The sequence below is a fragment of the Dendropsophus ebraccatus genome, chromosome 10 (assembly GCF_027789765.1).
Source record: "Dendropsophus ebraccatus isolate aDenEbr1 chromosome 10, aDenEbr1.pat, whole genome shotgun sequence".
NCBI classification, from domain to species: Eukaryota; Metazoa; Chordata; class Amphibia; order Anura; family Hylidae; genus Dendropsophus; species Dendropsophus ebraccatus.
Window position 1 is genome coordinate 5,390,443 of NC_091463.1, and position 117,042 is coordinate 5,507,484.

At 49.9% G+C, this 117,042-nt stretch overlaps 1 protein-coding gene across 13 annotated transcripts; it reads left to right on the forward strand.

The window, feature by feature from the left end:
* Positions 1–17,003: 17,003 nt before the first annotated feature.
* FNBP1 (formin binding protein 1) lies at positions 17,004–105,483 on the forward strand. 13 transcript variants are annotated; one of them, XM_069943668.1, is made up of 16 exons: positions 17,004–17,240; positions 34,894–35,009; positions 38,380–38,436; positions 39,724–39,871; positions 53,287–53,349; positions 55,552–55,656; positions 66,757–66,885; positions 67,457–67,603; positions 71,584–71,781; positions 73,398–73,580; positions 81,320–81,334; positions 93,697–93,806; positions 94,677–94,809; positions 100,375–100,493; positions 101,348–101,487; positions 101,581–102,447. In XM_069943668.1, exons 1-16 carry the CDS (start codon positions 17,217–17,219, stop codon positions 101,757–101,759), a joined length of 1,866 nt encoding a protein of 621 aa, XP_069799769.1. In that variant the 5' UTR covers positions 17,004–17,216; the 3' UTR covers positions 101,760–102,447. The 13 variants fall into 13 exon arrangements, with proteins under 13 accessions (XP_069799769.1, XP_069799768.1, XP_069799770.1 ...); XM_069943670.1 differs by lacking the exon at positions 81,320–81,334 and adding an exon at positions 103,044–105,483 and having other exon boundaries at positions 17,006–17,240; positions 93,679–93,806; positions 101,581–101,739; XM_069943667.1 differs by lacking the exon at positions 81,320–81,334 and having other exon boundaries at positions 93,679–93,806.
* The last annotated feature ends 11,559 nt before the right edge of the window (positions 105,484–117,042 follow it).

A 117,042-nucleotide genomic window follows, 5' to 3' on the forward strand; every position in this document is an offset into this window, starting at 1 on the left:
GAAGCAGGACATGCAGGGACATTGCTGGGATGTTGTAGTAAGAAGCAGGACATGCAGGGACATTGCTGGGATGTTGTAGTAAGAAGCAGGACATGCGGGGACATTGCTGGGATGTTGTAGTAAGAAGCAGGACATGCGGGGACATTGCTGGGATGTTGTAGTAAGAAGCAGGACATGCAGGGACATTGCTGGGATGTTGTAGGAAGAAGCAGGACATGCGGGGACATTGCTGGGATGTTGTAGTAAGAAGCAGGACATGCAGGGACATTGCTGGGATGTTGTAGGAAGAAGCAGGACATGCGGGGACATTGCTGGGATGTTGTAGTAAGAAGCAGGACATGCAGGGACATTGCTGGGATGTTGTAGGAAGAAGCAGGACATGCAGGGACATTGCTGGGATGTTGTAGTAAGAAGCAGGACATGCAGGGACATTGCTGGGATGTTGTAGTAAGAAGCAGGACATGCGGGGACATTGCTGGGATGTTGTAGGAAGAAGCAGGACATGCGGTAACATTGCTGGGATGTTGTAGTAAGAAGCAGGACATGCAGGGACATTGCTGGGATGTTGTAGTAAGAAGCAGGACATGCGGGGACATTGCTGGGATGTTGTAGTAAGAAGCAGGACATGCAGGGACATTGCTGGGATGTTGTAGTAAGAAGCAGGACATGCGGGGACATTGCTGGGATGTTGTAGGAAGAAGCAGGACATGCAGGGACATTGCTGGGATGTTGTAGTAAGAAGCAGGACATGCGGGGACATTGCTGGGATGTTGTAGTAAGAAGCAGGACATGCGGGGACATTGCTGGGATGTTGTAGGAAGAAGCAGGACATGCGGGGACATTGCTGGGATGTTGTAGGAAGAAGCAGGACATGCAGGGACATTGCTGGGATGTTGTAGGAAGAAGCAGGACATGCAGGGACATTGCTGGGATGTTGTAGGAAGAAGCAGGACATGCAGGGACATTGCTGGGATGTTGTAGTAAGAAGCAGGACATGCGGGGACATTGCTGGGATGTAGTAAGAAGCAGGACATGCGGGGACATTGCTGGGATGTTGTAGTAAGAAGCAGGACATGCGGGGACATTGCTGGGATGTTGTAGTAAGAAGCAGGACATGCGGGGACATTGCTGGGATGTAGTAAGAAGCAGGACATGCAGGGACATTGCTGGGATGTAGTAAGAAGCAGGACATGCAGGGACATTGCTGGGATGTTGTAGTAAGAAGCAGGACATGCGGGGACATTGCTGGGATGTTGTAGTAAGAAGCAGGACATGCAGGGACATTGCTGGGGTGTTGTAGTAAGAAGCAGGACATAAGGGACATTGCTGGGATGTAGTAAGAAGCAGGACATGCAGGGACATTGCTGGGATGTTGTAGTAAGAAGCAGGACATGCGGGGACATTGCTGGGATGTAGTAAGAAGCAGGACATGCAGGGACATTGCTGGGATGTTGTAGGAAGAAGCAGGACATGCGGGGACATTGCTGGGATGTTGTAGTAAGAAGCAGGACATGCGGGGACATTGCTGGGATGTTGTAGTAAGAAGCAGGACAGGCGCAGACATTGCTGGAATGTTGTAGTAAGAAGCAGGACATGCGGGGACATTGCTGGGATGTTGTAGTAAGAGGCAGGACATGCGGGGACATTGCTGGGATGTTGTAGTAAGAAGCAGGACATGCGGGGACATTGCTGGGATGAAGTAAGAAACAGGACATGCGGGGACATTGCTGGGATGTTGTAGTAAGAAGCAGGACATGGGGGGACATTGCTGGGATGTTGTAGTAAGAAGCAGGACATGCGGGGACATTGCTGGGATGTTGTAGTAAGAAGCAGGACATGCGGGGACATTACTGGGATGTTGTAGTAAGAAGCAGGACATGCGGGGACATTGCTGGGATGTTGTAGTAAGAAGCAGGACATGCGGGGACATTGCTGGGATGTTGTAGTAAGAAGCAGGACATGCGGGGACATTGCTGGGATGTTGTAGTAAGAAGCAGGACATGCGGTAACATTGCTGGGATGTTGTAGTAAGAAGCAGGACATGCGGTAACATTGCTGGGATGTTGTAGTAAGAAGCAGGACATGCAGGGACATTGCTGGGATGTTGTAGTAAGAAGCAGGACATGCACAGACATTGCTGGGATGTTGTAGTAAGAAGCAGGACATGCAGGGACATTGCTGGGATGTTGTAGTAAGAAGCAGGACATGCGGGGACATTGCCGGGATGTTGTAGTAAGAAGCAGGACATGCAGGGACATTGCTGGGATGTTGTAGTAAGAAGCAGGACATGCAGGGACATTGCTGGGATGTTGTAGTAAGAAGCAGGACATGCAGGGACATTGCTGGGATGTTGTAGTAAGAAGCAGGACATGCGGTAACATTGCTGGGATGTTGTAGGAAGAAGCAGGACATGCTGAGACATTGCTGGGATGTTGTAGTAAGAAGCAGGACATGCACAGACATTGCTGGGATGTTGTAGTAAGAAGCAGGACATGCACAGACATTGCTGGGATGTTGTAGGAAGAAGCAGGACATGCGGGGACATTGCTGGGATGTTGTAGTAAGAAGCAGGACATGCGGGGTCATTGCTGGGATGTTGTAGGAAGAAGCAGGACATGCGGGGACATTGCTGGGATGTTGTAGTAAGAAGCAGGACATGCGGTAACATTGCTGGGATGTTGTAGTAAGAGGCAGGACATGCGGGGACATTGCTGGGATGTTGTAGTAAGAAGCAGGACATGCGGGGACATTGCTGGGATGTTGTAGTAAGAAGCAGGACATGCGGGGACATTGCTGGGATGTTGTAGTAAGAAGCAGGACATGCGGGGACATTGCTGGGATGTTGTAGTAAGAAGCAGGACATGCATGGACATTGCTGGGATGTTGTAGTAAGAAGCAGGACATGCGGGGACATTGCTGGGATGTTGTAGTAAGAAGCAGGACATGCGGGGACATTGCTGGGATGTAGTAAGAAGCAGGACATGCAGGGACATTGCTGGGATGTTGTATTAAGAAGCAGGACATGCACAGACATTGCTGGGATGTTGCAGTAAGAAGCAGGAGATGCGGGGACATTGCTGGGATGTTGTAGTAAGAAGCAGGACATGCAGGGACATTGCTGGGATGTTGTAATAAGAAGCAGGACATGCGGGGACATTGCTGGGATGTTGTAGTAAGAAGCAGGACATGCAGGGACATTGCTGGGATGTTGTAGTAAGAAGCAGGACATGCAGGGACATTGCTGGGATGTTGTAGTAAGAAGCAGGACATGTGGAGACATTGCTGGGATGTTGTAGTAAGAAGCAGGACATGCAGGGACATTGCTGGGATGTAGTAAGAAGCAGGGCATGCAGGGACATTGCTGGGATGTTGTAGTAAGAAGCAGGACATGCAGGGACATTGCTGGAATGTTGTAGTAAGAAGCAGGACAGGCGCAGACATTGCTGGAATGTTGTAGTAAGAAGCAGGACATGCGGTAACATTGCTGGGATGTTGTAGTAAGAAGCAGGACATGCAGGGACATTGCTGGGATGTTGTAGTAAGAAGCAGGACATGCGGAGACATTGCTGGGATGTTGTAGTAAGAAGCAGGACATGCGGGGACATTGCTGGGATGTTGTAGTAAGAAGAAGGTCATGCGCAGACATTGCTGGGATGTTGTAGTAAGAAGCAGGACATGCGGGGACATTGCTGGGATGTTGTAGTAAGAAGCAGGACATGCGGGGACATTGCTGGGATGTTGTAGTAAGAAGCAGGACATGCGGGGACATTGCTGGGATGTTGTAGTAAGAAGCAGGACATGCGGGGACATTGCTGGGATGTAGTAAGAAGCAGGACATGCAGGGACATTGCTGGGATGTAGTAAGAAGCAGGACATGCGGGGACATTGCTGGGATGTTGTAGTAAGAAGCAGGACATGCGGTAACATTGCTGGGATGTTGTAGTAAGAAGCAGGACATGCGGGGACATTGCTGGGATGTTGTAGTAAGAAGCAGGACATGCAGGGACATTGCTGGGATGTTGTAGTAAGAAGCAGGACATGCGGGGACATTGCTGGGATGTTGTAGTAAGAAGCAGGACATGCGGGGACATTGCTGGGATGTTGTAGTAAGAAGCAGGACATGCAGGGACATTGCTGGGATGTTGTAAGAAGCAGGACATGCAGGGACATTGCTGGGATGTAGTAAGAAGCAGGACATGCGGGGACATTGCTGGAATGTTGTAAGAAGCAGGACATGCAGGGACATTGCTGGGATGTTGTAGTAAGAAGCAGGACATGCAGGGACATTGCTGGGATGTTGTAGTAAGAAGCAGGACATGCAGGGACATTGCTGGGATGTTGTAGTAAGAAGCAGGACATGCGGTAACATTGCTGGGATGTTGTAGTAAGAGGCAGGACATGCAGGGACATTGCTGGGATGTTGTAGTAAGAAGCAGGACATGCGGTAACATTGCTGGGATGACAGAAGGTTTATGCACTTCCATGATATGGATGAAAGCAGAGTAAGGTGTGCAGAGATCCTGTACTGCCCATGTGTCCACCACTCAGATCCTGCTGATGTAACCCCCTAGATGCCACATGGTAGTGACTGCAGCATCCAGGTGATTAGACCCATCAGTCCACCCCACATTACTGTCATGGTGCCGCTGGTAGGCCAGTACATCTGATATATACACACACAGTGGTACCTTGGTTTACTAGTAACTTGGATTGAGAGCGTTTTGCAAGAGCTCACAGTTTTTCAAATTTGTAACTTGGATTAAGAGCATTGCTTTGGAGTGAGAGCTCCCTGTACTGGGTGGGAGGGGGAAGTGGGGGAGGGGCATGGTCTGCATAGCGGGATCTACAGCCCTGTACTCTGACCCAAGAAGTCCCCCTCACCTTCCAAATCATTGCAGATCCACTTCAGGCTGGGGCTTACATCAGGGGACAGGACTGTGGAGATAATCTCTCCATAGCTGTAACCCCTCTCTCCCCGGACAGATAATGCTGCATTTATATGCCCACATCTGCCCTGCTCATTCCTCCATACAGTAATGTGCCTGCACTCACACTCAGTTATACACACTGCTGCTATAATCTGCCTGCATTCACACTCACATTCACACATAGAGAGGTTACTGTCACTGTCCTCCTGCACAGCTCTGTGATTCTCACTCCCTGATTGGTCCATACTGAACATACCCCTTCCCCATTGTTGTCATGTGACCACATAGACCTCTGACAGCAGCCCTGCTTCTCTATTCTAGCCTGATGTACTACACTACTGCATTATTGGGATCTGCAGATCCATCCTGTATCTACAAGCTGCTGCTGTGTTATCAGGGTTATACAGTTACTATACATTATACACCACATGCTGCTATACTGTACAGTAACTTATATATCACATATCCAGCTGCTGTTATCAGGGTTATACAGTTATTATACATTATACACCACATGCTGCTATACTGTACAGTAACTTATATATCACATATCCAGCTGCTGTGTTATCAGGGTTATACAGTTACTATACATTATATACCACATGCTGCTATACTGTACAGTAACTTATATATCACATATCCAGCTGCTGTGTTATCAGGGTTATACAGTTACTATACATTATACACCACATGCTGATTGCTATACTGTACAGTAACTTATATATCACATATCCAGCTGCTGTGTTATCAGGGTTATACAGTTACTATACATTATACACCACATGCTGCTATACTGTACAGTAACTTATATATCACATATCCAGCTGCTGTTATCAGGGTTATGCAGTTAATATACATTATACACCACATGCTGCTATACTGTACAGTAACTTATATATCACATATCCAGCTGCAGTGTTATTAGGGTTATACAGTTACTATACATTATATACCACATGCTGCTATACTGTACAGTAACTTATATATCACATATTCAGCTGCTGCTGTGTTATCAGGGTTATACAGTTACTATACATTATATACCACATGCTGCTATACTGTACAGTAACATATACATCACATATCCAGCTGCTGCTGTGTTATCAGGGTTATACAGTTACTATACATAATACACCACATGCTGCTATACTGTACAGTAACTTATATATCACATATCCAGCTGCTGCAGTGTTATCAGGGTTATATAGTTACTATACATTATACATCACATGCTGCTATACTGTACAGTAACTTATATATCACATATCCAGCTGCTGTGTTATCAGGGTTATACAGTTACTATACATTATACACCACATGCTGCTATACTGTACAGTAACTTATATATCACATATCCAGCTGCTGTGTTATCAGGGTTATACAGTTACTATACATTATACACCACAAGCTGATTGCTAAACTGTACAGTAACTTATATATCACATATCCAGCTTCTAAGTTAACAGGGTTATACAGTTACTATACATTATATACCACATGCTGATTGCTATACTGTACAGTAACTTATATATCACATCCAGCTGCTGTGTTATCAGGGTTATACAGTTACTATACATTATATACCACATGCTGATTGCTATACTGTACAGTAACTTATATATCACATCCAGCTGCTGTGTTATCAGGGTTATACAGTTACTATACATTATACACCACATGCTGATTGCTATACTGTACAGTAACTTATATATCACTTATCCAGTTGCTGCTGTGTCATCAGGGTTAAACAGTTACTATACATTATATACCACATGCTGCTATACTGTACAGTAACTTATATATCAAATATCCAGCTGCTGTGGTATCAGGGTTATACAGTTACTAAACATTTCATACCACATGCTTCTATACTGTACAGTAACTTATATATCACATATCCAGTTACTGTACAGAATAGCAGCATGTGGTGTATAATGTATAGTAACTGTATAACCCTAATAACACAGCAGCTGGATATGTGATATATAGGTTACTGTACAGTATAGCAGCATGTGATATATAATGTATAGTAACTGTATAACCCTGATAACACAGCAGCTGGATATGTGATAAATAAGTTACTGTACAGTATAGCAGCATGTGGTGTATAATGTATAGTAACTGTATAACCCTGATAACACAGCAGCCTGATGTGATATATAAGTTACTGTACGGTATAGAAGCATGTGGTATATAATGTATAGTAACTGTATAACCCTGATAACACAGCAGCAGCTGGATATGTGATATATAAGTTACTGTACAGTATACCAGCATGTGGTGTATAATGTATAGTAATTGTATAACCCTGATAACACAGCAGCTGGATATGGGATATATAAGTTACTGTACAGTATAGCAGCATGTGGTGTATAATGTATAGTAACGGTATAACCCTGATAACACAGCAGCTGGATATGTGATATATTAGTTACTGTACAGTATAGCAGCATGTGGTGTATAATGTATAGTAACTGTATAACCCTGATAACACAGCAGCTGGATATGTGATATATAAGTTACTGTACAGTATAGCAGCATGTGGTGTATAATGTATAGTAACTGTATAACCCTGATAACACTGCAGCTGGATATGTGATATATAAGTTACTGTACAGTATAGCAGCATGTGGTGTATAATGTATAATAACTGTATAACCCTGATAACTTAGCAGCTGGATATGTGATATATAGGTTACTGTCCAGTATAGCAGCATGTGGTATATAATGTATAGTAACTGTATAACCCTGATAACACAGCCGCTGAATATTTGATATATAAGTTACTGTACAGTATAGCAATTGGCATGTGGTACATAATGTATAGTAACTGTATAACCCTGATAACACAGCAGCTGGATATGTGATATATAAGTTACTATACATGCAGCAGCACTGATAGGGCAGGAGACATTGGCTCCCTTCCTGTCAGTCACTCTTGTGGTCGCAGGAAGGGTTTTCCCTGTGGACACAAGTGTCAGCTTTGTCCTTGTGGTGCCGGCGCTCCAGTGACATCACTGGAGCATCGGCGCCAGGACAAGGGGAGTGCGGCCTCTTGTGATTGCAGGGAAAACCCTTCCTGCGGCCACAAGAGTGAAGAGAAGAGGAGACGCCCGGACCCAGGTGAGTATAAGTGTTTGTTTTATTGTGTTATATACTATATGGAAGGGGGAGCACACAGGGGTCTGTTTAACTGGGGGAACGCACGTCGGGGGTCTATATAAATGGGGGGAGCACACAGGGAGGATATATAACAGGGGGAGCACACAGGAGGGCTACAGACTACTGGAGCTTCACAATGGGGTCTATAAACTACTGGGGGCAGCACACAGGGGGTCTATATACTACTTGGGGCAGCAGAATGAGGTCTATATACAACTTGGAGAGCACACAGGAGGTCTATATCCTAGTGGGAGAGCACACAGGGGGGCTATATAGTACTGGGGGAGCACACAGGGGTCTATATACTACTGGTGGGGTACACAGAGGGTCTTTATACTACTGGGGGAACATACAGGGGGTCTATATACTACTTGTGAGGCACACAGGTGGTCTATATATAACTGGGGGAGCACACAGGGGTCTGTATACAACTGGGGCAGCACACAAGGGGTCTATATAATACTGGTGGGGCACACAGGGGGTCTATATACTACTTGGGAACCACACAGGGGGTTTATATACTACTGGAGGAGCACACAGGGGTCTGTATCGAAGTGGGGGAGCACACAGGAGGTCTATATCCAAGTGGGGGAGCACACAGGGGGGCTAAATACCCCTGAGGGAGCACACAGGGGGCCTATATACAACTGGGGCAGCACACAGGGGGTCTATATACAACTGGGGCAGCACACAGGAGGTCTATATACTTCTGGGGGAGCACACGGGGGCTATATACTACTGGGGGAAGCAAACAAGGGGCATATACTACTGGGGGCAGGACACAAGGGGTATATACTATTGGGGGCAGCACACAAGGAGTATATATTACTGTCAGTAGCGCACAAGGGGTATATACTACCGGGGGAAACACACAGCGGTCTATTGTTTTGGAACGCGTGTCGAGGGGGGGGGCCAGACATAACTTCACTTTGGGCCCCAGAAATGCCAAGACCGCCCCTGTATATAAGTTACTGTACAGTATAGCAATCAGCATGTGGTGTATAATGTATAGTAACTGTATAACCCTGATAACACAGCAGCTGGATATGTGATATATAAGTTACTGTACAGTATAGCAGCATGTGGTATATAATGTATAGTAACTGTATAACCCTGATAACACAGCAGCAGCTTGTAGATACAGGATGGATCTGCAGATCCCAATAATGCAGTAGTGTAGTACATCAGGCTAGAATAGAGAAGCAGGGCTGCTGTCAGAGGTCTGTGTGGTCACATGACAACAATGGGGAAGGGGTATGTTCAGTATGGACAAATCAGGGAGTGAGAATCACAGAGCTGTGCAGGAGGACAGGTACAGTAACCCCTCTATACTGTACAGTAACATATATATCACATATCCAGCTGCTGTATTATCAGGGTTATACAGTTACTTCAATTATATACCACATGCTGCTATACTGTACAGTAACTTATATATCACATATCCAGCTGCTGTGTTATCAGGGTTATACAGTTACTATACATTATATACCACATGCTGCTATACTGTACAGTAACTTATATATCACATATCCAGCTGCTGTGTTATCAGGGTTATACAGTTACTATACATTATATACCACATGCTGCTATACTGTACAGTAACTTATATATCACATATCCATCTGCTGTGTTATCAGGGTTATACAGTTACTATACAATATATACCACATGCTGCTATACTGTACAGTAACTAATATATCACATATTCAGCTGCTGTGTTATCAGGGTTATACAGTTACTATACATTATATACCACATGCTGATTGCTATACTGTGCAGTAACTTATATAACACATATCCAGCTGCAGTGTTATCAGGGTTATACAGTTACTATACATTATATACCACATGCTGCTATACTGTACAGTAACTTATATATCAAATATCCAGCTGCTGCAGTGTTATCAGGGTTATACAGTTACTATACATTATATACCACATGCTGCTATACTGTACAGTAACTTATATATCACATATCCAGCTGCTGCAGTGTTATCAGGGTTATACAGTTACTATACATTATACCCCACATGCTGCTATACTGTACAGTAACTTATATATCACATATCCAGCTGCTGTGTTATCGGGGTTATACAGTTACTATACATTATACCCCACATGCTGCTATACTGTACAGTAACTTATATATCACATATCCAGCTGCTGTGTTATCAGGGTTATACAGTTACTATACATTATACACCACATGCTGCTATACTGTACAGTAACTTATATATCACATATCCAGCTGCTGCTGTGTTATCAGGGTTATACAGTTACTATACATTATACACCACATGCTGCTAAACTGTACAGTAACTGATATATCACATATCCAGCTGCTGCTGTGTTATCAGGGTTATACAGTTACTATACATTATACACCACATGCTGCTAAACTGTACAGTAACTTATATATCACATATCCAGCTGCAGTGTTATCAGGGTTATACAGTTACTATACATTATATACCACATGCTGCTATACTGTACAGTAACTTATATATCACATATCCAGCTGCTGTGTTATCAGGGTTATACAGTTACTATACATTATATACCACATGCTGCTATACTGTACAGTAACTTATATATCACATATCCAGCTGCAGTGTTATCAGGGTTATACAGTTACTATACATTATATACCACATGCTGCTATACTGTACAGTAACTTATATATCACATATCCAGCTGCAGTGTTATCAGGGTTATACAGTTACTATACATTATACCCCACATGCTGCTATACTGTATAGTAACTTATATATCACATATCCAGCTGCTGCAGTGTTATCAGGGTTATACAGTTACTATACATTATACTCCACATGCTGCTATACTGTACAGTAACTTATATATCACATATCCAGCTGCTGCTGTGTTATCAGGGTTATACAGTTACTATACATTATACACCACATGCTGCCATACTGTACAGTAACTTATATATCACATATCCAGCTGCTGTGTTATCAGGGTTATACAGTTACTATACATTATATACCACATGCTGATTGCTATACTGTACAGTAACTTATACATCACATATCCAGCTGCTGTTATCAGGGTTATACAGTTACTATACATTATATACCACATGCTGCTATACTGTACAGTAACTTATATATCACATATCCAGCTGCTGTGTTATCAGGGTTATACAGTTACTATACATTATACACCACATGCTGCTATACTGTACAGTAACTTATATATCACATATCCAGCTGCTGTGTTATCAGGGTTATACAGTTACTATACATTATACACCACATGCTGCTATACTGTACAGTAACTTATATATCACATATCCAGCTGCTGTGTTATCAGGGTTATACAGTTACTATACATTATATACCACATGCTGATTGCAATACTGTACAGTAACTTATACATCACATATCCAGCTGCTATTATCAGGGTTATACAGTTACTATACATTATATACCACATGCTGCTATACTGTACAGTAACTTATATATCACATATCCAGCTGCTGTGTTATCAGGGTTATACAGTTACTATACATTATACACCACATGCTGCTATACTGTACAGTAACTTATATATCACATATCCAGCTGCTGTGTTATCAGGGTTATACAGTTACTATACATTATACACCACATGCTGCTATACTGTACAGTAACTTATATATCACATATCCAGCTGCTGTGTTATCAGGGTTATACAGTTACTATACATTATATACCACATGCTGCTATACTGTACAGTAACTTATATATCACATATCCAGCTGCTGCTGTGTTATCAGGGTTATACAGTTACTATACATTATACACCACATGCTGATTGCTATACTGTACAGTAACTTCTATATCACATATCCAGCTGCTGCAGTGTTATCAGGGTTATACAGTTACTATACATTATATACCACATGCTGCTATACTGTACAGTAACTTATATATCACATATCCAGCTGCTGTGTTATCAGGGTTATACAGTTACTATACATTATACACCACATGTTGCTATACTGTACAGTAACTTATATATCACTTATCCAGCTGCTGTGTTATCAGGGTTATACAGTTACTATACATTATACCCCACATGCTGCTATACTGTACAGTAACTTATATATCACATATCCAGCTGCTGTGTTATCAGGGTTATACAGTTACTATACATTATACACCACATGCTGATTGCTATACTGTACAGTAACTTATATAACACATATCCAGCTGCTGTGTTATCAGGGTTATACAGTTACTATACATTATATACCACATGCTGCTATACTGTACAGTAACTTATATATCACATATCCAGCTGCTGTGTTATCAGGGTTATGCAGTTACTATACATTATACACCACATGCTGCTATACTGTACAGTAACTTATATATCACATATCCAGCTGCTGTGTTATCAGGGTTATACAGTTACTATACATTATACACCACATGCTGCTATACTGTACAGTAACTTATATATCACATATCCAGCTGCTGTGTTATCAGGGTTATACAGTTACTATACATTATACACCACATGCTGATTGCTATACTGTACAGTAACTTATATATCACATATCCAGCTGCTATGTTATCAGGGTTATACAGTTAGTATACATTATACACCACATGCTGCTATACTGTACAGTAACTTATATATCACATATCCAGCTGCTGTGTTATCAGGGTTATACAGTTACTATACATTATATACCACATGCTGCTATACTGTACAGTAACTTATATATCACATATCCAGCTGCTGTGTTATCAGGGTTATACAGTTACTATACATTATATACCACATGCTGATTGCTATACTGTACAGTAACTTATATATCACATATCCAGCTGCTGTGTTATCAGGGTTATATAGTTACTATACATTATACACCACATGCTGCTATACTGTACAGTAACATATATCACATATCCAGCTGCTGTGTTATCAGGGTTATACAGTTACTATACATTATACACCACATGCTGCTATACTGTACAGTAACTTATATATCACATATCCAGCTGCTGTGTTATCAGGGTTATACAGTTACTATACATTATACACCACATGCTGCTATACTGTACAGTAACTTATATATCACATATCCAGCTGCTGTGTTATCAGGGTTATACAGTTACTATACATTATATACCACATGCTGATTGCAATACTGTACAGTAACTTATACATCACATATCCAGCTGCTGTTATCAGGGTTATACAGTTACTATACATTATATACCACATGCTGCTATACTGTACAGTAACTTATATATCACATATCCAGCTGCTGTGTTATCAGGGTTATACAGTTACTATACATTATACACCACATGCTGCTATACTGTACAGTAACTTATATATCACATATCCAGCTGCTGTGTTATCAGGGTTATACAGTTACTATACATTATATACCACATGCTGCTATACTGTACAGTAACTTATATATCACATATCCAGCTGCTGCTGTGTTATCAGGGTTATACAGTTACTATACATTATACACCACATGCTGATTGCTATACTGTACAGTAACTTCTATATCACATATCCAGCTGCTGCAGTGTTATCAGGGTTATACAGTTACTATACATTATATACCACATGCTGCTATACTGTACAGTAACTTATATATCACATATCCAGCTGCTGTGTTATCAGGGTTATACAGTTACTATACATTATACACCACATGTTGCTATACTGTACAGTAACTTATATATCACTTATCCAGCTGCTGTGTTATCAGGGTTATACAGTTACTATACATTATACCCCACATGCTGCTATACTGTACAGTAACTTATATATCACATATCCAGCTGCTGTGTTATCAGGGTTATACAGTTACTATACATTATACACCACATGCTGATTGCTATACTGTACAGTAACTTATATATCACATATCCAGCTGCTGTGTTATCAGGGTTATACAGTTACTATACATTATATACCACATGCTGCTATACTGTACAGTAACTTATATATCACATATCCAGCTGCTGTGTTATCAGGGTTATGCAGTTACTATACATTATACACCACATGCTGCTATACTGTACAGTAACTTATATATCACATATCCAGCTGCTGTGTTATCAGGGTTATACAGTTACTATACATTATACACCACATGCTGCTATACTGTACAGTAACTTATATATCACATATCCAGCTGCTGTGTTATCAGGGTTATACAGTTACTATACATTATACACCACATGCTGATTGCTATACTGTACAGTAACTTATATATCACATATCCAGCTGCTATGTTATCAGGGTTATACAGTTACTATACATTATACACCACATGCTGCTATACTGTACAGTAACTTATATATCACATATCCAGCTGCTGTGTTATCAGGGTTATACAGTTACTATACATTATATACCACATGCTGCTATACTGTACAGTAACTTATATATCACATATCCAGCTGCTGTGTTATCAGGGTTATACAGTTACTATACATTATATACCACATGCTGATTGCTATACTGTACAGTAACTTATATATCACATATCCAGCTGCTGTGTTATCAGGGTTATACAGTTACAATACATTATACACCACATGCTGCTATACTGTACAGTAACATATATCATATATGCAGCTGCTGTGCTATCAGGGTTATACAGTTACTATACATTATACACCACATGCTGCTATACTGTACAGTAACTTATATATCACATATCCAGCTGCTGTGTTATCAGGGTTATACAGTTACTATACATTATACACCACATGCTGCTATACTGTACAGTAACTTATATATCACATATCCAGCTGCTGTGTTATCAGGGTTATACAGTTACTATACATTATATACCACATGCTGCTATACTGTACAGTAACTTATATATCACATATCCAGCTGCTGTGTTATCAGGGTTATACAGTTACTATACATTATACACCACATGCTGCTATACTGTACAGTAACTTATATATCACATATCCAGCTGCTGTGTTATCAGGGTTATACAGTTACTATACATTATATACCACATGCTGCTATACTGTACAGTAACCTATATATCACATATCCAGCTGCTGTGTTATCAGGGTTATACAGTTACTATACATTATATACCACATGCTGCTATACTGGACAGTAACCTATATATCACATATCCAGCTGCTGCTGCTGTGTTATCAGGGTTATACAGTTACTATACATTATACACCACATGCTGCTATACTGTACAGTAACTTATATATCACATATCCAGCTGCTGTGTTATCAGGGTTATACAGTTACTATACATTATACACCACATGCTAATTGCTATACTGTACAGTAACTTATATATCACATATCCAGCTGCTGCTGTGTTATCAGGGTTATACAGTTACTATACATTATATACCACATGCTGCTATACTGTACATTAACTTATATATCACATATCCAGCTGCTGTGTTATCAGGGTTATGCAGTTACTATACATTATACACCACATGCTGATTGCTATACTGTACAGTAACTTATATATCACATATTCTGCTGCTGTGTTATCAGGGTTATACAGTTACTATACATTATACACCACATGCTGCTATACTGTACAGTAACTTATATATCACATATCCAGCTGCTGTGTTATCAGGGTTATACAGTTACTATACATTATATACCACATGCTGGTATACTGTACAGTAACTTATATATCACATATCCAGCTGCTGTGTCATCAGGGTTATACAGTTACTATACATTATACCCCACATGCTGCTATACTGTACAGTAACCTATATATCACATATCCAGCTGCTGTGTTATCAGGGTTATATAGTTACTATACATTATATACCACATGCTGCTATACTGTACAGTAACCTATATATCACATATCCAGCTGCTGTGTTATCAGGGTTATATAGTTACTATACATTATATACCACATGCTGCTATACTGTACAGTAACTTATATATCACATATCCAGCTGCTGTGTTATCAGGGTTATACAGTTACTATACATTATACACCACATGCTGCTATACTGTACAGTAACTTATATATCACATATCCAGCTGCTGTGTTATCAGGGTTATACAGTTACTATACATTATATACCACATGCTGCTATACTGTACAGTAACCTATATATCACATATCCAGCTGCTGTGTTATCAGGGTTATATAGTTACTATACATTATATACCACATGCTGCTATACTGTACAGTAACTTATATATCACATATTCAGCTGCTTCTCATTGTTTTATCTGTTCTTCATGTTATTCAGAATAATAATTAGTATATTTGGGGTGTGGAACCAAATGTCTGCAGATCAGTGATTTCTTATGGGAAAATTTGCTTTGGTATGAGTGGATTTGGATTACAAGCGCCGACCCGGAACGGATTATGCTCGTACTCCATGGCACTACTGTGTGTGAATATATATATATATATATATATATATATGAGCCCACCAGTACCTGCTGGAGGCGTAATACACTGCAATGCTTAGTGCCTCCCCATATTGCAGTGTCATCTAGTGCAGTGTCCTTAGGGCTTGTTGGGCATGCTGGGAAATGTAGTTTTCCCCAGCTGTAGAGTGACAGCGGTGATAGAAATGACATTGTTATGCAGCCTGTGGCCGCCAGGGGTCGCCGCAGCTCCTTGTAGCGCACAGCGGGCCCCGTCCTCTTCAGTCTCCATGTAGAAAGTGTTAGGCCCCGCCCCCCTTCGGAGCTCCCCTCTAAACCGTTATACAGCGAGGTTTGCGCTCCCGAGCTGTCAAATCAAACCCCGCCCCCATGCGCGGAATAGCGGGGGGTGGATCCTTTTATCATAGAGAAGACAGCGAGGGTAACGCCCACTTCTCAGTCCTACCACTGAATGACTGGGGGCGGAGCTCTGTAATCACTGCAGACCCCGCCCCGTGGAGGGGACGCGCATGTGACTGAGGCTGCGCGCTCCCGCGGTTCCTCCTGCACTGTTCGCGCTCCCGCTCCGCCGCTTGTGAGGTGGGGGGGCGCCCGGAGAGTCAGCCGACACCCGGGAGACACCGGAGAGGAGCGGCCACCCACAGAGACACGCCTCCCCGGAGACTGCCCGTTATCCTGCGGCACTGAGCGGGCCAGCGTCCCCGCCGCCCCCGGGACACCATGAGCTGGGGCACGGAGCTATGGGTGAGTGAGGAGTATACAGCCCGTATCTATATACCCCTACAGGAGGATACAGCCCGTATATCTATATACCTCTACAGGAGGATACAGCCCGTATATCTATATACCCCTACAGGAGGATACAGCCCGTATCTATATACCCCTACAGGAGGATACAGCCCGTATATCTATATACCCCTACAGGAGGATACAGCCCGTATATCTATATACCTCTACAGGAGGATACAGCCCATATATCTATATACCTCTACAGGAGGATACAGCCCGTATATCTATATACCTCTACAGGAGGATACAGCCCGTATATCTATATACCCCTACAGGAGGATACAGCCCGTATATCTATATACCCCTACAGGAGGATACAGCCCGTATATCTATATACCCCTACAGGAGGATACAGCCCGTATCTATATACCCCTACAGGAGGATACAGCCCGTATCTATATACCCCTACAGGAGGATACAGCCCGTATATCTATATACCTCTACAGGAGTATACAGCCCATATATCTATATACCTCTACAGGAGGATACAGCCCGTATCTATATACCCCTACAGGAGTATACAGCCCATATATCTATATACCCCTACAGGAGTATACAGCCCGTATCTATATACCCCTACAGGAGGATACAGCCCGTATCTATATACCCCTACAGGAGGATACAGCCCGTATCTATATACCCCTACAGGAGTATACAGCCCATATCTATATACCTCTACAGGAGTATACAGCCCGTATATCTATATACCTCTACAGGAGGATACAGCCCATATCTATATACCTCTACAGGAGTATACAGCCCGTATATCTATATACCTCTACAGGAGGATACAGTCCGTATCTATATACCTCTACAGGAGGATACAGCCCGTATATCTATATACCTCTACAGGAGGATACAGCCCGTATATCTATATACCTCTACAGGAGGATACAGCCCATATATCTATATACCTCTACAGGAGTATACAGCCCGTATATCTGTATACCTCTACAGGAGTATACAGCCCGTATATCTATATACCTCTACAGGAGTATACAGCCCGTATCTATATACCTCTACAGGAGGATACAGCCCGTATATCTATATACCCCTACAGGAGGATACAGCCCGTATCTATATACCTCTACAGGAGTATACAGCCCGTATCTATATACCTCTACAGGAGGATACAGCCCGTATATCTATATACCCCTACAGGAGTATACAGCCTGTATCTATATACCCCTACAGGAGGATACAGCCCGTATATCTATATACCCCTACAGGAGGATACAGCCCGTATATCTATATACCTCTATAGGAGGATACAGCCCTTATATCTATATACCCCTACAAGAGTATACAGCCCGTATCTATATACCTCTACAGGAGGATACAGCCCTTATATCTATATACCTCTATAGGAGTATACAGCCTGTATCTATATACCCCTACAGGAGGATACAGCCCGTATCTATATACCCCTACAGGAGTATACAGCCTGTATTTATATACGCCTACAGGAGTTTAAAGCCCGTATGTATATACCCCTACAGGAGTATACAGCCCGTATCTATATACCCCATACAGGAGTATACAGCCCGTATCTATATACCCCCTACAGGAGTATACAGCCCGTATCTATATACCCCCTACAGGCGTATACAGCCTGTATCTATATACCTCTACAGGAGTATACAGCCCTTATCTATATACCCCTACAGGAGTATACAGCCCGTATCTATATACCCCCTACAGGAGTATACAGCCCATATCTATATACCCCTACAGGAGTATACAGCCCGTATCTATATACCCCTACAGGAGTATACAGCCCTTATATCTATATACCCCCTACAGGCGTATACAGCCCGTATCTATATACCCCCACAGGAGTATAGAGCCCTTATCTATATACCCCTACAGCAGTATACAGTCCGTATCTATATGCCCCTACAGGAGTATATAGCCTATACCTATATACCTCTACAAGAGTATACAGCCCGTATATCTATATACCCCTACAGGAGTATACAGCCCGTGTATCTATATACCCCTACAGGAGTATACAGCCCGTATCTATATACCCCTACAGGAGTATACAGCCCGTATCTATATACCCCTACAGGAGTATACAGCCTGTATCTATATACCCCTACAGGAGTATACAGCCCGTATCTATATACCCCTACAGGAGTATACAGCCTGTATCTATATACCTCTATAGGAGTATACAGCCCGTATCTATATACCTCTATAGGAGTATACAGCCCGTATCTATATACCCCCTACAGGAGTATACAGCCCGTATCTATATACCCCTACAGGAGTATACAGCCCGTATCTATATACCCCCTACATGAGTATACAGCCCGTATCTATATACCCCTACAGGAGTATACAGCCCGTATCTATATACCCCCTACAGGAGTATACAGCCTGTATCTATATACCCCTACAGGAGTATACAGCCGGTATCTATATACCCCTACAGGAGTATACAGCCGGTATCTATATACCCCTACAGGAGTATACAGCCTGTATCTATATACCCATACAGGAGTATACAGCCTGTATCTATATACCCCTACAGGAGTATACAGCCTGTATCTATATACCCCTACAGGAGTATACAGCCTGTATCTATATACCCCTACAGGAGTATACAGCCTGTATCTATATACCCCTACAGGAGTATACAGCCTGTATCTATATACCCCTACAGGAGTATACAGCCCGTATCTATATACCCCTACAGGAGTATACTGCCGTGTATCTATATACCCCTACAGGAGTATACAGCCCTTATAGCTATATACCCCCTACAGGTGTATACAGCCCTTATATCTATATACCCCCTACAGGAGTATACAGCCCTTATATCTATATACCCCCTACAGGAGTATACAGCCTGTGTATCTATATACCCCCACAGGAGTATAGAGCCCTTATCTATATACCCCTACAGCAGTATACAGCCCGTATCTATATGCCCCTACAGGAGTATACAGCCTATACCTATATACCTCTACAGGAGTATACAGCCCGTATATCTATATACCCCTACAGGAGTATACAGCCCGTGTATCTATATACCCCTACAGGAGTATACAGCCTGTATCTATATACCCCTACAGGAGTATACAGCCCGTGTATCTGATGTATCTGGTATATAGATATATGAGCTGTATACAGCTCATATATCTATATACCACCTATAGACAGGTCATGTATCCTGTATACACCCCTATATATGGTCCATACCTCCATGTGTATACCATTTGCCCTTCCTGTATACAGCCCATACATCAGTATATACCCCTATATACAGCCCATACATCAGTATATACCCCTATATACAGCCCATACATCACAGTATATACCCCTATATACAGCCCATACATCACAGTGTATACCCCTATATATACAGCCCATACATCAGTTTATACCCCTATATACAGCCCATACATCAGTGTATACCCCTATATACAGCCCATACATCACAGTGTATACCCTATATACAGCCCATACATCAGTGTATACCCCTATATACAGCCCATACATCACAGTGTATACCCCTATATACAGCCCATACATCAGTGTATACCCCTATATACAGCCCATACATCAGTGTATACCCCTATATACAGCCCATACATCAGTATATACCCCTATATACAGCCCATACATCACAGTATATACCCCTATATACAGCCCATACATCACAGTGTATACCCCTATATATACAGCCCATACATCAGTTTATACCCCTATATACAGCCCATACATCAGTGTATACCCCTATATACAGCCCATACATCACAGTGTATACCCTATATACAGCCCATACATCAGTGTATACCCCTATATACAGCCCATACATCACAGTGTATACCCCTATATACAGCCCATACATCAGTGTATACCCCTATATACAGCCCATACATCAGTGTATACCCCTATATACAGCCCATACATCACAGTGTATACCCCTATATACAGACCATACATCACAGTGTATACCCCTATATACAGACCATACATCACAGTGTATACCCCTATATACAGCCCATACATCAGTGTATACCCCTATATACAGCCCATACATCACACTGTATACCCCTATATACAGCTCATACATCAGTGTATACCCCTATATACAGCCCATACATCAGTGTATACCCCTATATACAGCCCATACATCAGTGTATACCCCTATATACAGCCCATACATCAGTATATACCCCTATATACAGCCCATACATCACAGTGTATACCCTTATATATACAGCCCATACATCAGTGTATACCCCTATATATAGCCCATACATCAGTGTATACCCCTATATACAGCCCATACATCAGTGTATACCCCTATATACAGCCCATACATCAGTGTATACCCCTATATACAGCCCATACATCAGTGTATACCCCTATATACAGCCCACACATCACAGTGTATACCCTATATACAGCCCATACATCAGTGTATACCCCTATATACAGCCCATACATCACAGTATATACCCCTATATACAGACCATACATCAGTGTATACCCCTATATACAGCCCATACATCAGTGTATACCCCTATATATACAGTTCATACATCAGTGTATACCCCTATATATACAGCCCATACATCAGTGTATACCCCTATATACAGCCCATACATCAGTGTATACCCCTATATACAGCCCATACATCAGTGTATACCCCTATATACAGCCCATACATCACAGTGTATACCCCTATATACAGCCCATACATCAGTGTATACCCCTATATACAGCCCATACATCACAGTATATACCCCTATATACAGCCCATACATCACAGTGTATACCCCTATATACAGCCCATACATCAGTGTATACCCCTATATACAGCCCATACATCAGTGTATACCCCTATATACAGCCCACACATCACAGTGTATACCCTATATACAGCCCATACATCACAGTGTATACCCCTATATACAGCCCATACATCAGTGTATACCCCTATATACAGCCCATACATCACAGTGTATACCCCTATATACAGCCCATACATCACAGTGTATACCCCTATATACAGCCCATAAATCAGTATATACCCCTATATACAGCCCATACATCAGTGTATACCCCTATATACAGCCCATACATCAGTGTATACCCCTATATACAGCCCACACATCACAGTATATACCCCTATATACAGACCATACATCAGTGTATACCCCTATATACAGCCCATACATCAGTGTATACCCCTATATACAGCCCATACATCACAGTGTATACCCCTATATACAGCCCATACATCAGTGTATACCCCTATATACAGCCCATACATCACAGTGTATACCCCTATATACAGCCCATACATCAGTGTATACCCCTATATACAGCCCATACATCAGTGTATACCCCTATATACAGCCCATACATCACAGTGTATACCCCTATATACAGCCCATACATCACAGTGTATACCCCTATATACAGCCCATACATCACAGTGTATACCCCTATATACAGCCCATACATCAGTGTATACCCCTATATACAGCCCATACATCACAGTGTATACCCCTATATACAGCCCATACATCAGTGTATACCCCTATATACAGCCCATACATCACAGTATATACCCCTATATACAGCCCATACATCACAGTGTATACCCCTATATACAGCCCATACATCAGTGTATACCCCTATATACAGCCCATACATCAGTGTATACCCCTATATACAGCCCACACATCACAGTGTATACCCTATATACAGCCCATACATCACAGTGTATACCCCTATATACAGCCCATACATCAGTGTATACCCCTATATACAGCCCATACATCACAGTGTATACCCCTATATACAGCCCATACATCACAGTGTATACCCCTATATACAGCCCATACATCAGTATATACCCCTATATACAGCCCATACATCAGTGTATACCCCTATATACAGCCCATACATCAGTGTATACCCCTATATACAGCCCATACATCACAGTGTATACCCCTATATACAGCCCATACATCAGTGTATACCCCTATATACAGCCCATACATCACAGTGTATACCCCTATATACAGCCCATACATCAGTGTATACCCCTATATACAGCCCATACATCACAGTGTATACCCCTATATACAGCCCATACATCAGTGTATACCCCTATATACAGCCCATACATCAGTGTATACCCCTATATACAGCCCATACATCACAGTGTATACCCCTATATACAGCCCATACATCACAGTGTATACCCCTATATACAGCCCATACATCAGTGTATACCCCTATATACAGCCCATACATCAGTGTATACCCCTATATATACAGCCCATACATCAGTGTATACCCCTATATACAGCCCATACATCACAGTGTATACCCCTATATACAGCCCATACATCAGTGTATACCCCTATATATACAGCCCATACATCAGTGTATACCCCTATATACAGCCCATACATCACAGTGTATACCCCTATATACAGCCCATACATCAGTGTATACCCCTATATATACAGACCATACATCACACTGTATACCCCTATATATACAGCCCATACATCACAGTGTATACCCCTATATACAGCCCATACATCAGTGTATACCCCTATATACAGCCCATACATCACAGTGTATACCCTATATACAGCCCATACATCACAGTGTATACTCCTATATATACAGCCCATACATCACAGTGTATACTCCTATATACAGCCCGAGTGTCGCTGTCCTGTGCCTCCTACCCGAGTGTCGCTGTCCTGTGCCCCCCCCCCCGAGTGTCGCTGTCCTGTGCCTCCCCCCGAGTGTCGCTGTCCTGTGCCTCCCCCCGAGTGTCGCTGTCCTGTGCCTCCCCCCGAGTGTCGCTGTCCTGTGCCTCCCCCCGAGTGTCGCTGTCCTGTGCCTCCCCCCGAGTGTCGCTGTCCTGTGCCTCCCCCCGAGTGTCGCTGTCCTGTGCCTCCCCCCGAGTGTCGCTGTCCTGTGCCTCCCCCGAGTGTCGCTGTCCTGTGCCTCCCCCCGAGTGTCGCTGTCCTGTGCCTCCCCCCCCCCCCGAGTGTCGCTGCCCTGTGCCCCCCCCCCCCCCGAGTGTCGCTGTCCTGCGCCCCCCCCCCCGAGTGTCGCTGTCCTGTGCCCCCCCCCCCGAGTGTCGCTGTCCTGTGCCCCCCCCCGAGTGTCGCTGTCCTGTGCCCCCCCCCGAGTGTCGCTGTCCTGTGCCTCCCCCCGAGTGTCGCTGTCCTGTGCCTCCCCCCGAGTGTCGCTGTCCTGTGCCTCCCCCCGAGTGTCGCTGTCCTGTGCCCCCCCCCCCCCCCGAGTGTCGCTGCCCTGTGCCCCCCCCCCCGAGTGTCGCTGTCCTGTGCCCCCCCCCCCCCCGAGTGTCGCTGCCCTGTGCCCCCCCCCGAGTGTCGCTGTGTCACATCTGTCACTTTCCGTGTGGATGTAGCAGAGCTGTGAGGGTGTGCTGTACTGCCTCTCAGCTGTCAGGACCAGGGTTCAGCCACCAGTTGGTACAACAACCTCCAGCATGCCCTGACATCTGCAGGCTGGGGGTGGTCTGTGTACCAGCGCTGGTGGTCGGGGACTTGTAGCTTCTTTTAGATGATTTGTTATGTGATACGATGTGGAGGCGACTCCAGGAGGACGCAGAGGGGGAACCCCTGTCATGTGTGAGGGGCAGCACCTCTGCTCTGACTAATAGGGGACCCCCCTCTGTTCTCTATAGGTCACATGCTGAGGGGTGTCTGCTGCAGGCCGCCCCGACCCACAGATCACAGGTCTAATTGTTTCCTTTTGCTTTTCATTTCTCCTTTTGAGTCTTCTATTCCAGCCACATCCAAAGCTTAAAGGGTGCAGCTCTGGAGGAAAAGACAAAATGTAACAGCAGAATAGTGAGTGCAGCTCTGGAGGAAAAGACATAATGTAACAGCAGAATAGTGAGTGCAGCTCTGAAGGAAAAGCCATAATGTAACAGCAGAATAGTGAGTGCAGCTCTGGAGGAAAAGCCATAATGTAACAGCAGAATAGTGAGTGCAGCTCTGGAGGAAAAGACATAATGTAACAGCAGAATAGTGAGTGCAGCTCTGGAGGAAAAGCCATAATGTAACAGCAGAATAGTGAGTGCAGCTCTGGAGGAAAAGCCATAATGTAACAGCAGAATAGTGAGTGCAGCTCTGGAGGAAAAGCCATAATGTAACAGCAGAATAGTGAGTGCAGCTCTGGAGGAAAAGACATAATGTAACAGCAGAATAGTGAGTGCAGCTCTGGAGGAAAAGACATAATGTAACAGCAGAATAGTGAGTGCAGCTCTGGAGGAAAAGACATAATGTAACAGCAGAATAGTGAGTGCAGCTCTGGAGGAAAAGCCATAATGTAACAGCAGAATAGTGAGTGCAGCTCTGGAGGAAAAGACATAATGTAACAGCAGAATAGTGAGTGCAGCTCTGGAGGAAAAGACATGATGTAACAGCAGAATAGTGAGTGCAGCTCTGGATGATGAGACATAGTATAATAATGAGTGCAGCTCTGGAGGAAAAGACATAGGGGGAGATTTATCAAACATGGTGTAAAGTAAAGCTGGCTCAGTCGCCCCTAGCAACTAATCAGATTCCACCTTTCATTCCTCACAGACTCTTTGGAAAATGGAAGGTGGAATCTGATTGGTTGCTGCTGAGACAGTTTCACTTTACACCATGTTTGATAAATCTCCCCCATAGTATAATAGTGAGTGCAGCTCTGGAGGAAAAGACATAATGGAACAGCAGAATAGTGAGTGCAGCTCTGGAGGAAAAGACATAATGGAACAGCAGAATAGTGAGTGCAGCTCTGGAGGAAAAGACATAATGGAACAGCAGAATAGTGAGTGCAGCTCTGGAGGAAAAGACATGATGTAACAGCAGAATAGTGAGTGCAGCTCTGGAGGATGAGACATGATGTAACAGCAGAATAGTGAGTGCAGCTCTCAAGCAAATAAAGATGATGTAACAGCATAATAGTGAGTGCAGCTCTTGAGGAAAAGACATGATGTGACTGCAGAATAGTGAGTGCAGCTCTGGAGGATGATACATGATGTAACAGCAGAATAGTAAGTGCAGCTCTGGAGTAAAACACATGATGTAACAGCAGAATAGTAAGTGCAGCTCTGCAGGGTCAGACATGATGTGATGGTAGAATAGTGAGTGCAGCTCTGGAGGGTCCCTGGAGATGATCTGTCGCTGAGGTGACTGCAGGCAGATCTTGTCTCCTGAACAATGTCTCTGTGCTGGGGTTCCTGGGTTTGCCGTGTTAGTGTTCTGAGATGGCGTGGCCGGGCCTGTCCGGATGGGTTCGGTTTGTTTGATTTTACTTGTTTACAGCTGTCTCCAAATCATGGGCGCCGGCCAGAAGAGGCTGAGATAATAGCTGCCCCCTTAAATGACTTAAAGGGACGGTTACATATATAGGGATGAGCTGTTGGGGCAGGATACACTGGAATAGAGGGACCCCCAGTGGTGGAGCAGTGGAGACCCCCAGTCTGTGCCCCCCCCATATTTCTTGGTGCATTGATAACATTGTTGTGATGTTGCCCCCCTTTTCATATTGGGGTGTCCTCTGCTCCTCACTGCTCTGTGCGCTAGAGACTTATACAAGGACATGGCGTAATACTCTGCTGCTTCCTCTGCCACTCGGGAGGGGGCGACGTCTCTACTCATCACCCTGCCAGAAACACCCCGCGTTTCATCACATATAGCTGTATGACCGATGGCTGATACCAGAGAGAATTAGAGTAATAGCTTGTATATACCTGTCCTACAGTCACCCCCCCCCCCCAGCCTGACATGGCTGATACCAGAGAGTAATAGATTGTATATACCTGTCCTACAGATACCTCCCCCCCCCCCCAGCCTGACATGGCTGATACCAGAGAGTAATAGCTTGTATATACCTGTCCTACAGTCACCCCCCCCCCCCAGCCTGACATGGCTGATACCAGAGAGTAATAGATTGTATATACCTGTCCTACAGTCACCCCCCCCCAGCCTGACATGGCTGATACCAGAGAGTAATAGATTGTATATACCTGTCCTACACCCCCCCCCCCCCCAGCCTGACATGGCTGATACCAGAGAGTAATAGATTGTATATACCTGTACTACAGTCACCTCCCCCCCCCCCCCAGCCTGACATGGCTGATACCAGAGAGTAATAGACTGTATATACCTGTCCTACAGTCACCTCCCCCCCCCCCAGCCTGACATGGCTGATACCAGAGAGTAATAGAATGTATATACCTGTCCTACAGTCACCCCCCCCCCCCCCAGCCTGACATGGCTGATACCAGAGAGTAATAGATTGTATATACCTGTCCTACAATCACCCCCCCCCCAGCCTGACATGGCTGATACCAGAGAGTAATAGATTGTATATACCTGTCCTACAGTCACCTCCCCCCCAGCCTGACATGGCTGATACCAGAGAGTAATAGATTGTATATACCTGTCCTACAGTCACCTCCCCCCCCCCCCCCGCCTGACATGGCTGATACCAGAGAGTAATAGATTGTATATACCTGTCCTACAGTCACCTCCCCCCCAGCCTGACATGGCTGATACCAGAGAGTAATAGATTGTATATACCTGTCCTACAGTCACCTCCCCCCCCAGCCTGACATGGCTGATACCAGAGAGTAATAGATTGTATATACCTGTCCTACAGTCACCTCCCCCCCCTGCCTGACATGGCTGATACCAGAGAGTAATAGACTGTATATACCTGTCCTACAGTCACCCCCCCCAGCCTTACATGGCTGATACCAGAGAGTAATAGTGTATATACCTGTCCTACAGTCACCCCCCCAGCCTGACATGGCTGATACCAGAGAGTAATAGTGTTTATACCTGTCCTACAGTCACCTCTCCCCCCCCCCAGGCTTACATGGCTGATACCAGAGAGTAATAGATTGTATATACCTGTCCTAGTCACCTCCCCCCCCCCCCCCAGCCTGACATGGCTGATACCAGAGAGTAATAGATTGTATATACCTGTCCTACTGTCACCCCCCCCCCCCCCCCAGCCTGACATGGCTGATACCAGAGAGTAATAGATTGTATATGCCTGTCCTACAGTCACAGTTACTGTACAGTATAGCAGCATGTGGTGTATAATGTATAGGAACTGTATAACCCTGATAACAGCAGCTGGATATGTGATATATAAGTTACTGTACAGTATAGCAGCATGTGGTATATAATGTATAGTAACTGTATAACCCTGATAACACAGCAGCAGCTGGATATGTGATATATAAGTTACTGTACAGTATAGCAGCATGTGGTATATAATGTATAGTAACTGTATAACCCTGATAACACAGCAGCTGGATATGTGATATATAAGTTACTGTACAGTATAGCAGCATGTGGTATATAATGTATAGTAACTGTATAACCCTGATAACACTGCAACTGGATATGTGATATATAAGTTACTGTACAGTATAGCAGCATGTGGTATATAATGTATAGTAACTGTATAACCCTGATAACACTGCAGCAGCTGGATATGTGATATATAAGTTACTGTACAGTATAGCAGCATGTGGTATATAATGTATAGTAACTGTATAACCCTGATAACACTGCAGCTGGATATGTGATATATAAGTTACTGTACAGTATAGCAATCAGCATGTGGTGTATAATGTATAGTAACTGTATAACCCTGATAACACAGCAGCTGGATATGTGATATATAAGTTACTGTACAGTATAGCAGCATGTGGTATATAATGTATAGTAACTGTATAACCCTGATAACACAGCAGATGGATATGTGATATATAAGTTACTGTACAGTATAGCAATCAGCATGTGGTGTATAATGTATAGTAACTGTATAACCCTGATAACACAGCAGCTGGATATGTGATATATAAGTTACTGTACAGTATAGCAATCAGCATGTGGTGTATAATGTATAGTAACTGTATAACCCTGATAACACAGCAGCAGCTGGATATATGTTACTGTACAGTATAGCAGCATGTGGTGTATAATGTATAGTAACTGTATAACCCTGATAACACAGCAGCTGGATATGTGATATATAAGTTACTGTACACTATAGCAATTAGCATGTGGTATATAATGTATAGCGGTGCTTCTCAATTCCAGTCCTCAGGCCTCACCAACAGGTCATGTTTTGAGTATTTCCTTAGTATTTCACAGGTGATATAATTATACTCAGTGCATCAGGTATTTATCACAGGTGTTCTTTGTATGGGATATCCTCAAAACATGACCTGTTGGTGAGGCCCGAGGACTGGATTTGAGAAGCACTGATGTATAGTAACTATATAACCCTGATAACACAGCAGCAGCAGCTGGATATGTGATATATGTTACTGTACAGTATAGCAGCATGTGGTGTATAATGTATAGTAACTGTATAACCCTGATAACACAGCAGCTGGATATGTGATATATATGTTACTGTACAGTATAGCAGCATGTGGTATATAATGTATAGTAACTGTATAACCCTGATAACACAGCAGCTGGATATGTGATATATGTTACTGTACAGTATAGCAGCATGTGGTGTATAATGTATAGTAACTGTATAACCCTGATAACACAGCAGCAGCTGGATATGTGATATATAAGTTACTGTACAGTATAGCAGCATGTGGGGTATAATGTATAGTAACTGTATAACCCTGATAACACAGCAGCTGGATATGTGATATATGTTACTGTACAGTATAGCAATCAGCATGTGGTATATAATGTATAGTAACTGTATAACCCTGATAACACAGCAGCTGGATATGTGATATATAAGTTACTGTACAGTATAGCAGCATGTGGTGTATAATGTATAGTAACTGTATAACCCTGATAACACAGCAGCTGGATGTGATATATAAGTTACTGTACAGTATAGCAATCAGCATGTGGTGTATAATGTATAGTAACTGTATAACCCTGATAACACAGCAGCTGGATATGTGATATATAAGTTACTGTACAGTATAGCAGCATGTGGTGTATAATGTATAGTAACTGTATAACACTGGTAACACAGCAGCAGCTGGATATGTGATATATAAGTTACTGTACAGTATAACAATCAGCATGTGTATAATGTATAGTAACTGTATAACCCTGATAACACAGCAGCTGGATATGTGATATATAAGTTACTGTACAGTATAGCAGCATGTGGTGTATAATGTATAGTAACTGTATAACCCTGATAACACAGCCACAGGTTTTAGATACAGGATGGAACTGCAGATGCACATAATGCAGTAGCGTAGTACAACTGACTAGAATAGAGAAGCAGGGCTGCTGTCAGGTCTGTGTGGTCACATGACAGCAATAGGGAGGGGTGTGTGTGCATGGACCAGGAAGTGAGAAGCACAGAGCTGTGCAGGAGGACAGTGACAGACTTTATATACAGCAGTGTATATAGCTGAGTGTAAGTGCAGGCACGGTATAGCAGCAGTGTATAGCGGAGTGTGAGGGCAGGCACATCATAGCAGCAGTGTGTATAGCTGAGTGTGAGTGCAGGCACATTGTAGCAGCAGTGTGTATAGCTGAGAGTACGTGCAGGCACATCATATCAGCAAGGTGTATAGCTGAGTGTGAGTGCAGGCACATTATAGCAGCAGTGTGTATAGCTGAGTGTGAGTGCAGGCACATTATAGCAGCAGTGTGTATAGCTGAGAGTACGTGCAGGCACATCATAGCAGCAGTGTGTATAGCGGAGTGTGAGTGCAGGCACATTATAGCAGCAGTGTGTATAGCTGAGTGTGAGTGCAGGCACATTATAGCAGCAGTGTGTATAGCTGAGAGTACGTGCAGGCACATCATAGCAGCAGTGTGTATAGCTGAGTGTGAGTGCAGGCACATTATAGCAAGGATGGGAAACACAAGGGCGGACAGAGACTGCAGGGAGCAGGAAGGAATGATCAGGGCAGATGTGGGCACATACATGCAGCGCTCTCTGTCCGGGGAGAGAGGGGTTACAGCTATGGAGAGATTACCTCCACAGTCCTGTCCCCTGATGTAAGCCCCAGCCTGAAGTGGATCTGCTATGATTTGGAAGGTTATGGAGACTTCCTGGGTCAGAGTACAGGGCTGTAGACCCCCGCTATGCAGACCATGCCCCTCCCCCACTCCCCCTCCCACCCAGTACAGGGAGCTCTTACACCAAGTCACTATTTTGAAAAATATATTCTCCTGTATATCTGGCGGTTACCTCACCTGTGCCCCCTCCTCCCCCGCTGAGTCATCTTTAGCACCGCTCACACATCTCCAGGTGTTGATTGGATTCTATTCACACGTCCTGATCACCAGCGTCACCACTTACAGAGCTGCTACTGCTCCCTGGTATCAGCCACATCCGGCATAAAACACCACATGGATTCAATATCTAGTACAGACCCCCAAACCTGCAGGACAGCGGGGGTCCATACCCCCCCCCCCCCCTCCCCACAAGAGAGCCGGGCGAGAACCCTCCGGGAGGTGTAACAGCAGCTGTAATGGGGGTCACACTTTTCCTGTGGGAGATAATTGAAGGGGGTGCTGTGGGTGAGGGGGTGCTGTGGGTGAGGGGGTGCTGTGGGTGAGGGGGTGCTGTGGGTGAGGGCCACCCTCTGTTGTGTTGTTTCATCCATGATGGGGTCTCGCAGGCTCTGGACTTTGTGGCTTCTCAGCACTTCTGTAAATGTCGCCCATTTTCCGCCTCCCACGTCTATACCGGGCACATTCCTCTCTGGCCGCCCTGTCTGCAGAAGTTGTTGTACAGTGAGTGGCGCCCCCCATCTGCCCTGGGGAAAGCTGGGTGGTACTGATCTGGGGGAGGGGGGGGGACACCTTTCTGGGTAGATGATGATCCTGGCATGGCCCCCAGCCCCTCAGATCTTTGTGTGGTGCTGCTCTGCGTATCTAAGCCACCTGGCACCTGTTCTTAGAGGAGTGTTGGCGCCTGGGCGCTCTGTATAATTGATGAGGATGACTCTGTGAGCTCCCCCTGACAGTCATGGCGGCCGTGGCGGTGGCAGCAGCAGTTGTTCTGCGGTGACACATAAATTGCGCGGTTGTTGCTGCCAGAGCTGCTCTATTTTCTGATTCTTTGCTTTGCAAACAAATGTGCGATGCGTTCCAGCACAGACGGATCCCAGCTGAGCGTGAGTCACCGCCTCTCCGGCCAATAGCGAGGAGGACTCAGCGCCAATACTTAACCGATTCCACCACTCTGGTACAGAGCTGCTCATCATGATTGACAAAGGGCAGTACAGTTTGGCGCTGTGTCTCCATCTCTTCCCCCCCCCCCCCCCCCCTGGTTTGGCGCAGTGTCTCTCTCCCCCCCCCCCCCCTGGTTTGGCGCGGTGTCTCCCTCTCCCCCTCTGGTTTGGCGCAGAGTCTCTTTCCCTCCTTGTTTGGCGCGGTGCCCCCCCCTTGCCCCCAGTTTGGCATGGTGTCTCTCCCACCTTGGGGTAGCAATCACCCAGACCAGAAATACCCAGTTCCCCATCTGGTGCCCGGGGTGCTGGTAACTTGGGGACTTTCTTGTTGTTTCTCACGTCTCTTAATATTGGGGCTTTCCCAGGAGCTCCCTGCTGCCTGGGGGTGGTGGGGGGTTGGTGTCTGGATATGGTGGCCCTGGAGGTCTCCGCTCACAGTCATGGCTGCCTCAGGAGCCGATCTTGGCCGGGACTCAGCCGCTATTCTTCTCATTACATTCCTTCTAATATACTCAGCAACCGAGCCCTGAGTCACCGAGCGGACGAGACTGGGCGTGAGGACCTCGGGGTCACCTGAAATCTCCTGTGTGTTCTGAGGCTGTGTGGTGCCGCATGCCCCGGGGTCAGCGCTCAGTGGGGGCCCCCCATCCTCTCATGCTGTGTCTGGCCCTGGAGCTTTCCCGGGCCCCTGAATGACATTCCCCCCCCCTATTGTCCCCCTTTCCTTACTATCCCGCTGCTTAGGCTGCATTCACATGTTCCGGGAAGTTGTCCGTGCTCACGGTAAATTTTACAGCACATTGCTTTCTATTGGGCTATTCAGACGTTCCGTGATTTCCCAGATCCGTGGTCCGTTTCGTTTATAAATAGGAGGTGTCATTACTCTGAACCGCAGCACGGATTCCCCATAGAAATCAATGAGATGCATGTTTTTTATGGATGTACACTGATGTGATGTAATCAATGTAATTTAAAATGTATTAAAACAAATCCGTGAAAAAAACGGACACTGATGCAAAACGGACTGTTTTGCACGGATCACGGAGGTAGCTAGCAGACCACAATCACGGACTGGGAAAATCACTGAACGTGTGAATGCAGCCTTAGAGTGCCAGGCTTTACTATATGTCTGACTGTTCATGAACCAGGAGTCTCTGGCTGAACATCCCGTGAGAGCTGTGGAGCCACCCCGACCATTATCTGACATCTTATCGGACTGCTATTGCGTCTGCTTTAGGATTTTTTGATGCTGGTATTGATGCCCTGAGATCACATCAAAGCTACAGCCGTGTATCTGCAGAGTGACAGAGGTTAGATACACCGCATCACTGAGGAGGCCACCGGAATTAAAGGGGAGTTCCACTATAAAGCAGTGTCTGTAGTCAGTGCAGTCACTATGTACCATAGTGATCCTGAGTTACATCCTGTATTATACTCCAGAGCTGCACTCACTATTCTGCTGGTGGGGTCACTGTGTATATACATTACATTACTGATCCTGAGTTACATCCTGTATTATACTCCAGAGCTGCAGTCACTATTCTGCTGGTGGGGTCACTGTGTACATACATTACTGATCCTGAGTTACCTCCTGTATTATACTCCAGAGCTGCACTCACTATTCTGCTGGTGGGGTCACTGTGTACATACGTTACTGATCCTGAGTTACATCCTGCATTATACCCCAGAGCTGCACTCACTATTCTGCTGGTGGGGTCACTGTGTACATACGTTACTGATCCTGAGTTACCTCCTGTATTATACCCCAGAGCTGCACTCACTATTCTGCTGGTGGGGTCACTGTGTACATACGTTACTGATCCTGAGTTACATCCTGTATTATACTCCAGAGCTGCACTCACTATTCTGCTGGTGGGGTTACTGTGTACATACATTACTGATCCTGAGTTACATCCTGTATTATACTCCAGAGCTGCACTCACTATTCTGCTGGTGGGGTCACTGTGTATATACATTACATTACTGATCCTGAGTTACATCCTGTATTATACTCCAGAGCTGCACTCACTATTCTGCTGGTGGGGTCACTGTGTACATTACATTACTGATCCTGAGTTACATCCTGTATTATACTCCAGAGCTGCACTCACTATTCTGCTGGTGGGGTCAGTGTGTACATAACATTACTGATCCTGAGTTACATCCTGTATTATACTCCAGAGCTGCACTCACTATTCTGCTGGTGGGGTCACTGTATATACATTACATTACTGATCCTGTGTTACATCCTGTATTATACTCCAGAGCTGCACTCACTATTCTGCTGGTGAGGTCACTGTGTACATACATTATATTACTGATCCTGCGTTACTGATCGCTGTGTGAAGCTGTGGTACAGCATGGGTGATCAGCAGGTGACGGCTCTTCTCTCTCTTACAGGATCAGTTTGATAATCTGGAGAAGCACACACAGTGGGGGATTGAGGTTCTGGAGAAATACATCAAGTTTGTGAAGGAGAGAGCGGAGATCGAGATCAACTATGCAAAACAGCTGCGGTAAGTGGGGGGTCCGGGCTGTGCGGGGGCTGTGTATAGAGTAGGGGTAGATTGAGGGGTTCCCTCCGATATATTTGGGGGCTCCGGGGTCACATGATGCTGTCATCCTAGAGAACTATAGAGCTTTAAGTCCCCCCGCCCCCCAGTTATCCATCCATCACTCATGCATCCGTCCTCCCCCCCCCCCCCCCCAAGCGTGTTCTGTTTCACAGTATATTGTCCCTAAGTCCTCTCTCCCATTATCCATGATAGACATGTTCTCTGTTGCCCAGCATGTTTAACAGTATAGCTCCCCTGATGCTTCTCTCTCCCATCATCCATAATTGACGTGTTGTGTTACCCGGAGTGTTTGAGTCCTCTCCTATCATCCATGATAGACATGTTCCCTTTTTCCCGGCATGTTTTACAGTGTAACTCCCCTGATGCTTCACTCCCATCATCGATAATAGACGTGTTCTGTTACCCGGCATGTTTCACAGTATAGCGCCTCTGATGCTTCACTCTCCCATCATCCATGATAGATGTATTCTCTATTACCCGGCGTGTTTCACAGTATAGCGCCCCTGATGCTTCAACTATTATCCATGATAGATGTATTCTCTATTACCCGGCGTGTTTCACAGTATAGCGCCCTTGATGCTTCACCCATCATCCATGATAGATGTATTCTCTATTACCCGGCGTGTTTCACAGTATAGCTCCTCTGATGCTTCACCCATCATCCATGATAGATGTATTCTCTATTACCCGGCATGTTTCACAGTATAGCGCCTCTGATGGTTCACCCATCATCCATGATAGATGTATTCTCTATTACCCGGCATGTTTCACAGTATAGCGCCCCTGATGCTTCACCCATCATCCATGATAGATGTATTCTCTATTACCCGGCGTGTTTCACAGTATATTGCCCCTGATGGTTCACTTTCTCAGTCTCCTGTTCTTAATCCTCATCCACAGATTTCAGCATTTTTTAAGATGACAGTAACCTTGATTCAGAATTCTGCCGTCACCTTTACACTGTGGTATCACATGAGTGTTCCCTATAGTTCTGAGCGTCCCTGTGACCCCATTATTATAGGGATGATGTAATCAGGCTCCGGAGGATACAGCGACGGGCGGGTAATGCTGCGTATCCACAACACAGCGTCAGGTATCCACCCCCGGGAGCCGCCACCTCATCAGACAACACTACAACTCCCAGCACTCCCAGATAACCAACCCCTGCTAGGGCATGCTGGGAGTAGTCTAACCCCAGGTTTAAGTCCACTGCTGTGTAGAGGGCACTCGGGGGATACGCATTCTCTAAGTTCTTAGGGGATACGCTTTATTTAAGTTTCTGTGTGATATCTTGGAGGGGGGTGCATGTGGGGGGGAGCTCCTGTGCGATATCTAGGGGAATACACTGTATCTCAGCTCCTGTGCGATATCTAGGGGAATACACTGTATCTCAGCTCCTGTGCGATATCTTGGAGGGGGGTGCATTGTATCTCAGCTCATGTGTGATATCTGGGGGGATACGCTGTATCTCAGCTCCTGTGTGGTATCTGGGAGGGGAATACACTGTATCTCAGCTCCTGCGTCGTATCTGGGAGGGGGATACACTGTATCTCAGCCCCTGTGTGGTGTTCTCATGTTATGTTGTTGCCCCTGGTGGTGGTGAGCTGAGCTGCAGATGATCTCCCGTCAATCATGTGATCAGCTATAGACGCTCCTGTCACCCGGGGGTCCACACCCCCTCCTCAGGTATCCCCCAGGGATCCTCCATCCACCATGATCGGGTCGCCCCCTTCATTCCTCTCACTTGAGCTCTGGGATTCAGTTCATGAACCAGGAGGCTCAGGCTGAGCAGCACTATCAGGGCTGTAGGAGGCGGCTAAAGAGCGCCGATGTATGAGTGGATCTTAAATATATTACATTATTAATGGTGACCCCCGTGACCCCGACCACCCCCTCCGCTGATCACCTGTCACTGGAGTGGGGGGGGCACATCATGTGACCCCTGCAGCCAATCAGGGCTCGCTGCTGTCTTGCTGCCTTACTCCAAGAATGGACTGCACTATGTGGAATGACTGGAATCCCAGAAATTTCAGCAGCCCTGAGGCCCCCACAGCTCTCCTGTCAGATCGCCCCCCCCCCCCCCCCCCCCCAATCAGCTCTCCTGTCAGATCGCCCCCCCCCCCCACACACACACACAGCTCTCCTGTCAGGTCAACCCCCCCCCCCCCCCCATGGCTCTGCCGTAAGATCCTCTGATCCATCAGGCCCCATCAGACGGGTAGTGCGTGACCTCATCAGGCGGGTAGTGCGTGACCTCATCAGGCGGGTAGTGCGTGACCTCATCAGGCGGGTAATGCGTGACCTCATCAGGCGGGTAGTGCGTGACCTCATCAGGCGGGTAGTGCGTGACCTCATCAGGCGGGTAGTGCGTGACCTCATCAGGCGGGTAGTGCGTGACCTCATCAGGCGGGTAGTGCGTGACCTCATCAGGCGGGTAGTGCGTGACCTCATCAGGCGGGTAGTGCGTGACCTCATCAGGCGGGTAGTGCGTGACCTCATCAGGCGGGTAGTGCGTGACCTCATCAGGCGGGTAATGCGTGACCTCATCAGGCGGGTAATGCGTGACCTCATCAGGCGGGTAATGCGTGACCTCATCAGGCGGGTAATGCGTGACCGCATCAGGCGGGTAATGCGTGGCCCCATCAGGCGGGTAATGCGTGGCCCCATCAGGCGGGTAATGCGTGGCCCCATCAGGCGGGTAATGCGTGGCCCCATCAGGCGGGTAATGCGTGGCCCCATCAGGCGGGTAATGCGTGGCCCCATCAGGCGGGTAATGCGTGGCCCCATCAGGCGGGTAATGCGTGGCCCCATCAGGCGGGTAATGCGTGGCCCCATCAGGCGGGTAATGCGTGGCCCCATCAGGCGGGTAATGCGTGGCCCCATCAGGCGGGTAATGCGTGGCCCCATCAGGCGGGTAATGCGTGGCCTCATCCTCTTCGGCCTCCGCTGCTTTCCCAGGCTCCTGACTGTCGCTCTTCCTCCTCCAGCCACCATCCAGTCTGATACATTGTAACAGATGACAGTGGTTATCGGAGCAGTGAAGCAGAGGTTCCCCTCCCCCTTATATCACAGGTTGGCTCCGCTCTTGCTCTGATGGTTCCGGTGCTGGAGTCATAGTGAGAACCAGAAGCAGAACTGCTCCCCCCTGGTTCCCCATACACTAGCTGTTGTCCTCCGGAGCAGGAAGTGCACCCTGTACCCTGATAGATGCGGAGCGGGGGGCACAGGTGGACAGGTGCTCGGCTTTTGAGAAGTTCTGATTCTCTTGATGACGTCTTCACTGTTTTTTCTTCTTCTGCTTTTCTTGCAGGAATCTCTCAAAGAAATATCAGACAAAGAAGAACTCCAAAGAAGAGGAAGAGTCAAAGTGAGTGTGAGGTGGGGGAGGGGCGGAGGTGGGGGTCCGGTGCTGCGGAGGACAGGATACAAAGATGCTGAGACTGAGTTCCCGCTCTACACAGTCATACATCCCATCATCCTCCTCCTGATCACTTACTGCCCTTGCACCTGTATACCATCACATCACTTACTGCCCCTGCCCCCCACCCTTACAGGGGTATCACCTGTATACCATCACATCGCTTACTGCCCCTGCCCCCCACCCTTACAGGGGTATCACCTGTATACCATCACATCGCTTACTGCCCTTGCTGCCCACCCTTACAGGGGTATCACCTGTATACCATCACATCGCTTGCTGCCCACCCTTACAGGGGTATCACCTGTATACCATCACATCGCTTACTGCCCTTGCTGCCCACCCTTACAGGGGTATCACCTGTATACCATCACATCGCTTACTGCCCTTGCTGCCCACCCTTACAGGGGTATCACCTGTATACCATCACATCGCTTACTGCCCTTGCTGCCCACCCTTACAGGGGTATCACCTGTATACCATCACATCGCTTACTGCCCTTGCCGCCCACTCTTTCAGGGGTATCACCTGTATACCATCACATCGCTTACTGCCCCTGCCCCCTACCCTTACAGGGGTATCGCCTGTATACCGTCACATTGCTTACTGCCCCCGCCCCCCACCCTTATAGGTCTATTACCCATCAGGGGTGTGGAGACTTCTGCACTCCTTCTCTTCATTGACCTAAAATACAAACTGAACCCCCTTCTCTATTAGTTTAGGTTTTAATTTTAAATCTTGTGTTTTGTGTACACAGCTCCAGTGCAGAGTTATGCGTCTCCATGGTAACAGACTACAGATGTGTTCAGTGTGGTCTGATCCTGCAGTCATGTGTTGCTTCCTCTATAGATTGCCCCATCTGGGATGCCTCCTCCTCCAGGCCTGTGACCAGGGGGATCAGTTTGACTAGCCACATCGTTTGCTGTATGTCCTGCAGGAAGTGGTGTATTCTCTCCAGTCTGACACAGTGCTCTCTGCTGCCACCTTTGTCCATGTCAGGAAATGTCCAGAGCAGCAGCAAATCCCCATAGTAAACCTCTCCTGCTCTGGACAGTTCCTGACATGGACAGAGGTGGCAGTAGAGAGCACTGTGGTCCTGCAGCCGTGGGCAGATTGGGGGGGGGGGGGGGTAACTATGTCATCCTATAGGTCAGGATCAGCATGATCAGTGTGGTGAATCCATCCGGTCACCGGTTTGTCACGGGTAGTCACTGACCGGTTGTGTCCATCCCACAGGTACACGTCATGCAAAGCCTTCCAGACCACGCTGAACGAGACGAATGACTACGCCGGGCAGCACGAGGTCATCTCCGAGAACATGACGTCAATGATCATGGCCGAGCTGACGCGATTCGTGCAGGAGCTAAAGCAGGACAGGAAATCGGTGAGTACCGCGTGTGACGTGATCCCTGAGCTGCCGGCTGATTGGCCAAGAGAGATGAGTCTACAAAGTTTGGAAATGAAAGTTCTGTTTGTATCCCGAGGCTGTAATGTCTCCTGACCTCATGCTGCTCACCGCTGAGGGTTTGTTACAGTGGTATCCAGTACTACGGTCCTCTGTGAGCTGAGCACACAGCTCTCCTGTCCTGGTGGTTTGTTACAGTGTGTCAGTGCAGGTAATAAGGCCCGGTTATCCTGTGGAAGTGACCTCCATAGTATAGGGAACACTCCTGCCCCCCCGCTGAGGGTTTGTTACAGTGTGTCAGTGCAGGTAATGTGGCCTGGTTATCCTGTGGAAGTGACCTCCATAGTATAGGGAACACTCCTGCTCACAGCTGAGGGTTTGTTACAGTGTGTCAGTGCAGGTAATGTGGCCTGGTTATCCTGTGGAAGTGACCTCCATAGTATAGGGAACACTCCTGCTCACAGCTGAGGGTTTGTTACAGTGTGTCAGTGCAGGTAATGTGGCCTGGTTATCCTGTGGAAGTGACCTCCATAGTATAGGGAACACTCCTGCCCCCCCGCTGAGGGTTTGTTACAGTGTGTCAGTGCAGGTAATGTGGCCTGGTTATCCTGTGGAAGTGACCTCCATAGTATAGGGAACACTCCTGCTCACAGCTGAGGGTTTGTTACAGTTGCATCTGGTCTAGCCTCTGGACTGACACACTGTAACAGATGACAGCCGGGGTTCGTTCCTGTCCACGTCCTCACAGTCTGGTGAGAGCTGAACCAATTAGTGTGTCGCTACAATGTATCAGTGCTGGAGGCTGCAGCGATCCTTAGGATATCCTGTATACTGGGATTGTGTGGATTGCAGCAGGGGTCCCAATCCCTGGCCGGTGTCCGTCGCTGTGCTCATAGTATGTGGAGGGGGGAGGGGAGGCGTATTGTCCCGTGAAGCGTCAGTGCGCAGGAGCAGGGCCGCAGGGCGCAGCAAACCAGGTCAGAATGCGCCAGCGTGCCGCAGTCCATGTGTCTGTAGGTAATCTGGTTACAGGGAGATTGGACGCCTCACTCCAGAGCTCAGCACGGCCGGGGGGGTCCTGGGGTTAACCCCTCACTACCCGCAGCTGACACAGGAGAACCCATCCCCCTGCACTCCTCTGCACCTCCAGCCTGCATGCCGCTGGTGGAGGAGACCACCGCAGAGGTTTACTATGGGGCCCGCTGATCACTGTTACAACTGCTGCTGCGTCACTATGTGCAGAGTCACAGGATCCACCCGGAGCCTTCCATAAGTGCAAAGCTCAGACACACGAGATCCATTCACTGCATGCTGCTCCGGAGCCTACATCATCCATTTAACACTTAAAGGAGTTGTTCACTAAAAAAAAATATTTTCATGCCAGAGATTTCATTTACTTCTATTAAAAAATGAGGCCTCCCAGTACTTATCAGCTGCTGTAGGTCCTGCAGGAAGTGGTGTATTCTCTTCCGTCTGACACACTGCTCTCTGCTGCCACCTCTGTCCATGTCAGGAACTGTCCAGAGCAGCAGCAAATCCCCACAGAAACCTTCTCCTGCTCTGGACAGTTCTTGACATGGACAGAGGTGGCAGCAGAGAGCACTGCGTCAGACTGGAGAGAATACACCACTTCCTGGAAGACCTCAGATATTTTTTAATAGAAGTAAATCTGTATAACTTTCAGACACCAGTTGATCTAAAAGAGAGAATTTTGGGGTAAACAACCCCTTTAAACACCTAAAGGGCTCCTCCAGGTCTCTGCAGCCCTGTGATTATGCCTTATGTGATATGTTTCTTCTGCTTCAACTAGGGATTTGTTTCAATGTATCAGTCTGCTCTGTCTGCTGAGGATTTGTTAGGGCGGGTTCACACTACGCAATTCTCGCGGACAATGTCCGCGGAATTTCGTCAGCTGTCCGCCCGCACATCTGGGCGCATTTCCGCCGGCCCCATAGACATCATTCTATGGGCCAGCGTATTCCACTATACGCTGAAAGAAGTGTCATGTCACTTCTTTCAGCGGATCGCGGAATACGCCGGCCCATAGAATGGTGTCTATGGAGCCGTCGGAAAAGCGCGTACCCGTGCGGGCGGACAGCTGACGGAATTCTGCGGACATTGTCCGCGCGAATTCCGTAGTGTGAACCCGCCCTATCAGTCTGCTCTGTCCGCTGAGGATTTGTTACAGTGTATCAGTCTGCTCTGTCCGCTGAGGATTTGTTACAGTGTATCAGTCTGCTGAGGATTTGTTACAGTGTATCAGTCTGCTGAGGATTTGTTACTGTGTATCAGTTTGCTCTGTCTGCTGGGGGTTTGTTACAGTGTACCAGCCTGTTGCGTCCGCTGAGGATTTGTTACTGTGTATCAGTCTGCTCTGTCCTCTGAGGATTTGTTACAGTGTATCAGTCTGCTGATGATTTGTTACAGTGTATCAGTCTGCTGAGGATTTGTTACAGTGTATCAGTCTGCTCTGTCCCCTTCTGGACTGGACTGATACACTGTCACACATGTCAGCTGTGTTCTGCACAAGTTCCTGGCTTCCTGGGGATCTGCACTTGCTGTTCACGCTGCCCGATCCTGGTGACACCTGAGCTGAGGTGAACCGATACATTGTAACAAACCACCAGATGTGCACAGCTCATCACACGATTATCGTTCGAATCTTTGAGATAACGATCGCATTTGAGAGATAATCGGCTCGTTTAAATGCAGCAAACAATCAAGCGACGCGCGAGAAATTGTTCATTTTGATCTTTCAACATGTTTTCAAATCGTCGTTCGCTAAAAATTTTCAGATCGCTTTGGTAAAGAGTCTTTCACAGATTCACCCTGTGTGAAGATGGGCTTAAACGATCACATTAACGATTTTTCTAACAATTTATTTGTCTAAACGCTGATTGTTATGAAAACCAAATCGTTGCTTCAAAATCGCTAAACGATCGATTGGGCGAATTATCGCTTCGTGTAAACGCAGCATCACAGAGGATTGTCAGAAGTGATTGTAGCGAACTCTCAGCTGTGAGAAGTATAGGAAGCCTATAGGATGTTAGACACAGGACTGTGTACAATGATGGGTTTACATAGGACTGCTGGATCCAGGTCGGTATTCCTATCGGCATCTCTATCTGCTCCTCTGGATTTGGCCTGGTTACCTGCGCAGTGCCGGCAGGGAGGACGTCGGTCATACGGGGCCATACTGCAGCGTCACACAATGAAGGCAGCCGCCCGGGCCGCTCCTGCCCCCGATGTCACCGCTTGTTACTGACGTCTCACAGGAGGGATCAGAGAGCGGCCATTGTCGCTCAGCAGCTGCCTCCCCCCCCCCCCCCCCCTCCCGCTCTGCAGCTCTGGTAAATAATACACGTTATAATGTACATGATTGAGAAGGCGAGATCTGGGGGGTGAGGAAGCTTCCGGACTGCTTCTTAGAATACCTGCTGGGGTTTCCTGTGCAGCTCCATCACATCCTGCGCTCGCCCTGTGTGATGTCTGCAGTACAGGCCTGGGCTCATCCTGAGCTGCCTGCTTCATGGATGGAACGCCAGAGCTGCAGTGAGGACTGACGCACACTACTGGGGGGAGGGGAAAGGGTCGGCTGCCCTTCAGGGTCTGAGGAAAGTTAGATGACCACCCCTGCCAGGATTGGCCAAGCTTATCAGTTAGGCATGCTGGGAGTTGTAGTTGTGCACCAGCTGGGGAACCACAGGACTGATAGTAGTTTTTGCAGGTTGAAAAACACATCAGCAGCGGCACAGCTCTCTCCTCTGTTACAATGTATCAGTGCAGAATTGTCAGATGACTGATGGCAAGCGGAGGTCTACAGTAAGAAAGGGGAATCCCTGAGGGAATCCAGACAGAAACTCTGTCCCCTTAAAGGGATTGTTCACCAAAATGTTTTTCTTTCAAATCAACTGGTGTCAGAAAGTGGCAGAGATCTGTAATGTACTTCTATGTAAAAAAAATATCCAGTCTTCGAGTACTTATCAGCTCCTGTATGTCCTGCAGGAAGTGGTGTATTCTCTCCAGTGTTACACTGTGCTCTCTGCTGCCACCTCTGTCCATGTCAGGAACTGTCCAGAGCAGCAGCAAATCCCCATAGAAAACCTCTCCTGCTCTGGACAGTTCCTGACATGGACAGAGGTGGCAGCAGAGAGCACAGTGTCAAATTGGAGAGAATACACCACTTCCTGCAGGACATACAGCAGCTGAGAAGTACTGGAAGACTGGAGATTATTAAATAGAAGTAAATTACAAATCTTTATAACTTTCTGACACAAGTTGATTTGAAAGAAAAAATTTTTGGTGAACAATCCCTTTAAGCAGTGACATAGGCCTGGACCCTCAGAGATATTAGGTAAGGGCCCTATTCCACAGGACGATTATCGTTCAGATTATCGTTAAATCGTTCGACCCTAAACGATAATCGTTCGGTTGAAATGCAGTTAACGATCGAGCGAGAAATCGTTGATTGCTTTATAAGACCTGGACCTATTTTTATCGTTGCTCGTTCGCAAAACGTTCGCATATCGTTCGCATTGAATAAGATGTTGTCCAGTCGTTCGCAGTAGATACGAACTCAATAGCAAATAAATATCAATAGCGAAGAAAAAACGATTGCAAATACGATCATAAGTAACGATTATCGTTCCATGGAAATGAGTGAACGTTTTCAGGTCTTTCGCAATAGCGGTCGTTTGAGATCGTTAATCATTAACGATTATGCGAACGATCATCGTCCGGTGGAATACAGCCCTTGTGACTGTATTGGGGGCAGGGCTGTGACCTCCCCCATCCTGATCATATGATCGTGTCTCCCCCCCGTGTTCATTGAGAAGCTGCCCTCTCTTAGTCGCTGACTATCCCCTGGGAAGCTTTGATGACATACAGAGATTCCTTCTCCCCAGGAATGTTGGGTGTGATAGTCCGCCGCCCTCCGCACTGTTATTACAGGGATTGTCCTCCTATCATTGTAATTCCCTGTAAATAGGGACGATGCCTGAGCTAATATTTACCCTCAGCCTCTCCTGTAATTCCGGGGGGGATCTGCTGGTGATCCAGAGTCTGCGCTGCACGGCCGTCACTCCTGTAACACATTGTAACAGGCTATAAGGACAGCAAAGGGATTTGGGCCTTGTCTGTCAGGGCATGCTGGGAGTTGTAGTTTAGCAGTAGTTGTCACTCGTGGCTCTTGCAGATTGTTGGGAATTGGTACTTGTTGTATGCCTCCAGGGTGGAGTTCCCCTTTAAATGCTCCTGTCAGCTGTCGTCTAGATGAGACCCTCTGCCACTGTCCCCCCTCACCCATAGGAAACTCTATAGGAAGTGGCGGCGCGGCTTTGGCGTTCGTTGCGGCCGAGGACAACAGGAAATTGATCATGAGAGATGAAAAGTGCAAATGACCGATCCATCTGAGAAGAGGCGCTTAAAGGGATTGTTCACTAACATTTTTTTTTCTTTCAAATCAACTGGTGTCAGAAAGTTATAAAAATTTGTAATTTTACTTTTATTTAAAAATCTCAAGTCTTCCCATACTTATCAGCTGCTGTCTGTCCTGCAGGAAGTGGTGTATTCTCTCCAGTCTGACACAGTGCTCTCTGCTGCCACCTCTGTCCATGTCAGGAACTGTCCAGAGCAGGAGAGGTTTTCTATGGGGATTTGCTGCTGGACAGTTCCTGACATGGACAGAGGTGGCAGCAGGGAGCACTGTGTCACACTGGACAGAATACACCACTTCCTGCAGGACATACAGCAGCTGATAAGTACTGGAAGACTGGAGATTTTTTTTTTTTATTTGAAGGAAATGACAAATCTCTCGCAGAGGTATTTAGGACAGGTATCCCCCGGCTCTCTGTTATCCTGGCGTTGTGTTCATGAAGCAGGAGGCTCTGGATGAGCACACTTATACAGCTGGAGGCCCTGTAACCCGCAGCTGTGTTATTTCTGGAGCGCTGCGATTAGACGGGCGGCCACCATTGGCTGCACTCCTGATCTGCTGAGTGTCCGTGGGAAGTGACGGCGTGTGGAGGCGGTCACGGGGCTCCCGAGTGTAACGTGAGACCAGGCTGAAAATGACCCGGACCCTGGAGCCGAAATAGAAGAGCGGTAATTATAGAGCGCGGCGTCACCGCCAGAGGAGCAGCGGACAGGTTCAAAGGACCGCCGCATGAGCGCCACTCTTGTACAACCTGGGAACTACAACTCCCAGCATGCTCAAACACACTCTGTACGTCTTACAGCACTTAAGGTATCCCAGAACCACAACTCCCAGCATGCCCTGACAGATCTCTATATACAGATCAGTGGTCTTCAAACTACAACTCCCAGCATGCCCCCCTGACAGAGTTGTAAGGCTGCAGAGTCTGAGCTCCCCTCCCCCAGCTCTCCCCCATCCTATATCCAGGTGTGTACAGGTGATGGGATGTCTCCCCCTCCCCCTAGTGTCGCCGTCGGACCCCCGGGCCCTGTACCATCTGCAGCTGCTGCTCTTTGCTTCCACTCGTGATTATCTTTTCAATTGTTCATCTATCCAGCAGATGTTTCCTCTTCGCCATCACTGTCCCATAATCCCCCTGTGCGGACCACCCCCCAATATTATAGGAGAGGGGGCAGAGATCAGTCTCCTCTCCTCCATCATTGTCCCATAATCCCCCTGTGTAGACCACCCCCCAATATTATAGGAGAGGGGGCAGAGATCAGTCTCCTCTCCTCCATCATTGTCCCATAATCCCCCTGTGTAGACCACCCCCCATTATTATAGGAGAGGGAGCAGAGATCAGTCTCCTCTCCTCAGTCGCTGTCCCATAATCCCCCTGTGCCGACCACCCCCAATATTATAGGAGAGGGGGCAGAGATCAGTCTCCTCTCCTCAGTCGCTGTCCCATAATTCCCCTGTGCTGACCACCCCCTATTATAGGAGAGGGGGCAGAGATCAGTCTCCTCTCCTCAGTCGCTGTCCCATAATTCCCCTGTGCCGACCACCCCCTATTATTATAGGAGAGGGGGCAGCGATCAGTCTCCTCTCCTCAGTCACTGTCCCATAATCCCCCTATGTAGACCACCCCCCATTATTATAGGAGAGGGGGGCGGGGATCAGTCTCCTCTCCTCCATCACTGTCCCATAATCCCCCTGTGTAGACCACCCCCCATTATTATAGGAGAGGGGGGCGGGGATCAGTGTCCTCTCCTCCATCACTGTCCCATAATCCCCCTGTGCAGACCACCCCCCATTATTATAGGAGAGGGGGCAGAGATCAGTGTCCTCTCCTCCATCACTGTCCCATAATCCCCCTGTGCAGACCACCCCCCATTATTATAGGAGAGGGGGCAGAGATCAGTGTCCTCTCCTCCATCACTGTCCCATAATCCCCCTGTGCAGACCACCCCCCATTATTATAGGAGAGGGGGCAGGCATCAGTCTCCTCTCCTCCATCACTGTCCCATAATCCCCCTGTGCAGACCACCCCCCATTATTATAGGAGAGGGAGCAGGCATCAGTCTCCTCTCCACCATCACTGTCCCATAATCCCCCTGTGCAGGCCAACGCCATTATTATAAGAGATGGGGCGGGGATCAGTCTCCGCTATCACTGTGTGGACCCCCCCCCCCTCATTATTATAGGACAGGGACCCTGGTCAGTGATGAGAGGCGTCCCTGTAATATCAGCCAGGACATGGTCTCCTCTCTGTGACATTGCTGGAGGTGGAGGGTGTAATGGAGCGTGCAGCGTGGCCGGCCAGGTGTCTCCGAGCGTTACACAGGAGCCGATCATCTGCAGCCTGTGCCTTGTAATATTCCTCTTATCTGTGCAGCAGTCACCTCCAGAGCTGCACTCATTCTGCTGTCACGCATGTGAAGTTCCTGTTGTTCTTGCAGGTCACCCCCGCTGGCCCGGTGTCTGCACAGCATATCCTGCTGGGGGGATGTAGTGTGTACACCAAGCACCATATGGGGGGGTCTCGTAGACAGTCCTCCCTATCACCCAGCATGCATTACACCCCATCCAGCTTCCAGTCCTCAGCAGTAAATGACAGGTTTCCTGCTCCTGAGGTTTCTCCGTTCGGCATCCTCCGTTGTCATTGTGGTCGGGAACAAGTGAGAAAATCACAGGAGGAGCAGCAGCTGCGGTGACCGCTATATACTGCGGCCGCCCAATCCCTGCTGATCAATTACCCCCCATATACAGTATATGGCTGTATATACAGACAATGCTCTGCGGCCTCCATACATTGTATATAGCTGTATATACAGACAATGCTATGCAGCCTCCAGACTGATACATGGTATATAGCTGTGTATACAGACAATGCTCTGCGGTCACTATACATTGTATATAGCTGTATATACAGACAATGCTCTGCGGTCACTATACATTGTATATAGCTGTATATACAGACAATGCTCTGCGGTCTCCATACATTGTATATAGCTGTATATACAGACAATGCTCTGCAGTCTCCAGACTGATACATTGTATATAGCTGTGTTTACAGACAATGCTCTGCGGTCTATATACATTGTATATAGCTGTATATACAGACAATGCTCTGCGGTCTATATACATTGTATATAGCTGTATATACAGACAATGCTTTGTGGTCTATATACATTGTATATAGCTGTATATACAGACAATGCTCTGTGGTCTCCATACATTGTATATAGCTGTATATACAGACAATGCTCTGCGGTCTCCATACATTGTATATAGCTGTATATACAGACAATGCTCTGCGGTTTCCATACATTGTATATAGCTGTATATACAGACAATGCTCTGCGGTCTCCATACATTGTATATAGCTGTATATACAGACAATGCTCTGCGGTCTCCATACATTGTATATAGCTGTATATACAGACAATGCTCTGCGGTCTCCATACATTGTATATAGCTGTATATACAGACAATGCTCTGCGGTCTCCAGGCTGATACATTGCATATAGCTGTATATACAGACAATGCTCTGCGGTCTCCAGACTGATACACTGTATATGCGACATGGAGAGAAAGGAGCGGCTGCACATCCCACCTATGGCTGACACTTATGCCGCTAGGCTATTTTTAAAAACCAACACCCGGATCTTGGTATATAATTTGATCAAACTATATTGCCCCATGTACCACGTGCCAGTCTCCTGGTTCACACGGGTCCCTACACTAACTCCACACTGTGTATATACATTGTATATAGCTGTATATACAGACAATGCTCTGCGGTCTCCAGACTGATACATTGTACATAGTGTAGACAATGCTCTGCAGTCTCCATACGTTGTATATAGCTATATACACTGTAACAACCCCCCAGCTGTACAGCAGAGTAGATGAGGATGATTTTCCGTTCACTGACAGTAAGATTGTGAAGAATTGAAGTCTATAATGTATAGTGGCATCATCTGTGCTATAGGGGACCTGGTGAGCCCACCCTGCACTGTACACTCATATATAGAGACCCCCCCCCCCCCCCCCCATCTGTTGCGTCTGAACGCTGTGCTGTATCCCTGCCAGCTCCGCACTGCTGCACAGCCTTTTATGGAGCCTGATCTACCACAGCTGAGGGTTACTACAGTGCCCCCCCCCCATATCCTGTACACTGGATCCTCACTCTCACTCACACTCATAGGCTATAGCCCAACCTGACATGGCTGATACCAGAGAGTAATAGATTGTATATACCTGTCCTACAGTCACACCCCCCCCCCCCCCAGCCTGACATGGCTGATACCAGAGAGTAATAGATTGTATATACCTGTCCTACAGTCACCCCCCCACCCCCCGGCTGGCATGGCTGATACGGGGAGTAATAGCTTGTATATACCTCCCCCCCCCCCAGCCTGACATGGCTGATACCAGAGAGTAATAGCTTGTATATACCTGTCCTACAGTCACCTCCCTCCCCCAGCCTGACATGGCTGATACCAGAGAGTAATAGATTGTATATACCTGACCTACACCCCCCCCCCCCCCCCCCCCAGCCTGACATGGCTGATACCAGAGAGTAATAGATTGTATATACCTGTCCTACAGTCACCTCCCCCCCCCCCAGCCTGACATGGCTGATACCAGAGAGTAATAGTGTATATACCTGTCCTACAGTCACCTCCCCCCCCCAGCCTGACATGGCTGATACCAGAGAGTAATAGCTTGTATATACCTGTCCTACAGTCACCTCCCTCCCCCAGCCTGACATGACTGATACCAGGGAGTAATAGATTGTATATACCTGTCCTACAGTCACCTCCCTCCCCCAGCCTGACATGACTGATACCAGAGAGTAATAGATTGTATATACCTGTCCTACAGTCACCTCCCCCCCCCCAGCCTGACATGGCTGATACGAGAGAGTAATAGATTGGATATACCTGTCCTACAGTCACCTCCCCCCCCCCCCCCCCCCCCCAGCCTGACATGGCTGATACCAGAGAGTAATAGATTGTACACTCACCGGCCACTTTATTAGGTACACCTGTCCAACTGCACGTTACCACTTAATTTCTAATCAGCCAATCACATGGCGGCAACTCAGTGCATTTAGGCATGTAGACATGGTCAAGACAATCTCCTGCAGTTCAAACCGAGCATCAGTATGGGGAAGAAAGGTGATTTGAGGCCTTTGAACGTGGCATGGTTGTTGGTGCCAGAAGGGCTGGTCTGAGTATTTCAGAAACTGCTGATCTACTGGGATTTTCACGCACAACCATCTCTAGGGTTTACAGAGAATGGTCCGAAAAAGAAAAAACATCCAGTGAGCGGCCGTTCTGTGGGCGGAAATGCCTTGTTGATGCCAGAGGTCAGAGGAGAATGGGCAGACTGGTTCCAGCTGATAGAAAGGCAACAGTGACTCAAATAGCCAACCGTTACAGCCAAGGTAGGCAGAAGAGCATCTCTGAACGCACAGTACGGCCAACTCTGAGGCAGATGGGCTACAGCAGCAGAAGACCACACCGGGGGCCACTCCGCTCAGCTAAGAACAGGAAACTGAGGCTACAATTTGCACAAGCTCATCGAAATTGGACAGTAGAAGATTGGAAAAACGTTGCCTGGTCTGATGAGTCTCGATTTCTGCTGCGACATTCGGATGGTAGGGTCAGAATTTGGCGTCAACAACATGAAAGCATGGATCCATCCTGCCTTGTATCAACGGTTCAGGCTGGTGGTGGTGGTGTCATGGTGTGGGGAATATTTTCTTGGCACTCTTTGGGCCCCTTGGTACCAATTGAGCATGGTTACAACGCCACAGCCTACCTGAGTATTGTTGCTGACCATGTCCATCCCTTTATGACCACAATGGACCCAACATCTGATGGCTACTTTCAGCAGGATAATGCGCCATGTCATAAAGCTAGAATCATCTCAGACTGGTTTCTTGAACATGACAATGAGGTCACTGTACTCCAATGGCCTCCACAGTCACCAGATCTCAATCCAATAGAGCATCTTTGGGATGTGGTGGAACGGGAGATTGGCATCATGGATGTGCAGCCGACAAATCTGCGGCAACTGTGTGATGCCATCATGTCAATATGGACCAAAATCTCTGAGGAAGCTTCCAGCACCTTGTTGTATCTATGCCACCAAGAATTGAGGCAGTTCTGAAGGCAAAAGGGGGTCCAACCCGTTACTAGCATGGTGTACCTAATAAAGTGGCCGGTGAGTGTATATACCTGTCCTACATTCACCTCCCCCCCCCCCCCCCCCCAGCCTGACATGGCTGATACCAGAGAGTAATAGATTGTATATACCTGCCCTACAGTCACCCCCCCCCCAGCCTGACATGGCTGATACCAGAGAGTAATAGCTTGTATTCACCTGTTCTGTAGGCGTCCACTGATGCTGCCTGTGTGTAGCGCTGCTCTGCAGGATCCTGGGACAGCTGGGTGATTTGAGTGCGGCCAGAGATCTCACTGTGCTGGTTGTGACCTCTCCTCATATTGGATCAATTACCCCAAAGATTTACTGGGCCTCAATGTGTCCCCGATGTGCGACGATGTAGAACAGAACCGGAACGTTGCCTCCTGCCCCGAACCTACACTGCAGCATATCCCCAGAGCGCAGCACCAGGGGGAGCCAGCCATGACTCTGAAGAATAGTGAGTGCAGCTCTGGAGTATAAGACAGGATGTAACTCAGGATCAGTAATGTATGTACACAGTGACCCCACCAGCAGAATAGTGAGTGCAGCCCTGGTGTATATTACAGGATGTAACTCAGGATCAGTAATGTAATGTATGTACACAGTGACCCCACCAGCAGAATAGTGAGTGCAGCTCTGGAGTTTCTCCTGTTATGCAGCTATATAGACTATAGGTTAGTGCTGAGCCATGTTCTGCCGTGTGTGTGTGTGTATATCTATGTATATATATTACACCACAACAAAGCTAAAGTTTAAATATCACAATTTTATTACAATTAAAATTCACATTAAAAAATCTTTTTTAGTGCCAACGGAATCCAGTAGAAAGTGACAGCCAAGACACCTCGATCTTACAAAATGTTGGAATATACCACTATATTGTGTAAACATCAGAAAAAATTAATGAATGTAACCATGCAGTGTATCCACATAGCCTCGCAGGATTACTAAATGCACTATCCAACTAATCCCACAATTATATGAAATGAATATAGAAGATGCTTACCAATCGTGTGTCTGGCGCCAATAACCCCGACGCACGTTTCGCGTACAGGTCGCTTTATCAAGGGGCCCCTTGATAAAGCGACCTGTACGCGAAACGTGCGTCGGGGTTATTGGCGCCAGACACACGATGGGTAAGCATCTTGTATATTCATTTCATATAATTGTGGGATTAGTTGGATAGTGCATTTAGTAATCCTGCGAGGCTATGTGGATACACTGCATGGTTACATTCATTAATTTTTTCTGATGTTTACACAATATAGTGGTATATTCCAACATTTTGTAAGATCGAGGTGTCTTGGCTGTCACTTTCTACTGGATTCCGTTGGCACTAAAAAAGATTTTTTAATGTGAATTTTAATTGTAATAAAATTGTGATATTTAAACTTTAGCTTTGTTGTGGTGTAATTGTTATCTGTTAAAAAGCTAATTAATTACTTGAATTGGACCGGTTACATTATGGTAAATTAACTCTGCAAAGCGGAGACCAGTGTTCATTGATTGTTGTAAGGTCCATTGGAACTACTGTATATAAAATGTATGTATATATATATTATTAATATAGATTGATTGATGGGGTTTGCTCTCATCAGTCACTCAGCAGTGTTCTCTATGGCTCTGCCGCAATATGTGCAGTGGTATTGGGCTCTCGGTGGCCCCTTTGATGCCTGGGTCGGCTCTCCTGGTGTTGGGGGTTTTGCTCTTGCCCTCATCCTGGTCTTACCTCCCTGTAACCTTTTTCTCTTTCCTCTGACAGAACTTCCATGAAGGTCGTAAGGCGCAGCAGCACATCGAGACCTGCTGGAAGCAGCTGGAGTCGGTGAGTATAGAGGACGCGGTCACATGACCCCCGGCAGAGGGAGACACCGTCCACCGGCCACGTTGTTGTGGGATCCTTTGCAGCGTATACTCCATCATTAGGATCTGATCTGGTTTTACTACGGATCTGTGCCATGTTCACCTATTGGGGTGTATGGAGGTTGGCTGAGGAGGATCCGCACTGTGACCCCTTGCTCTGGATACACACACGCTGCAGCATAAACCTGAACCAGCAGAGTCTCATATTTCTGGATCAGCTGCATATTTCTGCTCAGACCTGCAAACACAAGGACACTGTCAGCAAGGTGTCCTGCAGTCTCAGACACGGCATCACTGACTGCATCTGGTCTGATCAGCTCTCCGCCCCAAACCTGCAACCTCGATTGGGAACCCTCTAGCCCTCTAGCTGTTGCAAAACTGCTACTCCCATCATGCCTGGACAGCCAAAGCTTCACTTAAATGATGGGTGTTGTAGTTTTGCAACAGCTGGAGGGATGAAGGTTCCCCCATCCCTGCTCTAGGTGATGCAAAGCTAAAATTCCCAACATGCCAGCTGTCAGGGCATGCTGGGAGTTGTAGTTCTCTAACAGCTGGAGAGGCATAGGTTGGGGAACAGTGTTTGGGTCAAAGTTTCCAGCAGTCTGTGCTTGACTTCTGCTCCACAATGGGGACACGTGCTCGGAGGTGATCTCATGACACAGTGAAGCGGAACCTCCCCGACAAGCCGAGCAGGACTCCCAGCATCAGTCCTTAGCTGACCGCATGCTTCCTCTTAAAACCATTTCCTGCTCTGACTAATCCCCTCCCCAACCCCCCCCATATTTATTTCTCTTGTATCTCATGCTCCCCCTCTCCCCAGTGACTAATACAGCAGTGAGTCATCATTTTGTCTTGTATGTCCCTTAGAAAGCTGGGTGCCCCATAGTATGGCCGCCATCACAGCTCTCACAGCTTTCTGACATTGTTCAGCAAAATATGTCTGTACAGCAGATTTTCAGGAGCCTGGGAAAGCTGGGCAATCAAGAAGCAGCTATGGTGATAGATGCAGCCCCGATTCTTCATTTGTTTTCTGTTGGAGGTAGTGGATGTGTCACGCTCCGCCCCTGAGATAGAGGGGGGAGGAGCCTGACAGTATTAGGTAAGCCCTGCCCATTAGCTAAAAGAGGGAGGGGTCTGACAGTATTAGATAAGCCCTGCCCCTGAGCTAGGGGTGGAGTGGTCTGACAGCATTAGATAAGCCCCCAGCTAGGGGGGGAGGGGTCTGAAAGTATTAGATAAGCCCTGCTCCTAAGCTAGAGGGGTCTGGCAGCATCATCCCCCCTGCCCCTGAGCTATGGGGGGAGAGGTCTGACAGTATTAGATAAGCCCTGCACCTGAGCTAAAGTAGGGAGGTGATCTGGCAGTATTAGTTAAGTCCTTCGCCTGAGCTAGAAGGGGGAGGGATCTGGCAGTATTAAATTAGCCCTGCCCCTGAACTAGAGGGGAGGGATCTGGCAGTATTAGCCCTGCCCCTGAGCAAGAAGGGGGAGGGACCTTACTTTTAGATAAGCCCTGCCCCTGAGCTAGAATTAGATAAGCCCTGCCCCTGAGCTAGAATTAGATAAGCCCTGCCCCTGAGCTAGAATTAGATAAGCCCTGCCCCTGAGCTAGAATTAGATAAGCCCTGCCCCTGAGCTAGAATTAGATAAGCCCTGCCCCTGAGCTAGAATTAGATAAGCCCTGCCCCTGAGCTAGAATTAGATAAGCCCTGCCCCTGAGCTAGAATTAGATAAGCCCTGCCCCTGAGCTAGAATTAGATAAGCCCTGCCCCTGAGCTAGAATTAGATAAGCCCTGCCCCTGAGCTAGAATTAGATAAGCCCTGCCCCTGAGCTAGAATTAGATAAGCCCTGCCCCTGAGCTAGAATTAATTAGCCCTGCCCCTGAGCTAGAATTAGATAAGCCCTGCCCCTGAGCTAGAATTAGATAAGCCCTGTCCCTGAGCTAGAATTAGATAAGCCCTGCCCCTGAGCTAGAATTAGATAAGCCCTGTCCCTGAGCTAGAATTAGATAAGCCCTGCCCCTGAGCTAGAATTAGATAAGCCCTGCCCCTGAGCTTGTGGGGGAAGGGTCTGACAGTATTAAATAAGCCCTGCCCCTGAGCTAGCAGCATGGCTGAATGTTTTTGGGTATTTTACTTATTTTTTGTTATTTTCCCCTTTTTAGAGTAAAAGAAGATTTGAGCGGGACTGTAAGGAGGCGGAGCGGGCACAGCAATACTTCGAGAGGATGGATGCCGACATCAACGTCACCAAAGCCGATGTAGAAAAAGTGAGTTCATCATTCTACTTGTTTTTGTTGAGTCGTGACTGGTGGACGGGGGGACAAACCGAACCACAGAGGTTACTGGATCAGGGATGTGATCCCCGGAGGTGCAGTGGAGAGGATGCAATGTACACATGGTCTGATTACATTGTATGGGAACATAGATTGGATTGTACAGGGGGGATGCACCGGATTGTACCAGGGTGGGTGATGCACTGGATTGGACGTTGCACCGGGATTGTACAGGAGGAATCCAGCAGATTGTACCAGGGTGGGTGATGCACTGGATTGGACGTTGCACCGGGATTGTACAGGAGGAATGCAGCAGATTGTACCGGGGTGGGTGATGTACTGGATTGTTGCGGCTCCTGGTCCCATCTCGCAGTGTGTGGCAAGTTATCTGGCAGTATGGCCGGGTGCTGCTGCCTCCTGGTGCCAGTAAAAAGTGCTTACCGCAGGGTTATGTAAATGATAGCGCTGGTGGTGCCCCCTCCCCCGATCCCTATCTGTGGTGGTCAGTCCATGAATAGCGGCCGTTCTGCTGGAGACGCAGCATGTGACCCGCCCTGTAGTTACATAACCTCTTAATTCAGCAGAAGAGGCTGATGAAGATCACATCTGAGACTCCATTGTTCCCTGCGCCGTCATATAATCACACGGATTGTGCGCTGCCCACATGACTGCGCCGGCACCCATGGCTGTCACCCTTAGGGATCGGCTCTCCTTGCTGCCAGTGCAATTCACCAGCAGCCAGCAGAGAGGGGCAGTCGGGACAGTGGGGTCCTTCTGGAGCAGATGTCAGGCGGGGTCCGCTCATAGGGACCTTCTCTGTGACATGAGGCTTCCCAGCAGCTGCGGCGGCTGTCAGGTCTATATATATATATAGCACCAGCCTCCAGTATACACCAACCGGCCAGGAGATAATAACTCCTAGTTATATAGCACCACCATATACCACAGCACAGCAGCAGGCAATGAAACCACAGGAGCTTACACTCTACATACAGGGAATGCATAGTGATCCTCTCCTTTTCTCTGCAGGTTGTCAGGGCATGCTGGGAGTCGTAGTTGAAGAGCGGCAGGTTGGAGCTACAGATAGTGAATGTCTGTGTGATCTGTATATGCAGAGTGTGGAGAGCAGCGCCCCCTGATGGATGATGCAGGGATTGTGGCAGAACAAGGATCCTCATGTCTGGTTTGTCTGTTGCTGGGAAAGCTGGGTGATGACCACTATGGCTTCAGTAGCTGCTCAGATCATCATACAACTTTCCTAGACTCCAGACTTTATGTAGAGATATAAGACCTCATGTAACTCTATAGATATGCCTTTCAGGACTCTGAGACTCATCTTACAGTAATATGTAACACCGCACAACTGGGCGGGTGTGACATGGCAGGGAAAGATGTGTGGGATGGCTGTATTGGCAGTCATATTGTTTTTATTCAGCACTTATTATTCAGAATATCAGGGTACGGCGACATTACAGCAGCAGTGGTCCAGCTTTCCCTGAATCCTGAGCGGGCACCCTTTCCACAGCACACAGTTGGGGGGGAAGCAACTCTAGCTGATGTATTGGCTGCCATGTTGGTTGTCACCCAGCTTTTCCAGGAGCAGATAGCCCTGGGGGAGGGGGAGGGTCCCTGCGTGTGGTAGGTGGTCTTCAGCTGATCTCTGATGTGAGATGCTTCCCCCTCCCCCCCCCCCCCCCCCGGGGAGCTGCGGTGTCTATGGCAGATCATCACAGGACGCCCCCTGTTCCTTATTAATTATTTATCGCCATCAATTATCCAGCAGAGCAAGCGGCACGGTGGATGATGCACTTTCCCTGCTCGTCACCAGCCGCTCACTCCAGGGAGATCAGGTGACGTCCTGTCAGTAATCTCACCGCACAGGGGTCCACCGGCGAGGAGGAAAGTCCCGCAACCTTCTCGTAAACTCAAGATCTCTGCTGGCTGTCCGAGACTGAAAATAATCCTATTCCCACTGCTGGGGGTCTCCTGCCATCTCAGGCCTTGTAGTTTGTTACATTGTATCAGCACAGAGGATTGTCCACACTGGATGACGGACCCTCAGCTGTGAGAAGGCTTCCTAGGAAGCTGCAGGGGAAGGAATGTTTGGTTGCACTGACAGCAAGCGGAGATTGTGAAAACGGAGAGAAGTTGTGTGAAGCAATGCCCTGCAAAGTTCAGCTGGACTTTTTCAGTTCCTTTGGCCCTCCAGCTGCTGGAAATGATGGGCTTGATGAGAATTGTAGTTTTCCAACAGCTGGGGGGGCTGAAGGTTCCCAATCCCTGCATTAAAGGGACCGAAGCCTGGTGGGTCTGGCCTGCACTGATCCCTGGGGGCTTGGAGGGTGAACCGATCCCTGGGGGCTTGGAGGGTGCACCGATCCCTGGGGGCTTGGAGGGTGCACCGATCCCTGGGGGCTTGGAGGGTGCACCGATCCCTGGGGGCTTGGAGGGTGCACCGATCCCGGGGGGCTTGGAGGGTGCACCGATCCCTGGGGGCTTGGAGGGTGCACCGATCCCTGGGGGCTTGGAGGGTGCACCGATCCCTGGGGGCTTGGAGGGTGCACCGATCCCTGGGGGCTTGGAGGGTGCACCGATCCCTGGGGGCTTGGAGGGTGCACCGATCCCTGGGGGCTTGGAGGGTGCACCGATCCCGGGGGGCTTGGAGGGTGCACCGATCCCGGGGGGCTTGGAGGGTGCACCGATCCCTGGGGGCTTGGAGGGTGCACCGATCCCTGGGGGCTTGGAGGGTGCACCGATCCCGGGGGGCTTGGAGGGTGCACCGATCCCGGGGGGGCCTGGAGGGTGCACCGATCCCGGGGGCTTACACCATGTCTCCCCTGCTATAGGCACATACAGGGGATGTATAGAGAAGAGTCTTTCTCTGCATTGTTTGCTGTATATAGAGCGGAAGCGGAGTGCAGGCACATGCACAGCTCTGGTGTGTGGTCATCCTGTAACCGCAGCTTCCTCCATGTCTCACAGACTGTGATGTGTGGCGGCAGCACTGTAGGTTAGGATCTCTGCTTGCTGAGATGTGTATTGACGCCAGACACAGGGGTAAGAAGCGATAATCCGGGAGGGATTGTCATCCTGTAATCTCGTCTCGTGAGCAGTGATGCTAAATCTGGGGCCGTCTAATTAAAGCCACGCCGGTAATCAGCGAGCGGATGTCGCTGCGTCGTCTCAGGAGACCACAAGTGCAGCATGTGACTGCGATGGAGGGGCTGCAGGCGGGAGGCTACAGGGTCCCAGTGCCTGTATCTACATACTCATCACTGATCATATAACTGATTTCTTTTCCTTTTCTGGAATACTCTGTGCTGCTGTGAGGCCCTGCTTCCTTTGCCATCACTCTGCAGCAGCCCACATGGCACTGTGTTTCTCCAGCTCTCATATAATCATCATCATCACACTCCTGAAATACTCTGTATTGCTGTGGGGCCATGCTCCCTCCATTATTGCTCTGCAGCATTCCTCATGCCCATCTCTGTCCTCATATCATTCTCGCGATCACACATCTCCACAGCTTTACTGCCTCCTATTACGCTCCAGCACTGTTATAAGCTGCAGATTTTTAGGTTACTGGCCCTTTAAATCTTTCCTTGCCCAGTGCATCCGCTGCCAGTACCTGTTATATAATCGCATAATGTGAGCTGGTTGGCATTCCCACACCCCCTGCCACCTCCAGCTTTCGGGAAGCTGTGCCCGCCGCTGATCCTCGTGCCATTGAAACCCTGGGCGGCCTTTTAAGTTCCTCACCAGATGTTGGCTCGGACGCGGCTAAATCACAGAGTTGGCGGCTGGGGCGGCCATGCTGGGCATTGGTATGCAGATGAGGGTGCAGATTCCCACTCCACAGGCCCGTATTGCTTCCTCCCGGCCAACGCCGCGTCCATTCAGAGCTGCTGGCACTGAGAGGGATTTGGGGCCTGTGAATTCCTCGGTCACAGATGAGGGAACAGGCCCCAGCTCGCTCTGCACTCTGAATGGACAAAGCCGGCATTACCTCCTGCGCATAATGGGCGCCATTCAGTCCCATGCCACTGTGCCGCTGATCCGCACATCAGGATCATTAGGCAGGTATCTGACGATAAGCGCTCGGAGGGCCCCACGTGGGTGCAAAGGAGATTTATAGCCAGCCCCCCCGTCCCACTACCAATAATAGCTCATATACCTAGTGGTCTCCAGCAACTCCCAGCATGTCCCAACACAGCCGTAGGCAACCTAGTCTCTTTAACTGTGGCTAGACTACAACTCTCATCATGCATGGACAGCTAAAGCTTTGGGTGTCCAGGCATGGTGGGAGTTGTAGTTTTGCAACAGCTGGACAGACATGTTTCCCTGCCCTAAGAGCTGAAGGCTATGTAGGCATGCTGGGAGTTGTGGTTTTGCCGTCATAGCTTGTGAAGCACCTGAATGACCACCATGGTTATCATCATGGCTCCTCTGTGAGTTTCACCCAGCTTTTCTAGGATCCTGAACAGCTGCATGTTTAGTGCCTTATGCTCCCAGTGTCTCCATCCAGGAGATTCAGGAGTGACTGTGGGAGCTGTAGTGGGGGCCATGTCAGTGGTCACCCAGCTTTCCTAGGATCCTGAACAGCTGCATTGCTAGTGCCTTATGCTCCCAGTGTCTCCATCCAGGAGATTCAGGAGTGACTGTGGGAGCTGTAGTGGGGGCCATGTCAGTGGTCACCCAGCTTTCCTAGGATCCTGAACAGCTGCATTGCTAGTGCCTTATGCTCCCAGTGTCTCCATCCAGCAGATTCAGGAGTGACTGTGGGAGCTGTAGTGGGGGCCATGTCAGTGGTCACCCAGCTTTCCTAGGATCCTGAACAGCTGCATTGCTAGTGCCTTATGCTCCCAGTGTCTCCATCCAGGAGATTCAGGAGTGACTGTGGGAGCTGTAGTGGGGGCCATGTCAGTGGTCACTTAGCTTTCCTAGGATCCTGAACAGCTGCATGGCTAGTGCCTTATTCTCCCAGTGTCTCCATCCAGGAGATTCAGGAGTGACTGTGGGAGCTGTAGTGGGGGCCATGTCAGTGGTCACCCAGCTTTCCTAGGACCCTGAACAGCTGCATGGCTAGTGCCTTATTCTCCCAGTGTCTCCATTCAGGAGTGACTGTGGGAGCTGTAGTGGGGGCCATGTCAGTGGCCACCTAACTTTCCCGAGCTGGGTGATCCCCAACATGGCCACAGGGTTGTCACTCAGCTTTCCAGGGATCCTGAACGAGACTCTCAATTACATAATGAATGTCGCCCATGTCTGTCCGCGTGTTGTCAGCTCCTGTCACCCGCATTAGACGTCGGGCTGTAACAGCACGCAGCGCTCCTCGCCAGCTGGGGACAGTCAGTATTTGGGCTGCGGATCCCTCGCCACCCGCCTCTACATATGTCTCTGCTGTGTGTGCTAGACTAAGCCACGATGCTCAGTAACGCGGTTACCATGGAGATATCTGGCGGCACCGCAGAGTCATAAAACCAAGGTCTGCAGTGTGAAACTACAAGATACACGAGCGAGGACGGAACCATAGACGCCACCGTGTAGACGTGAGAAGATACATAGTAACCGGGTGTAACCAATGAGAGAGACCCATAGTAACAGGGTGTAACCAATGAGAGAGACCCATGGTAACCGGGTGTAACGAATGAGAGAGACCCATGGTAACCGGGTGTAACGAATGAGAGAGGCCCATGGTAACCGGGTGTAACGAATGAGAGTCCCATAGTAACCGGGTGTAACCAATGAGAGAGACCCATTGTAACCGGTGTAACCAATGAGAGAGGCCCATAGTAACAAGGAGGAGATTTATGGCGGTGTCTTATAGTTGGATCCTCTGTTGCCCATGGCAACCAACCATAGCTCTGCTTTCACTTCTCACATTACTCTGGTAGAAAGAAAGCAGAGCTGTGATTGGTTGTTATGGGCAACAGAGGATCTAACTATAAGGCAGCGCCGTAACCTCCCCTGAGGGGTCTGCAGTGACGCATAGTAACCGGGGGTCTGCAGTGACGCATAGTAACCGGGGGTCTGCAGTGACGCATAGTAACCGGGGGTCTGCAGTGACGCATAGTAACCGGGGGTCTGCAGTGACGCATAGTAACCGGGGGTCTGCAGTGACGCATAGTAACCGGGGGTCTGCAGTGACGCATAGTAACCGGGGGTCTGCAGTGACGCATAGTAACCGGGGGTCTGCAGTGACGCATAGTAACCGGGGGTCTGCAGTGACGCATAGTAACCGGGGGTCTGCAGTGATGCATAGTAACCGGGGGTCTGCAGTGAGGGGGATGTAGGATGTATAGTAACCGGGGGTCTGCAGTGACGCATAGTAACCAGGGGTCTGCAGCGACGCATAGTAACCGGGGGTCTGCAGTGATACATAGTAACCGGGGGTCTGCAGTGAGGGGGATGTATAGTAACTGGGGGTCTGCAGTGACGCATAGTAACCAGGGGTCTGCAGTGAGGGGGATGTATAGTAACTGGGGGTCTGCAGTGAGGGGGATGTATAGTAACCGAGGGTCTGCAGTGATGTATAGTAACCGGGGGTCTGCAGTGAGGGGGATGTATAGTAACCGGGGGTCTGCAGTGACGCATAGTAACCAGGGGTCTGCAGTGAGGGGGATGTATAGTAACTGGGGGTCTGCAGTGAGGGGGATGTATAGTAACTGGGGGTCTGCAGTGAGGGGGATGTATAGTAACCGAGGGTCTGCAGTGATGTATAGTAACCGGGGGTCTGCAGTGAGGGGATGCATAGTAACTGGGGGTCTGCAGTGAGGGGATGTATAGTAACTGGGGGTCTGCAGTGACGCATAGTAACCAGGGGTCTGCAGTGAGGGGGATGTATAGTAACCGGGGTCTGCAGTGAGGGGGATGTATAGTAACCGGGGTCTGCAGTGAGGGGATGCATAGTAACTGGGGGTCTGCAGTGAGGGGATGTATAGTAACTGGGGGTCTGCAGTGACGCATAGTAACCAGGGGTCTGCAGTGAGGGGGATGTATAGTAACCGGGGGTCTGCAGTGAGGGGGATGTATAGTAACTGGGGGTCTGCAGTGAGGGGGATGTATAGTAACTGGGGGTCTGCAGTGAGGGGGATGTATAGTAACCGGGGGTCTGCAGTGAGGGGGATGTATAGTAACTGGGGGTCTGCAGTGAGGGGGATGCATAGTAACCGGGGTCTGCAGTGATACATAGTAACCGGGGTCTGCAGTGAGGGGATGCATAGTAACCGGGGGTCTGCAGTGAGGGGGATGTATAGTAACTGGGGGTCTGCAGTGATACATAGTAACCGGGGGTCTGCAGTGATACATAGTAACCGGGGGTCTGCAGTGAGGGGGATGTATAGTAACCGGGGGTCTGCAGTGAGGGGATGTATAGTAACTGGGGGTCTGCAGTGAGGGGGAAGCATAGTAACCGGGGGTCTGCAGTGAGGGGATGCATAGTAACTGGGGGTCTGCAGTGAGGGGATGTATAGTAACTGGGGGTCTGCAGTGAGGGGAAGCATAGTAACCGGGGGTCTGCAGTGAGGGGATGTATAGTAACTGGGGGTCTGCAGTGAGGGGATGTATAGTAACTGGGGGTCTGCAGTGACGCATAGTAACCAGGGGTCTGCAGTGAGGGGGATGTATAGTAACTGGGGGTCTGCAGTGAGGGGGATGTATAGTAACTGGGGGTCTGCAGTGAGGGGATGTATAGTAACTGGGGGTCTGCAGTGACGCATAGTAACCAGGGGTCTGCAGTGAGGGGGATGTATAGTAACCGGGGGTCTGCAGTGAGGGGGATGTATAGTAACTGGGGGTCTGCAGTGAGGGGGATGTATAGTAACTGGGGGTCTGCAGTGAGGGGGATGTATAGTAACTGGGGGTCTGCAGTGAGGGGGATGCATAGTAACCGGGGTCTGCAGTGAGGGGGATGTATAGTAACCGGGGGTCTGCAGTGAGGGGATGTATAGTAACTGGGGGTCTGCAGTGAGGGGGATGTATAGTAACCAGGGGTCTGCAGTGAGGGGGATGTATAGTATCCGGGGGTCTGCAGTGAGGGGATGTATAGTAACCGGGGGTCTACAGTGATACATAGTAACCGGGGGTCTGCAGTGAGGGGATGTATAGTAACCGAGGGTCTGCAGTGAGGGGATGCATAGTAACCGGGGGTCTGCAGTGAGGGGGATGTATAGTAACTGGGGGTCTGCAGTGAGGGGATGTATAGTAACTGGGGGTCTGCAGTGACGCATAGTAACCAGGGGTCTGCAGTGAGGGGGATGTATAGTAACCGGGGTCTGCAGTGAGGGGGATGTATAGTAACCGGGGTCTGCAGTGAGGGGATGCATAGTAACTGGGGGTCTGCAGTGAGGGGATGTATAGTAACTGGGGGTCTGCAGTGACGCATAGTAACCAGGGGTCTGCAGTGAGGGGGATGTATAGTAACCGGGGGTCTGCAGTGAGGGGGATGTATAGTAACTGGGGGTCTGCAGTGAGGGGGATGTATAGTAACTGGGGGTCTGCAGTGAGGGGGATGTATAGTAACCGGGGTCTGCAGTGAGGGGGATGTATAGTAACTGGGGGTCTGCAGTGAGGGGGATGTATAGTAACTGGGGGTCTGCAGTGAGGGGGATGTATAGTAACCGGGGGTCTGCAGTGAGGGGGATGTATAGTAACTGGGGGTCTGCAGTGAGGGGGATGCATAGTAACCGGGGTCTGCAGTGATACATAGTAACCGGGGTCTGCAGTGAGGGGATGCATAGTAACCGGGGGTCTGCAGTGAGGGGGATGTATAGTAACTGGGGGTCTGCAGTGATACATAGTAACCGGGGGTCTGCAGTGATACATAGTAACCGGGGGTCTGCAGTGAGGGGGATGTATAGTAACCGGGGGTCTGCAGTGAGGGGATGTATAGTAACTGGGGGTCTGCAGTGAGGGGGAAGCATAGTAACCGGGGGTCTGCAGTGAGGGGATGCATAGTAACTGGGGGTCTGCAGTGAGGGGATGTATAGTAACTGGGGGTCTGCAGTGAGGGGAAGCATAGTAACCGGGGGTCTGCAGTGAGGGGATGTATAGTAACTGGGGGTCTGCAGTGAGGGGATGTATAGTAACTGGGGGTCTGCAGTGACGCATAGTAACCAGGGGTCTGCAGTGAGGGGGATGTATAGTAACTGGGGGTCTGCAGTGAGGGGGATGTATAGTAACTGGGGGTCTGCAGTGAGGGGATGTATAGTAACTGGGGGTCTGCAGTGACGCATAGTAACCAGGGGTCTGCAGTGAGGGGGATGTATAGTAACTGGGGGTCTGCAGTGAGGGGGATGTATAGTAACCAGGGGTCTGCAGTGAGGGGGATGTATAGTAACCGGGGGTCTGCAGTGAGGGGGATGTATAGTAACTGGGGGTCTGCAGTGAGGGGGATGTATAGTAACTGGGGGTCTGCAGTGAGGGGGATGCATAGTAACCGGGGTCTGCAGTGAGGGGGATGTATAGTAACCGGGGGTCTGCAGTGAGGGGATGTATAGTAACTGGGGGTCTGCAGTGAGGGGGATGTATAGTAACCAGGGGTCTGCAGTGAGGGGGATGTATAGTATCCGGGGGTCTGCAGTGAGGGGATGTATAGTAACCGGGGGTCTACAGTGATACATAGTAACCGGGGGTCTGCAGTGAGGGGATGTATAGTAACCGAGGGTCTGCAGTGAGGGGATGCATAGTAACCGGGGGTCTGCAGTGAGGGGGATGTATAGTAACTGGGGGTCTGCAGTGAGGGGATGCATAGTAACTGGGGGTCTGCAGTGAGGGGATGCATAGTAACCGGGGGTCTGCAGTGAGGGGGATGCTTAGTAACCGGGGGTCTGCAGTGAGGGGGATGTATAGTAACCGGGGGTCTGCAGTGAGGGGGATGCATAGTAACCGGGGGTCTGCAGTGAGGGGGATGCTTAGTAACCGGGGGTCTGCAGTGAGGGGATGCATAGTAACTGGGGGTCTGCAGTGACGCCTAGTAATCGAGGGTCTGCAGTGAGGGGGATGTATAGTAACCAAGGGTCTGCAGTGACGCATAGTAAACTAAGGGTCTTCAGTAAGGCAATACATAGTAACCGGGGGTCTGCGCTGAGGCATAGTAACTAGGGGGCCGGTAAAGTTTTTGGCTGTCCAGGCACGATGGGAGTTGTAGTTTTGCAACAGCTGGAGGGCTGTGAGTTTGACACCATGTGTAGATCATCTCCAGATGCTACAAAACTACAACTCCCAACATGGCCAGCAGCCTGCAGGGATCACTGCTGCATATGGAGCGGAACATGTGCTCAACGGATTACAAGACAAACACATGAGGTAATGGAGGCGCCACACCCATCATCCTCCGACCGGGAAAGCTGGGTAATCTTGTACCGCGCCTGGAGGAGGTGACACCAGAGAGGGAGCGCAATTCAGAGCAGATCGGAAGTGTCAAGTGGCCCCCATTATCTGCTGCTTCTGTGTGTGACCCCCCCCGACATGGTTCATCTTCTGTGCAAATGAACCCATTGTCCTCTCCCTGTATGTATAACCCCCATCATCCTTGTATCTGTGTCCTCCCTGTATATATGACCCCCACCGTCCTCTCCATGTATGTATAACCTCCATCATCCTTGTATCTGTGTGTCCTTCCTGTATTTATGATCCCCAACATCCTCTCTGTATGTATAACCCCTATCATCCTTGTATCTGTGTGTCCTTCCTGTATATATAACCCCTATCAGCCTCTCCATGTATGTATAACCCCCATCATCCATCAGTGTTACACGCCGCCCATCCTCCTATGCTCAGTGAGTCTGGGAGACGTCTTGGCGTTGTCTGGAACTTTCCGCGGCTCCTGTATAAATGTTCCGTGGCTGCTGTTTTAGAGATCAGTTGTTTGAAGCTGATTGTCTGTATCCAGGTTGTGGCTCTGGCCCAGCGCGCGCTCCGCAGTGTCAGTCAGAAGATGGCGCTGTACTCGTGTCGACGTGGCAGATCCCATCGCTGTGATCCTGATCAGGGAAAGCTGGGTGACCACTCTCTTGTAGTGATGCAGGATAAATACAGTGACTGTACATTATATGATTATTACGGCACACACTAATCCGCTCTTTCTCTCCACAGGCGCGGCACCAAGCGCAGATACGTCACCAAATGGCCGACGACAGCAAAGGAGATTACTCATCAGTGTTACAGAAGTTCAACCACGAGCAGCAGGAGCACTACCACACGCACATCCCCGCTATCTTCCAGGTGACCGCCACCCCTGGCTCCTCCCCCTCACATCAGTGAGGAACCACAAGTCTCAGCTTACCATCCCATATAGCCTGCAGTCTGCATATAATCTGTATGAGCTGCTTTACACCATAGAGCAGGACTGTATCCGTCTACAGTCCATACAGGATCATCCATTGCAGATAACACTGTAACAAACCCTCAGCTGTGCGAGTAGCACAGTTATAGGGAGAGATTCCTGCTCAGGGACCATGTGTATTATAGTAGCAGGGTGCCCCCCGTCAGATACCATGTGTATTATAGTAGCAGGGTGCCCCCGTCAGTTACCATGTGTATTATAGTAGCAGGGTGCCCCCCGTCAGATACCATGTGTATTATAGTAGCAGGGTGCCCCCCGTCAGTTACCATGTGTATTATAGTAGCAGGGTGCCCCCGTCAGTTACCATGTGTATTATAGTAGCAGGGTGCCCCCGTCAGTTACCATGTGTATTATAGTAGCAGGGTGCCCCCGTCAGTTACCATGTGTATTATAGTAGCAGCGTAGCCCCCCCTCCGGCCCCTCATCATTTGTCCTATTGTCCCTCCCCAGAAACTTCAAGACATGGAGGAAAGGAGGATAGGACGGATGGGGGAATCACTGAAAACCTATGCAGAGATAGATCGCCAAGTAATCCCCATCATCGGCAAGTGTCTGGATGGGATCACCAAATCAGCAGAGTCCATCAATGGAAAACAGGTGAGAGGCCACCAACGTGCCAGCAGAATAGTGAGCGCAGCTCCGGAGGTTAATACAGGATGTAACACAGGATCTGTAGTGTAATGTATGTACACAGTGACCTCACCAGCAGAATAGTGAGTGCATCTCTGGAGTATAATACAGGATGTAACTCAGGATCAGTAATGTAATGTATCCAGGGCCGTATTTACCACTAGGCACCTGTGGTCCGGTGCCTAGGGCAGCACCTTGCAGGGGGGCAGCACCAAGGAGCAGGGGGACAGAAAAAAACAATTTTTTTTTTGTTTTTATTTTTTTAGTTTCCCTCCTCCTGTTCAGACTTCCCAGTAAATCTGGTGTCTTTTCCAGGGGGGAGGGGGGTATGGTGGTATTGGTCAGGTCTGGTATAGCCAATAGGTGCGTGTAGATGGGGCGTCTTGAGGTTTAGTGCCTAGGGCAGCAGCAGATGTTAATACAGCCCTGAATGTATGTACACAGTGACCTCACCAGCAGAATAGTGAGTTCGGCTCAGGAGTATCATACAGGATGTAACTTAGGATCAGTACAGGATCAGTAATGTAATGTATGTACACAGTGACCCCACTAGCAGAATAGTGAGTGCAGCTCTGGAGTGTAATACATGAAGTAACTCAGGATCAGTAATGTAATGTATGTACACAGTGACCCCACCAGCAGAATAGTGAGTGCAGCTCTGGGGTATAATACAGGATGGAGTTCAGCTGCGCTCACTGTTCTGCTGTTTTCTGTCTCTGTGCTGTGCTCTGTGTGGGTTGTGTTCCCTCTGAAGGAAATGGATTTTTTCTGTCACTTCTTAGTAATCTCTTCCTTTCCTGACCCCTCTCGTGTACATTCGTACGTTATCTTGATATCCGGGGGTCTCATCTCATGTTTCCTGAATAACTACAGTAGAGCCAGGTCAATGCTGGTGCTGATAAGCTTCCCATAGTAATCTCCTATAATTATAATACCGCCATAACTCTGCTATGTGACCATACTGTGCTGTTGTGGAGTCCCACGTGACAGTAGTTTGCAGATCTATAGGGTTTGCTGATGGCCAGTATCTCAGTGTGGCGGCAGTATGTATAATGACAGCGTGTTGCCGTGTCTGCCGTGTGACCTCCACCCATCTGCGTTTCCGCCACCTTTGTACAGGACACCGGGCAGCCTACCAAGCCGCGGCGTCCATCACTGTCATGCATTTACCTGACCACCGCTTCCTTCCGGAGCTGTCAGTGGAGATGGCGGCTGCCGCCTTATCTGTTATGGAGTGTTGGGAAATCCTGCGGAGAACGCTGAGGATGTGACGCTTATCGATCAGGAAAGAACCACAAAGCTGCTGTGCCAGCTATTCCTGCCTTCCTGTTATTAGGTCAGCGGAGTATCACCCCCATCATCTGCTGTTATTCTACTGGAATCAGAATTTCCATAGTAAATATGTTATCACCTCAGCAACGGAGTGTATAGGACCACCAGCAGAGCGGACATGAGACTGGCACTGGGACACCATAGTACTGGCAGCTCCTATCCTGACATCCTCTGTGCTGCTGGTACCTCTCCTATAGGATCAGCACCCTCCTCTCCTGACATCCTCTGTGCTGCTGGGACCTCTCCTATAGGATCAGCACCCTCCTCTCCTGACATCCTCTGTGCTGCTGTGGGGGGCCCTGATTGCTGCTGTATCGGTGGCTGTGTCCTCCTCACTCCTGGTCAGGGTCCCCCATCTTGGTTGGATTGCAGGGTAATGGCAGACATCTGTATACAGGAGGCAATTTCCCCTTTAAGATGAGTGTTGGGGCAGAGCACACACCAGATGTGGCTGTGGCTGGGCTCCCCTGGATGTGGGACGCTTGGACCCCGCACATAGCGACTATCACATGGAACGGATTTAGATGAGCTGCAGTGTTCCAGCACGAGGATGACATCATGCAGCTCGGCGGTGATCTGGTGTCATCATCTGTCCCTCCCCCACCTCTGGGCTCCTCACCACCATCTTTCATCATCCCGACTACTGAGGATCGCAGCTGTCACCATCACCAGATCACAATCAGCTGTACAAACTACAACTCCCAGCATGCCCTGACAGCCTGCGGCATTCAGTGCACTGTTACCCCAGCCTGTGGCTCTTCAGCTGTTGCAAAACTACAAGTCCCAGCATGTTTTAGGGTAGAGCACAGATTATGTTCATCTTGTGTTCATCCTCCCCCCTGCTGGGTGACACATTTCTATTAGGGAAGTGACCGCAGCTCCCGGTCCATGTAGGTTGTGGCGTTGTCTTGTCACTTCAGCACTGTGCGCCCCCTGGAGGCCGTACTGGTAGATATGGAACAGTACTCTCTGAGCCCCCTCCAAGGCTCTGTTCTTGCAGTAAAGGGTTAACACGCGGCACAGATTTTCCCTGTGAATGAATGTCATGGATGCTGTAAACCTGTAGCACGTGGCGCGGCTTTCCCCCCCGTGGTCCCGGATCATTATAACCAGACGTCTCATCCCTCAGACCCACGCTAAAAGCCTAATGACAGGGTAGAGGCTCCTAATCCGACCGCGATACGAAAACAAGAGGAGCATGCGGCTCCCACCACCCTCCAGCTGTCCTTGAGCACCTCTCCTGGGGGATGGGGCCCTGGCAGCGCTCCTGGCATTGTTCCCTGTGCCGGGCGTCCTGCTATCTGCCGGCTCCTCCATGTGTCACATATTACATTACGCTCCAGAAATAACCCCTGATAATGACCCAGCGTTTCCGTACTCCGTGCCGGGCTCGCTCCACCCCTGTGTCACAGGTCGTGTGTTATCACAACCTAAGGAATGTAACCGTTGTAGCCGTATCCTTGATATATACCGTCTGATCTGGCAACCTAAAGAATGTGGTACCCTGTCCTCTGCGGTTATATCATTCTCCCCTCATCTCCTAAGATTATTTTTCTTCTCTTCTTTCCCTTCCTCTTTAATTTTCACCATTCACTTTTTATCTTTTCGCCTCCCGTCTCTTCCCCTTCCCCCTATGCCTCTTACCCTTCCCGACTGGCATCTCCCCTCTTTTCCCTTTCCCTTTCACACCTCCCGTCTCTTCCTGTTTCTTCCTCTTTCCTCCCCTCTCTTCCCCTTCCTCCCCTCCTGCCACTTCCCTTTTCAGCCTCCTGTCTGTTCCTGTTCCCGCTTCCCGTCTTTTCCCCTTCCATCTGTTCACCTCCCGTCTTTTCCCCTTCCATCTCTTCACCTCCCGTCTTTTCCCCTTCCATCTCTTCACCTCCCGTCTTTTCCCCTTCCATCTCTTCACCTCCCGTCTCTTCCCCTTCCTCCTTCCGTCTCTTCCCCTTCCTCCTTCCGTCTCTTCCCCTTCCTCCTTCCGTCTCTTCCCCTTCCTCCTTCCGTCTCTTCCCCTTCCTCCTTCCGTCTCTTCCCCTTCCTCCTTCCGTCTCTTCCCCTTCCTCCTTCCGTCTCTTCCCCTTCCTCCTCCCGTCTCTTCCCCTTCCGCTTTCCTCCTCCCGTCTCTTCCCCTTCAGCTTTCCTCCTCCCGTCTCTTCCCCTTCCGCTTTCCTCCTCCCGTCTCTTCCCCTTCAGCTTTCCTCCTCCCGTCTCTTCCCCTTCAGCTTTCCTCCTCCCGTCATTTCCCCTTCCGCTTTCCTCCTCCCGTCTCTTCCCCTTCCGCTTTCCTCCTCCCGTCTCTTCCCCTTCAGCTTTCCTCCTCCCGTCTCTTCCCCTTCAGCTTTCCTCCTCCCGTCTCTTCCCCTTCAGCTTTCCTCCTCCCGTCATTTCCGCTTCCCTTTCCTCCTCCCGTCTCTTCCCCTTCCTCCTCCTGTCTCTTCCCCTTCCTCCTCTTGTCTCTTCCCCTTCCACCTCAGTCTCTTGTTGTCTCTGTAACGCTCAGAACCTTGTGAACATCTCTCTCATCTTTGGGTTCTTCTCCTTTACAGAATGTTCCGGATTGGCATCTTCTCGCTCACCCATCATCCAGACTCATTGTATTTTCTTCCTCTCCTCAGGACTCCCAGACGGTTATAGAATCCTTTAAGTCCGGCTTTGAGCCCCCCGGAGACGTTGACTTTGAGGACTTTACTCAGTCCATGAAGCGCACGGTCTCAGACACCAGCCTGACCAACACCCGGGCGGACGGAAAGAGCGAACCCAAGACCCCCGGCAAATCCCGCGGGAAACTGTGGCCTTTCATCAAGAAAAACAAGGTACTGCCACCCTGCGCTGTGTGCAGAGCGCCGCTCACTGCCCCGTGCACTGTTTTACTGCATTTATTGTCTTTTGTTTTTTTATTATTTTTAGTTATTTTTATTTTTCCTATAAATAATGATTTGATCATCTTCACCATTAATTTAGATACTCACCATTAATGACCATTCATCACCAGCATGCTAACACCGCCGCAGTTTATACCACCCGATAGAAACGCTGGGGCCGCACTCTGCACTCGGCCATCAGGGAATCTTTTCTCGGTTTCCTCTCGATTATTCTCTGCACTTCATGGCACAAACTTGGGTCCCCCCCCCCCAAACCATGGACGGAAGGGTTAATGATAAGATCTGTTTCACGTGATGGAGGATGCGGGTGATCCTGGAATCCCTGAGCTGTGAGATCACCGGTGTGCTGCCTCCCACCTCACTGATGTCATCCAATTTCTCACAGTTTGATTGGCTGCAGCTGCCTCTACATGTGGTGCTGTTAGGTCCTGGAGGTGGGATCCCTCGCTTTATCGCATGGTGACACTGTGGGGGGGATCCTCGCTTTATGGCATGGTGACACTCTGGGGGGGGTATCCTTGCTTTATGACATGGGGACACTTTGGGGGGGGGGGGGGGGACCCTCACTTTATACCATGGTGACACACTGGGGGGGGGGACCCTCACTTTATGCCATGGTGACTCTCTGGTTGACTCTCTTCCCTCTTAGTTGATCTTCATTTTACGGGATGCATGCCACTGCTCGCCATTCTCCCGTCCTGAACATCGCAGCTCAGCAGAAGTGTAATGTGCGGGGGTGGAGTCTGGGGAATTATGGAATTATTACTTAGTAGTGGAGGAGGAGGAGGGGGGCTTTATTTAAAGGGGACCCATTAAGCTGTGTGATCTGTCTGTATGGATCAGCTCTGGGATGGCGAGATCTGCAGATCAGGATGCAATGTGCTGCAGATGGCAGGGTTACCCCTTATGATGGGAGAATGTAGGATGTGCTGTGCCTGTACAGGGGATCTTCCTCCTTGTTTACAAGGTTTACTTAAGCGGATCCCAAAGTGTTTTGCAGCCAGGACTCCCAACAAGTCAGGGCTGGGTGATAACAGAGAACATTAGCGAGGGATGAAATGAAGGATCGTGAGTGGATTCTGACTCTGGATCCGCTCATGTTCCAGAGCCTCCGGGTCCTGTCCATCTGGGGCCACGGGCGTACACAGCTTGGTGCCTTGTGGGAGGTGCTCACTCTTCCCCACCGCTGCATGAGGTCTGCATGGCTTCCTAATCCCCCATGACGTTCATTGAAGCAATTGCTAAACTGTGTGATCATCATCTTCTCCTAACATTGCCAGCTTCCTTCCTTTCTTGCAAAGCCGCTGCCGCTTCCATGGAGTCCATTATTTTCTTTAGTTTTATTTTTTTTGTTTAACTTTTTTTTTTATTTATTTTTTTTTACTTTTTTAAAATTATTTTTATTTTTTTATGTCATTGGTTCGGAATAAATGTTTTTAATTCTCATTTTGATTTTGTGTTTTCTTTCATTTTTTTTTTTCTTTTTTTTCCTCTTGTATCTTTTAATTTGATTTATATTCTGTCACTGCTCCTTCTCTTATACATAGCTTATGTCCCTCTTAACATCCCCTCATCAGCCCCCTCCTCCTCCCCCTGCCTCTGCCTCACCCTCTGCTGTTCCCAACGGCCCCCAGTCTCCCAAGCAGCAAAAGGAACCCCTTTCCCATCGCCTCAACGACTTCATGACCTCCAAACCCAAAATCCACTGCTTCAGGAGTCTAAAGCGCGGGGTAAGTTGTGGTCTGGTTATCTCGCTCTTGCTCTTTGTATCTCCTCCTTTATGCTTGTTGCACGAACAACTCTATACGTTATATTCTATGAGTCCTATCTGTGTCCATATCACATGTGACTGCTGAACGCTCATCAATGTAGCCAACGGCTAGCTGGTGGGGAGGTGACATATAATGGAGAGAGGCAGCTACTGGGCTGGAAAATTAAAACATATCCGATACATTCACTAAGATGGTGACATCACAGAGAATACAGCCTATCCATCACTAGAGATCAGCGGTGACATTACTGAGAGTACAGCCTATCCATCACTAGAGATCAGTGACATCACTGAGAATACAGCCTATCCAGCGCTAGAGATCAGCGGTGACATCACTGAGAATACAGCCTATCCATCACTAGAGATCAGTGACCTCACTGAGAATACAGCCTATCCATCACTAGAGATCAGCGGTGACATCACTGAGAATACAGCCTATCCATCACTAGAGATCAGTGACATCACTGAGAATACAGCCTATCCATCACTAGAGATCAGCAGTGACATCACTGAGAATACAGCCTATCCATCACTAGAGATCAGTGACATCACTGAGAATCCAGCCTATCCATCACTAGAGATCAGTGACATCACTGAGAATACAGCCTATCCATCACTAGAGATCAGTGACATCCCTGAGAATACAGCCTATCCATCACTAGAGATCAGTGACATCCCTGAGAATATATCTTATCCATAACTAGTGATCAGCAGTGACATTACTCTACCAGTAGCTCAGCCCAGTAAGCCTTCTCCTTTACTTTGGGAATTTCATAACATGAACATAGAATTGATTTTATTCCCGGAATTATAGGGACTTAACTTATTTTTTATCAATTATTGAGGAGTCTGACTTCCTGCTGCAAAGCCTGATGGTACAGATTGTGAGGTGCAGCAGTGCTGTGTAATCTCCGCCCCCAAGGAGCTGGAGCAGACAGCATACAGAAGCTTCTCCCTGCAGCAGTTCTGTATAATCTCCGCCCCCAAGGAGCTGGAGCAGACAGCATACAGAAGCTTCTCCCTGCAGCAGTTCTGTATAATCTCCGCCCCTAAGGAGCTGGAGAAGGCAGCATACAGAAGTTTCTCCCTGCAGCAGTTCTGTATAATCTCCGCCCCCAAGGAGCTGAAGCAGGCAGCATACAGAAGCTTCTCCCTGCAGCAGTTCTGTATAATCCCCACCCCGAGGAGTTGGAGCAGGCAGCAAACAGAGCATCTCCTCGCAGCAGTGCTGTATAATCCCCACCCCCCAAGGAGAAGGGATAATACAGCAGTACTGAATAATCCCCGCCCCCAAGGAGCTGGAGCAGGCAGCAAACAGCTTCTCCCTGCAGCAGTGCTGTATAATCACCGCCCCCAAGGAGCTGAAGCAGACAGCATATAGAAGCTTCTCCCTGCAGCAGTGCTGTATAATCCCCACCCCCAAGGAGCTGAAGCAGACAGCAAACAGCTTCTTCCTGCAGCAGTGCTGTATAATTCCCGCCCCCAAGGAGCTGGAGCAGGCAGCAAACAGCTTCTCACTGCAGCAGTGCTGTATAATCCCCACCCCCAAGGAGCTGAAGCAGACTGCATATAGAAGCTTCTCCCTGCAGCAGTGCTGTATAATTCCTGCCCCCAAGGAGTTGGAGCAGGCAGCAAACAGCTTCTCCCTGCAGCAGTGCTGTATAATCTCCGCCCCCAAGGAGCTGAAGCAGACAGCATATAGAAGATTCTCCCTGCAGCAGTGCTGTATAATCCACACCCCCAAGGAGCTGAAGCAGACAGCATATAGAAGCTTCTCCCTGCAGCAGTGCTGTATAATCTCCGCCCCCAAGGAGCTGAAGCAGACAGCATATAGAAGCTTCTCCCTGCAGCAGTGCTGCATAATCTCCGCCCCCAAGGAGCTGAAGCAGACAGCATATAGAAGCTTCTCCCTGCAGCAGTGCTGTATAATCCCCACCCCCAAGGAGCTGAAGCAGACAGCATATAGAAGCTTTTCCCTGCAGCAGTTCTGTATAATCTCCGCCCCCAAGGAGCTGAAGCAGGCAGCATACAGAAGCTTCTCCCTGCAGCAGTTTTGTATAATCTCCGCCCCCAAGGAGCTGAAGCAGGCAGCATACAGAAGCTTTTCCCTGCAGCAGTTCTGTATAATCCCCACCCCGAGGAGTTGGAGCAGACAGCAAACAGCTTCTTCCTGCAGCAGTGCTGTATAATTCCCGCCCCCAAGGAGCTGAAGCAGACTGCATATAGAAGCTTCTCACTGCAGCAGTGCTGTATAATCCCCACCCCCAAGGAGCTGAAGCAGACTGCATATAGAAGCTTCTCCCTGCAGCAGTGCTGTATAATCTCTGCCCCCAAGGAGCTGAAGCAGACTGCATATAGAAGCTTCTCCCTGCAGCAGTGCTGTATAATCTCTGCCCCCAAGGAGCTGAAGCAGACTGCATATAGAAGCTTCTCCCTGCAGCAGTGCTGTATAATCCCCACCCCCAAGGAGCTGAAGCAGACAGCATATAGAAGCTTCTCCCTGCAGCAGTGCTGTATAATCTCCGCCCCCAAGGAGCTGAAGCAGACAGCATATAGAAGCTTCTCCCTGCAGCAGTGCTGTATAATCCCCACCCCCAAGGAGCTGAAGCAGACAGCATATAAAAGCTTCTCCCTGCAGCAGTGCTGTATAATCCCCACCCCCAAGGAGCTGAAGCAGACAGCATATAAAAGCTTCTCCCTGCAGCAGTGCTGTATAATCCCCACCCCCAAGGAGCTGAAGCAGACAGCATATAAAAGCTTCTCCCTGCAGCAGTGCTGTATAATCCCCACCCCCAAGGAGTTGGAGCAAGCAGCATACAGCAGCTTTTCCCTGCAGCAGCAGACACAGCCCAGTCCTCCTCCTATGCTCCAGTACACACCTGGGGGCGGGGTGGTCAGGATGTGTATACAGGCAGCAATGGAGGCGGGGGGGGGTCAGTAGGGATGACCGCCAGCACACTGGCACAGCGCCTCTCCTCTCTGCATGGACGATATATGGCACCTATATCCTAATGGGGTCGGGGTTTTACCAGTTTCAAAGTCTGGGCAAGCTGGGTGATCACCCATGTGGTGGCCATATTTGTTACTGTCCAACTTTCTCAGACTCTGAAAAGAGGGATGACTTCAGGACTTCTGACTCCCCATTTCCCATGTTCCCCCAGGCAGGCAGGGCACAACGGCCATCTTTAACACCCTGTTTGCTTTTCTCTCCTTGCTGCCTCGGCCGGCAGACTCAGTCCGTGTGCTTTCACAAGGGGATGATGAAGAGGACGCTAGGAAAAGCCACGTGCGCCTTTGAGGCTAGGGACTATGTTGTAAGTGACACGGTGGCGATAGACCGGCGACCGGCTCCTCCATTTGCCAGTCACAGGAGATAAAGGAGTCCTGTCCCTATAAGAGGCTCCTATATATGAAGCTTCCTCGCTGTATAACCATCATGTGACCGATCTATTCAAATCATTGTCAAGATCTCTGCTTCCTGTCAGTGTTTACTTCTGGGAGCTAGTACTTTGTACAGCTGAGTGTTTTGTCGCAGTTGTATCCAGTCCAGAGTCCACGCTGTATACAGGGAAAGGATCTCGTCCCGATCACTGACAGCAAGCGCAGATTGTGGAGACATTGAAGAACAAGGTGTCGAAGGAAGTTCCAGAACTTTCTCTTATACAAGGATGAAGCTTTAAGAGAAATGTTATGATGCCGCCATGTACCGGGGTCCATTACAAGCTACTATACCTCCCATCCTGCAGAGATCAGCACCCCTCCTGTCCATGGTGGTTTCTGGTACTGCAGGTCTATTCTGGCGACCACCACAGACCTCTAATGGAAGGGATGGAAGTGAGTTTTATAGATAAAGTTTTGTTAAATAAATTCAAGTTGCAGGGTGACACTGTGTAGCGGGATCCCAGTGTTACCGGAGAGATTCGATGTCTCGGACCTCGGTACATGTCGGCTCTGGGATCCTGGTAATCCGCCATCTCCTTCCGCTTGTCTGTAAATGTGTGGAGCCGGCCGTGTCAGGACTATGGCGTGAAGCTGGAATCACTGTCCACCATGACGGCCGAGGAGTGCCAGGTCCTGTAGGGCTCTAGATCCACTGTAAGCAGAACAGCCTGTGAGGCTGTAGTACTGGCTAGGACTTGTAGTCCGCTCTAGACTTGTAATGGTGATAGAGTAATTTTCCGCCACCTCCAAATCAGGAAAATCTCTTGTGAATCTCGGTCCCTGAGTCGTCATCATCTTCTAGATGATTCCTGGATGTATCTGGGAAAGCTGGGTGCCGGCACTGTGCGCCTACAGATCACACAGCTTACCTGGCCTTCAACTACACAACACACTGATCCCCACCTGGCACAACTACAACCCCCATCGTACCCTGGCAGAAACACAACCCCTATTGTGCCCTGGCAGAACTACACCCCACATTGTTCCCTGGCAGAAACACAACCCCTATTGTGTCCTGGCAGAACTACACCCCACATTGTTCCCTGGCAGAAACACAACCCCTATTGTGTCCTGGCAGAACTACACCCCACATTGTTCCCTGGCAGAAACACAACCCCTATTGTGTCCTGGCAGAAACACAACTCCCATTGTGCCCTGGAAGAAGTACAACTCCCATTGTGCCCTGGTGAAACTACAACTCCTGTTGTGCCCGGGCAGAACTATAACCCCTATTGTGCCCTGGCAGAACTACAATTCCCATTGTGCCCTGGAAGAACTACACCCCCCATTGTGCCCTGGCAGAACTACAATTCCCATTGTGCCCTGGAAGAACTACATTGTTCCCTGGCAGAAACACAACCCCTATTGTGTCTTGGCAGAACTACAATTCCCATTGTGCCCTGGAAGAACTACAACTCCCATTGTGCCCTGGTGAAACTACAACTCCTGTTGTGCCTGGGCAAAACTATAACCCCTATTGTGCCCTGGCAGAACTACAATTCCTATTGTGCCCTGGAAGAACTACAACCCCCATTGTGCCCTGGAAGAACTACAACTCCCATTGTGTCCCGGTGGAACTACAACTCCTGTTGTGCCCGGACAGAACTACAGCTCCCATTGTGTCCTGGCAGAACTACAACCCCCATTGTGCCCTGTCACAACTATAACTCCCATTGTGCCCTGTCAGATCTACACCTCCCATTGTACCCTGGCAGAACTTGATGGGTGTTGTAGTTTTGCAGCAGTTGGGGAGCTTTCCCGCAGCATCTGCCATGTTGTCATCCAGCTTTTCCAGGTGCAGACAAGTCGACAGACTCAAAACTTTTATTCACCGGAGAATTTTTCACTTTTATTTCCATAAAACCAACTTCTTCTCTCCCTGCCTGGTATTAACCCTTCCTGGGCTGGAGCCGCCTGTGCGGTGGTGGCAGGGGGCTCCATAGATGGTTCTGGACAGAGATTAGACAGCTAATCACCGTTACTTGTGCCCACATCAGATCCCCTCCCCTGTCCCGTCGGAGACCCCGCTGTCACTCTCCCAGGGACGGGGCCGCATTTCACAGCTTGTTAGATGCGTGTCGGACATCTGCCCACCATGTGCTCCCCGTGTGCGGCCGACACACATTGCCTCCGGATGGTGGACGTGTGTGGCCCGGGCATGAACCTGGCAGCACCGGGGGCAATGGCGTGCGGCCGGCATGCAGGCTCCATGTGCAGCGCTAGTGGTTGCTTAGTAGGTGATCCCAGGAAATGTCGCATTCCTGCCATGTGTCTGTGCCCATCTCTATTTGGATCCAGAACTGCATTTATCTGTGCCAACGTTCACAAGCGGGCGCAGCAGGGAAGCGTACCGGAAACGGGGAGCACAGCACTGTAATAGAGAGGGGTAGAGTGTAATACAGTGTATCATCCCTCCCATCATCCCTGACCCCGGAGCTCATACTCTAATCTCCTATCACACACAGTGTATCATCACTCCCATCATCATCCCTGACCCCAGGATCTGACACTCTCATCTCCTATCACACAGTATCATCACTCCCATCATCCCTGACACTGGGATCTGACACTCTCATCTCCTATCACACAGTATCATCACTCCCATCATCCCTGACACTGGGAGCTGACACTCTCATCTCCTATCACACAGTATCATCACTCCCATCATCCCTGACACTGGGAGCTGACACTCTCATCTCCTATCACACAGTATCATCACTCCCATCATCCCTGACACTGGGAGCTGACACTCTCATCTCCTATCACACAGTATCATCACTCCCATCATCCCTGACACTGGGAGCTGACACTCTAATCTCCTATCACACACAGTGTATCATCACTCCCATCATCCCTGACCCCAGGAGCTGATACTCTCATCTCCTATCATACACTGTATCATCATCCCTGACCCCAGGAGCTCACACTGTAATCTCCTATCACACACAGTGTATCATCACTCCCATCATCATCATCCCTGACCCCAGGAGCTGACATTCTGATCTCCTATCACACACAGTGTATCATCACTCCCATCATCCCTGACCCCAGGAGCTGACACTCTGATCTCCTATCACACACAGTGTATCATCACTCCCATCATCCCTGACCCCAGGAGCTGACACTCTAATCTCCTATCACACACAGTGTATCATCACTCCCATCATCATCATCCCTGACCCCAGGAGCTGACATTCTGATCTCCTATCACACACAGTGTATCATCACTCCCATCATCCCTGACCCCAGGAGCTGACACTCTGATCTCCTATCACACACAGTGTATCATCACTCCCATCATCCCTGACCCCAGGAGCTGACACTCTAATCTCCTATCACACACAGTGTATCATCACTCCCATCCTCCCTGACCCCAGGAGCTGACACTCTGATCTCCTATCACACACAGTGTATCATCATCCCTGACCCCAGGAGCTCACACTCTAATCTCCTATCACACACAGTGTATCATCACTCCCATCCTCCCTGACACTGGGAGCTGACACTCTGATCTCCTATCACACACAGTGTATCATCACTCCCATCCTCCCTGACACTGGGAGCTGACACTCTAATCTCCTATCACACACAGTGTATCATCACTCCCATCATCCCTGACCCCAGGAGCTGACACTCTAATCTCCTATCACACACAGTGTATCATCACTCCCATCCTCCTCCCTGACCCCAGGAGCTGACACTCTGATCTCCTATCACACACAGTGTATCATCACTCCCATCATCCCTGACCCCAGGAGCTGACCCTCTGATCTCCTATCACACACAGTGTATGATGCTGTACGGGTGAGGAGGGGGCGGCTCTGGGTGTTTTGTATTCTCCTGGTGATGTCTCTGCAGTCGGCTCTCCCCATCTGTCACCTCTCACACAGGACGGTGCAGGGAAGGTCACAGGCTGCAGAGCGCCCCCTAGCTGGGATATCCCTGCTCTCCTGCACAGTGTACAGTGTGGGCTGGGGGATAATCACTGACGCTGTTAACCCTATAGCCCCTGAACAGAATGATGGAAGGGCAGCAATGACTGACATCAGGACAGACGGATGGAGGACTAACCTCAGGCATGATGAGTGACTGTCCCCCTGCGGGGGGCGCTGCTGGGGCCGCAGGTCTTGTGAACATTGGCACAGGATGCGTTTGATGTGACATCTCTGGGTTTGTGGCGACATTCATCCCTGGCTGACGCACTTTTTCTTTTTCCTTCTTTCTTTCTCTCTTCTTTCTATTTGATCTCCCGTGAAGCTTTCTCTGAAGTTGGTAAGAAACGTTTTGGCATGACCCCCCCCTTCCCTCCACAGTGGTCTGTCCCAGAGGCACCAGCACAAGCCCCGCCCACTACCAGTCCTTATTGCTGAATAGACCAGTAACACTGTAACCTCTCCAGTCACTTCCAGAGCTGCAGCATACAGATAAGGCGGTGACACCAGGCTATGCTGGGAGTTGTAGTTAACACTGATATAAGACAAGTACATGATTGGAGTTGTACAGGGATTCATTTATACACTACATTTCCCACAATGCAGCACAGCAGGTACTGAACCAGCAGGAAGCAGAATTAGGAGTGCAGCTCTGGATGTGACTGCAGGTGGAATCTTGGGGGCTTCTCAACCTGCAGATCATTAGACTTGCTGACACTTGTGGTCCCACCCATGACCTGTTGTTGCCTCTGGTAAGGCCCCCTCCTCCACCTGCTGCATGTGGTTTGTGCGTGTCCCCCTCCTCCCCCTGTGCCCCCCGCTTTGTGTGTGGTGATGTCATGTGACCTGTGATCCTAAATCTCACCGAACCCAGCAAAGTGTCATCCACCAGGTGTGACCCCCGTAACACATAGCAGTGGGAAGCTGAGACTTGTAGTCCGCCATCAGCTGGACTGCCACCTGCATGGAACTGAGAAGGATAGATCACAACCCGATGAATCTGGAGCTGCATTCACAATTCTGCCAATTGCATCCCCCTTAGTGACTTATCATCCCTGCTGCACTCTACAGCCGGGTGGAGATCCTCAGAGCTGTCAGTGCATGCTGGGAGTTGTAGTGGGTGGAGATCCTCAGAGCTGTCAGTGCATGCTGGGAGTTGTAGTGGGTGGAGATCCTCAGAGCTGTCAGTGCATGCTGGGAGTTGTAGTGGGTGGAGATCCTCAGAGCTGTCAGGGCATGCTGGGAGTTGTAGTGGGTGGAGATCCTCAGAGCTGTCAGGGCATGCTGGGGGTTGTAGTAAGTGGAGATCCTAACAGCTGTCAGGGCATGCTGGGAGTTGTAGTGGGTGGAGATCCTCAGAGCTGTCAGGGCATGCTGGGAGTTGTAGTGGGTGGAGATCCTCAGAGCTGTCAGGGCATGCTGGGAGTTTTAGTTTTGCAGTGGGTGCAGGGCTGCAGGATGGGCACTTACCCTCTATAAGACAACAAAGTCGGAGTAAGGGAAGATGTGAGACCAGGAACCTCCGGCAGAAGTATAAATGCAGCTCCAGATGTGACAGGAGTAGAACAGCTGACAAGTGCAGGGAAGCAGCTGTGATGTGCAGTCCCATGTAAATGAAGTGTAATCCCTGTAAAACGAACCTTCCTAATACACCCAGTGCCTGTACTCCGCCTCATTGTCAGATCCCTGCACCCAGTGAGCGAGGAGGAAAACACATCCTGACCCAACACTTCTCACAGCTGAGGGGTTGGTACAGTGTGAGATGAACACATATATACAGCTATATACAGTGTATCAGTCTGGAGGCTGCAGAACATAGTCTACACTACATACAGCTATATACAATGTATCAGTCCGGAGGCCGCAGAGCATTGTCTACACTATATACAGCTATATACAGTGTATCAGTCTGGAGATGGCAGAGTATTGTCTACACTATATACAATGTATGGAGACCACAGAGCATTGTCTGTATATACAGCTATATAAAATGTATCAGTCTGGAGACTGCAGAGCATTGTCTGTATATACAGCTATATAAAATGTATCAGTCTGGAGACTGCAGAGCATTGTCTGTATATACAGCTATATACAATGTATCAGTCCGGAGGCCGCAGAGCATTGTCTACATTATATGCAGCTATATACAATGTATAGAGACTGCAGAGCATTGTCTGTATATACAGCTATATACAATGTATGGAGACCGCAGAGCATTGTCTGTATACACAGCTATATACAATGTATGGAAACTGCAGAGCATTGTCTGTATATACAGCTATATACAATGTATGGAGACTGCAGAGCATTGTCTGTATATACAGCTATATACAATATATCAATCTGGAGACGGCAGAGCATTGTCTGTATATACAGCTATATACAATATATCAGTCTGGAAGCCGCAGAGCATTGTCTGTATATACAGCTATATACAATGTATCAGTCTGGAGGCCGCAGAGCATTGTCTGTATATACAGCTATATACAATGTATCAGTCTGGAGGCCGCAGAGCATTGTCTGTATATACAGCTATATACAATGTATCACTCTGGAGGCCGCAGAGCATCGTCTGTATATACAGCTATATACAATGTATGGAGACCGCAGATCATTGTCTGTATATACAGCTATATACAATGTATGGAGACCGCAGAGCATTGTCTGTATATACAGCTATATACAATGTATGGAGACCGCAGAGCATTGTCTGTATACACAGCTATATACAATGTATGGAGACCGCAGAGCATTGTCTGTATATACAGCTATATACAGTGTATGGAGGCCACAGAGCATTGTCTGTATATACAGCTATATACAATATATGGAGGCCGCAGAGCATTGTCTGTATATACAGCTATATACAATGTATGGAGGCCGCAGAGCATTGTCTGTATATACAGCTATATACAATGTATGGAGACCGCAGAGCATTGTCTGTATATACAGCTATATACAATGTATGGAGACCGCAGAGCATTGTCTGTATATACAGCTATATACAATGTATGGAGACCGCAGAGCATTGTCTGTATATACAGCTATATACAATGTATGGAGACTGCAGAGCATTGTCTGTATATACAGCTATATACAATGTATGGAGACCGCAGAGCATTGTCTGTATATACAGCTATATACAATGTATCAGCCTGAAGACCGCAGAGCATTGTCTGTATATACAGCTATATACAATGTATGGAGACCGCAGAGCATTGTCTGTATATACAGCTATATACAATGTATGGAGACCGCAGAGCATTGTCTGTATATACAGCTATATACAATGTATGGAGACCGCAGAGCATTGTCTGTATATACAGCTATATACAATGTATGGAGACCGCAGAGCATTGTCTGTATATACAGCTATATACAATGTATGGAGACCGCAGAGCATTGTCTGTATATACAGCTATATACAATGTATGGAGACCGCAGAGCATTGTCTGTATATACAGCTATATACCATGTATGGAGACCACAGAGCATTGTCTGTATATACAGCTATATACAATGTATGGAGACTGCAGAGCATTGTCTGTATATACAGCTATATACAATATATCAATCTGGAGACGGCAGAGCATTGTCTGTATATACAGGTATATACAATATATCAGTCTGGAGGCCGCAGAGCATTGTCTGTATATACAGCTATATACAATATATCAGTCTGGAGGCCGCAGAGCATCGTCTGTATATACAGCTATATACAATGTATGGAGACCGCAGAGCATTGTCTGTATATACAGCTATATACAATGTATGGAGACCGCAGAGCATTGTCTGTATACACAGCTATATACAATGTATGGAGACCGCAGAGCATTGTCTGTATATACAGCTATATACATCAGTCTGGATGTATCAGTCTGGAGACGGCAGAGCATTGTCTGTATATACAGCTATATACAATGTATGGAGGCCGCAGAGCATTGTCTGTATATACAGCTATATACAATGTATGGAGGCCGCAGAGCATTGTCTGTATATACAGCTATATACAATATATCAATCTGGAGACAGCAGAGCATTGTCTGTATATAAAACACTGGAAATAGAAGAAAACAGCGCCCGGCGCACATAGTTTATTACTGCAGCATATTGTGTCCAAATAATTCAGATATGGTGTTGCTCACCTTTGGCGGTCGCGCTACGAGCCCGACACCGCCTGAAGCTTTAGCTGAACCAACTTAATGCCCATCCGAGGGTCCGTAAATTCGGTGAGAAGATCTAAGAAAGTTTCACTCATCTGAGGTACGATGCGTGGAGTCCCTGGAAGCCTGGCGCAGAGCGAATCAGCCACGGATAGTAGTCCGATAGATGATGGGAGTCGTGGTGTTAGATTGTTAGACACCTTTAATAATATGCCGTAACAACCATACGTTTCGAGGGTGGCCCTCTTCATCAGGTTATTACAAACATAGATCCGTCTCAGGGCTTTATAATCATGAGTGTGATTTTAGTGAACTGAAGATCTACCCGATTGACCATGTACCAGAATATATGAACAACAGATTTAGTAATCTGCTAAGGAAAGAAATGTATTGGATTTACCGCTTAAACACGCTGCAACCGAATGGCCTTAACAAAGTTACTGAAATGATAGATTAGTAGAAAACACAATATTGTATTCCATACTAGACCATCTCTATGTGAGAAGAATATTGGAAGAAACCTTTCTTTCAGCAAAAACCATGCATTTCACCCTGCATTTGTGAATTCACACAGGAGAGAAGCCACACCTACATGCAGAATGTATGAAAAGTTCTACTATCCTTGAGAACAAACATCTAGTAATCCTTTATATTCTCACCTCCTAGGGTCCACTTGCTTTCTTGTTACTTTTCTTTCCCACGTCTCATTTTTCTTTCCCACATCTTATAATATCTTATCTCTATAGTGAACATTTAGCAAAGTCATTATGTAAAAAAAAATATATATATATAGACATATATGTTTTAGGTAGATACTATAAGGTCACACTGGATTGTCATTTTAATTTATCTTATTAACTTCATTTTAAGCATTATCTAAAAATCTACCCCTCTCTGCTTGGACTTGAACCCAGGTCTGAGAGCACAGCAACCCCAACACTTACCGCTGCACCACAGGTAGATGCTGCTCACACAGGGGAGAATTAGTTGATGAAATAGATCCCACTTCTTATAAATAAATAAAAAATAAAAAAAGATGCTTTTAAAGAGTTTATTATATTTTTATTATATTGTTGTAATTTTGATATAATTCTATTTTAGCTTTTCTATGCATGTGTTTTATGTTAGTTTGAGGAGGTTTAGAGGTAATAGGCAGTGTTAACAATGTATCCAATGACTGCTTGACCCAGAGAACGTTGAAGCACCTGTGGGTCCTGATTATAAAGCCCTCGAAACGTATGGTTTTTACGTCATATTATTAATGGTGTCTAACAATCTAACACCACGACTCCCATCATCTATCGGACTACTATCCGTGGCTGATTCGCTCTGCGCCAGGCTTCCAGGGACTCCACGCATCGTACCTCAGATGATTGTCTGTATCAGGCCCGCTTCTGCCATGAGGCGGAATGAGCCTTCCGCCTCAGGCGGCAGAATTTGCGGTCCGGCTGGGGGCGGCATTATGTCCCCCCTGCTGTCATTTTTGTTAAGTATCACTTAAAAAAAATGACAGCGGCCGCTCACCTGTCCCGTCGCCCGCGCTCTCCACATGCCGTCAGGTCCCGCGATGTCACCCTGCAGCTGTCACGGACCTCCAGGCTGTGGTGAGTGGCCGGGGTCGGTGGGGGACGCGCGGGACTGCCCCGCGCGACCCGATCACCCCACTCACTCACCACAGCCTGGAGGTCCTTGACAGCTGCAGGGTGACATCGCGGGACCTGACGGGATGTGGAGACAGCAGAGATCGCGGGCCGGCTGCGGTGTGGGACAGGTGAGTAGATGGCTGCTCCTGCGGCGGCGGCGGCGGGGGGGGGTTTGTTCCGGGGGGATGCCGGCTATCACTCGGGGCGGCCGCCTGAGGTTTGCCTCAGGCGGCAGAAACCCTTGAATCGGCCCTGGTCTGTATATACAGCTATATACAATGTATGGAGACCACAGAGCATTGTCTGTATATACAGCTATATACAATGTATGGAGACCGCAGAGCATTGTCTGTATACACAGCTATATACAATGTATGGAGACTGCAGAGCATTGTCTGTATATACAGCTATATACAATGTATGGAGACCGCAGAGCATTGTCTGTATGTACAGCTATATACAATGTATGGAGACCGCAGAGCATTGTCTGTATATACAGCTATATACAATGTATGGAGACCGCAGAGCATTGTCTACACTATATACAGTTATATACAATATATAGAGACTGCAGAGCATTGTCTGTATATACAGCTATATACAATGTATATTGATGTCCCTCACAGCCGAGTCCCCCGGCACATGAGATGGGTGACATACGGTTCCCGGGTATACAGGGAGGAAGCTCTTGCTGCACCTGCCAGAAATCATCTGACACTGTGTGTTCGGCTACAGTAAACAATATGGCTGCTGACTAGATGACAAATCTATAAGAGGTGCATCATTGCCCCCTGCTGGTCCCTTCACTCACTCACGCTATCTGACTCTACCTATATATAGCAGCAGATATCTACTGTCCCTTTAAATGAGGGTTTTGGCCCCGGGCCCCTGACTCCCCTGTCATATGTCGGCCATGTTTTGCACTGGCTGCTCGGTCTCTGTCATCCATGTCCCGTAGGGAGGGGTTGCAGCAGATAACGGGTAGGGTATTAGCATAGAGCAGAGGGCGGCCAGGAATGTGGGGGCACGGGAGCCAAACAACAAGACAAAGCCATTGTTCTCTGCCATGCTTTGTGTCTGCAATTGAGATGCAGATCTGGAGGAGAAGCAGTCACACAAGCTGCAGTGCGGACAGAGCGCCACCTTGTGTCCACATCCAGGCACTGCAGCTGCACTCACTCTACAGTATACATTTATAAAGTACACTGCTCCATCATAAGCTGCACTGTGTAACCCACCTGACAGCTGTATACAGGACACCCCAAGAGGTGTCACCCATCCGACAGCCGTATACAGGACACCCTAAGATGTGTCACTCACCCGACAGCTGTATACAGGACACCCCAAGATGTGTCACCCACCCGACAGCAGTATACAAGACACCCCAAGATGTGTCACCCACCTGACAGTCGTATACAGGACACCCTAAGATGTGTCACTCACCCGACAGCCGTACACAGGACACCCCAAGATGTGTCACCCACCCGACAGCAGTATACAAGACACCCCAAGATGTGTCACCCACCTGACAGTCGTATACAGGACACCCTAAGATGTGTCACTCACCCGACAGCCGTACACAGGACACCCTAAGATGTGTCACCCACCCGACAGCTGTATACAGGACACCCCAAGATGTGTCACCCACCCAACAGCCGTATACAGGACACCCCAAGATGTGTCACCCACCCTACAGCCGTATACAGGACACCCCAAGATGTGTCACCCACCTGACAGTCGTATACAGGACACCCTAAGATGTGTCACCCACCTGACAGCTGTATACAGGACACCCTAAGATGTCACCCACCTGACAGCTGTATACAGCACACCCCAAGATGTGTCACCCACCCGACAGCAGTATACAAGACACCCCAAGATGTGTCACCCACCTGACAGTCGTATACAGGATACCCTAAGATGTGTCACTCACCCGACAGCCGTATACAGAACACCTTAAGATGTGTCACCCACCCGACAGCTGTATACAGGACACCCCAAGATGTGTCACCCACCCAACAGCTGTATACAGGACACCCCAAGATGTGTCACCCACCCTACAGCCGTATACAGGACACCCCAAGATGTGTCACCCACCTGACAGCCGTATACAGGACACCCTAAGATGTCACCCACCTGACAGCCGTATACAGGACACCCCAAGATGTGTCACCCACCTGACAGCCGTATACAAGACACCCCAAGATGTGTCACCCACCTGACAGTCGTATACAGGACACCCCAAGATGTGTCACTCACCCGACAGCCGTATACAAGACACCCCAAGATGTGTCACCCACCTGACAGTCGTATACAGGACACCCCAAGATGTGTCACTCACCCGACAGCCGTATACAGGACACCCCAAGATGTGTCACCCACCTGACAGCCGTATACAAGACACCCCAAGATGTGTCACCCACCTGACAGTCGTATACAGGACACCCCAAGATGTGTCACTCACCCGACAGCCGTATACAGGACACCCCAAGATGTGTCACCCACCTGACAGTCGTATACAGGATACCCTAAGATGTGTCACTCACCCGACAGTCGTATACAGGACACCCCAAGATGTGTCACCCACCCGACAGCTGTATACAGGACACCCCAAGATGTGTCACCCACCCAACAGCCGTATACAGGACACCCCAAGATGTGTCACCCACCTGACAGTGATATACAGGACACCCTAAGATGTCACCCACCTGACAGCCGTATACAGGACACCCCAAGATGTCACCCACCTGACAGCCGTATACAGGACACCCCAAGATGTGTCACCCACCCTACAGCCGTATACAGGACACCCCAAGATGTGTCACCCACCTGACAGTCGTATACAGGACACCCTAAGATGTCACCCACCTGACAGCCGTATACAGGACACCCTAAGATGTGTCACCCACCTGACAGCCGTATACAGGACACCCTAAGATGTGTCACCCACCTGACAGCCGTATACAGGACACCCTAAGATGTGTCACCCACCTGACAGCCGTATACAGGACACCCTAAGATGTGTCACCCACCTGACAGCCGTATACAGGACACCCTAAGATGTGTCACCCACCTGACAGCCGTATACAGGACACCCTAAGATGTGTCACCCACCTGACAGCCGTATACAGGACACCCTAAGATGTGTCACCCACCTGACAGCCGTATACAGGACACCCTAAGATGTCACCCACCTGACAGCCGTATACAGGACACCCCAAGATGTGTCACCCACCTGACAGTCGTATACAGGACACCCTAAGATGTGTCACTCACCCGACAGTCGTATACAGGACACCCCAAGATGTGTCACCCACCCGACAGCCGTATACAGGACACCCCAAGATGTGTCACCCACCTGACAGTCGTATACAGGACACCCTAAGATGTGTCACTCACCCGACAGCCGTATACAGGACACCCCAAGATGTGTCACCCACCCGACAGCTGTATACAGGACACCCCAAGGTGTGTCACCCACCCAACAGCCGTATACAGGACACCCCAAGATGTGTCACCCACCTGACAGTGATATACAGGACACCCTAAGATGTCACCCACCTGACAGCCGTATACAGGACACCCCAAGATGTCACCCACCTGACAGCCGTATACAGGACACCCTAAGATGTGTCACTCACCCGACAGCCGTACACAGAACACCCCAAGATGTGTCACCCACCCGACAGCTGTATACAGGACACCCCAAGATGTGTCACTCACCCGACAGCCGTATACAGGACACCCCAAGATGTGTCACCCACCCGACAGCTGTATACAGGACACCCTAAGATGTCACCCACCTGACAGCCGTATACAGGACACCCCAAGATGTGTCACCCACCTGACAGCCGTATACAAGACACCCCAAGATGTGTCACCCACCTGACAGTCGTATACAGGACACCCCAAGATGTGTCACTCACCCGACAGCCGTATACAGGACACCCCAAGATGTGTCACCCACCCGACAGCTGTATACAGGACACCCCAAGGTGTGTCACCCACCCAACAGCCGTATACAGGACACCCCAAGATGTGTCACCCACCTGACAGTGATATACAGGACACCCCAAGATGTCACCCACCTGACAGCCGTATACAGGACACCCTAAGATGTGTCACTCACCCGACAGCCGTACACAGAACACCCCAAGATGTGTCACCCACCCGACAGCTGTATACAGGACACCCCAAGATGTGTCACTCACCCGACAGCCGTATACAGGACACCCCAAGATGTGTCACCCACCCGACAGCTGTATACAGGACACCCCAAGATGTCACCCACCTGACAGCCGTATACAGGACACCCTAAGATGTGTCACTCACCCGACAGCCGTACACAGAACACCCCAAGATGTGTCACCCACCCGACAGCTGTATACAGGACACCCCAAGATGTGTCACTCACCCGACAGCCGTATACAGGACACCCCAAGATGTGTCACCCACCCGACAGCTGTATACAGGACACCCTAAGATGTCACCCACCTGACAGCCGTATACAGGACACCCCAAGATGTGTCACCCACCTGACAGCCGTATACAAGACACCCCAAGATGTGTCACCCACCTGACAGTCGTATACAGGACACCCCAAGATGTGTCACTCACCCGACAGCCGTATACAGGACACCCCAAGATGTGTCACCCACCCGACAGCTGTATACAGGACACCCCAAGGTGTGTCACCCACCCAACAGCCGTATACAGGACACCCCAAGATGTGTCACCCACCTGACAGTGATATACAGGACACCCCAAGATGTCACCCACCTGACAGCCGTATACAGGACACCCCAAGATGTCACCCACCTGACAGCCGTATACAGGACACCCTAAGATGTGTCACTCACCCGACAGCCGTACACAGAACACCCCAAGATGTGTCACCCACCCGACAGCTGTATACAGGACACCCCAAGATGTGTCACCCACCCAACAGCTGTATACAGGACACCCCAAGATGTGTCACCCACCCTACAGCCGTATACAGGACACCCCAAGATGTGTCACCCACCTGACAGTCGTATACAGGACACCCTAAGATGTCACCCACCCGACAGCCGTATACAGGACACCCCAAGATGTGTCACCCACCTGACAGCCGTATACAAGACACCCCAAGATGTGTCACCCACCTGACAGTCGTATACAGGACACCCCAAGATGTGTCACTCACCCGACAGCCGTATACAGGACACCCCAAGATGTGTCACCCACCTGACAGCCGTATACAAGACACCCCAAGATGTGTCACCCACCTGACAGTCGTATACAGGACACCCCAAGATGTGTCACTCACCCGACAGCCGTATACAGGACACCCCAAGATGTGTCACTCACCCGACAGCCGTATACAGGACACCCCAAGATGTGTCACCCACCCGACAGCTGTATACAGGACACCCCAAGATGTGTCACCCACCCAACAGCCGTATACAGGACACCCCAAGATGTGTCACCCACTTGACAGTGATATACAGGACACCCTAAGATGTCACCCACCTTACAGCCGTATACAGGAAACCCCAAGATGTCACCCACCTGACAGCCGTATACAGGACACCCCAAGATGTGTCACCCACCCTACAGCCGTATACAGGACACCCCAAGATGTGTCACCCACCTGACAGTCGTATACAGGACACCCTAAGATGTCACCCACCTGACAGCCGTATACAGGACACCCTAAGATGTGTCACCCACCTGACAGCCGTATACAGGACACCCTAAGATGTGTCACCCACCTGACAGCCGTATACAGGACACCCTAAGATGTCACCCACCTGACAGCCGTATACAGGACACCCCAAGATGTGTCACCCACCTGACAGCCGTATACAAGACACCCCAAGATGTGTCACCCACCTGACAGTCGTATACAGGACACCCCAAGATGTGTCACTCACCCGACAGCCGTATACAGGACACCCCAAGATGTGTCACCCACCTGACAGTCGTATACAGGACACCCTAAGATGTGTCACTCACCCGACAGCCGTATACAGGACACCCCAAGATGTGTCACCCACCCGACAGCTGTATACAGGACACCCCAAGGTGTGTCACCCACCCAACAGCCGTATACAGGACACCCCAAGATGTGTCACCCACCTGACAGTGGTATACAGGACACCCTAAGATGTCACCCACCTGACAGCCGTATACAGGACACCCCAAGATGTCACCCACCTGACAGCAGTATACAGGACACTCCTGGTGGACAATCACTTCTGATCTGTAATCCCCTCATACACTTGTGTTTCTAGGTTCCTGATCTCTGCTTGCTGTCAGTGAACTGCAACATTCTAGATCCCATTAATTGTCTGTGGAGGGTTTGTACCAGTTGTATCCAGTCTTCCCAATCCTCTCACCTAGACTCCAGGATGTTTCCCTTGCACTGACACATTGTAGCAGATAACCCAGGCTTGTACACTCAGTTACATGGTATCAGTGCAATTAGAATGGCTCAGTATATAGAATGGCTGCAATTGTAACAAACCCTCAGCCTCATACAGTTGTATCCAGTAGTCACAATCCTCTTTACCTGCACTGATACACTGTAACAAACCCTCAGGATGATGACTGTGATGTGTTCAGCTCACAAGAGATTGCCTGAAGTGAAAGTGTCAAACCTTCTCATTCCACAAAAAATCCCAGGGACCCTATAGTGATAGTGCTGCCGGGACAGGCGGACCTGTCATAGGGACAGAGGAGTGAATACTTAATACAAGAGATCAGACGTTCTAGTATCTGCAGACAGTGATACCATTTCTGTCCTGTGGTGGGCGCCCTGGTCCTCATAGCTGCATGTAGTGCATGGGTGTAGTGTGTGCATGCTGCCTGGACGGATGGTAGACATGACATTTCAGTGTTTTGGCTTCCACCAGGGGGCGACGCCGGAGGACTTCAGCAACCTGCCCCCAGAACAGAGGCGGAAGAAGCTGCAGCAGAAGGTGGATGAGCTGAACAAGGACATCCAGAAAGAGATCGACCAGAGGTGAGCCCATGTGATGAAGGACCACAGCAGAATAGTGAGTGCAGCTCTGGAGTATAATACAGGATGTAACTCAGGATCAGTAATGTATGTACACAGTGACCCCACCAGCAGAATAGTGACTGCAGCTCTGGAGTATAATACAGGATGTAACTCAGGATCAGTAATGTGTGTACACAGTGACCCCACCAGCAGAATAGTGAGTTCAGCTCTGGAATATAATACAGGATGTAACTCAGGATCAGTAATTATGTACACAGTGACCCCACCAGCAGTATAGTGATTTCAGCTCTGGGGTATAATACAGGATGTAACTCAGGATCAGTACAGGATCAGTAATGTAATGTATGTACACAGTGACCCCACCAGCAGAATAGTGAGTGCAGCTCTGGGGTATAATACAGGATGTAACTCAGGATCAGTAATGTAATGAATGTACACAGTGACCCCACCAGCAGAATAGTGAGTGCAGCTCTGGAGTATAATACAGGATGTAACTCAGGATCAATAATGTATGTACACAGTGACCCCACCAGCAGAATAGTGAGTGCAGCTCTGGAGTATAATACAGGGTGTAACTCAGGATCAGTAATGTATGTACACAGTGACCCCACCAGCAGAATAGTGAGTGCAGCTCTGGAATATAATACAGGATGTAACTCAGGATCAGTAATTATGTACACAGTGACCCCACCAGCAGAATAGTGATTTCAGCTCTGGGGTATAATACAGGATGTAACTCAGGATCAGTAATGTAATGTATGTAAACAGTGACCCCACCAGCAGAATAGTGAGTGCAGCTCTGGGATATAATACAGGATGAGTAATGTATGTGCACAGTGACATATATCATGTCTTTATTTTATTTTACAGAGATGCGTTGACGAAGATGAAGGACGTGTACATGAAGAATCCGCAGATGGGAGACCCCACTAGTGTTGCCCAGAAACTGATAGAGGTTGGAAACAACATTGAGAAGCTGCGGGTGGAGGTGCAGAAGTTTGAGGTGAGGCCAGAACACAAGGACAGCCATTACAGACAGGGTGAGGACATGTCAGGCACCTCTGCAGCGCCACCTATCTGCCACAGTCACAGCAGCAGGACTGATCTCATTACACCAGGACCAGTGGCGGCTGCTCTATGAGAGCCTACTGTTACTAGCGAAGTAAATGGCGCCCCCCTCATGCCTTTCTCGCTTTGTACTCCTAAATGGCAGCCATGTTGGCTCATCACTATACGCGTTATGTTGGTCCCACCTTCTTCCTCCACAAGAATTGCGTTAATTCCTTCTCTCCCCAGAGCAGAAAAATGGTGCAGGAGCACAAATCCCCTCCCCTCTATCCTCCCAGATGCTGAAGTCTTGTTGTAGACATCTGCAGCGCTGATCTGTTGACTGGGGGTGATGTCGGGTCTTAGAAGTGCCCCCCCTGTAGTCCTGCAACTGATGTTCCCGCCCTGTAGCCCTGCCACTGATGTGCCTGCCCTGTAGTCCTGACACTGATGTGCCTGCCCTGTAGTGCTGCCAGTGATGTTCCTGCCGTGTAGCCCCGCCCATGATGTGCCTGCCCTGTAGTCCTGCCACTGATGTGCCTGCCCTGTAGTCCTGCCAGTGATGTACCTGCCCTGTTGTCCTGCCACTGATGTTCCCGCCGTGTACCACTGCCACTAATGTGCCTGCCCTTAAGTCCTGCCAGTGATGTTCCTGCCATGTAGCCTCGCCCATGATGTGCCTGCCCTGTAGCCCTGCCACTGATGTTCCTGCCCTGTAGCCCTGCCACTGATGTGCCTGCCCTCTAGCCCTTCCACTGATGTGCCTGCCCTGTAGCCCTGCCACTGATGTGCCTGCCCTCTAGCCCTTCCACTGATGTGCCTGCCCTCTAGCCCTTCCACTGATGTGCCTGCCCTGTAGCCCTGCCACTGATGTTCCTGCCCTGTAGCCCTGCCACTGATGTGCCTGCCCTCTAGCCCTGCCACTGATGTGCCTGCCCTCTAGCCCTGCCACTGATGTGCCTGCCCTCTAGCCCTGTCACTGATGTGCCTGCCCTGTAGCCCTGCCACTGATGTGCCTGCCCTGTAGCTCTGCCACTGATGTGCCTGCCCTGTAGCTCTGCCACTGATGTGCCTGACCTGTAGCCCTGCCACTGATGAGCCTGCCCTGTAGCCCTGCCACTGACGAGCCTGCCCTGTAGCCCTGCCACTGACGAGCCTGCCCTGTAGCCCTGCCACTGATGTGCCTGCCCTCTAGCCCTGCCACTGATCTAGCCCTGCCAGCGCTGATCTGTTGACTGGGGGTGATGTCGGGGTCCTAGAAGTGTCACAGGAATGTCTTGTGCCCCCCCTGTAGTCCTGCCAGTGATGTGCCTGCCCTGTAATCCTGCAACTGATGTTCCCGCCCTGTAGCCCTGCCAGTGATGTGACTGCCCTGTAATCCTGCAACTGATGTTCCCGCCCTGTAGCGCTGCCAGTGATGTTCCTGCCCTGTAGTGCTGCCAGTGATGTTCCTGCCGTGTAGCCCCGCCCATGATGTGCCTGCCCTGTAGTCCTGCCACTGATGTGCCTGCCCTGTAGTCCTGCCAGTGATGTACCTGCCCTGTCGTCCTGCCACTGATGTTCCCGCCGTGTACCCCTGCCACTGATGTGCCTGCCCTGAAGTCCTGCCAGTGATGTTCCTGCCGTGTAGCCTCGCCCATGATGTGCCTGCCCTGTAGCCCTGCCACTGATTTTCCTGATCTGTAGCCCTGCCACTGATGTGCCTGCCCTGTAGCCCTGCCACTGATGTGCCTGCCCTGTAGCCCTGCCACTGATGTGCCTGCCCTGTAGCCCTGCCACTGATGTGCCTGCCCTGTAGCCCTGCCACTGATGTGCCTGCCCTGTAGCTCTGCCACTGATGTGCCTGCCCTGTAGCTCTGCCACTGATGTGCCTGCCCTGTAGCCCTGCCACTGATGTGCCTGCCCTGTAGCCCTGCCACTGATGTGCCTGCCCTGTAGCCCTGCCACTGATGTGCCTGCCCTGTAGCCCTGCCACTGATGGGCCTACCCTTTAGCCCTGCCACTGATGTGCCTGCTCTGTAGCCCTGCCACTGATGTGCCTGCCCTGTAGCTCTGCCACTGATGTGCCTGCCCTGTAGCCCTGCCACTGATGTGCCTGCCCTGTAGCCCTGCCACTGATGTGCCTGCTCTGTAGCCCTGCCACTGATGTGCCTGCCCTGTAGCCCTGCCACTGATGTGCCTGCCCTGTAGCCCTGCCACTGATGTGCCTGCCCTGTAGCCCTGCCACTGATGTGCCTGCCCTGTAGCCCTGCCACTGATGTGCCTGCCCTCTAGCCTTGCCACTGATGTGCCCGTCCTGCAGTCCTGCCACTGATGTGCCTGCCCTGTAGTCCTTACCATCAGAAACTTAGAAGATTGTTGCCATTCTGTTATTGTAGATTTACCTACCACATCTGCTGGAAGTTTGTTCCAAGTTTCTACTACTCTTTCAGTAAAGCAATGTTTTCTCACATTGCTGTTTCCCCATAACCTCTCACTGTGTCCTCTCTATACGTAAAAACACATCACTATGTTGCTGCTGTTTTGCTTTACTAACGTTATAATGTCTATAATTTATGAGGTTACAGCATTGTGTTCTATATGTGACGGCAGATAAATCACTTATCATCATTATCTAGTCTTTTTTCTTAAAGTGTCACTGTCGTTATAACTTTTCAAATCTAAATCAACAGTAGATAAAGCAAGTTGACAATTTACATTACTTTTTTGTTGTTGTTGTTATCATGCTGTAAAACAAAGCTGTACTTACCAGAAATCCAGGTCCAGACTCCTGAAGGCTGCTATATAACAGCTATACTTACTGTATCCAGGTCCAGTCTCCTGAAGGCTGCTATATAACAGCTATACTTACTGTATCCAGGTGCAGTCTCCTGAAAGTAGCTATAGAACAGCCTTACTTACCAGAAATCCAGGTCCAGTCTCCTGAAGGCTGCTCTATAACAGCTGTAGTTACCAGAAGTCCAGTCTCCTGAAGGCTGCTATATAACAGCTATACTTACTGTATCCAGGTCCAGTCTCCTGAAGGCAGCTATATAACAGCTATACTTACTGTATCCAGGACCAGTCTCCTGAAGGCTGCTATATAACAGTTATACTTACTGTATCCAGGTCCAGTCTCCTGAAGGCTTCTATATAACAGCTATACTTACTGTATCCAGGTCCAGTCTCCTGAAGGCTGCTATATAACAGCTATACTTACTGTATCCAGGTCCAGTCTCCTGAAGGCTGCTATATAACAGCTATACTTACTGTATCCAGGTCCAGTCTCCTGAAGGTTGCTATATAACAGCTATACTTACTGTATCCAGGTCCAGTCTCCTGATGGCAGATTTTTAGACTTGTGCTGGTGGAAAAAAACAGACTAAACACAGGAATTCCGGCCAGTACAGCACAGTCACGGTTCAATATGTCCATCAATTACATGACTTCCTTCTCTGTGAGCGCTCAAAAGACCTAGAAAACACAGGACTTCCTGTTTTCTAACTCTTTGAGAAAAAGAAGAGTTAGAAAACAGGAAGTGCTGAGTTTTCCTTGACAAATAAAAAAAATGAATGAAATTGCAAACTTGCTTTATATCAATTGCTGTTGATTTAGATTTTAAAAGTTATAAAGGCAGTGACACTTTAAGAATGCTCCCACATCCTCTTACAGACTGCTCCTCATCCCACCTCCTCTTACAGACTGTTCCCCATTTCCCCCATCCTCCTACAGACTGCTCCCCATGTCCCCCATCTTCTTACAAACTGCTCCCCATGCACCTCCCCTAATCCTCTTACAGACTGCTCCCCATGCACCTCCCCTAATCCTCTTACAGACTGCTCCCCATGCACCTCCCCCATCCTCTTAGACTGCTCCCCATGCACCTCCCCCATCCTCTTAGACTGCTCTCCCCGTCCTCTTACATACTGCTCCCCATCCTCTTGCAAACTGCTCCCCCCATCCTCTTACAGACTACTTCCCCATCCTCCTACAGACTGCTCACCCCCATCATCTTACAGACTGCTCCCCATCCTCTTACAGACTGCTCCTCATCCCACCTCCTCTTACAGACTGTTCCCCATGTCCCCCATCCTCTTACAGACTGCTCCCCCATACCCCCATCTTCTTACAAACTGCTCCCCATGCACCTCCCCCATCCTCTTACAGACTGCTCCCCCATACCCCCATCTTCTTACAAACTGCTCCCCATGCACCTCCCCCATCCTCTTACAGACTGCTCCCCATGCACCTCCCCCATCCTCTTACAGACTGCTCCCCATGCACCTCCCCCATCCTCTTACAGACTGCTCACCCCCATCATCTTACAGACTGCTCCCCATCCTCTTACAGACTGCTCCCCATCATTTTACAGACTGTTCCCCATGCCCCACATCTTCTTACAGACTGCTCCCCATGGCCCCTATCTTCTTACAGACTGCTCCCCATATCCCTCTATCCTCTTACAGACTGCTCCCCATGTTTCCCCATCTTCTTACAGATTGCTCCCTATGCCCCCCTATCCTCTTACAGGCTACTTCCACATCTTCCTACAAACTGCTCCCCATGTCCCCCTATCTTCTTACAGACTGCTCCCCATGTCGCCCCATCTTCTTACAGACTGCTCCCCATCACCCCTATATTTCTACAGACTGCTCCCCATGCCCCCATCCTCTTTCAGACTGCTCCCCATGTCCCCCATCCTGTAACTGACTGCTCCTCATGTTCCCCCATCTTCTTACAGACTGCTCCCTATGTCCCCCCATCCTCTTACAGACTTCTCCCCATGCCCCCCTCCCATCCTCTTACAGACTGCTCCCCATCCTCTTACAGATTGCTCCCCATACCCCCATCCTCTTACAGACTGCTCCCCCATACCCCCATCTTTTTACAAACTGCTTCCCATGCCCCTCTCCCATTCTCTTACAAACTGCTCTTCATGCCCCTCATCCTCTTACAGACTGCTCCCCATGTCCCCCCATTCTTTCTCAGACTACTTTCTCTCCATCCTCTTACAGACTGCTTTCCCTCCATCCTCTTACAGACTGCTTTCCCTCCATCCTCTTACAGACTGCTCCCCATACCTCTCATCCTCTTACAGACTGCTCCCCATACCTTCCATCCTCTTACAGACTGCTCCCCATACCTCCCATCCTCTTACAGACTACTTTCCCTCCATCCTCTTACAGACTGCTCCCCATACCTCCCATCATCTTACAGACTGCTCCCCATACCTCCCATCCTCTTACAGACTGCTCCCCATACCTCCCATCCTCTTACAGACTGCTCCCCATACCTCCCATCCTCTTACAGACTGCTCCCCATACCTCCCATCCTCTTACAGACTGCTCCCCATACCTCCCATCCTTATACACTGCTCCCCATCCTCTTACAGACTGCTCCCCATGCCCCCCATTCTCCTACAGACTGCTCCCCATGCCCCCCATCCTCACAGTCCTGGCATTAGGCTACTTTTCAGCACATTGCTTCCATGTCACTATATATACAGTATATCGTATGTAATAACTCTGTTCCCTTCCTGTAGGGCTGGTTAGCGGAGGTGGAGGGGCGGCTTCCTTCACGCGATAACTCGCGCCGCCAGAGCGGACTGTACGAAACGCAGAACACTGCACCGGTCAACAACTGCGCACAGGACCGAGAGAGGTACAGTATATTGGGTATGAGTGCAAGCTCAGGACCTTGGCCAATCAGGTGTCAGCGCCAAAGGCTACGGGCTCTGATCCCTCCTGAGGTTATAACTGCTGCAGGCTCCTCGGGGGTTGTCACCCAGCTTTCTCAATCTCTCCCGTCTGTGTAGAAATGCATCTACTCATCTAATGCTGCATACATTGGTAGATTTACCACTTAGGAGGCAACCTTTAAAGGGGTATAACGGCACAAAATTCATTTTCTTTCAGATCAACTGCTGTCAGAAAGTTATATAGATTTGTAATTTACTTCTATTTCATAATCTCCAGTCTTCCAGTACTTATCAGCTGCTGTATGTCCTGCAGGAAGTGGTGAATTCTCTCCAGTGTGACATAGTGCTCTCTGCTGCCACCTCTGTCCATGTCAGGAACTGTCCAGAGCAGCAGCAAATCCCCATAGAAAACCTCTCCTGCTCTGGACAGTTCCTGACATGGACAGAGGTGGCAGCAGAGAGCACCACACCGTGTCAGACTGGAGAGAATACACCACTTTCTGCAGAGCATACAGCAGCTGATAAGTACTGGAAGACTGCAGATTATTAAATTGAAGTAAATTACAAATCTATATAATTTTCTGAAACCAGTTGATTTGAAAGAAAAAGATTTTTATCAGAGTACCCCAGAGCACCCCTAAGTATTCAGTGTTTAGAGGTTCTTGCAACAGAAGGCTCTGGATGAACAGTGGAAGAAGAACATGGGAGTATAGTGAGGGCAGTTATCTTATAGTCTTCGGTCATGGGGTAGTCTGTGGCGCCCCCCTGTGGCGGTGGGGTGTGTTGCTATAGTGATTGTATTGCTTTGTATCTTGAGCAGTCCGGATGGGAGTTATACAGAAGATCAGAGCCAGGAGACAGAAGTGAAGGTGACGCCCACCGAATTCGACGACGACTTTGATGACGAGGAGCCGCTCCCCACCATAGGAACCTGTAAAGCCTTATATCCCTTTGATGGTAAGTTTTGTGCTCTCTGTATGGTGACCGATCTCGTATGGTGACCGATCTCGTGCGATCGCTTCGGCTCTGACTCTCACCTTGTCCTCCCAGGTGAAAACGAAGGAACCATATCCGTAGCGGAGGGAGAAATACTGAACGTCATAGAGGAAGACAAGGGCGACGGCTGGACGCGAATCCGGAGGAACGAGGAGGAGGAGGGTTACGTCCCCACGTCGTACATCGAAGTTTATTTGGACAAAAATGCCAAAGGTGCTAAGACTTACATCTAAGGTGGTCTGCCTGTGCGGGGAGGGGCGCCACACCCCTTAATATGGCATTCATAACGTCATGGCCGTCTCTGGGGTATACAAAGAACTGAGCGTGTGATTGTAAGGAAATTCCATAATACGGCCCCCCCACAATCAGACAGGGGAACCCCAGAGGTGGGGCTCCATAGTAATGTACCTATCCGTTATAGTGAGGCCACTGAACATTCCTGATTATCCGCCATTCACCAGCAAGGTTCTGGATAATTGGAAGTTCTAAACCATTGGATGCGCTGCTCCCCGCTAACAGGTCCAAAGGCTGATGTTAAGAGCAGATATTTACAATGGTGCACACTAACGCCGGTACCGCTAGAGCGTGGCAAAACGTGCGCCATTGTTCATATCCACAGGATGAAGAGGGGGAAAGTCCTATGGTCCGGAAATCCTGCTCCCATCCAGGAGTATTAGCCTTTCTGGACTATTGGACTGTATATAGAATCTTGCCGCCCAGATAATCACCACTGCCGTACCATGAGCCTTTGCAGCATGTCCGTCCACAACGTCACAGCTGTCACCTCCATGTTTGATTGCGGGTCGCCAGCAGATCCGCGTCTATCGCAGAGTCCCGTCTTTTATGTAATATTGTGACTCATTTTATTTTTTAACGCTGGGCCGTCGCCTCCGGCCTCATAATAAAGGACGTTATTTTTTATACTGGTCTGCAGGTTATTGCATCATAGCACGATGGCCGGCGTTACATGCTCCGGAGCTGCATTCACAGTGTGGGGAGGGGCACAGAGCAGGGTGGTGCCCCCTCTTATTACTGCTCAGGGGGAGGGGAATAATCTGTGCTTTCTGTCAGTGAATGGAACCACCATGTATGAGCACAGCTGAGGCTTTCTGTCAGTGAATGGAACCACCATGTATGAGCACAGCTGAGGCTTTCTGTCAGTGAATGGAACCACCATGTATGAACACAGCTGAGGCTTTGTTACAATTGTATCCTAAACCACAATGTATGAACACAGCTGAGAGTTTGTTACAGTTGTATCCTGAACCACCATGTATGAGCACAGCTGAGGCTTTGTTACAGTTGTATCCTGAACCACCATATATTACCACAGCTGAGGGTTTGTTACAGTTGTATCCTGTCTGGTGAGGGCAGCTTTTTTTCCTCCATTCACTGACAGCTAGCAGATGTAAACCAGTGGCCTCTGTAATAATTTCTGGTGGGAGGGGAGGCTGTGCGGTGCTGATCCCCGGGGTTATGGCCGCTCTCTAACGTATTTCATGTGTGTTTTGTCGTAGATTCGTAGAGGTGGTGCTGACGCAAGGACGGCGGGGCGAGCTTTATACAGGAGGAGAATAAGACCCCCCCACTCCCTCCATATCAGCCTGACAGTCGGACTGAGTAGCCAAAAGACATGACACCGCCTGACCCCGACAGATGAGAACCTGTGAGCGATTCCGTAAAATGGAGGCAGTTGTCAGTGTTACAGTGTATCCTCTGTAGTGACCCCGAGTGTTGCCCCTCATAACAGGAGCCCACCCCGGGTCAGAACCCAGCAGCAGATTCCATGTTTAACCAACTAACAGTGTAAGAAAGACCGTCCCGACCATATTGACACGCCTGCTTAATATATCTGTGCCCATCCCCCATCTTCCTGTACTTACCCTTCCCACCTTCTTCTTTCCCACCTTTTCTTTGCTCCTCCTCCTCACTTCCTGTCTGGTTGTGGCCCCTTTAAGGGCTGGTCACTCTTTGTTTTCTGCCTGCATGCTCGCCCCGTCTCCTTGCCTTTGCGCACCTTTAAGGGGCACCACCCTTAAGTTATTTTGGGTTCTTCTTAACCTCGTCCTGCTGCATGTGCGCTAAAATTGCGTCACCGTCTTCTAAACTCCTCCCCCTTTAGACTTAGTGGGCGGGGTCTAGACTTTGTGATACATGTATAACCAGTCAAACATCAGAAGACTGAGGCGTGAGGTACCACGGAGCCTCGCGCTCATGAACGCCACCTCTACATTTCGGTCCTTGGAGAAACCACTAATCTATGAAGGAAAGACTTGTGCTGCTGGTGTCCGTCAGAGACAAGATGGCGGCCGCTCAGCTTCTCTCCATGTATGAGCCAGCGACTGGAGATCGGTCACTTTTGGCGATCGATTCATCACAGAAGACCGAGTCAGATTCGACTTAAAGGGCAGCTCCGCCTTCTGAAGGACTTTACAAAAAGTTGCAAAAAATAACTAATACAGCAATGGCCTAATAAGTCGTCATAGACAGGTGTGTGATCTGTGTCCTGTTTGTCCCTTCCAGGCTGCCGTATCTGCTGAACACCCCATGTGACTTTCCCGCTCTATCTCTAGATCACTCCTATGGCTGCCAGGAGCCAATCCGTTATAACAGTGTATTAGGATTTTATCCTCTCCTAACCTATTCTGCAACCTAGCACCAAAGGTGGAGTGACTCTTTAACTCCTCCCCCACTCCCTCCATTGTTGGTGTGTTGACGTGGCAATGACCTCTAGAGCTTCCTATAGATTGTAGTCTGGGTGGACAGTATATTATTGTCAGCACTGGCGGCGTCCCCGAGCTTTAGCGCTACCCTCGTGTCTCGTCTATGGAAGTAGAATTGTTTACTTAGCCACTTCCTCATCTTCAGAATGTAAAAAGTATAAAAAATAGAGAATATTAACCCCCCTCCCCCCATATAATGTGCACAGCCCCCTCCCCCTATATAATGTGCACTGCGCCCCTCCACATATTGTGCACTGCGCCCCCTCCCCCCATATAATGTGCACTGCGCCCTTCTCCATATAATGTGCACTGCGCCCTTCCCCCATATAATGTGCACTGCGCCCTTCCCCCATATAATGTGCACTGCGCCCTTCCCCCCATATAATGTGCACTGTGCCCCTCCCCCTCCACATAATGTGCACTGTGCCCCTCCCCCTCCACATAATGTGCACTGTGCCCCTCCCCCTCCACATAATGTGCACTGTGCCCCTCCCCCTCCACATAATGTGCACTGTGCCCCTCCACTTAATCTGCACTGCGCCCCCTCCCCCCATATAATGTGCACTGTGCCCCTCCCCCTCCACATAATCTGCACTGCGCCCCCTCCCCCCATATAATGTGCACTGCCCACTGCCCCCATATAATGTGCACTGCCCCCTCCCCCCATATAATGTGCACTGCCCCACCCCCGTGTATATAGGAGGAGATTCCTCGCCGCCGCTCTTACCTTGGTTTCTCGGAGATGACTTTTATGCGCTGTTCTATGTAACGTTACCGTTTTTTTCTCCACTTTTTATGTTATTTTTAGAGATATAAAAAAAAAAATTCTATGAAATCTATGAGATAACTGCCAAACTGTATAGATCTATTTTATTCTCCACATCCCCATCCCCCGACCGTTATCCACGTGCCATAACCGCAATGTTTAGTGTTCCTGTGCCAATCCGGCCCCGCCCCTGAGGTACCGGAGAAGGCGGGGCTTACAAGGCCAGGAGTGCGCCATTACCCAGAGGCGTCCAGGTCAGTGCATAGAGCACCCCCTATGTTACAGAGAGGAGGGGGTGTTCTCGGTGTGTGCCCATCTTCTGTCCCAACCCTGTACCCCGACACCTGCGTGCGCCCCTGGACTGTTTACTGGCACAGAGAAGCTTTGAGAATAAGGAAGTTTCCGTACGCATGACGCCATTCAGTTCTGAGAACTGCCATATCGCTGGAAATAAAACTACTACCAGAACGCCTGGCTCCGCCTCTTATTCTGCGTCAGGTTACCCACTGATAGCGATGGCACCATCTGATTGGTTGCCAGGGATGATGCCATGTTTTAGTTACATTGTGTCTTCTACTCCAGTCACAGTAATCACATGACCTGGACAGTCACATGACCTGAGGAGCTCCTAGAATGCGAGGTGATCAGGTCGGATCAGTCCTGTGCTCTCACAGGGCCGCCTAGTGGTGGCTGCAGGTAATTACAATGTTATCCTGTCACTGTGTCTATGCAGGGGAAGCACAAATCCCTCCTGTTCTGATAGTTTGTTACAATGTTTCAGTCCAGAGTCCGCAGAGGATTTACCAGACCGGCTCCCAGTATGGACAGTAAGGGATGGGGTTTCCTAGTTGCTGCCCCCCTATTTGTTTTGGGGGTCATCTGCGGACACCGTATGGGCTATAGACCTGGCATAATACTCATTATGTCTTCTCCCCCAGAGCAGCACTCCTAATTATCTGAATCTCATCAATGTGCTGGATGATGGTTAATAGGAGCTGTCAGCTGTCGGCTGCTGTTAGAGCAGAGCCGTGTGTCTCCCCTCACACCCTCAACACCTGGGATGAGATCTTACTCGGGGTAAATGGAGGTCATGTGATCTGCGGCGGCTCTCGCCCTGCTGAAACCCGACAGGACTGATGTGTTTAACCTTCTCTGATACATTGTAACAATCCTCCAGCTGTGAGAAGTATTGGGCCTCTGGTTGTAGCAACAAAACGCAGTAATCACTGAACTCAAGGAGAACAATGAAAAAAACTCCAATGAAGTATCAATCCAGAGTCTCCACTGATGATCCCCAAAATTTAAATATGCAAAACGAGTCTGTGGAGTCTCGGTTGCGAGTCTCAAAACACGGGATAGCCAGATATCTCTAGCCTGTTACTGCGGGGTGCCTCCATGATGGCCCCATGCCCCATCATGGAGGCACCCCGTGGCAACAGGCTAGAGATATCTGGCTATCCCGTGTTTTGAGACTCGCAACTGAGACTCCACGGGCTCTTGTTTTGCCTCTGGTTGTAGACACATTTCCTATTCCCTGACAGCAAGCGGAGATCAAGAGGTGCAGGTTACGGGAACCAATGGTAAATTACACAGTCCGTTCCTTTAATCCGACAGGGATGGCCGATGGCTGCCGGATTAGCAGAAGTCTGTAAAGCAGGATCCTAGGCCGGGCTGGGAAATTTTCTGGATTATTAGCTACTGCTCCCCCAACCTGCAGCTGCCACTACAACTCCCATCATGCCTGCGTAATCTTTGGCCTCATCCTGATAGATTTGCTACAGCTGAGAGTCACGGGTTAGGGGGCGCTGCTGTACATGCTGGGGGTCTAAAGGTCATGCCAGGCGCTGGCACGGTGGGGATTTGGGTGTCATCCAGCTCTGTTGCAACCTGCTGACATGTCTGTGCCCCCTCAGGTGGAGTCAGATGATAGCGGCAGCAAACAAACAGCGCAGCGACCTTGACTGGGGATAAGTGGACAAATAAGACACAATGTATCATCCCCATATAATGGGGGGGGGGCATCCTGATACCCCAACTTCATCCCAGCCTGACATGGCTGATACCAGAGAGTAATAGATTGTATATACCTGTCCTACAGTCACCTCCCCTCCCCCAGCCTGACATGGCTGATACCAGAGAGTAATACATTGTATATACCTGTCCTACAGTCACCTCCCCCCCCCCCCCCCCCCCAGCCTGACATGGCTGATACCAGAGAGTAATAGATTGTATATACCTGTCCTACAGTCCATCCGTCCCCCCCCAGCCTGACATGGCTGATACCAGAGAGTAAAAGATTGTATATACCTGTCCTACAGTCATCTCCCCTCCCCCCCCCAGCCTGACATAGTGATACCAGAGAGTAATAGATTGTATATACCTGTCCTACAGTCACCTCCCCTCCCCCAGCCTGACATGGCTGATACCAGAGAGTAATAGATTGTATATACCTGTCCTACAGTCACCTCCCCCCCCCCCCCCCAGCCTGACATGGCTGATACCAGAGAGTAATACATTGTATATACCTGTCCTACAGTCACCTCCCCTCCCCCAGCCTGACATGGCTGATACCAGAGAGTAATAGATTGTATATACCTGTCCTACAGTCACCTCCCCTCCCCCAGCCTGACATGGCTGATACCAGAGAGTAATACATTGTATATACCTGTCCTACAGTCACCTCCCCCCCAGCAGATGTGAGGGTATCTGGGGGCCCAGTGTGCATTCTTGGGGGGCCAGGGGATGATTGTGGGGGGAATATGGGGTTGGAAAAGGATTCTCAGGTGGCCGGGTGAGGAATCTCAAGGGGAGACAGGAGTCGGGGGTAGATTCTCACGGGTTGCCAAGGGAGGATTCTTGGGGGACACTGGCCGGGTGAGGATTCTCAGATGGGGGAGGATTATCGGGGGGACACAGTGGCCGGGTGAGGATTCTCAGATGGGGGAGGATTATCGGGGGGACATGGGAGCTGACTGGGGATTCTCGTGGGAGGGAGGGGGACACAGGAGCCGGGTGAGGATTCTCGTGCGGACATGGGGGTCGGGTGAGGATTCTCGTGCGGACATGGGGGTCGGGTGAGGATTCTCGTGCGGACATGGGGGTCGGGTGAGGATTCTCGTGCGGACATGGGGGTCGGGTGAGGATTCTCAGATGGGGGAGGATTATCGGGGGGACACGGGGGCTGGGTGAGGATTCTCAGATGGGGGAGGATTATCGGGGGGACACGGGGGCTGGGTGAGGATTCTCAGATGGGGGAGGATTATCGGGGGGTCGGGTGAGGATTCTCAGATGTGGGAGGATTATCGGGGGGACACGGGGGCCGTGTGAGGATTCTCAGATGGGGGAGGATTATCGGGGGGACACGGGGGCCGGTTGAGGATTCTCAGCTGGGGGAGTATTATCGGGGGGACACGGGGGCCGGTTGAGGATTCTCAGATGGGGGAGGATTATCGGGGGGACACGGGAGCCGGGTGAGGATTCTCAGGGGGACATGGGAGCCGACTGGGGATTCTCGTGGAAGGGAGGGGGACACTGGAGTCGGGTGAGGATTCTCGTGGGGACGTGGGAGCTGGGTGAGGATTCTCAGATGGGGGAGGATTATCGGGGGGACACGGGGGCTGGGGGAGGATTATCGGGGGGGACACGGGGGCTGGGTGAGGATTCTCAGATGGGGGAGGATTATCGGGGGGACACGGGGGTCGGGTGAGGATTCTCAGATGGGGGAGGATTATCGGGGGGACACGGGGGCTGGGTGAGGATTCTCAGATGGGGGAGGATTATCGGGGGGACACGGGGGCTGGGTGAGGATTCTCAGATGGGGGAGGATTATCGGGGGGACACGGGGGCAGGGTGAGGATTCTCAGATGGGGGGGGGACACGGGGGCCGGGTGAGGATTCTCAGATGGGTGAGGATTATTGGGGGGACACGGGGGCCGGGTAAGGGTTCTCAGATGGGGGAGGATTATCGGGGGGACACGGGGGCCGGGTGAGGATTCTCAGATGGGGGAGGATTCTCAGGGGGACACGGGGGGCGGGTGAGGATTCTCAGATGGGGGAGGATTATTGGGGGGACACGGGGGCCGGGTGAGGATTCTCAGGGGGACATGGGAGACGACTGGGGATTCTCGTGGGAGGGAGGGGGACACTGGAGCCGGGTGAGGATTCACGTGGGGACATGGGAGCCGGGTGGGGATTCTCGTGGGGACATGGGAGCCGGGTGGGGATCCTTGTGTGTGGGCGGGGGGGGAATACTGGAGCCGGGTGAGGATTGGTGGGGGGGGGGGGCGACACACAGAGGCCGGGTGAGGATTATCAGGGGGACACAGGGGCTGGGTGAGGATTCTCAGATGGGGGAGGATTATCGGGGGGACACAGGGGCTGGGTGAGGATTCTCAGATGGGGGAGGATTATCGGGGGGACACGGGGGCCGGGTGAGGATTCTCAGATGGGGGAGGATTATCGGGGGACACGGGGGTCGGGTGAGGATTCTCAGATGGGGGAGGATTATCGGGGGGGGGGGGGGGCACGGGGGCCGCGTGAGGATTCTCAGATGGGGGAGGATTATCTGGGGGACACGGGGGCCGGTTGAGGATTCTGAGGGAGGAGAGGAGACGACACCTGGGGGCCCGGTGGAGATTCTCGTGGGGACGGGAGCCGGGTTTGGACTCTCGTGGGGGGCACTGGAGCCGGGTGAGGATTCTCAGGGGGACACTGGAGCCGGGTGGGGATTTTGGGGGGCGACACAAGGACTGGGTGAGGATTCTCAGGGGGACATGGGTGCCGAGTGGGGATTCTTGTGAGGGGGACACTGGAGCCGGGTGAGGATTCTCGTGGGGACATGGGAGCCGGGTGAGGATTCTCGTGGGGACATGGGTGCCGGGTGGGGATTCTCGTAGGGACATGGGAGCCGGGTGAGGATTCTCGTGGGGACATGGGAGCCGGGTGGGGATTCTCGTGGGGGGGGGGGGGACACTGGAGTCAGGTGAGGATTCTCGTGGGGACATGGGAGCCGGGTGAGGATTTTCGTGGGGACACTGGAGCCGGGTGAGAATTCTCGTGGGGACATGGGAGCCGGGTAAGGATTCTCGTGGGGACATGGGAGCCGGGTGAGGATTCTCAGATGGGGGAGGATTATCGGGGGGACACGGGGGCTGGGGGAGGATTATCGGGGGGGACACGGGAGCTGGGTGAGGATTCTCAGATGGGGGAGGATTATCGGGGGGACACGGGGGTCGGGTGAGGATTCTCAGATGGGGGAGGATTATCGGGGGGACACGGGGGCTGGGTGAGGATTCTCAGATGGGTGAGGATTATTGGGGGGACACGGGGGCCGGGTAAGGGTTCTCAGATGGGGGAGGATTATCGGGGGGACACGGGGGCCGGGTGAGGATTCTCAGATGGGGGAGGATTATCAGGGGGACACGGGGGGCGGGTGAGGATTCTCAGATGGGGGAGGATTATTGGGGGGACACGGGGGCCGGGTGAGGATTCTCAGGGGGACATGGGAGACGACTGGGGATTCTCGTGGGAGGGAGGGGGACACTGGAGCCGGGTGAGGATTCACGTGGGGACATGGGAGCCGGGTGGGGATTCTCGTGGGGACATGGGAGTCGGGTGGGGATCCTTGTGTGTGGGCGGGGGGGGAATACTGGAGCCGGGTGAGGATTGGTGGGGGGGGGGGGGGCGACACACAGAGGCCGGGTGAGGATTATCAGGGGGACACAGGGGCTGGGTGAGGATTCTCAGATGGGGGAGGATTATCGGGGGGACACGGGGGCTGGGTGAGGATTCTCAGATGGGGGAGGATTATCGGGGGGACACGGGGGCCGGGTGAGGATTCTCAGATGGGGGAGGATTATCGGGGGACACGGGGGTCGGGTGAGGATTCTCAGATGGGGGAGGATTATCGGGGGGGGGGGGCACGGGGGCCGCGTGAGGATTCTCAGATGGGGGAGGATTATCTGGGGGACACGGGGGCCGGTTGAGGATTCTGAGGGAGGAGAGGAGACGACACCTGGGGGCCCGGTGGAGATTCTCGTGGGGACGGGAGCCGGGTTTGGACTCTCGTGGGGGGCACTGGAGCCGGGTGAGGATTCTCAGGGGGACACTGGAGCCGGGTGAGGATTCTCAGGGGGACACTGGAGCCGGGTGGGGATTTTGGGGGGCGACACAAGGACTGGGTGAGGATTCTCAGGGGGACATGGGTGCCGGGTGGGGATTCTTGTGAGGGGGACACTGGAGCCGGGTGAGGATTCTCGTGGGGACATGGGAGCCGGGTGAGGATTCTCGTGGGGACATGGGTGCCGGGTGGGGATTCTCGTAGGGACATGGGAGCCGGGTGAGGATTCTCGTGGGGACATGGGAGCCGGGTGGGGATTCTCGTGGGGGGGAGGGGGACACTGGAGTCAGGTGAGGATTCTCGTGGGGACATGGGAGCCGGGTGAGGATTTTCGTGGGGACACTGGAGCCGGGTGAGAATTCTCGTGGGGACATGGGAGCCGGGTAAGGATTCTCGTGGGGACATGGGAGCCGGGTGAGGATTCTCAGATGGGGGAGGATTATCGGGGGGACACGGGGGCTGGGGGAGGATTATCGGGGGGGACACGGGAGCTGGGTGAGGATTCTCAGATGGGGGAGGATTATCGGGGGGACACGGGGGTCGGGTGAGGATTCTCAGATGGGGGAGGATTATCGGGGGGACACGGGGGCTGGGTGAGGATTCTCAGATGGGGGAGGACTATCGGGGGGACACGGGGGCCGTGTGAGGATTCTCAGATGGGGGAGGATTATGGGGGGGGACACGGGGGCCGGGTGAGGATTCTCAGATGGGGGAGGATTATTGGGGGGACACGGGGGCCGGGTAAGGGTTCTCAGATGGGGGAGGATTATCGGGGGGACACGGGGGCCGGGTGAGGATTCTCAGATGGGGGAGGATTCTCAGGGGGACACGGGGGGCGGGTGAGGATTCTCAGATGGGGGAGGATTATTGGGGGGACACGGGGCCGGGTGAGGATTCTCAGGGGGACATGGGAGCCGACTGGGGATTCTCGTGGGAGGGAGGGGGACACTGGAGCCGGGTGAGGATTCTCGTGGGGACATGGGAGCCGGGTGAGGATTCTCAGATGGGGGAGGATTATCGGGGGGACACGGGGGTCGGGTGAGGATTCTCAGATGGGGGAGGATTATCGGGGGGACACGGGGGCCGCGTGAGGATTCTCAGATGGGGGAGGATTATCGGGGGGACACGGGGGCCGGTTGAGGATTCTCAGATGGGGGAGGATTATCGGGGGGACACGGGAGCCGGGTGAGGATTCTCAGGGGGACATGGGAGCCGACTGGGGATTCTCGTGGAAGGGAGGGGGACACTGGAGTCGGGTGAGGATTCTCGTGGGGACATGGGAGCTGGGTGAGGATTCTCAGATGGGGGAGGATTATCGGGGGGACACGGGGGCTGGGGGAGGATTATCGGGGGGGACACGGGGGCTGGGTGAGGATTCTCAGATGGGGGAGGATTATCGGGGGGACAGGGGGGTCGGGTGAGGATTCTCAGATGGGGGAGGATTATCGGGGGGACACGGGGGCTGGGTGAGGATTCTCAGATGGGGGAGGATTATCGGGGGGACACGGGGGCCGGGTGAGGATTCTCAGATGGGGGAGGATTATGGGGGGGGACACGGGGGCCGGGTGAGGATTCTCAGATGGGGGAGGATTATTGGGGGGACACGGGGGCCGGGTAAGGGTTCTCAGATGGGGGAGGATTATCGGGGGGACACGGGGGCCGGGTGAGGATTCTCAGATGGGGGAGGATTCTCAGGGGGACACGGGGGGCGGGTGAGGATTCTCAGATGGGGGAGGATTATTGGGGGGACACGGGGCCGGGTGAGGATTCTCAGGGGGACATGGGAGACGACTGGGGATTCTCGTGGGAGGGAGGGGGACACTGGAGCCGGGTGAGGATTCACGTGGGGACATGGGAGCCGGGTGGGGATTCTCGTGGGGACATGGGAGCCGGGTGGGGATCCTTGTGTGTGGGCGGGGGGGGGGAATACTGGAGCCGGGTGAGGATTGGTGGGGGGGGGGCGACACACAGAGGCCGGGTGAGGATTATCGGGGGGACACAGGGGCTGGGTGAGGATTCTCAGATGGGGGAGGATTATCGGGGGGACACAGGGGCTGGGTGAGGATTCTCAGATGGGGGAGGATTATCGGGGGGACACGGGGGCCGGGTGAGGATTCTCAGATGGGGGAGGATTATCGGGGGACACGGGGGTCGGGTGAGGATTCTCAGATGGGGGAGGATTATCGGGGGGGGGGGGGCACGGGGGCCGCGTGAGGATTCTCAGATGGGGGAGGATTATCTGGGGGACACGGGGGCCGGGTGAGGATTCTGAGGGAGGAGAGGAGACGACACCTGGGGGCCCGGTGGAGATTCTCGTGGGGACGGGAGCCGGGTTTGGACTCTCGTGGGGGGCACTGGAGCCGGGTGAGGATTCTCAGGGGGACACTGGAGCCGGGTGAGGATTCTCAGGGGGACACTGGAGCCGGGTGGGGATTTTGGGGGGCGACACAAGGACTGGGTGAGGATTCTCAGGGGGACATGGGTGCCGAGTGGGGATTCTTGTGAGGGGGACACTGGAGCCGGGTGAGGATTCTCGTGGGGACATGGGAGCCGGGTGAGGATTCTCGTGGGGACATGGGTGCCGGGTGGGGATTCTCGTAGGGACATGGGAGCCGGGTGAGGATTCTCGTGGGGACATGGGAGCCGGGTGGGGATTCTCGTGGGGGGGAGGGGGACACTGGAGTCAGGTGAGGATTCTCGTGGGGACATGGGAGCCGGGTGAGGATTTTCGTGGGGACACTGGAGCCGGGTGAGAATTCTCGTGGGGACATGGGAGCCGGGTAAGGATTCTCGTGGGGACATGGGAGCCGGGTGAGGATTCTCAGATGGGGGAGGATTATCGGGGGGACACGGGGGCTGGGGGAGGATTATCGGGGGGGACACGGGAGCTGGGTGAGGATTCTCAGATGGGGGAGGATTATCGGGGGGACACGGGGGCCGTCTGAGGATTCTCAGATGGGGGAGGATTATGGGGGGGACACGGGGGCCGGGTGAGGATTCTCAGATGGGGGAGGATTATTGGGGGGACACGGGGGCCGGGTAAGGGTTCTCAGATGGGGGAGGATTATCGGGGGGACACGGGGGCCGGGTGAGGATTCTCAGATGGGGGAGGATTCTCAGGGGGACACGGGGGGCGGGTGAGGATTCTCAGATGGGGGAGGATTATTGGGGGGACACGGGGGCCGGGTGAGGATTCTCAGGGGGACATGGGAGCCGACTGGGGATTCTCGTGGGAGGGAGGGGGACACTGGAGCCGGGTGAGGATTCTCGTGGGGACATGGGAGCCGGGTGAGGATTCTCAGATGGGGGAGGATTATCGGGGGGACACGGGGGTCGGGTGAGGATTCTCAGATGGGGGAGGATTATCGGGGGGACACGGGGGCCGCGTGAGGATTCTCAGATGGGGGAGGATTATCTGGGGGACACGGGGGCCGGGTGAGGATTCTGAGGGAGGAGAGGAGACGACACCTGGGGGCCGGGTGGAGATTCTCGTGGGGACGGGAGCTGGGTTTGGACTCTCGTGGGGGGCACTGGAGCCGGGTGAGGATTCTCAGGGGGACACTGGAGCCGGGTGAGGATTCTCAGGGGGACACTGGAGCCGGGTGGGGATTTTGGGGGGCGACACAGGGACTGGGTGAGGATTCTCAGGGGGACATGGGTGCCGAGTGGGGATTCTTGTGAGGGGGACACTGGAGCCGGGTGAGGATTCTCGTGGGGACATGGGAGCCGGGTGAGGATTCTCGTGGGGACATGGGTGCCGGGTGGGGATTCTCGTGGGGACATGGGAGCCGGGTGGGGATTCTCGTGGGGGGGAGGGGGACACTGGAGTCGGGTGAGGATTCTCGTGGGGACATGGGAGCCGGGTGAGGATTTTCGTGGGGACACTGGAGCCGGGTGAGGATTCTCGTGGGGACATGGGAGTCAGGTGAGGATTCTCGTGGGGACATGGGTGCCGGGTGGGGATTCTTGTGGGGACATGGGAGCCGGGTGTGGATTCTCGTGGGGGGGAGGGGGACACTGGAGCCGGGTGAGGATTCTCGTGGGGACATGGGAGCCGGGTGAGGATTCTCGTGGGGACATGGGAGCCGGGTGAGGATTCTCGTGGGGACATGGGAGCCGGGTGAGGATTCTCGTGGGGACACTGGAGCCGGGTGAGGATTCTCGTGGGGACATGGGAGCCGGGTGAGGATTCTCATGGGGACATGGGAGCCGGGTGGGGATTCTCGTGGGGACATGGGAGCCGGGTGGGGATTCTTGTGTGTGTGTGTGGGGGGGACACTGGAGCGGTGAGGATTGATGGGGAGGGTGGTGGGGGGGGGGCAACACACAGGGGCCGGGTGAGGATTCTCAGGGGGGACATGGGAGCAGGGTGGGGATTCCTCCTGTGCCTGGTGGACTCTTGATCCCGGAGTCACCTGCTGATTGCCCAATCCTTATTGGCTTACCCAAGTTCCTGGCCCACAGCCCGCTCTGTTTGATCTGTGCTCACGCTATCGGCCAAAACTGAGACGTCAACACTTTGTGCTCTTCACTGAATCCCTCATCCCGTGGTCGGCGTCTCGCTGTGAGGTCAGAGATCATGTCATCAGCCGAGAGACAAAGCAGCAAACCTTCACTGATACACTGTAACAACCAGCATGGAGGGTGACACCTGAGATCGGACACAGTGATCCATCCGCTCAGCTCCTGGTGCCCAGAGCTTACAGAGCATTGTCCTGGGGCGGAGAGACCATCAGTCACTAGATTCAGCCGGGAGAAGTCTGTGACTGCGCGCTTCACTACCCGGCTCTACTAACAGTCTGTAGATATAAAACATAAGTAGCTATAATAACCGTGACCTGATGAATGGAGAGACCCCCGATTCTTCACCCTCCACCTACATGCAATGATACTCCTATGGGGGGATGTGTAGCTGTGTTATGGGGGGGGTCTGTAGATGATACTCTTATGGGGGAGATGTGTAGCTGTGTTATGGGGGGCCGGATGTAGGGCTCAGCCTCCTGGATACAGTGTGATGAGATGCAGACCTCCACTCCAGAAAGACAGGTGCAACAGGTGCAGCCAACCCCAATAGGATTGCTAGAGCTTATAAAATCTTAAATTTAAAAAGCATATTAAAACAAGGATATAGCACAACGTGTTTCCAGGCCGGACCGGCTTCTTCATCAGGTGCATGCTTAGAGATGGTCAATGTGATATTTAAATGCAGAGACAGGAAATTAGAAAAGAAGAACTGACATCACCTTAAAGGGACAGTACACCACAAAATACCATACATAGAACAATACATACAATGATATAAAACTACAAGAAAAGAAAGAGACCCTCATTTAATACTCTCAAGGGTTTCATTAAGCCCATTGGGAACCAGAGTAGCCAACCGAAATATCCAATAAGTTTCTCGGTTGATTAGAAGCCGATATCTGTTAGATACATTTACAGGTTGAAGGACTGTAAGTGTAAGACTGCTAGGGTCACTGCCATGTTACCCATACAATGTCTAGATAGACTATGTTTGACATAGTTATTTTTAATATGTTTGTTCAAGCGGCGCCGCACACATTGAACATCTCTAAGCATGCACCTGATGAAGAGGCCGGTCCGGCCTGGAAACACGTTGTGCTATATCCTTGTTTTATTAATTTAATATGTTTTTTAATTTAAAGTTTTTATAAGCTCTAGCAATCCTAATGGAGTTGGCTGTGCCTGTTGCACCTGTCTTTCTGGGGTGGAGGTCTGCATCTCTCTAATTGCCCCGGCGGGGGTATACAGGATAGGCTGCGCTGCATCACTGTTTCCCTCTATACCCTTGGAGACTTGGGCCTCTGTCTTGCACAACCACATCAGGTGAGGGAATCCCCTACTTGATCCTCCTGTGTTTTTATGATCCTGCACCATGGAGCGCTGTC

Excerpts from the sequence above, each read along its gene's own strand:
- FNBP1 (XM_069943667.1), top strand. The coding sequence starts at position 17,217 with ATGAGCTGGGGCACGGAGCTATGG. Across the intron at positions 73,581-93,678 it reads TCAGGAGTCTAAAGCGCGGG|TGTTTTGGCTTCCACCAGGG; the intron begins GTAAGTTGTGGT and ends ATGACATTTCAG. Across the intron at positions 93,807-94,676 it reads CAGAAAGAGATCGACCAGAG|AGATGCGTTGACGAAGATGA; the intron begins GTGAGCCCATGT and ends TTTATTTTACAG.